Here is a 112219-nt window from a genome sequence, read left to right as displayed (position 1 = left end):
GGGCTGTTGATTTCAACACCCACCGTTAATTCTGGGGACTTAGCGTCTCCGTTCCCGCCCACGGGGCAGGGAGGAGTGGGGGTGAGGAGAGGAGAGCCTCCGGGACCTGGAGAGACGCAGGCGGGAACCCTCTGGGAGTTAGTCTCCAGGACCGAGTGGGAAAGGGGGAGAGAAGCAGGTCCCCAAGGCTCCACGCGTCAGTTGTCTCCGAGGCTTATGCTAAGGGCAGCGATGGCCAGGGAGCGTCCATCAGAGTCAGCTCAAGGCCTACTTCTGCCGGAGGTTTGCAGTTCTCTAGACGGTGGCCCGCCTGGACCTCTCTGGGACAAGTCTCCGCCACAGCGCAACTGGCTTCTCTTTTCAATTACGTTTTTAATGAAAAGAGCAAAGGAACCGGAACTTAATCTTTCCAGCAACGGGAAAATGTAATGTTTTGACTTTTTGTTTATAAAAACAGATTAAGAAGGGACGCCTGGGTGGCTCAATCGGTTAACGTCCGCCTTTGGCTCAGGTCATGATCCCAGGGTCCTGGGAAGGAGCCCCGCATCGGGCTCCCTGCTCAGCTTGGGGAGTCGGCTTTTCCCTCTGCTTGCCGCTCCCTCTGCTTGGGCTCTCTCTTTCTCTCTCCCTCTGACAAATAAATAAATGAAGTCTTTAAAAAATAATAAAAAAAAAACAAATTTTAAAAACACTATTTGAGCAACCTAATCTTTCACATAGCTTGGTTATAATAGAGTTCTCAGATAAAATACAGGATGCCCAGTTAAATTGGAATTTCGGATAAACAAGTAATTTAAGTATGTACCAAATGTTGCATGGCCAACACTTTAAAGAAAAATGAGATATTTGGGATATACTTAGATTAAATTATTTATTTATCTTTTAGCTATAAAATGAATAAATTCTGGGGACCTAATGTACCACACGATAACTATGGTTAATAATACCATATCGTGGGGCGCCTGGGTGGCTTAGTTGCTAACCTCTGCCTTCGTCTCAGGTCATGATCCCAGAATCCTGGGATGGAGCCCTGCGTCAGGCTCCCTGCTCCCAGGGAAGCCTGCTTCTCCCTCTCCCTCTGCCCCTCCCCCTACGTGTGTTCCTGCTCTCGCTGTGTCTCTCTCTGTCAAATAAATAAATAAAATCTTAAAAAAATAATAGTAATGATACCATATCATATGCTTGAAATTTGCTAAGAGAGTAGTAGATCTTAACTGTACTTAGCACATAAAAAAAAAAGTAACTATACTAGGTAACAGATGTATTAATTAACTTGGGATAATCATTAGAAATGCATACATATATCAGGCCATCACATTGTACCCTTTAAATGTATTCACTTTTTATTTGTCCATTATATCTCAATAGAGCTGGGGGGGAGGAAGAGAAAGGAACAAAAGAGTTTTATAAGGGAAAATGAAGAAGAGGAGAAAATGTCTATTTTAGAGCACAGACTCTGCCCATACACATTGTAATACTTTTTTCCCAATAGTTTTTGGCAACATTCCCTTTAATTAAATTTTTGTAGCACAACAGTTTTGCAATACTTTCTATAGAGAAACTAGGAAAGATAGCTGTCTTTTCTCTAGCATGTTGATTTGTTTTATATCATTGATAGTTGAGAAAAGTGTCTCTAAGCTTTACAACTCACCATTGGTAACATCATGTTAATTCTTAGGATTGTTCTTAAATTGGGGAAAACTTCCTTCAGGTGTTTTTCATGTATGTAATAATTAAAAGAGTATTCCACAGACCGACTTCTGGTTCCATTCATTTCAAATGCCATTTTTCACTAGCCCCAGACTTCTGGTAACTTGGCACTGTAGGACACATTCATACTCTAGTACAATCTCTGGCTCTACACTTTGGGGCCACAATACAGGGTAAGTTGGCCCAGTAGGTGATCGGAGTATTCTTAGAAGCCACTTCTACATGGGTGTGGCTAGCAATAATTTTAGTAAACCTGGAAATGACCTGTAGGCTGCTTAAAAATATCCCACTAAATCCAAACTAGATGTACCTCCACTTCAACTTATTTTCTGCTGGATCTTGAAAATGGCTGTAACTCCTCAATCACATGATAAAAGGAAATGTGTGACAGAGGAGTGGTGGAACAAAAAAAGAGACAGTGGTCTTGATTTCAGTAAAAATGTCTTACTTTTAGTAAAACAACAAAAAACACCAACACATTGCTAGGGACCCTTCACTCCACTGTAACGGTCTTGGAAGAGGCTTGTGTAAGTGAAGAGCCCCTGAAACTTCAACTAAATTAACTTTGCTGGTACCTAAGTCCTCAATAAATGCTATTATTATTATTACAGACCATTCCATTGCACTTAACACCTGCCTATTTTGTAGCATTTATCACACTATTTGTTTGCACCTATGTCTGGCTCTCCAGCCAAATTATAAATGCAGGAGCAGGTGCATGGTTTTATTAATCTTCGTGTCAGAGTGCCTAGCACAGTTCGTGCTTTAGAGACTTAGCCAACAATGAATAAATGAAATTATGCTAATGGAAAGGAAAAGATACTGCAAGAACAACTTAAAACAGATGGCTGAGGAAAAGTCCAGGAGCTGTGGATACAAGTACTTGTGTCAAGTGCTCAAGGGCAAGGAACAAAGACCTCAAACTAAAAAGAGGGACATCTGGGTGGCTCAGTTGGCTGGGCATTTGACTGTTGATTACAGCTCAGGTCATGGGAACGAGCCCCAAATCAGGCTCTGCGCTGGGCATGGAGTCTGCTTAGGATTCTCTCTCTCCCTCTCCCTCTGCCCCTCTGCTCTCCCCACCTCTCTCCAAAAAAGAGAGAGAGAGAGAGAAATGCAGAATTATAAGAAGTGTCTTAAAAACAGCCAGTGTAATTCCATTTACATAAGATGACCAGAGAAGGCAAATCTATAGGGACAGAGAGTAATTAGTAGTTGCCTGGGGCTGAGGGTGGAATTGGGAGTGATGTAAATGAGCGTGAGGAATCTTTCTGGGGTGATGGAAATATTCTAAATTGGATTGTGGTAATTGTTACATGAGTCTATAAATTTGCCAAACAATAATTTGTACACTTTATTTTTTAAAGATTTATTTATTATTTATCTTTTTTAAAGATTTTATTTATTTATTTGACAGAGAGAGACACAGCGAGAGAGGGAACACAAGCAGGGGGAGTGGGAGAGGGAGAAGCAGGCTCCTCGCCAAGCACAGAACCCGATATGGGACTCAATCCCAGGACCCCAGGATCATGACCCGAGCCAAAGGGAAACACTTAACTGATTGAGCCACTCAGGCACCCCCATTTGTACTCTTTAAATGAGTGATCTTATAGCATGTAAATAATACTTGATAAAGCTGCTTAAATTTTTTTTCTGACTAGTAAGATCAGAGATTCAAAGATGAAAAGGCTGTAATATCTAAGTAGCATTTATGAAGTGGCTCACATTAAGTCACTATTCTCACCAAAATTCCCATACATTATGGGGAAGTTTGTTGGGCACCAAAGAGATCTATGTGTGCTGAGCCACTGTGTGGACAGAACCTCCACAGTAAGCCCTTTCCATCTGCAGTGTCCAGAGGCTCTCTCCCAGCAGTGTGCTGGCTTCCCAAGTTACCAGAAGTACATGCTTAGTAAAAAGAAATAATGTTTGAAATCAATGGACCCAGAAGGTGGTCTATGGAATATTCTTCCAATTATTACAGCTCATATATGAAAAACACTTGATGGAAGTTTCTCCAAATTTAAGAACAGTCCTAAGAATTAACACAACATGGCCAATGGTGAGTCATAAGGCTTAGAGACACTTTTCTCAACTATCAGTGATATAAAACAAATCAACATACTAGAGAAAAAAGTTCTCTTTTCAATTCTCTCTATAGAAAGTATAAAAAAATTGTTGTGGTATGAAAGTTTAATTAAAGGGAATGTAGCCAAAATACTGTTGGAAGAAAGTATTACAGTTGATACGTGGGGGTGATGGATTTTTAAAAATATTTTCCTTTGAGGGGTTTGTGCTTTTTAAAAAAATTATTATTTATTATTTATTTTCTCCCTCTAACTATTCATTACCATGCTAATTTTGTATTCCTAACTTCTTATTACTTTTCATAAAAAGGGTCTTCCAAAGTATATAAGCTTCATGCTCCACAAAAGCTGATTCTGCCTCTGGGGATCAGGCATTAAGTACTTCATGTTATCTTGTTTAGTCATTACAAAAACCTTATGGGATAAGTATTATTAGCTCCCTATTACAAATGAAGAAATGGAAACTTGGTAGGTTATACAGTCAGAATTTGAGTATGGAATTCTGTAACTATGACCCCAAGATTTTTGGACTCAAGACCCCAAGATAACCCTGCCTATCTCTTCTGACATCACCTAGCCACCTGACCTTCCCATAACCACAGCTAGGATTAGGGTGAGGTGAATTGTTGAAGTGAGGAGTCCAGATTCTGGCTTTATTTAAAATTTTGATATTCTGTTCATTATGGATTTTTTCCTTAATTTTGATTTTGAAAAATATTACATTAAACAACCAGCATCACAGAAATACAATTATAAGAGAATATTACGAAAAACTATATGCCAAAAAACTGGACAACCTGGAAGAAACAGATAAATTCCCAAAATAGGAAGAAATAGAAATTTGAAGAGACCAAAAATTAACAAAGAAATGGAATCAAAAAATCAAAAAACTCCCAACAAACAAAAGTCCATGACCAGATAGCTTCATAAGAGAATTCTACCAAACATTTAAAGAAGAGTTAATATCAGGTACCTGGGTGGCTCAGTTGGTTAAGCGTCCAACTCTTGATTTTGGCTCAGGTCATGATCTCAGAGTAGTGAGATCCAGCCCCTTGTCATTGGGCTCTGCACTGGGCATGGAGCCTGCCTAAGATTCTCTCTCTCCATGGGGCACCTCAGTGGCTCAGTCAGTTAAACGTCCAACTCCTTGATTTTGGCTCAGGTCAAGATCTCAGGGTCCTGGGATCAAGCCATGTGTTGGGCTCTGTGCTCAGCATGGAGTCTACCTGAGGATACTCTCCCTCTCCCTCCGCCCCTCCCCTGCTTGTGCATGCCCTCTTTCTAAAATAAATAAATAAATCTTAAAAAAAATACTCTCTCTCCCTTTCCCTTTCCCCCCTTGTTTGCATGTGCACACACACACACACACACACACTCTCTTTCTCTCTCTCAAAAAAAAAGGAGTTAATACCTATTCTTCTCAAACTACTCCAAAAAATAAAAAAGGAAAACTTCCAAATTCATTCCATGAAGCAAGCATGAACCCTTATACTAAAACCAGATAAAGACACTACTAAAAAAGAGAATTACAGGCCAATATCCCTGATGAACATAGATGCAAAAATTCTCAATAAAATATTTGCAAAGTGAATCCAATAATGCATTAAAAAAATCATTCACCATGATCAACTGTGATTTATTTCTGGGTTGCAATTGTGGTTCACAAATCAATCAACATGATATGTCACATTAATAAAAGAAAGGATAAGAACCACATGATCCTCTCAATAGATGCAGAAAAAGCATTTGACAAAGCATCTATTCATGATAAAAACCCTTAACAAAGTAGGTTTAGAGGAACATACCTCAACACAATAAAGGTCATATATGAAAAACACACAGCTAACATGATCCTCAAAAGGGAAAAATTGAGAGCTTTTCCTCTACGATCAGGAACACGGCAGGGATGTCCCCTATCACCACTATTATTCAACGTAGTACTGGAAGTCCTAGCCACAGCAGTCAGACAACAAAAAGAAACAAAAGGCATCCAAATAGGCAATGAAGAAGTAAAAGTTTCACTATATGCAGATGACATGATACCATATATTGAAAACCCAAAGGCTCTGCCCTAAGTCTGCTAGAACTGATAAACGAATTCAGTGAAGTCACAGGATACAAAATCAACATACAAAAATTTATTGCATTTCTATACACCAATAATGATACAGCAGAAAGAGAAATTAAGGAATCAATCCCATTTACAATGGCACCAAAAACAATAAGATACCCAGGAATAAACCTAACCAAAGAGGTGAAAGACCTGTACTCTGAAAACAATAAAATACTGATGAAAGAAATTGAAGATGACACAAAGAAATGGAAAATCATTCCACGCTCATGTATTGGAAGAACAAATATTGTTAAAATGTCTATACTACCCAAAAGAGTCTACACATTTAATGGAATCCCTATCAAAATACCACCAGCATTTTTCACAGAGCTAGAACAAACAATCCTAAAATGTGTACAGAACCACAAAACGCTAAATAGCCAAAGCAATCTTAGAAAATGAAGCTGGAGGCATCACAATTCCGGATTTCAAGGTATATTACAAAGCTGTAATCATCAAGACAGTATGGTACTGGCGAAACAAAAGACACCTAAATCAATGGAACAGAATAGAAAATCCAGAAATGGCCCCATAATGATATGGTCAATTAATCTTTGACAAAGCAGGAAAGAATATCCAGTCTCTTCAACAAATGGTGTTGGGAAAACTGGACTGCTACGTGCAAAAGAATGAGATTGAACCACTTTCTTATACCACACACAAAAATAAATTCAAAATGGACTAAAGATCTACATGTGAGACTTAAAACCAAAAAATCCCAGAATACAATGCAGATAGTAACTTCTTTGACATCAGTCGTAGCAACTTCTTTCTAGATATGTCTCCTGAGGCAAGGGAAACAAAAGCAAAAATAAACTATTGAGACGACATCATAATAAAAAAAATGTTTCCTTCCGCACAGCAAAGGAAATAATTAACGAAACTAAAAGGCAGACTACAGAAGAGAGAAGATATTTGCAAATGACATATCTAATAAAGGGTTAGTATAAAAAATATATAAAGAACTTTAAAATTCAACACCCCAAAAATGAATAACCCAATTTAAAAAATGGACAGAAGACATGAATAGACATTTTTAAAAAGAAGACATCCAGATGGCCAACAGACACAGGACAAGATGCACAACATCACTCCTCATAAGGGAAATGCAGATCAAAACTACAATGAGATATCATCTCACACTTGTCAGAATGACTAAAATCAACAACACAAGAAACAACAGGTGTTGGCCAGGATGTGGAGAAAGGGGAACCCTCTTACACTGTTGGAGGGAATGCAAACTGGTGTACCTACTGTGGAAAACAGTATGGAGATTCCTCAAAAAGTTAAAAATAGACCTACCCTATGACCCAGCAATCATCCTACTGGATATTTACCCAAAGAATAGAAAAATACTAATTCAAAGGGATACATGCACCCTGATGTTTATAGCAGCATTATTTACAAAAGCCAAGATATGGAAGCAGCCCAAGTGTCCACTGACTGATGAATGGATAAAGAAGAGGTGGTATATATACATACGGTGGAATATTACTCAGCCATCAAAAAGAATGAAATCTTGCCATTTGGAAGGATATGGATGGAGCTAGAGAGTATTAGGTTAAGTGAAATAGTCAGAGAAAGACAAATTACCATGTGATTTCACTCATATGTAGAATTTAAGAAATAAAACAAATGAGTAAAGGGGAAAAAAAGAAAGAAAGGCAAACCAGGAAAGAGACTCTTAGCTATAGAGAACAAGCTGATGGTTACCAAAAGGGAGGTGGGTGGGGGATGGGTGGCATAGTGATGGGGATGAAGGAGCGCACTTGTGATGAGCACCGAGTGATGTCTGGAAGTGCTGAATCACTGTATTGTACACCTGAAACTAATATTACACTGTATGTTAACTAAAAAAAATTACATTAAAATATTATCTTAATGACTGAGTTTTTAAGTGCCCCTTTTAAATTTTGAGCCCTTGTTTTAACCCTGTGTCATATTCTCAATTAGGACATCAATATTCATATTTGTACTCTAACTTCTAATAAACCTAGTCCACAGATTTCACCCACTGACTCTTATACAACCTGCTCTTGCAGACACTATTCACTTATGTCCTCAAACTACCTTCCATTTGAAGAACTCAATTTTCATAGATTAGCCAACCAATAATGAAATTGGATTATCTAGTGTTAGTACTGCTTGCATGCTACTGGCAAAGAGGCTCGCCTCAGGGACGCCTGGGTGGCTCCGTCGGTTAAGCATCCGCCTTCGGCTCAGGTCATGATCCCGGAGTCCCCAGATGGGGCCCCAAGTCAGGCTTCCTGCTCAGTGGGGAGCCTGCTTCTCCCTCTCCCCCTGCCCCTCCCCCTGCTTGTGCTCACTCCCTCTCTCTCTCAATCACTCTCTCTCAAATAAATAAATAAAATCTTAAAAAAAAGAGACTAGCCTCAGTCAAGGTGGAAGGAAAATTTATTTACCAAAAAAGCTTTATATTTTTTGTCACCTGGTTTTACTGGTAAAATCATCTGAACTGAACAATCTTAAATATATCCTCTGAAGATGTGAGCTGCACTGGACTGTAGGATGGCAGAAAGGCTAAGGGGTCCCCTCAGGTATCTTACTTGGAGGCCCCCCTGACTGAATTCTAGAGAAGGATATTCCTTTTCCCTATTCTGCCTCTAGGCCCTAGGTCTTCATTTTTTTTTTTTAAGATTTCTTTATTTATTTCAGAGAGAGGGAGAGAGAGAAGGCACTCATGGTGGGGAGGGGCATAGGGAGAGAGAGAGAGAAAGAGAGAATCCTAAGCAGACTCCCCGCTGAGCACGGAGCCCAATGCATGGCTCGATCTTACAATCCTGAGATCATGACCGGAGCCAAAATTAAGAGTTGGATGCTCAACCGACTGAGCCACCAGGTGCCCCTAGGCCTTCATATTTTTTTTAAGATTTTATTTATTTATTTGATAGAAAGAGACACAGCGAGAGATAAACACAAGCAGAGGAAGTGGCAGAGGGAGAAGCAGACTCCCCGCTGAGCGGGGAGCCCCATGCGGGGCTTGATCCCAGGACCCAGGGATCATGACCTGAGCCAAAGGCAGAGACTTAACGACTAAGCCACCCAGGTGCCCCTTAGACCTTCATTTTTAACAATTAAAATCATAATACCCAAATGAGAATACATATTGTCAAACACTATGGAAGATTCACAATATAATGACCATATATCAGGCCTCAAAGGAATTCTCAAAAAAAATTTTTTTTTTAATTTGAGAGAGAGAGAGAGAGAGAGCACGTGAACTGGGGGAGGGGGCAGGGCAGAGGGAGAGAATCTCCAACAGACTCTGCTCTGAGCGTGGAGCCTGACATGGGGCTGGATCTCACAACCCTGAGATCATGACCTGAGCTGAAACCAAGAGTCAGACACTTAACTTTGACTGAGCCACCCAGGCGCCCCTCTCAAAATATTTTTTAAACCTGATAACAAAAAGCTATGTTTATGAAATTAGAAATTAAAAAAAGACAAAGCATCACAATTAAATTTATATTTAAATAACACACAAATAGTCATGGATTAAATACAAAATATAAGAAATTGGGAACTATTTTAAAACTGAATAGGAATGAAAGCACTTAATATTAAAACTTCTCTACTCAGGAAATTGCACAGTCTTGAATGCATTTATTAGAAAACAGTAATGTGTGAAAATAAACTAAGCTTACAATCCAAGAAGCTCAAAAAAGAGCAGCTAAAATAAACCCAACGGAAGAAGTGGAAAGGAACTGATAAAGGTAAAAGCAGAAAGTGAATCAAACTTACTCTACATTTATTCTAAAGCAACCTCTCCCCAAAAGAGAGTGAGTCAATAAAACCAAAAGTTTTTTTTTGTTTTTTGTTTTTTTTAAGGCACCAAGACAGGCAACCCTGAAACAAGAATGATCAAGAAAATGAAAGAAGGAATACATAAACATGACAGAATGGATGCAAAAAGGGAACCCCCATGAAAAAGAAAAGAAAAAAGCGAACCCCCAATAGTAATTGCTTATACCAATCAAATTAAAATTATAAAGACCAAACTTAGCTCAACAAAGATAACCTGAGTAGATCAATGGTCATAGATTAAAACAGTGATTAATGATCTACCTGGAAAAGTGTCCCAGGCCCAGAGGCATAATGGGCCAGTTCAACCAAAACTTCAAGAATGGATAATACCTACCTCATATACCAAAATCTATACAAACTGTTCCAAAGCATCAAAACAGGTGGGACGCTAGCCAACTCATTTAATAAGACAAGCCTAATGCTGATCAAAATTAAACAGGTGAATACTATAAAAGCAAACTATAGAGCAATCTTATAAAAGTAAATAAAACAGGGGCGCCTGGGTGGCTCAGTCGTTAAGCGTCTGCCTTCGGCTCAGGTCATGATCCCAGGGTCCTGGGTTGGAGCCCTGTGTCGGGCTCCCTGCTCCGTGGGAAGCTTGCTTCTCCCCCTCCCACTCCCCCTGCTTGTGTTCCCCCTCTCGCTGTCTCTCTCTCTGTCAAATAAATAAATAAAAATCTTTAAAAAAAAAAGTAAATAAAACAGATCGTAAGTAAAACATTAGCAAATGGAACCCAGTCGCGTAATAAAAGAATGATTAAGTAAGGATTCATCCAGACTGCTAAAGTCAATTCCCAAATTTCACATTCTCTTAATGCAAACATGTCCCGTCTAAACTCTGCCCAGGGCCTGATGCATTCATCTACTGTTCACTGCGTCTGCCTTAACCTCTTCAGCAGCCTACTGGAGGCTGACTGGACTCCTGTTAGGGTCAGGTCACATTGCTCCTCTTTTCAAAGCCCTTCAAAGACTTTGCACTGGCCACACTAACTCCTACTCCCTGCCTGTAGCCCTCACTCTGCTCTATTTTTCTTCCTGGCATTTAATCATTACCTGACATATTATATATTTTTATCTTTTATCTCTCCCACCCCCGCAACCGGAGTGCAAATTCCATGGAGGAAGGGACCTTGTCTGTCTTGTTCACTGCTCTAAAACCATTACCTCACAATGCCTGTCACATAGTAGGTTCTTAAATTTTTGATGAATGAATGAATGAATGAATGAATGAATGAAAAATAAAACAGGACTTCAAAGTTCAAAACAGCAACCACCTTTAAGAATAACAAACATGGGGCACCTGGGTGGCTCAGTCGGTTAAGCGTTGGACTCTTGGTTTCCACTCAGGTCATGATCTCAGGGTCATGAGATTGAGCCCCACGATCTTGGGATCGTGTTGGACATGGAGTCTGCTTAAGATTCTCTCTCTGCCCCTCCCTCGCCCCAACCCTGTTCCTATGTGCACCCGTGTGCTCTCTCTCTCTCAATGATAATAATATTATTAATAATAATAATAAAGAATAACACAAATACACATACTTCTGGTTATGTGTGCACAGGGGTGTGCCAGATATTGTTCAAGTCTCTAATGATAGAATGATGAATGAAAAAGCTGAGTTTCAGGGCGCCTGGGTGGCTCAGTCAGTTAAGAGTCTGTGTTTGGCTCAGGTCATGATCCCAAGGCCCTGGGATCAAGTCCCACATTGGGCTCCCTGCTCAGTTGGGAGCATGCTTCTCCCTCTGCCTCTACCTGCCACTCCCCCCCGCTTGTGCTCTCTCTCTCTCTGTGACAAATAAATAAATCTTTAAAAAAAAAGGAAAAGTTGAGTTTCTTGCCCAAACAGGACATAGTAGGAAAGCTAAACAAAACAGGTAATTAAATAAAGTGAAATAAATATTGTAATAGGAAAAGCACCAGGGCCTATGGACCCATGTAGCAGGGAGACCCCCACCTAGGCTTGGGGTAAGTTTTAAGCTGACGTCCATACATACTAATAACTGAAGGAGGAATGGGAGCTAGCCAGATGAAGAGGTGAAGATGTGTTCCTAGCAGAGGGAATAGCATGTTCAAAGGCCCAGAGGTATAACAGTTCATACTCTTTACTAATAAAGAGATTATCAGGTGGAAAGTTAAAACTTGATATCAAACAAAACTTAGTGTAACAATTGTGGCTCACTGGTGAGCATCAAGTTTTGAGGTGTGATGGTATATGATGGAATGGAGTGAGACTGCTTCTGTATATCCACAGTGCTGGGTGGTCTGAAGCAAATAGAAGTGTGGTTCATACACTGATCATAAGAACAAGGGAGTTATGGTGGTGGTAGCCAGCACTAATAGTTTGGGTCCTAGTCTTAGTGGGGAAGAATTTCAATGAAGGTAGAAACTGATAGGTATTGAAGCTGGTGATGAGGGCAAAGAGCAGGCTCAAGATGGGAGGCTCATCTCTATATGATTGCTGTGCTGCTATTTTGTCAAGTCATTCACTGCCATTTACTGAGTCTAGTTGGCCCTTAAACATGGGGATCTGGGGCACCAACCCCACCCTCTAACCCCACCCCATAGTCAAAAATCCATGTATAACTTTTGACTCCTCTAAAAACTTAACCACTAATGGCCTACTGTTGACCAGAAGCCTTACTGATAACATAGCCAGTTAGATAACACATATTTTGCATGTTATATGTATTATATACAGTATTCTTAGGGTAAAGTAAGCTAGAGAAAAGAAAATGTCATTAAGAAAATTGTAAGACAAAATACATTTAAGTACTATACTGTATTTATTGAAAAAAAAATCTGCAACCAGCAAAGAAATTGAATCAGTAATCAAAAATCTCCCAAGAAACAAAAGTCTAGGGCCAGGTGGCTTCCCAGCGGAATTCTACCAAATATTTAAAGAAGAGTTAATATCTATTCTCAAACTGTTCCAAAAAATAGAAATGGAAGGAAAACTTCCAAACTCATTCTACAAGGCCAGCATTACCTTGATTCCAAAACCAGACAACCCCACCCCCAAAAAGAATTACAGACCAATATCCCTGAGTGAACATGGATGCAAAAATTCTCAACAAGATACTAGCAAATCGAATCCAACAGTACATTAAAAAAATTATTCACCACAGACAAGTGAGATTTATTCCTGGGCTGCAGGGGGGTTCAATATTCACAAATCAACCAACGTGATATACCACATTAGTGAAAGAAAGGACAAGAACCATATGATCCTCTCAATAGATGCAGAAAAAGCATTTGACAAAATACAGCGTCCATTCTTGATAAAAACCATCAACAAAGTAGGGATAGAGGGAACATACCTCAACATCATAAAGGCCATAAAAAAAGACCCACACTTAATATCATCCTCAATGGGGAAAAACTTAGAGCTTTTCCTGTCTGTTCAGGATCAAGACAGGGATGTCCACTCTCATCACTGGTATTTAACGTAGTAGTAGAAGTCTTTGCCTCAGTAATCAGACAACAAAAGGAAATAAAAGTCATCTAAATTGTCAAGGAAAAGGGCACCTGGGTGGCTCAGTCGATTAAGCGTCTGCCTTCAGCTCAGGTCATGATCCCAGGGTCCTGGGATTGAGCCCCACATCGGGCTCCCTGCTGAGTGGGAAGCCTGCTTCTCCCTCTCCCACTCCCGCTGCTTGTGTTCCCTCTCTCGCTGTGTCTCTCTCTGTCAAATAAATAAAAAAAATATTTTTTAAAAAATTTTAAATTGGCAAGGAAGAAGTCAAACTTTCACTATCGCAGATGACATGTATATTCTATGTAGAAAAATCCAAGACTCCACCACAAAGTTGCTAGAACTGATAGATGAATTCAACAAAGTCATAGGATATAAAATCAATGAACAGAAATCTGTTGTATTTCTATATCCCAATAATGAAAAAGCAGAAAATGAAGGAACCAATACCATTTACAAATACACCAATGAGTGAAACTGGATCACTTTCTTACACCATACACAAAAATAAACTCCAAATGGATGAAAGACCTAAATGTGAGATAGGAAACCATCAAAATCCTAGAAGAGAACATAGGCAGCAACCTCTTTGCCTTCGACTGCAGCAACTTCCTGCTAGACACATCTCCAGAGGCAAGGGAAACAAAAGGGAAAATGAACTATTGAGACTTCCAGATAAAAAGCTTCTGCACAGGGGTGCCTGGGTGGCTCAGTTGGTTAAGAGACTGCCTTCGGCTCAGGTCATGATCCTGGAGTCCCGGGATCGAGTCCCGCATCGGGCTCCCTGCTCAGTGGGGAGTCTGCTTCTCCCTCTACCTTCCCCCCTCTCATGTACTCTCTCTCTCTCATTCTCTCTCTCAAATAAATAAATGAAATCTTAAAAAAAAAAAAACTTCTGCACAGCGAAAGAAACACTCAACAAAACTAAAAGGCAACCCATGGGATGGAAGAAGATATTTGCAAATGACCTATCTGATAAACGGTTAGTATCCAAAATCTATAAAGAACTTCTCAAACTCAACACCCAAAAAACTTACAAATAATCCAGTTAAGAAATGGGCAGAAGATATGAACAGACATTTTTCCAAGGAAGACGTCCAGATGGCCAACAGACACATGAGAAGATTCCAGCATCACTCACCATCAGAGAAAAACAAATCAAAACCATGATGAGGTACCAGCTCTTACACCTGTCAGAATGGCTAAAATTAACAACACAGGGAACAACAGATGCTGGTGAGGATGTGGAGAAAGGGGACCCTCTTACACTGCTGGTGGGAATGCAAGCTGGTGCAGCCACTGTGGAAAACAGTGTGGAGGTTCCTCTAAAAGTTAAAAATAGAACTACCCTAGGACCTAGCAATTGCACCACTAGGTATTTACCCAAAGGATACAAAAAATACTAATTCAGAGGGATACATGCACCCTGATGTTTATAGCAGCATTATCAACAATAGCCAAATTACGAAAAGAGTCCAAATGTCCATCGACTGATGAATGGATAAAGAAGAGGTGGTGCGCGCGTGCGCACACACACACACACACACACACACACACACACACACACACACAATGGAATATTATGCAGCATCAAAAAGAATGAAATCTGGGCGCCTGGGTGGCTCAGATGGTTGAGCGTCTGCCTTCGGCTCAGGTCATGGTCCCGGGGTCCTGGGATCGAGTCCCGCATCGGGCTCCCTGCTCCTTGGGAGCCTGCTTCTCCCTCTGCTTCTCTCTCTCTCTCTCTCTCTATCTCCCTCTGTCTCTCATGAATAAATAAATAAAAAAAAAAAATATTTAAAAAAAAAAAAAAAAAAAAAAAAAAAAAAAAGAATGAAATCTTGCCATTTGCAATGACATGGATGGAGCTAGAGTGTATTATGCTAGGTGAAATAAGTCAGTCAGAGAAAGACATATGCCATAATCATTCATATGTGGAATTTAAGAGACAAAACAGATGAACACAGGGGAAGGGAAAAAAAAGAGAAGAAGGCAAACCGTAAGAGACTCTTTTTTTTTAAAGATTTTATTTATTTATTTGAGAGAGAGAGAATGAGAGACAGAGAGAGAACACATGAGACGGGGGAGGGTCAGAGGGAGAGGCAGACTCCCTGCTGAGCAGGGAGCCCGATGCGGGACTCTATCCAGGGACTCCAGGATCATGACCTGAGCTGAAGGCAGTCGCTTAGCCAACTGAGCCACGCAGGCGCCCCTGTAAGAGACTCTTAACTATAGCGAACAAACTGAGGGTTGCTGGAGGGAGGTGGGTGGGGGATGGGCTAAATGAATGATGGGGATTACCGAGGGCACTTGTTGGGATGAGCACTAGGTGTTGTATGTGATGAATCGCTAAATTCTACTCCTGAAACCAGTATTATACTATACATTAACTAACTAGAATTTAAATAAAAATTTGAAAAAAAAAGGAACTTAAAGGAACTAAAAACTTGACTTTATAAAAGTAAAAAAAAAAGAAAAACAAAAAAGAAAAAATCTGCATATAAATGGACCCACACAGTTCAAACCCACTATTGTTCAAGGGTTAACTCTATCTACTATGTCCAGGTGTTACACAAGAAACTTTACACATTCATACCATATAATTCTCACAAGATTCTTAGCACGAATTATCTCTAGTAGGGATGACAAGGCTCAGAAAAGTTCAGGGACTTGCCCCGTCACACAGCTACCAGAGAGACTAGAATTCAAATTTTGTTCTGTTTGGCTCTCAAACCCTATTTTTTCCACTATAGTTATTCTAATATAATGTGACAGATCCAGGACTAGAATTGAGTTCTCTTTCACTGTCAAGTTTGTTTGCACTATACCTCTCAGATCATTTTCCAATTTCTATTCAGCACAGTTTAGAATGCTAGCCGGCATTCTTTACCTAGTGGGAGACAGATACCGTAACTTCTCAAGAGTTTGGGTCATCAGTGACCTCCTCACCCTTTTTTTTTTTTTTTTAAAGATTTTATTTATTTATCTGACAGAGAGAGACACAGAGAGAGAGGGAACACAAGCAGGGGGAGTGGGAGAGGGAGAAGCAGGCTTCCACTTGGAGAAAGAGCCCGATGCGGGGCTTGATCTCAGGACTCTGGGATCATGATCTGAGCCGAAGGCAGCCGCTTAACGACTGAGCCACGCAGGCGCCCCCTCACCTTTTTTTTAAACAAGTTCCTGTAATATTACATTAACTTTTAGAATTGAACATAGAAATATTAAGAGGCACTCTGGAAAATCCTAAAGGTCCCAGATATAGTCCCCTCTGCCCCCATTATATAGCAGCAAATTAATTCCTCGTCACAATCAGAATCGGTCCCATTCTGGCTGTTGGTATAAGAAGTCAAAATGGCCAGATGGTAGTCCTAACTTTCAATTCAGTGGGGACATTACTGTGTTCCCCACCCCCCAGTGGGAGCATCTTGCCTTTGGGAACGAAGACCCCAAAATTCTGTGAATAGGCTAAGAGGCAGTGTGCTCACTTCCAATCTCAATCCTCAGAGCTGTGTGTTCTGGCTATGAAAGAAAAATCTGGGTTGCAGACGTAAAGCATATACTACATCTTGTGCGACAGTACACCAGTAGTCCCTGTAACTGAGTCTTTGGTAGGGCATTCCACTTTTCCATCAGGCCAACTGCTCTCTGAGGTGACGGGTTGTGGAAGACCAGTGAATTCTCGTTGCCACACTTCTTTTGCCATGGGATGGGTTATCTGATCAGAGGCAATGCTGTGGAGGTCCCATGGTAATGGTGAAGGCATTCCGTAAGCCCACAGATGGTGGTGTAGACAGAAACACTGCAGGCAGGGCAGGCAAAGGCATACTCAGGGTATGTATCTATTCTATCGATGACAAATTACTCCATGATGGAAAGGTCCAGTGTCATCATCTTGCTAGTGGCTGGTGGCTTTGTTTCCCAAGAAATAATGCCACACTGAGAAATCAAAGTAGGTCTCAGCTGAAAACAGGTTAGGAATACAGTAGTGGTAGCCATTTATTTAGCTCACGCATCGCTTCTGTTCTCGCAGGTACGGCAAATTTGCACATGGGCCACTGAGCCAAATACTGGGGTGGCTAAGGAAAAGGCTGACATTCACAGACGGGTCACTTTGTTCACCTGATTGAGGGGGACAATTTTTGCTGCAGATGCCCTTTGGTGTACATTCATATGGGATGGACACAAGTATCTTCTCTGTGTGAAGTCTATCCACATACCTGTTCTCCAAACCTATTTGTCATCAATTTCCAACCTTGTTCCTTCCAAGTCCCTTACCATTTAACTAGCCAATGGCTACCGCCTGGGAAGCTGTCTAGACCTACATCTCTTGGCCATCTCAGTGTAGACAAATGCATAGCTTGAAATCTGCCCACAAAGAGGATTTCCCTTCACCACTAGACTAGCACTAGCACTATGGCTGTCCAGTTGGGGGCCAGGCTCTGATTTTTTTCTTCCTTGGTTAACCGGCCCTAGGGAAATACCTCCTGCGGCCGTAGCTGGGAAGTGAGTGCCAGCTGCAAGGCAGCAGGACCAGCCCCCCTGAGAGTCTGAGCCACCTGCGCACGCCACCTACCAGGACCAGCTGAGCCTGATACCTTACACACGTGCACTTAACGGCAGACTGCAGCTGGGCACACCAGTCTTGCTGCCCAGTTCACCCTGGTCAGCTGGGATCACAGGGGCACTGGGTATCTTGTAGTAGACAGCCCGGCAGCAATCTAGGAGCTGTTCTCAAAAAGAAAAAAAAAATTTTTTTTGTGGAAGATACAGCTGCTCCCAAGCCCTCGAGAGGTAATTCCCCACTGAGCCTGCGCGTGGCATTTGTATTCGCCGTAGACACTCCAGTGGGATCTGCAGGTCAATAAAGCTCAAGCGGCAGAGCGGCTTGCACGGTGGCCTGCGTCGGTGTGGAGCCGTCTCCTGCTCTGACTGCGAACACTTGGCCTTACCGGTTACCTGGTAAATGGGTCAGAGCAGTGCCCTGAAGTGTAGGATGTGTCGCTTCCAAGAGCCCCCCAAAACCACAAGCGTTGTACATAGTGTTGTGCAAGGTGACACCTGTCTTCCGTTTTGGAGGGAATCTGGCAACAAGCTCCAGCCCACTGAGCCTCCGGAAACTTCAGAGGTGGAGCCCTCCTGAATTCTCTTGGGGCTTGTACCCTCCTCCTGGCACTACTCCCATTCTCTCTCGCAGACTTTCCTTCCGTTTCTACCTAGCATCGTATAGCAGGTTTCCTCTTTCTCCCAGACACTTGTTTCTTTTGTTTCCAGGTTTTCAACTCATGTCATCTCCAAGTTGGAGTCATTTATCATTGATTCCATACTTACCGCATGCCTACAATGTGCCAGGCCTGGAGGGGGTGGGGGTGGGCGTGAAGACAACACAGCTGCCTTCATTTAAGGGGGGACGTCGAGTACAACATGGTATGACGGGGCCTATGACAGAGATAGCAGAACGAGGGCTGGGAACTCACGGGGCGGGGATCTAAACTAGGTGGGGGAGTGGTCAGGAAAGGCGGCCAGGAGGTAGCCATCTTCAGGCTGAGTTTTGATAGATGAGTGGGGCTCCGTGAGTAAAGCCAGGATGGGGTCAGGGGGTTTTCCAAGTAAGGGGAGCAGCATGTGCAAAGCCTGGACGTGAACATCAAGGGCAGCTCCTATGATGTACCATCAGTCTTCTTTCCCTTTCAGAGTTCTCCTTCTGGTTCCCATCCATTCTCCAGTCCAATTTTGTTCCCATTCCTTCCCTGAGGATGACCCAAATATGCCGTTAAGTTCTACAAAGACAATTTAGCTTCACTACGTTTTGGGGAAAAACACCCTTATTGCTTGGGGACACAGAACTCTGGATCCTAGTTATTAAAGAACGCCACTTCAAGCTTTGACCCTTCTTGCTTCAACAACTTATTCCTTCGTTTCTGCCTGTTATTTCTCGACTCAGCAAATAATTACTTATCAGTTTCTGATAATTAATAGGAGATAGTCTAGGGGCACAGTATCTTCAAACTACTCAACTTTCAATAGGTAATCGGCATTTCCTATTGTTCCTATGCAAGTCATAGGACTAAGTCCCGAAGGAGCAAGAGATTCGAAAGAAACTGGAATACAGCAAAAAATGCCATAAAAAAACGGAAGTGGCTTTCCAAGCTAGTACAGTGTTCTATGGCTTTCTCATGGGCCATTGTGAAATGACTCCATTGTGAGAAAGGCGAACCAGTTTTCCAGTCGTTTTATTAAATAAATGTGTTCCTGTTATGTAGCCTGTCCTGGGATAAGGGCTCAGGGCCATGTGACGTGGGATAAGTACTAAAAAACCAAGATACAATTGTGCCTTAAAGTAACTTTTCTATGTAATAAAGAATTGAGAGGAACATACGGGGATTTCATATTATTTCTTTCTAAAGAAAAGATAAGCTTAATCATGTGATTTAATATTATAAAGCCACAGGCTATTAACTTTAAAAGCACCTATTATATTGCACTTACTCTCCTTCCATTTACCACTTATTTAGATTAGCACATACATACTAGCCATATAATCAATAAAGTGCTGCAAGCTAGGTAGAGGTAGGTTATACATATTTCTGTCTTAGCAATGAGAGTATAATTGTTTTATGTCTATTGTGTACCAAAAATATACTTAAAAATGTAGTTATAGAAAACTAGAAAATTATAGTATAAAAATAAATATATAGACATCACTACACACTAATCAAATTTATCAGCAACCTACATGGCCACCAAATTAAAATAAAGGCATCTATCTGAAAAGCAAAAATAGCAGCAAAAACCATGAACATCTCCCAACAGTGATGATACACTCATAAGGAAATGCCTGAGTCCTTGTTGGAGGGTAGTTTCTGAAAGTTGCCTGACGGGCTCTCTGTGGCACAGTATCTGCACTTTTGGGAGTTTTTGCAAAATTATGAAACTTGCATGGGAACCAAGTTTCTTAGGAGAGCAGTAGAGTCTCAAGTAACTCTAATAACATTGGTTTATTCACAAATGAGTGAATACAAATTTTAGCAACCTTTAACAACTCACTTAGTGGTTACTAATAAGTAATGCTTTTTGGCCTCCAGATGGACATGAAAATCTACATAACTATGCGTTGTTCACTAATGGAAACTAAAGAATGGCTTTCACTTTTGGATTAGCTCGTGATCTATCAGAAGGGAATGAATTAATAGCCTCTGTGTCCCCAAGTCACAGGACCTTCCTCCCGCAAGCCGTGCACACACACCCTTCCTGCCCACTGGTTTTATGTCAAGTGCCGTGTCTCGTAGGCATTATAAGGCAGAAGTTAAGAGGAGACCCAATTTTCTGGTTGATACAGATTCTATCTCTGAATTCAGAGCTAAAAAATGAATGAATCGTAAAATATCTACCTACCACTTTTATTTTTCAGGAGGTCTCTGTCTCATATGGCAAAGCTTAAGTGCTTTTTTCCTCCCTTGAACTCTTCTTTCACTTATCAGTGATTCCACTTAGATAGTATCTGCAGTGTTGCTTTCAGCTTTGTTATCTTTTTTTGGCTTTGAAAGCATTTTTAATGTCTTCAAAAGTTAATTTGAATAGAGGACTCACGGCTTTCTTAGTATTACATGTTGCTAATCAATACATACATGTCATAGCCTCACGAGTTGACCACAATAGATTCCTATCCACGAACAGCTTTCAAAGTTTTTTGCATACACATATACATTAATATATAAATAAAAAATAGAATCCTTTTCCACTGATTTGTGGACTACACTTGATCTGTTCAATAGAAGTACTCCATAAAAGTAGCATGTAAACATCTCTATAAATTACATGTTCCTATTCAACAATGGTTTTAATCGGGGATTAGGAAATTATTCATATCACCTGGGATAGTCTTAAAATACATCTCTTGGGGCGCCTGGGTGGCTCAGTTGTTAAGCATCTGCCTTCGGCTCAGGTCATGATCTCAGTGTTCTGGGATCGAGCCCCGCATCGGGCTCCCTGCTCCGTGGGGAAGCCTGCTTCTCCCTCTCCCACTCCCCCTGCTTGTGTTCCCTCTCTCGCTGTGTCTCCGTCAAATAAATAAATAGAATCTTTAAAATTAAAAAAAAAATACATCTATCTCTCCGGTGAACCTCCTACCCAGGTGAATATGATTTGAGGCAGAATAGATGTATATATCAAAAAAGCTCTCCCGGGAAATTCTCTTTCCATTCCCACTACAAAAGTAAGAACCTCTGACTTTAAATGACAGCTTCATTCAAAAGGCGCTCACAGAACTTCTGGGAAGCACACCCGTTCCTATCATCAGACCCTGCTTCACAAAACAAGTGGCCAGAGACTCATCCTGTGAGGAGGCAAAGAGAACTGATTTTCCATCTCCCATGAGGTTTAACCCATCATGCCTATATTCCTGTTTATGTCAGTCTCTACACGTTCTAACAAACCTGGCTGTGTTCTGAGGACATGACTTCCGTACAAACCTTTCAAGAGGTGTGTTTCTTAATCTCAAACCAGGTAGGCACCCCTCAGCTCCTCATTTGTGGACATCCAGATTATCCTTTCTCCTTGCCTACCCCAGGTCCTCTGAGCTCATGTCATTATGCCAGACAATATCCTCTGTTCCCTTATTTACAGTCCCCATCTCGCTACAACTACTTGTCATTTTTCTTGGAAATTTTATTTATTTTTAAAAATTTTATTTATTTATTGGACAGAGAGAAACACAGCAAAGAGGGAACACAAGCAGGGGGAGTGGGAGAGGGAGAAGCAGGCTTCCCGCGGAGCAGGGAGCCCGATGCGGGGCTCGATCCCAGCACCCTGGGATCATGACCTGAGCCGAAGGCAGACGTTTAACCATTGAGCCACCCAGGCGCCCCCTCGAAATTTTAATAGTCAAATGAATGGTCCATCTAAAACCCTGGATTCGAGTTTCGACCTCCTTACCTCCTGTGATCTTTTACACCACCTCAATCACCCACTCCCACAGACAGACCCTACGTCTTGCCATTATCAAAATCTAAGCTTCCCTCAAATCTCAATTTCAAGCATCCCATACACTGACACCACTTCTTATCTTTCCAGCTCATTCCTTCTGGTGTCCATATTCTAACAGCCCTTTGACCTCAACAGGATACAAACTACTAAGCCCACTTCCCTTTCTCTATCCATCCCGCATTTTGTGCGCTTTTCCTTTAAATGAGTCCCTCCCTCGTATGCGTCCTCAATTCCCTCATATGCGTCCTCAATTCCCTCATATGTGTCCTCAATTCCCTCGTACCAACCCTGCTGAAATCCAACCATCCCCACTACGCAGTTGAATGTGAGTGGAGGAAAGAGGCACAGCTAAGCGCAATGGTTTCACTTAAAGTTCATGACTCATATATCCTAAGATGAGTCCTCAGTGCTGCCTGACAATCCTACTACTTGCCACTAGTCAATTCAGTCGCTCACTCCCTGGGCAAGTATTTCTTGAAACCTCTTCTACTTTTGCCCTTTCTCAGCTGGTAACTCTGCCGCTTTTTGTACAGAGAAAACGAAAGCAATCTGAAGGTAATTTCCACATTCGCCGACCACTTGGATGCCTCTTCTTCCAGATATCCGTGTGGGTTTACGTGTCTGCTCAGCTGTCACCTTTCCAGAAGGGCCTTCCCTAGTTACTATAAAAAATGGCATTCCTGATTCCCTTATCCAGCTTTATATTTCTTTGTAGCAGTCATTACGCCTGACATATATTGTCTTTTCCACAGCCCTCCACCCCATTACTCAAAACTGTAAGCTCTATGAAAGCGGGGATTTCAGGTTTTGTGCCTAGAACAAAGTCTGACAAGTATTAAGTGCCTACAAATATTTATTGAGTGAAAAACAAAATATCCAGACAAAAGATTTTTGTCTTTCTTAAGATAGAAACATGATACTTTTTGTTATAAAAATTACAGTATTTAGTTGTCCTTAAGAGTACTGTAGTTCTTCCTAGTGTTCAGTAAGATCCGCTCTTGCTGGAGGCAGCGTGGTGCAGAGACAAGTACAGTCCTGGGGGTGAGGGTGGGACGGGAGGAGGTGGTGGGTGGGGAGAACATCTGGCTTTTACTATTAGCTCTGTCATTCATTAGTAATGTCGTTTAGGGTGAGTCATTTCACCTCTCATTTCCATCAGGGAATGTGAGAGAGTACTTTCATTTTTATCTAAAGAAAAGAGAGCCACCAAACACAAAACCAGGAAAAAAATCACTCACTACACACACCAAGAACCTTTTTCCTTTCAAAGTTAATTGATGGGACTTTCATAGCTATAAAACAGAATTCCATTCCACAGTCTAACAGATCATTAATAGTTTTTATAGTAAATATGCTGTTAGCAAATAAGAGATTTTTTCATTAGAATAAAATCACTCTCAAAATTCAAGATGGTAATCTTAACAGTCAATTAAATAGAATAGTCACATATGTCATGAAAATTTTCTTGCTATGAATGTACAGAAAAAAAGGCCTAATTTTAACTGAGAAAGACAAATTAAGATTATACCTAGTCAACACTCATATGTATTTTAAAAGTGACACTGGTTTTTTAGAATACAAACAGAATGAGGACTTGGTAATGTCCACAAACTAATAAAAACGAATGGATTCAAATACTACTAAATTCAAGTAGGAAACTCAATATGTGAAAGTAACACCAACCCTCCCCACACAGAAAAAAACACCAAATATTGTCAAGCAAAATATTTTTAATTAGTAGGCTGATCATAAATAAATCCACATAAAAGATTTAACAGAATTACAAAGAGTTTTGTATTTCTTTTGTGGACTCAATTCATAATACGCATTAGTCAACCTCATTCTCTAACTGTGACAAAAAGAGTTGTCATCCAACAATGCAGCACAGTTTAAGCAATTCATATTTTGTAGTTACATTTTTACATTTTCTTTACAAATGTAACATTTATGTACATTATACATATATTTTTCTATAGTTCATGTACTGAAATGCTACTGTTTTTACAGGGAAAATATTGAATTCATGAATACAAATCATTCCTTGTTAAAAAGTAATTCATATAAACAAGTAACACGGTACCACTGCCTTTTGGCATCTCTTGTCAGAGTTCAAGTCCAGAAATGTTATATTAATTATCAGAAGAAGGGATTGATCTAATTTGACATTATGACGTATCATTCCACAGAGCTACATAAATGTGCTGGCTTGCAATGGACAGAGCACTGTACTGCTGCGCTACTGGAAATGTGTAGAAACCAACTCAAAACAGACTCGGTGAAACAGCATCATCATTACCATTAATTCAGGCTGAAGAAAATCTGTTAAGTTCTTTCTTCCCCTTTACCTTCTGCCAAAGCCTCAGGGTGCTATGCTATGCATTGTGTCTTGTAACAGCAAATGCCTTCATTTCAAATATCCTATGTGCTTCTCTGACAGATTATGCTTTACCTAGGCTATGGGTCGTTTTCTTCTTATTCAATTTTATTCTACTTCACTTACAAATTTGCTGCTGAATGTGAAGCAAAAATTCATAGTAAGAGAATGCGGCTTCTGTTCGGTCTTCAATCAAATGTTGAAAAAATTCCGTTTTGGCAGGACTCTCATCTCTGAAATAGAAAAAAAGAGAATTTATTTAAAAATGCATGTTATTATAAAGAGTAATTATACATTAAAAAAATCACTAATACATGGGGGCTTTAGGAAAATGGAACACAAGGGATATTAATCAATTAACAGCATTCTCCTATTAGAATACATTTTTATAATATTATTTAAAGTTTGCTCTGAAGACAAGCAACTTCACACAGACTGTGCAGGATAAAACAATTTCATAATTAAGTTACAGAAGTACTTACTTTACCACGTGAAGAATTGGGCTTAATGGTCTGTTGTCTCTAAGCCAAGATATAAAGGATCTCGCCCTTTCTGATGAAAGTGTATCTAGCTCTGGAAGATGTGTCTGGTAAAAGTAATATAATCCGGAAATTACTTCCTTACTCACAGACTGTAGCAATATTAGAACTAAATCATGATGCATTCCCGCTCAACCAACTGCCAGCACTCTATTCCCAGTCCTAAAGCAGCAACCAAATGGGTAAAATTTAAAGTGTTCACAAATCTGTTTATATTTTTCTGGATAAGTTAATAAAACATGTTTTAGTCATTCATTCATTCATTCATTTTTAGAGAAAGAGTGTGTGTACTTGTGGAAGCAGGGGGATGGGGAGCAAAGTGGGGCAGAGGGAGAGAAAAAAATCTTTTTTTAGAAGATTTTATTTATTTGACAGAGAGAGAGAGAGAGATCACAAGCAGTGGGGGAGGGACAGAGCTAGAGGGAGAAGCAGGCTTCCCGGCTGAGCAGGGAGCTCGATGCGGGGCTCAATCCCAGGACCCTGGGATCATGACCTGAGCCAAAGGCAGATGCTTAACCGACTGAGCCACCCAGGTGAATCTTAAGCAGGCTCCACACCTGGTGCGGAGCCCAAGGCAGGGTTTAATTTAAGATTTACTTATTATTATTATTATATTATATTAATTTGTTTGACAGGGAGAGACACAGCGAGAGAGGGAACACAAGCAGGGGGAGTGGGAGAGGGAGAAGCAGGCTTCCTGCCGAGCAGGGAGCCTGATGCGGGGCTCGATCCCAGGACCCTGAGATCATGACCCGAGCCAAAGGCAGACACTTGATGACTGAGCCACCCAGGCGCCCCCCAAGGTGGGTTCAATGTCACAACTCTGAGATCATGACCTGAGCCGAGATCAAGAGTCAGGTGCTTAACTGACTGAGCCACCCAGGTGCCCCAACACGTTTAATGATAAGTATGTCACTGATACTATACCCGCATATTATATTTTTTCTGAGTAAATCAATAAAACATCCACAGTGAATAGTATATCACTGGTATTGTACTGTCCTTTTAATTTCATCTAAAGGAAACATGCAAATGAAGGGGGCTATCACTAACTTCTAAATTTACTCAACAGTTATAGATTCCATCCTCTTCTAATAACAGCCATTCTCACAGAATTGTGTGTTTCCTTTAGTCCCTAAAATTTAAGGGCAAGGGACATCCAGATGGCCAACAAGACGCATGAAAAGATGTTTAACATCACTTACCATCAGGGAAATGCAAATCAAAACTACAATGAGATATACAACAACAACAACAACAAACCCCTACAATGAGATGTCACCTCACACCTGTCAGAATGGCTGCAATCAACAACACAAGAAAAAACAGGTGTTGGCCAGGATGTGGAGAAAGGGGAGCCCTACTGCACTGCTGGAGGGAATGCAAACTGGTGCAGCCACTGTGGAAGGTTCCTCAAAAACTTAAAAACAGAACTACCCTACAACCCAGCAACTGCACTACTAGGTATTTACCCGAAGGACACAAAAACACTAATTCAAAGGGATGCAAGCATCCCTGTTTATAGCAGCGTTATCTACAACAGCCAAATTACAGAAACAGCCCAAGGGTCCTTTGACTGATGAATGGATAAAGACAATGTAGTACACGTACACACACACACACACACACACACACACACACACACACACACACACACACACTCGAATATTACTCAGCCATCAAAAAGAATGAAATCTTGCCATTTCCAACAACATGGATGGAGCTAGAGAGTATAATGCTAAGCAAAATAATCAGAGAAAGACAAATACCACATGATTTCACTCTTCTGTGGAATTTAAGAAACAAAACAAGCAAAAGAGAGAAAGAGAGAGGGAAACCCAGAAACAGACTTTTAACTATAGAGAACTGATGATTACCAGCGGGGAGGGTGGAGGGAGGTTAAATAGGTGATGGGGGTTAAGGAGTGCACTTGTGATGAGCAGAGGGTGATATATGGAAGTGCTGAATCACTATACCGTACATCTGAAACTAATATAACACTGTACGTTAACTAACCGGAACCAAAATAAAAAATTAAAAATTTAAGGGCAAGGAATTTTAAAGAACAGTGTGGATGTATAAATAAATTTAAAAACTATATGCAAGATTATTTTTAAAAGAGTTAAAGAGTCTATTCTTGTATGTTTTTATAAATATAGTTTATAAATTTAATAAATAAATGTATATTACAAAATATAAATATATATTTTTGTATATGAATTTATATGAGGCTGTTTCCAAAGCCAAATTAATAGTAAACTAACTCAAGGTATAGTGTATGTAAAAAAAAAAAAAAAAAAAAATTAAATAGTAAAGCTTTATTTACTGTTATTTTGTTTTCATAACTATGAGTGAGGCTGAACATTGTTTCATATGGCTACTACTGTATTTCCTCCCTGGCTTGGAAATTGCCTATTCAAATCCTTTGCCCATTTTTCTTTTCCTTTTTTTTCTGAGGGGACCAGGGTGTCTTTCCTAAAGATTTGTAAGACAACTTTTTATACTAGAAAAATTAGCCTTTTTTCAGTCCTCAGCTACAGATAAACTTCTGATTTTGTTGTCTGTCTTTTGGTTTATTTATTTTACCACATAGAAATGTTTTATTTTTTAAGATTTATTAATCTTTTCCATCACTAACTTACAAAGGCCTTACCCATTTTAATATAATAAAAATTATTTTTCTAGTATTTTTTCTTTAACTACAATGTTTACCACATCCTATTTTTCATGAATTAGATCCATTTCTGACCTCCATTTTGTTCTGCTGATATGTTCATTATGCCAGTATCACAGTGTTTAAATAACTACAGCTTTAAGTTTACTATTTTATTTAGAACTTCTTTTTCATAGCCTTTTCCCCTTTGCTGACTTTATTCCCTCTTTTCAAACTTTTCCTTATTAACTTCATTTGCTGAGTCTTAGAATTGAACTCTGGAATTAATGTGTGAAATAAAAAAAAAACAAATCAAACAATAGCAGAATGTGATAAAAAGTACACTGACTTTAATTTCAGGAGAAAGGACATATTTACAATATCCAATGATAAAGTAGGTCTTTCCTATTATTTAAATATAGAGAACTGTTTTCAGAATCATATTTCTTTGGTATTGGTTAATATACATACAGTAAAGGCCCATTGCAAAAATTATGTTTATTATCACCAAAATAATTTAAATCAGAAGTTAAAGTTGTTGGAAAACAGTCTGGCAGTTCCTCAAAAAGTTAAACACAGAGCTTAACATATGACCCAGCAATTCTACTCCTAGGTATATACCCAAGAGAACTGAAAACAGTTCACACAAACACTTGCACATAAATTGTTCATACTAAACTACTCACAATAGCCCCAAAGTGAAAACAACCCAATGTCCATGAATGAATGACTCGATTTAAAAATGTAGCCTAACCATATAATTATTATTTAGTCATAAAAAAGAATAAAGTATTCATACATGCTACAATATGGTTGAACTTTGAAAACATTGTGAGAAGTGAAAAAACAAACACAAAAGGCCACATATTATGTGATTCCATATATACGAAATGGCAAATCCAGAGAGACAGAAGGTAAATTAGTGGTTGCTAGGGGAAAGCAGGAGGGGAGAATTTAGAATACAGGTTCTTTTTGGGGTGATAGAAATGCTTGAAATTAAGATACTGGTGATTGTTGTACCACATTATATACTTTATGATAATTAAAATGGTGAACTATGTGTGAATTTTATCTTACTAAAAATTTTAAACAAACAAGCATACAAAACTTAAAACTGTAAAAGCCACTGACCATTTTCTGTGGTATTGATGCAAAATTAGGATACCCAAGTACATCCTCTATGAAGTTATTGTCACAGCTTTTTCCAATCCAAATGTAAAAAACCTAAAATGAAAAAAACAACAAAATATTAAAACTTCCTAATCTGAAACCTATTATAGATAATTTTCTCAAAATATCAAGCATAAAAGAGGTAAAGTATATGGTCTCAATTAAATAGGAACAAACATAAAAGTAAAAAGGAAAACTGTAATTGGTACATTTGGGATCTATATCCAGGAATTTAGAGTGGTTCACATCTCCTTAGCTTAAATTTCAAGAATTCCCATAAAATACATTTTACCATCTTCCTTACTTTTTTCCCGTAAGAAGGTAGTGCTTTAGCCAGGATAACTGACTCATTGTATTTCTTACCCACTTTTTCAATTACTCTCTGAGTATTTTAACTAATGGGCTCTCCCTCAACCACCCTTTTCCTACTCAAAAGGTATCATTTATGAAGTCACCTCGACCATTCTGATACACTTCACCACCATCCTGCCCAGTGACTTCTCTTAAACTTCTAATCGTTAATGGCATTTCAGACAAAGGATAGAAGCTGAAACTGATAAGACTCCTGAGGTCCCTTTGAATTTTATGATTCTAGATGGTAAAATCCTTGAAGACAGAACTTATCTCTTTACTTTTCTATCAAGTATACATAATCCATGACAATAAATAATCCATGATAATAAAATGATATCCAACTAGGAGAGTCTAAAGTAAATTGACCTCTTGTGCCAGGTACAAATTTATTTTATTGCCTCTCCATTCCTAATTTCACCTTTCACTGTCTGATCTATGGTCACAAAGCTGGACCCTGTACGTGTTTCTCCTTTTGCCAGCTGGAACAGTGTTACACTTTTATCAGTAGAGGGTGCTTACAGAGCCACAGTCCATAAGGAAAGCACCTTCTCTTGTCAGTTTTTCTGCAGACAATTTTTGAAGAGGTGGCTGAGGTACGACCCTGTCATTAACATGTACTGCACCCTGAAAAAAAAAAAAAAGAGATGGATTGAGCTTATATAGCTATCATCACAGTCTGGAGCATAATGGCTACTAGCTCTTTATGAAATACTGAAAAATGACACAAGAATTTTGTAAGTTGCAAAAAATTACTGATAATACATTACCACCTTGACTGTAGAATCAAGACACTCAAATGTATTCACATTACAAAGATATAAACATGATGGAGCACCTGGGTGGCTCAGTCAGTTAAGCATCTGACTCTTGGTTTCAGCTCAAGTGGTGATCTCAGAGTCACGAGATCTGCCCTGTGTTGGGCTCTGCATCCGGCACAAGCTAAGTGCTGAGCCTGTTTGAGTTCTCTCCCTCTCCCTATGCCCCTCCCCCTGCTTGTGCACGCTCTCTCTCTCTCTCTCTAAAATAAATAAATAAAATCTTTAAAAAAGATAAAAACATGAATATGTAAAATGATCTGTCCATTTCCTTCTCTTCTGGGATCTGGATATGTCCACTTCCTTCCCTGCTGGGATCTGGATATGTTAAAAGTATCATTATTAAATCTGCTGCAAAGCAAGCTACTTTTTTACATTTCTCGAATAACAAAACACAGAAGATTCCAAAGAGTAGTTTTAACTCAAGGAAGAAAAGGCACTACATATTTGCATATTAAAAATAACTGTTGGACACCAGATTTGGTTTATAATATAATCAAAATTGCACTTGGATCAGAGAGAACATACCTCAACATAATAAGGGCCATACATGAAAAACCCACAGCTAACATCATACTTAATAGTGAAAAACTGAGACCTTTTCCCCTAAGATTAGGAACAGGACAAGGATGTCCACTCCTACCACTTTTACTCAACATAGTACTGGAAGTTCTACCCACAGCAATCAGATGGCAACAACAGAAATAAAAGGCACCCAAATCGGTAAGGAAGAAGTAAAACTTTCGCTACTTGCAGATGACACGATACTCTATACAGAAAACCCTGAAGACTCCACCAAAACATTCTAGAACTGATAAATGAATCCACTAAGGTCGCAGGACATAAAATCAATATAGAGAAATCCGTTGCATTTCTATACACTAATAATGAAGTAGCAGAAAGATAAATTAAGAAAACAATCCCATTTACAATTGCACCCAAAATAATAAAATACCTAGGAATAAATTAACCAAGGATGTGAAAGACCTGTACTCCGAAAACTCTTGAACACACTAGTGAAAGAAATTGAAGACACAAACAAATGGAAAGATAGTCCATGTTCATGGACTGGGAGAACAAATACTGTTAAAATGTCCATACTACCCAAAGCAATCTGCAGATTTAATATAATCCCTATCAAAACAGCAACAGTATTTTTCAGAGAAATAAAACAAATAATCCCATAATGTGTATGGAACCACAGACAACCCCAAATAGCTAAAGCAATCTTGAAAAAACAATCCCAGATTTCAAGATATACTACAAAGCTACAGTAATCAAAACAGTATGGTACTGGCACAAAAACAGACACAAAGATCAATGGATTGGAACAGAGAGCCCAGAAATAAACTCATGATTATTTGGTCAATTAATCTTTGACAAAGGAGACAAGAATATGAAATGGGAAAGGACAGGCTCCTCAACAAATGGTGTTGAGAAAACTGGATAGCAACATTCAAAAGAATGAAATTGGATCACTTTCATACAATGTACACAAAAATAAACTCAGAATGGACTAAGAACCTAAATATGTGATCTGAAGCTGTAAAACTCCTAGAAGAGAGCACAGGCAATAATTTCTCTGACATTGTCCATAGCAACATCTTTCCAGAAGGTTTCCTAAGGTGAGGGAAATGAAAACAAAAATAAATCATTGGGACTACATCAAAATAAAAAGCTTCTGCATAGCAAAGGAAACAATCAACAAAACAAAAAGACAACCTACTGAATGGGAGAAGACATTTACAAATGATATATCCAATAAGGTTTAATACCCAAAATATATAAAGAACTTACACAATTCAACAACAAAAATACCCAAATAATCCAATTAAAAAATGGGCAGAAGACATGAACAGACATTTCTCTAAAGACATCCAGATGGCCAACTGACACATGAAAAGATGCTCAACATCACTCATCATCAGGGAAATGCAATTCAAAATCACAATGAGATATACCACCTCACACCTGTCAGAATGGCTAAAATAAACACAAGAAACAACAAATGTTGACAAGAATGTGGAGAAAAAAGGAACCCTCATGCACTACTAGTGGGAATGCAAACTAGTGCAGCCATTGTGGAAAACTATACGGAGGTTCCTCAAAAAATTAAAAACAGAATTACCATATGATCCATTAATTCCACTACTATGTATTTACTCAAAGAATACAAAAACACTAATTCAAAAAGATATATGCACCCCTGTGTTTACTGGAGCATTATTTACAATAGCCAAAGTATGGAGGTAATCCAAGTATCCCCAACAGATGAATGGATAAAGAAAAAGTGGTGTGTGCACACACACACATACAATGGAATGTTACTCAGTCATAAAAAGGAATGAAATCTTGCCACACCATGGATGGATGTAGATGGTATAATGCTAAGTGAAGTAAGTCAGAGAAAGACAAATACTGTATGATTTTACTCATATGTGGAATATAAGAAACAAAACAAACACACACACACACACACACACACAGAGAAAAACCAAAAAAACCAGACTCCTAACTCCAGAGAACAAACTGGTGGTTACCAGAGGTGGGTGAGGGGTGGGTAAAGGGGATCAAGAATACATTGGTCATGATGAGCACTGAGTAATGTATAGAATTACTGAAGCACTATATTGTACACCTGAAACTAATATATAACACTATCCATTAACTATACTGGAGTTAAAAACAAAAATAGGACATCTGGATGGCTCAATCTTGTAAAGCCTTTGCCTTTGGCTCAGGTCATGATCCAGGAGTCCCAGGATGGAGCCCGGCATCAGGTTCCCTGCTTTTCCCTCTGCCCCTCCCCCCACTTGTGCACACTCCCTCTCTCTCTAATAAATAAATAAAATATTAAAAAAAAAACCCAACAAAAATAAAAATTGTACTCTGATCACAACAGGAACAGTCAGTATCTACAAAATATAAATGGAGATGTCCACTCTACAACTTAGCTTTGTAATAAATATTATAACCAAACCTCAAGGTGAATAACTTTCCATATTTTTGAAAACTCCATAACCACAGATAGTATCTGATAGTCCTATTATTCAACCAAATTCATAGCTAGTGTCCTTATTTAATGTATTATTACTATCACAGGGAAAAAGCAGATGTAAAATATTGTTACGAATACATTAGCACCTTAGCTGTAGAATCAAGATACTCAAATATATTTAAATAAAAAAGTTTCAAATACACTAAAAAAATTATACCTCATCTGTCAATCTGTCTATCCTGTATAAGTTGGGATGAATCATTTTCATTAGATGAACAAGTGGCTGACACTTTATCTGACACATGGCATATACACGATCATCCAGGCGTGTGCTTGTACCGGTTCTAAATGCTTTCTACAAGAAAAAAAATTACATATTTTTCAAATAAAACATAAATACAGATACATATCAAAACAAATATATATACCATCACAGTCATGGAAAAAGCATGGCCTTCAAAACAGACTTGGATTAAATTCTCAGCTCTGACACTCAATAGGTAGATATGTGAGCTCGTTATTCAGCTTCTCAAAGTTATATTATCATGAGAAAAAAATAGCTCTCTAGCTGCTGAAAGGATTATATAATGATGCATATGTAACAACTATTACAGTGCCTGAGACTTGGAAAGATGTTCAATGGACAGTAAATCCTTTCCTTAGAGTCTCTTTCCAGAAGCACATATATACTAAGAGTGTGCTATAAGCACACCATTATTCAAGCTGCTCCCACATATTAAAGAGAGCATATGGTTTCACTAGAGTCATCGTGTGTTTTTATATACTTTAATTTTCTACTGATCTATTGTTTTTCAAAACAGTGCTAAGCTGCAAAATTATCCAGTTAAATATTAACAACCCCAGAAAACCTGGATTTCATTTCTTCATCTATGTATTGAGAATGTATGAAAAGTATATGATACATATATGAAATGTAACAGTGTAGACAAGAGGGCTACCTGTTTGAGAAGGGCCAAAACATAGAGGGGAAAGAGCTTGAGGGAGCTGGGTGCTATCAGTGCAGAGTGCTGTAAATTGGAGACTGTTGAGCCATATGCAGACAACGAATCCACCACAGCATTCACTAAGGCATCTCTTGCATCCGATAGGCTTGATGAGATGGATCGATCAACAGCTATAAAGCAATCAAAATGAAAATGTATTTAACCACTAGATTCCAATGAATGCTGTAAGGGATAAAATTTAAACACGTTATTTAAGAAACCAACAAAAATTGTTTTTAGGATAGAAAATAACATTTCACTTGCCCCTTCATTTTGCAAGTGTCTGCTCATTACACAATTTTTGCAAAGTACATCTGCATAATTCTCACGAGCAGAACAGATCTAGATTGTTGTGGATCTTTTTGTCTTAGTCTCTTTACATCTAAAACCACTTAATTGCTAGTGATATTAGAGAATGTATATCAACCATTTACATCTGAGAAAGCTCTAGGGATGTTGCCATTCCTCCAGTAGAAGTCACAGGTAAAAAGTATCACTTTTTTTTCTGCAGAAACAATGTAAGTTCTACAATCTGAGTTATCCCGTGATCCTCTGAAATCCTGTCAAAGCATTCCCAAGTCAACAAAAAAAGGAGGGCAACTGAACATAGGTTCTCAGACACACTGAAGAGCCAGATAATCAGTGTGAAACTTATTTTCTTCTAAGTCCATATTTTATTAAGCTAGAGATAGCCTACAGATGTGCCCTAGTAAAAATAAAAGTATACTGAAGAACAGTTATAACATACTGAATTTGAAATACTGATATAAAATAATTAAAAACTGGGATGCTTTAGTAAATGTTATTACGATTTTTTTCCCCAAAATGAGTACTAATGACTATTTTTCTCTAGGACTACATGAAAAATAAGGTTCATTTCATGCCCAAAAGGAAAATTCACTCAAAACAAAACTCAGTGTTATATTGATTCCCCAAAAGATTTTTTTTTAACTTACACACAATAAAATGTACATTTTTGGGTATAATTGTATGGTTATTATATGTCAAACACACAGCCATATAATCACTACCACAATCAAAATGCATAACAGTTCCATTACCCCAAAAAATATCCACTGGTGTTGCTCCTTTGTGGTAAAATCTTCTATCTTTAACCCTGATAATCAATGATCTGTTTGTTCTTCATCCCTATAATTTTCCCTTTTCCAGAATGTCATATGAATGCATGTATGTAGTCTTTTTGAAGCTTAGCTCCTTTCATTTAGCATAATGACTGTGAGAATCATCCACGTCTGTTGGCATCAATAATTCATTTCTTTTTATTACTGAGTTGTCTTTCCATTGTATGGATATACCATAGATTGTTCATACATTTACCAGTTGAAGGACATTTGGGTTGTTACCAGCTTCTAGTGATTATGAATCCCCCAGAAGATTTTTAAACTGAGGAATTAGTGAGAAATATAAGAACAGTCCAATTCATATTGCTGTAAATGAAAATGCAAAACATATATATATATATACTTTCTAAGTAAGGGATTTCTAGGGTAAAAAAAAATACCCAGGTTTCAGTTTTTAGGATAGAAAAATACACTTCACCTGTTCCTTCACATTTTTACTCACCCATGTTTGCCAGAAGGCAGATGGCAGCCTGTACATCCACTCCTGCATACACATCTGCTAGTGAGCTTACTACCGGCAAACAGAGCGTGTGTACTCTAATTCTCCGCTCACCTATATGAAATGATGAAGCAACGTCATTGCAAAAACACACTGGGCCAAGAGAGAAATAAAGCAAACAGGTCAAAACATTATTCAAATTACTATTTTGATTGTATTAAACTACCCACAGGATTCTGAAATGTAAAAACAAAAGTTTTACAAGTAACATGTTTTAAAGAAAATCAAAACGCTCTCCAAATCTGTAGACTATGAACATATACTATTTTGTATATAGCTGAAAATTAGGTTCTGGTTTTTATTTTAATATCAATCACTCTAAATTATATCCAACAGAGTAAAATGACAGAAAACGTGACTGTCAAATAACTAAAGTGGGCCTTATGTGCTATGTGGAATTTTTTATTTTATGGGGCAAAAAATAATGCTAAGGATGACGTAGCTGGATTTAGCATGAGTTTACCAGACACATACGATCCTGAGAATACATGACTTCCACGAGTCAAAAAAGATATTAAAGATTCAAATGAGTTAAAAAAAACAAAAAAACCCAAAAACGTATATTTGATTAACTAATGCAAATTCCATTTATCTCCCACTGTATGTTCGTTCATTCTTTCTCCCCATTTCCCCTAGCATGTAAAAGGAGGGGAAAACTATTGTTGATTGTATTTCATATCTGTTAACATTACCTTTGCTTGATGTATATAATAGAGCTGTCTGAAAGCACACTAAGGAAGTATCTGTCAAATTTTCTTCGATTGACAGCTGTACTGCAAATCCAGCATCAGGATTGATGTTGGCAAGGGATAACAGATCAGTGGAACGGACAAAGAAGTTTCCGTGAAAAGTGTGCATTGAAAGACCTAGGGGAGAGAAAACCTGTTATAAAAGATGAAGTAAAAGAAGTATCTTTACCTCAGGCTAAAGCTACTTTGTGAAGTAATACCGGCCTCTGATACTGAATCAAAAGGATAACTCAGTAGGACTAGGGTGTCAGCAGAGGTTCTAAAACACCAGTTCAGAAAGAACAATGCAGCTTATATAAAAGGGAGAGTAGACATTTAACTTGTATTGAAAACTGATCTTAAATTTTCCCATATGTGATCTGAAGTCAGACGAAGATCTAATACACAAAATGAAACAAATGATGATTACTGTACAACTCATTTAAGAATTAAAATTAGAGAGGAGATTCCCTCCAGCAAACACTCACGTAAAACTGAGGTAAACTGAAGACAAATTGAATGATTATGAAGGCAAAGATCATTCATCGTACAATTTTCATTTACAACCTTCCCTACTCCTCTACTTCTCCTTCTAAAATCACCTCCAATATGGCTTTCTATTAACGTTCTTCCTAATAAAGCAAACATTATTTTTGCTTATTTATTCAAATTACTTAAAAAACTGGGCAATGATTATTCAATAACTACATATATTTAAAACAGCTTACAGCTAACTGGATCAGGCAGGAAGTCCTTCATGATGAAGGATCATTACAGGTGGTCAGGGGTAATTAATTTTGACAAAAGTATGTAATATAAAGCCTAATTTTTATAATTTCATACCTTTTGTACATCTTATTCTCATAACCGCTTCAAATCCAATTTTTCTTGTGAGATACCGTTTTAAGTCTTTTTGTAACTTTTCTGCTTGTGAAGGATTGTGAGTATAATGGAAAGATGGGTAATAATAGATGCACCCTGCAGAGTACTTGGACATGCAAGCTTCAGAGAGAAACAGAAAAGGTATTAGCTACAGAAACAAGAATATCCTCTAATAATATCCAGTAATATCTTACTTGTCCAACAATAGAAGAGATTCTATGTCATGAACAAAATCTGTCATAATGAGAAAACCTAAGCGGTCAAAATAAGTATAATATATAAATCTGAGAAAACACAAATATTTGTAAAGTATGTGATAAGGTTTATTATTAAGCAAAATGGTAAAGGAAATGGATTTTAAAAACAAATAGTAATGGCATTTTAGATATGTATAGTGCTTTACAGTTTACTGGTAATTTTCATAGATGGTATCTATCCAATTCACATGCTTTTTACCCCCAAATGTTGAGAACTCTTAATAAAGAGTTTAGATTTGACTGTATGCTAAAAATGTTTATATAAACAGATGAACATGATGATATCTCCTTACCTAGAGAAGCAAGATCAGAATACTGTGAACTTAAAAGGAACAGATCCACTGCAGTCTGCTGCCCTGAGCAATCTAAAGCCAGTTTCTTATAAAAATCAGTTGCAGGGCCAAGATGTTGTACAACCTAAGTCAACAGGTCATAAAGTAAGAGCTAGAAACCTTGCACTATGCACATATTTCTACGTCTCTCCTGCAATAATGAAGAGGATATAGGGATTTCTAGGGTATTTTGTCCTTCTATCAAACTAAGGAAGTTTTTTAAATGTCTAGGTAGTTGTCACAGATTCTTTAAGAATAATAATTGCTAACATTTATAAAGCACTTAAAAAGCACTGTTCAAGATGTTTTATATAAATTAAAGTGACCTACATTTTACAGACGAGGAAACTGAGGCAAAAAATAGATTAAGTAATGACCAATTACATAGTTATTGAGTGGCGGATGCTGGAATATAAACCCGCCAAATCTGGCTCCAGAGTGAGTGCTGTTAACCCTTACTGTATACTGTTCGTAACAACGTGAAAGAGTCCTAGATTAAAGAAGGCTTTTCCTAACTGGTATAAGGACACCTGAGCTGAGAAGGTGGCACCAGAGAGGAGTTAAAAATGCAAGAGCCAGGCTCCAAGTTCTTAATCACTATGCTGTATTACAAAACAAAATGTTTCAATCTTCTTAATTATAGTATATGGTTACTATATAAGACTTTACTCAGATATGAAGAAACATGTGAACTAGCACAGGCATTTAAGCTTTTGAGTCCCAGGCAGATAAAGAATACTTCTAAAAGTCAAATGAGAAAAACAAAACAAAACTGCACTGAAGACTTCAGTAACACATAACTACCTTCCTATGTTCAAAACCCCTCAATATTCTATAACGGACTGCTTTGGATCAATGAACTGCATGCTAGCTCTACTTGATGAGTTTAAAAAATATATTTGCCCCAATTTATTTTAAAATCAGATTTTCTTCCTGAAAAGTAACTTAAAAATGCAGTTTCTATTAAAAGTGAAATATGGCACTTTCTCTAGCAAACTGGTGAAGAAAAAAGCAAAAATACTTAATGATGGCTAGAAGATTTGAGAGTTCTTAAGAGTACAGTTGGTAAAAAAAAAAAATCCAAGTAAAACACATTAATAACTTAAATAAAGCTTATATACTCTTTGACTGAATAATTTCACTTTTAGGAATTTTTCCTAAGGAAAAACCAAATTGTGGCTAAATATTTATGGCACTATTAAAACGGTTTAATTCATACTCATAATTAGTTGTAATATTTCCTTGAGGTCAGACAAAACTTATACACAGCACAAAAATGATTCTAGTTCATTTATTATTTGAAATAAGGGATTCAAACACTCTGACAAAATCTTCACATAAAACCCAAGTAGTATTCAGCCTCATCGTCTTTTTTTTCTTTTATAGTGAAACTACTGGAGACAACTATTTAGTAGCTAGGAGGGAACTAATTAAATCAAATACATTCATATTTACTTTTTTATTTTTGCAAGTTTATTATTTTTTTAGTAATCTTTATCCTCAAAGAGGGGCTTGCGCTCACAACCCTGAGATTGAGTTGCATGCTCTTCCAACTCAGCCAGCCAGGTACCTCTAAAAGTATTTTTTAAAGATAATTTTCAGGGTCCTCAGAAAATGCTCACAATATACTCTTTCAATGAAAAAAAAGCCAGTTAAAAAATATCCTGTATACGTATGATGCCCATATCTGTATGTGTTTATATAACTACACGCTACTGTCTTTTTTTTTTTTTTAAAGATTTTATTTTTAAGTAATCTCTATACCCAATGTGGGGCTCAAATTCACGACATTGAGATCAAGAGCCTCACTCTCTGGGGCGCTTGGGTGGCTCAGTCGTTAAGTGTCTGCCTTCGGCTCAGGTCATGATCCTAGGGTTCTGGGATCGAGCCCCGCATCGGGCTCCCTGCTCCACGGGAAGCCTGCTTCTCCCTCTCCCACTCCACCTGCTTGTGTTCCCTCTCTCGCTGTGTCTGTCTGTCAAATAAACAAAATCTTTAAAAAAAATAAAAATAAAAAAAGAGTCTCAAGCTCTACCAACGGAGCCAGCCAGGCGCCCATAAACGCTATTATCTTGATAGTAAAGATTACTGATGGCTTAATTTGTTAGGCAGTGATTTGTATTACCTTTGTAATTAAAATGTTTATTAGTACGAGCATCTTAAATTATAATATCTCAGATTTAGTAAGTATTATTCCTTGTATAACAGAAAAGAGCACTGCAGCCAGAAAATCAAGTCACACCTTTACCATTAGTTATTTAACCTTTGGCAAGTTTAATCTGTTTTCCTCATCTGTAAAATGAAAGGATTAGAGTAAGTGATTCCTAAATTTCTATGACTTGCAAACCAAGAAATAAAACAACACAAAACGATAATTTGATTAAACCTTCTCAGCAGAGTTTTTACTATTCATGAAGTAGAAAAGTAGAAGAATGAACACATAATCACAAAGTCTACGGAGGTACAAAACACCATCTTAAATATGACCAAGAAACCAAATATACAATACCTTTGTGCTTGATCTCTGATTAGGGTCTTCTCTGGACTGCAGAAGTCCTGCACCCAAGGAAGGTAACTGTGTCTGAAATACAGACACACGGCCACCTGTTGGAGACATTAATTTAAAGGCAGCCTGAAGCGCAGGACCAAGGGCACTGTGTGTTTCTCTTGTATTGGTGAACATATTTGGTAATGCATTCAAAAGGTCTTTTATAAGCTGGGAAAACAAAGATTAAGAGTTGAATTACTGAGAGGGCAAGGCAATTTTCTTCTTTAAAACATTCTGCAGTATAATATATACCACTCTATCATGGGGACCGTAACCTGAGGGGGGTCAATAGATACGCTACCTACATTGTCTATGTGGTATTCATATACCAAGTAAATAAATGTTAAAGATTTTAGTAAATAGTTGAAATAACAGAAATGTTTTCATACTTTAAGAAAAAAAAATCTATCTCACCTCTTTACTTTCATATAGATTCACAAGTAAGCTATCCGGTGTAGGTAGAAAAACATCTAAGGGGGAAAACATATATTTTAATCAACAGATAAATCAAGTCAAAAGAATATCATCAATTTAAAAATCTTAGTTTTTATCAGGCCATATATAATGGGTACCACAATACTGCTTTCTTATACACACACACACAGTGTACATTTTACACATGTGTCTGCACACTTGTATTAAGTACATACACAGGCATAGAAAACTTAGAATGAAGTATTTTTCAGGAAACAAAAAAAATTTTTTTTTCCAGGAAACTATTTTGAAACAAATATCAAAGTACACCAAATTATCCTTACAGCATTATGACAGGATGTACTGTCAAACAAAGTAGCCTCCATTTTAAAAGCTACAGTTAGAAAAGACTTATTCATTGCTTACCATCTATGTCCGAGACAATCAACATTTGAGGCTGTGATAATCCTTCTTGTAAATTGTAGAAATGAATAGTGCTATCAAAGGTCATGAATCCTATTCTTGTTCGTGAATCTCCAGGAAGCCTAAGGATAAAAATGACAATTTTAAATTCAAAGTTTTCAGTTACATATTTTATTTTAAAAAGTAATAAAATAGTGAACTAAGTCCAAGAATAATTACATATGCTTTTTCACAGAGGACAGAAAGTTATTCCTCCCTAAACCAACATACATCAGAGAAGACCAAGGATGAACCATCCCATTTTCAGATGAAACCAACATGTTTACAGTTACTATTTCAAAAAACTGAACCATGTTCAAACCTAAACCCAAACTAAAAATGATATGATTAAATAATCAAAGATTTCTGGTGTGCCTGAGTAGCTCAGTTAGGAGCCCGACTCTTGACTTTGGGTCAGGTGAATGATCTTAGGGTTGTGAGATCAAGCCCTGAGTTGGGCTCCATGCCGGGTATGTGGAGCCTGCTTGGGGTTCTCTCTCTCCCCCTGCCTCTCTACCCCCGCCCCCCCTCATGCACACACTCTCTCTCCAAACAAAAAATCCCCCAAAGATTTCTTGCTAACTTTCCTTTAAAACACACTCCTTTAAAAATTTACTCATATTTTCCAGTTCCAATACCACAAAAATAATGTATCTAGTTTAAATAGTTTAAGGGCAGAATGACAAATGAGTACTTTCCAAGAAAAGACAATGTAATGTAAAGATTTTAATGTAGAAATTTTAAATAAAAACCACATTTAAGAACATCAAAACATTTTATCTATCATCAACCTTTTAGTTTTCTGCTGGAACTCTGTATTCAAAAGTCAATGCCCTGGCACAAAAGAATAAATCATTTCATTACTCGTTGGGTTCTCCTTATTGATAAAGTGGATGCCTCATCTTACAAAAGTATGTTTCTATGTACCACCAACCATATTAACTGCTGTTATATAATTTTATATATAATAGTTATATTATTTAGCAATGTTCTAAAAATATTTTTAAATATTATAGGATGCCAAAACAGTGTGCATCAAAAAAGAAGCATTATTACTATTATGCATGACTGATCAGGCTAGTCAGATGGTCTGCAAACAAGGTCAAAAAGCACTTCAGAGAACAGAATGCACCAAGTTACGTGGTGTTTAGCTTACCAATATTGGTTAAGATTTATGATGTTTCTACAGACAAATTCTTTGCTCCTTTGAAATTTCTAAGGTCAATGAGTGTTAGGGTCGTTTGTTACCAGTTAAAAAGGAGACTACTTATCCACAGTACTCCAAGCTCAAAATTCAGAGTTGAGCTACAATTGCTCCACATCAAATTCTTTTTTCTCAATGTTCTATCAATAGCCCTTTCCAAAAACATGTTACCTTTTTATTTTCCTAATACTTCTACTTTCTGCTTAATTAAATATACATGTTTTAAATGATTTTCCATTCCCAATTTTATTTAACTCACAAATAGTTACTATTTAACTCACAAATAGTTACTCATTGGTCTGGCTCCTATTTCTAGAGTTATATATGCTCATACTTTCTCAGCAAGCTGACTCTTCAGTTTTAAAACTCTCTCTTTGCAGAGTCTTCCACTGCCACTCACTGCTAAAGCTGAATCTGAATTAAGCACCTCTGACTAAAAACAGGGCAAATGCTTCAATAAGGATAAAAATATGAGAACTCTTAAGTTATTAACAGAAAATAAAAGCAAATCATTTAATATCTCTGGATATTTTTATCTCAATGTTATCCACTTATCATAGGCCCAGATCAGTGCCATGCAGACTACTGTGATAAAAGCTAACACTTATTAGAGGAAGGACTCTCAGGCTCAAATGGAAGATGGGAGAAACTTTTTGGAATCACCAAGAGTACTTCTGACAAAGTATTTATATGTGCAACCATCCCAACTCCTCTATACATGTCAAGAACCAATGCAGGTGTGAACCACTCTTACTAATAACCTTAAGTCAAATCTCTGTGGGTGTTGGGAGTAAAAAAAAGAAATGTACAAACTATTTTGTTTTCCAGAGATTTGGAAGGTTCATTTTTAAAGCTAGTTGAGGGTCTCCTTCATGACTAATACAAGGCAGGAATTAGAGCCAAGTATAAGCAATCTATCCTATACCCTCTTTCTACTTTCACAATACAGCTCGTTATCAATGTGCCAAAATGAAGAGTTCAGTTTCTGGCTTCCTGAAATATTCAGTACAAAATCAATTCCTCCCTTCCCTTTATCTGGCTCATTTTCTCATTAGGACATTTAAAACTAATATGAAAAACTCCTTGCTCAGGCATAAATTTCAGCTAGATTTCTCTCATCCAGGTCCTTGATACCCTGGCCAGTGCTCAGATCTGCTAAGTCAGAGGAACAGTTAGATGAAATCTAAATTCCTCGGCAAGTATTAAACATTTACAATTCTATGATTCAGATACCAAGTCATAAATTGTAGTAATCGAAGTAGCAGGACCCTTAGTCTGAGGTGGACAAAGAAGTACTCTTGCAGTAAGAGATAAACGAAGTAAAACTGTAATTAAAAACCAACCCCATAAATTGCTAATAAACATTTCGCATTTATATATATTTGTACACACACATTATGAGTAAAAAAAAATCTTACTTGTCTAGATTTTCTAACAATGACTGGCACAAAATTGTCAAATATCCAGCTTCCACTGCATTATGAGATACATCTAAAACAAATAAGTAAACTGCAGGTTGAGGAGGACGAAGCTGAAAGGAATGAAAATAATGTAATTTATTTCATAGGCACAATTTATTCTTTTTATAACACTTTTACTACTGGGTATTTACTGAGTAAATGACACACAAAAAATATACAAATAGGAGGATCGACATTTTATAAGATTTTACGTACTAATGAAAATGACATTCCTTTAGCTTTTTTCCTTATAAAGTTGGTTATGGATTAAGCATAATAAGGCAGTTGTTAGGTGTGCCTGGGTGGCTCAGTCGGTTAGGCGTCCAACTCTTGATTTCAGCTCAGGTCATGATTTCGGGGTTGTGAGATCCAGCCCCGCATCAGGCTCCGTGCTGGGCATGGAGCCTGCTTAAGATTCTCTCTCTCCCTCTCCCTCTGCCCTTCACACCCCCAACTCCCCTGGCTCTTGTGTTCTCTTAAAAAAAAAAAAAAAAAAAAAAAAGGAGTTGTTACAGTAATGTTTAAGTAGATGGGCTAAATGTTTTCCTGATAAGAGTGTTGATTGAGGTATCTTTCAAAGAAAAAATGAGCTTATTTTTTAATATGAACATCTATATCCCTTCCCTACTCCAGAAAAATACTGTTTTTTATATTTGTTTTTTAAAATCTGACAACTAATAGTACTAGCCATTAGTACTAGCTCTTAGGTTACCTGGTGGTGGCTAAATCCCAAGGGTCAAGTGCCGAGTATAAAGGAAGTCCTTGTGATGGTATTCTAAGTATGTTAAGTCATTATCTGCTAGAGATGTATACTGAAGTATTTATAGGTTAAATGATATGATGCTGGGATCACCATTTAATAAACTCCAGGGTGGGTGAGGGGAGGGGGCACTGGGGTGGACTGGGGATAGATGAAATACATTTAGAAAAATGCTGACAACTGTTGAAGCTCAGTGATGGGTAAGTAATAGTTCACTATATTATTATCTCTTTTTTGAAATATGCTTAAAAACTGCTGTTATAGAAAGTTGAAAGGATACATAGAATCTTTTTTTTTCTTAATAGGCCAACCAAGGATCACATGGGTCATATGGCAAAAATTAAAGATTAACTTCTTGCTTCACCACTTCAATTAGATTAAGATCCTAAGGAGTCAGAACAGAGTTGGGAATGTAAGTTGTAAAGAAGGTAAGAAGCTGAGAGTAAAAGTTTACTATAGTTAATATGGAAACGGACAAGGAAACAGTAGTTAAGTGGGCATATGCTAAAGTGGACACAAAGGACCATAAAAATTACAAAAACAAAGAAAGAAATGGGTCAAACAGGAATTTAATACACATTAGCTGTCTCTGTTTACCTTTCCCCACTAGCAACATCTTCCATTTTTGCAGACAACAAAGATTAGTAATAAGGGTACTGAAGAAATGTAAGTTATTATAAATACATTTAAAATGAGTAGATACGGGGGCGCCTGGGCGGCTCAGATGGTTAAGCATCTGCCTTCGGCTCAGGTCATGATCCCAGGGTCCTGGAATTGAGCCCCACATCGGGCTCCTGGCTCAACGGGGAGCCTGCTTCTCCCTCTCCCTCTGCCTCTCTCCCTGCTCATGCTTTCTCTCTCTCTGTATCTCTGTGTCTCAAATGAATAAAATCTTTAAAAAAAAAAGTGAGTAGATACGATAAAGAAGATGAGAACTTAAGCCAAGAATTCATTTTTATAAATGGAAAAGAAGAATGAGATCTTATAGTATAATTAAAGAAAAGGTAGAATTTGATGATGAACTGGAAAGAGAAAAATTAAAGTCAAGTCACTATCCATTTATCTTGACAGCTGTACTGGGTGAACCAGTAAGATGGTGGTATCTTTAAGAGCTTGAAAACTGAGTTTTTCTGTTTGAAGGTCTTAAATATTACATGGCAAAAGAATATTTATATTCATTTCATGTGAGCAATCAAATCAAAATGGCAACAAATTGTAAATAGTGCTTATCATAAAAAACTACTAATGTTTCTTAGTGACATAACTGCATCTTCTAGGACATCAAGTAACCTTTACAAAGAGTTTTCTATTTGTGAAGTATAAACTTTCAGCATTATTTAAAAAAAATTCATACTGGGGACAATTCAAAATTTTGCAAGAATTCACTTAACAGCAAATTATAAATGACCAATACAGTTATATCCCAGGACTAATTTTTACATTGAGTAATTACCATGTAATCTGAAGAAGCAATGAACTCCACAGTTGAATTCTGAACTTCTGGTCGTTTATGAGGCTCTCCATAAGATCGAGTAAGGGGATTATACATAAATTCTTCAGGAACTAGGTAATAATTAGAAATCCAGTACAAATTTAGTAATACAATTTGCAACTAAATAAGACATATGCATAACAAGAAATAAACACCTTTATCATTAATATTTATATAAGGTTTACAATGGTTTTGTGAATATCTAATGATAAAAATGCTCTTTAAAAAATATATGAAGATAAAAAAAAACTTATATTGTGAAATCAAGTGAGGAAACCAGGACAGGTAACCTTATGTCCTATTTATTATAGCATATGACATGGAAAAAAAATCAGACAGAAACACAAATTTGAAAGCAATTATACTAAGAGGACCTAAGAAATGACTAAAGGGGATGACAGACATGGCACAATTAGTCCACGTGAACTTCACTGCTTGTTTTGTGAATATTTTTTTTACTTTGCCTTTACTGTCACTCTCCTCATTACCCATCATCCCCTGGCCCGCCAAGACGAAGTGTCTCTAGCCTATATTCTCTCCATTAAAAGTGGCATGAAAGTTTTCAAAGCAATGAAGAGAGACCAGATGACAAAAATGTCAACATGTTTAAAATAATATTAAACACACTTATTTTAAGAATCTGAAACTCACCGTCATTAACTCTATAGCACAAATTGCATTTCCATCTACGCTGATCGATGAAGGATACAAAAGGGTTGATATATGTTCGACAAGATCGGCACCTCACAATGGTATTTGATGTTATCACTGGTAATTGCTAGGAAGTAAAATAAAGATGCTGTAGCAGAAAAAGCACCTCAGGGGAGAAAAATGGAACGCATACTGCTCTGCTCCACAGACAGAACAGAAACCATAACCGTGTTTTGAAACGGAAGCATTTTCATAAAATCCAGTGATGTGCTTAGCAACACAAGCAGCCATCACGTTTTTTCCCTCTTTGTCACAAACCGTAAGATAACACCAAAACAAAGGCAATAAAAGTTACTGGCTGATAAGAAAAGCCTGTTTGGCCAAGAAAATAATTTAACTCGAAGCTCATCAGCTAGACTCCAGAAACCCCAGTGAGAAAGAACCAGACACCACGTAGAAATGTCTTTATGTTTGCTGCCTGACAGCATCTGGTACCAGAGCATAAGGCTCTGCGCATTAGACAGCCGCCACAGTCCTCGCAGGAACAGAGGCCACACAAACCAAGCATGAAGTGCCTTTTAAAGACCTACATGAAAAAAAAAAAATGTGTGCGTGTGATAGTTTCAGATGACGAAAGGCAGAAGTCCTACCTAATTTTGCATGGGTTATTTTTTTAAGAGGGTGAGAAAGGTTATGGTGCTAAACTTAACAAAAAAGAGATCACTGAAATGCTGGTAATTTTAGCGACCTTTTCAAAAGTGTTGAGGAGACAAAGATTACAAATTAATCTATAAATCTGTTTCTGACTGCTTCAGAAAAAGGAAAAGGAAAGAAAAGGTTTGGGAAAGGAACTTTATATTCAATTTAAGAAATTTAGAAAATATGAAAAAACACTAAGAAATCACATATTATTCTATCTCCCTGAATTAATCCCTGATAACATTTTAGTGTATTTTCTTCTGGCTTTTTTTTTCTAACTCTACATAAATATTTATATGTTTGTATTTAATTTCTTTCACATACACAGTTTTTATTACACAAGTAATGACAATACTTATGAAAAAATCAGGAAATACAATTAACTGAAAATGAGAAAATAAAGACTTGCCCAGAATTCCACAGCACAGAGGAAGCCACTGTTGCTAATTTAGTGTATATACTTCCAGAAGGTATCATATATGGCATCTGTGTTTAGACAAAAATTCTCATCTATGTACATGGGAAATTAACTATCTTGGTTTATTTTTTTTTATTTTTATTTTTTTTTTTTAACTATCTTGGTTTAGAGATAATGGCTGAAATAGTATTACAGGTGATCAAACAGTATCTACTGAGTGAATACATTCAAGGTATTTACTGCACATTTATTTTATTTTCTATTCACTCTGCTCCTTTCTATGTATCCTAACTAGTACAAAAGTTAGCTCCACAAGGAAGCTTATTAACCTTTGTATCCTCAGCATCTAGCATAATGGGTAGTTAATTCACATTTTTTTCCAGGAGAGCAAAAGAAACTCGGTAGCAATAAGAGAGGTTGAAAACCACAGTAGTAAAAAAAAGTGAGGGAAAAATGCACCTTATAGAGTATAAATAAAATGTATCTGGAGAAACTTAATTTCTGAAGTTTAGAAATTTTAAAGACAACATATCTGCATAAAATACCAGAACTGTATGTAAAAATCCAAATCCAGCAAGCTTAGTATTAAACCAATAGACTGTGGAAACTTAAGTAATGTTTTCATTCAGTAGACCAGAAGCATTTGGATTTATTATTACAAGGATTATTTGTTTCATACAATTAGGAACCAGCATACAGCTCTTCCCATCCCCAACTGGACATCACTGTTGGTGCTACCTTTATGTTTAATAAAGATTCCCAAAGTTTATCTGTTATGGCCTTTTCAACTTCCAGAACTACTAATCTTTCAAAGTCTAGCTCAGACCTCATCACTCATAGCAAACCTCTGCTCCTGCACCCAGAGGGAATCACTTCCCATACTGTACTCAGGGCCTAAGTACCTTGAGAATTTGGTTAGGTACATATATTAGTTACCCTGCACCATGGTTACTTGTTTTTACATCTTTGTCCCCTGTTAAATATAAATTTCTTAGGGGCAAGGTCAATGACTTCGTTATCTCTGTATTTACCAGTGCTTAGTTAAGGCCTGTGACAAAGCAGAAAGTCAGAAAATGTTTGCTGAGATGAATCTGACAAAAATGATTATTTCTAACTTAAAAGATAAAAGATAAAAAAATTTCCAAGAAAATATACAATCAAAATACGCTGCACATAAACACACGTCAGTACCCGTAAGTATTTTAAAATGTGTTACTTTACCGTCAAGTCCCTGAAGGGATGTAACAACAATCCTAAAGGAAGCTTAGCTTTATTCAGTAAAGCCTGTGTCTGCGGAATATTTGTCAAAGTACACCGAAACGAACTGCAAAAAATATAGACAACATGGACTCTATTAGCTATCAAAAAATATTTGTACTATAGATAGTTGTAGATAATCAAGAGAATTTAAGGGCATAAATGAAAATTGTCTGGGAATGTTATATAACTATAACTAGGAAGATCTGTATTACACTAAGCAGGCATATATGCAATATAGGACAAAAAAACCTAAATTAAGGACTCAACAGTTTCATGGTGGAAAAGTACAACACATTTGGGAAAAAAACATCACTAGCGTGTAGAACACGAATAGGAGGGAGTGAACAGGAAACCTCTGTATCTTTAATAATGCTGTTCCTGCTTTACTGCCCATTTTCACCTGTTGAAACGCCTTTCATGAGTCTTATTATGAGACACATCAAAATTATCACTTCTGAAATCTCCCTTCCCTCCAATCACAAGTCAGAAGAAACGATGTCTTCCTCTGTGCTCTGAGATCAGTTTATGCTTCTATGGTACCATTAGTCTGCTTTGCTTTAGTAGTCTGCTTTGCTTTAGTTGGTTGTGTACCCTGTCTTTTCCACTTGAGATCAGTGATCATTTTGTCCTGTCACCCTAGCACTATTCCTTTCTTAGAGAAAGTGTTTATAACTTACTAAGTACTCACTTATAACTTACTGTTTATAACGTACTAAGTTATAAGTTAAGGTCAGTAGACACAGAATCAATAAAGGAGCAATCAAAGGGGTAAGAAGCAGAAGTATGGGAAACCAGGAAAGGAATTTTAAGAGCAGCTCATAGTACGTACAGATACCCAGATTTATTTTGACTCCAGGCTGCTGTTGTTCCTTGAACACTAAGGTGATCCCTGCTTTAAGACTTCTGCATTTGCTGTTCATGTAGCTTGGCACACTTGCTTCCCAGATCACGTGGTTTGCTCTCACACTTCATTCAGATCTCCACTCAAGTGTTAACTCTCTGGGAAAACCTGTCCTGACTCCTCAGTTGAAAACAGCCAACCTCCACCCTCACTACCCCTACTTCATAGTAATATTCTGACATTACATTATACAGATGGTCCCCAACTTATGATGGTTAACCTATGACTTTTTGACTGTTCATAGTGTGTCTTCCTTAACAGGATAAAGGTTGCAAGAGACTGGGAACTCTATTCGTTTACTGCTTCATTTCCAGCATCTAGAAACAGTACCTGGCCCTTAACCTAGAAGGCATTCAGTAAATATTTATTGAATGAATGACTTACCTTTATATGTAGGAACAATTATTATTCCTGTTTTATAATTGACAATATTGAAAAATTTTAAAGAAATTTGCAGTCTTATGGCTACTTATTAGTGGAACTATGGTAAGAACCTGAGTCTATCCAACTGTGAAGTCTATACTCGTAAATACTCTGCATTGCTGTCTTGGTAAGAGAAAGATTTTCACAGAAAACACATAACTGAGTAGAAACATATACCATCCGCTACCTATGACATATATATACACTATATTCACCTACTTAGGGAATGCTTAATCTTTCAAAATAGAGGGCCAAAATCCACATACTCATAGACCTGATAGCAACTTATATTCACAGGAATGGGCAGCTGTTTTCCTCTTAGGATCAATGACTGTACATTTTCACAGCAATGATCTTGACACTGCCTTAGGCACTGATGGGGGTTGGTGGTAGTGTGTGGCAGAAGAGGGGGAATCCTTGGAGCAACTCCATTTTCTGTTTTCTGTATTGGAAATCTCCGTAAGATTTTGACTGAAAAAAGAGAAGCTTACGTTTGTTTTTTTTTTTTAACAAGCCAGAAAACTACTACTTTAAAGGAAAATACTGGCTGTAAAGAGGAACACTAATTCTCCTAATGCAAGGAAGAAGACACTGAAAGTGTAGTGAAGTGAAGTACTGAGAGCAAACAACAAAGGAGAACTCTTGGTTTTGAAGGTACTGTGAGGTGCATGACAGAGCTAGTTCACCCACCCAGAGGAAACACCAGGGTTTGGTGGCCACCGGATGCAAACTATCAGCTACACTTCTCCATGAGGTGAGGAAATATTCAATAAAGGAAATCCAAATTTAAATCCAGGCTGAATAAATAAGCCTGGGGGTACTGGTCTTCGCATTCTATGCTGCATGGGAAAAGAAAACCCAGAGACAAACCATTTAAACCTGTTCTTGGGATTATGTAAGTGAAGTCAGTGTCCTTTTCAAGCAAAGACTGAAGAGTATACATTTTTAAAGATTCCACCTTATTTAAAAGACATCAGAAGTTATTACTGCTGAAAAGTAAGGAAAAAGAAATTTAAGAAAAATACAGTTAGATCTGGGTTCCTGAAATCCTTCACTCAAATAAAAAAAACATTTCCCTTGCATTCGATGATAGGGACTGACGGAGACAGAGATGGAGGCAGGAACAGGATCTAAAATGAATTTTACAGCTAGAATTTCTGTACAAAGTAAAATGGAAAAGTCCCCATTAACAAAACTTCCAATCAAGGAATTAATATCATATCACTTGTACTAGTTTTAAAAGTCAAACATTTCAGGGGCGCCTGGGTGGCTCAGTTGTTAAGCGGCTGCCTTCGGCTCAGGTCATGACCCCAGGGTCCTGGGATCAAGCCCCGCATCGGACTCCCTGCTCAGTCGGAAGCCTGCTTCTCCCTCTCTCTGCCTGCTTCTCTGCCTACTTGTGCTCTCTATCTCTCTGTCAAATAAATAAATAAAATCTTAAAAAAAAAAAAGTCAAACATTTCTAACAAAGTCTATTACCTACTAAAGATCATAAAATAAATACTTACTCTGGGCTACAGTTTAATTTTTTGAGGTCTAAGTTCAAGTTAGGTACAGGAGCCCAAACAGGAGTCATGGGTAAAATATTCCTCTCCTGGGTGAGGTTTACAGGTCTCAGACTTTCCGGTTGTGGAGAACTCTGAAGACTCAGTCCTCCCAGACTGGAGGACAGCTGGTTCATACCAGGATACTGCTGAAAAAGCAATTCAAAACAAAACAAACAAAAGGACAAGAAGCATGAATACAATGTACTATGCTATATATAGGATTTTAACATACAGAATAAATAAGATACAAAAATTTAAACCTGGCTTGGAAACAGAATGATTTTACTTTATTTTTTTTTTAATTTTTTTTACATTTTATCATGTTATGTTAGTCAACATACATCATTAGTTTCTGATGTAGTGTTCCATCATTCTTTACGTATAACACCCAGTCTCCATTCAGTACATGCCCTCCTTAATACCCATCACCAGGCTAACTCATTCCCCCCACCCCCTCCCCTCTAGAACCCTCAGTTTGTTTCTCAGAGTCCATAGTCTCTCCGATTTCCCCCCCTTCATTTTTCCCTTCCTGCTTTTTTTTTTTTTAACATATAATGTATTATTTGTTTCAGAGGTAGAGGTTGTGATTCATCAGTCTTATACAATTCACAGTGCTCACCATAGCACATACCCTCCCCAATGTCTATCACCCAGCCACCCCATCCCTCCCACCCCACCACTCAGCAATGCTCAGTTTGTCTCCTGAGATTAAGAATTCCTATCAGTGAGAGCATATGATACTTGTCTTTCTCTGACTGACTTATTTCACTTAGCATAATACCCTCTAGGATTCCATCCACGTCATTGCACATGGCAAGATTTCGGTCTTTTTGATGGCTGCATAATATGCCATTGTGTATATATACCACTTCTTTATCCATTCATCTGTTGATGGACATCCTGGCTCTTTCCATAGTTTGGCTATTGTGGACGTTGCTGCTATAAACATTGGGGTGCACGTACCCCTCTGGATCACTATTTTTGTATCTTTGGGGTAAATACCCAGTAGTGCAATTGCTGGGTCGTAGGGTAGCTCTATTCTCAACTTTCTAAGGAACCTCCATACTGTTTTCCGGAGTGGCTGCACCACCTTGCATTCCCACCAACAGTACAGGAGGGTTCCCCTTTCTCCACATCCCCGCCAACATCTGTTGTTTCCTTTGTCAATTTTAGCCATTCTGACTGCTGTGAGGTGGTATCTCACTGAGGTTTTGATCTGGATTTCCCTGATTGGATACTAGCCCTTTATCTGATATGTCATTTGCAAATATCTTCTCCCATTCTGTCGGTTGTCTTTTGGTTTTGTGGACTGTTTCCTTTGCTGTGCAAAGCTTTTTATCTTGATGAAGTCCCAATAGTTCATTTTTGCCCTTGCTTCCCTTGCCTTTAGCGATGTTCTAGGAAAAAGCTGCGGCTGAGGTCGAAGAGGTTGTTGCCTGTGTTCTCCTCTAGGATTTTGATGGATTCCTGTCTCACGTTTAGGTCTTTCATTCTTTTTGAGTCTCTTTTTGTGTGTGGTGTAAGGAAATGGTCCAGTTTCATTCTTCTGCATGTGGCTGACCAATTTTCCCAACACCCTTTGTTGAAGAGACTGTCTTCTTTCCATTGGACATTCTTTCCTGCTTTGTCGAAGATTAGTTGACCCTAGAGTTGAGGGTCCATTTCTGGGCTCTCTATTCTGTTCCACTGATCTATGTCTGTTTTTGTGCCAGTACCATACTGTCTTGATGATGACAGCTTTGTAACAGAGCTTGAAGTCTGGAATTGTGATGCCACCAGCTTTGCTTTTCTTTCTCAACATTCCTCTGGCTATTCGGGGTCTCTTCTGGTTCCATACAAATTTTAGGATTATTTGTTCCATTTCTTTGAAAAAAGTTGATGGTATTTTGATAGGGATTGCATTAAATGTGTATATTGCTCTAGGTAGCATTGACATTTTCACAATATTTGTTCTTCCAATCCATGACCATGGAACGTTTTTCCATTTCTTTGTGTCTTCCTCAATTTTGGAAATAGAATGATTTTTTTTTAAATAACTTTTTATTGTTATGTTAATCACCATACATTACATCATTAGTTTTTGATGTAGTGTTCCATGATTCATTGTTTGTGCATAACACCCAGTGCTCCATGCAGAATGTGCCCTCTTTAATACCCATCACCAGGCTAACCCACCCCCCCCACCCCTCTCCCCTCTAGAACCCTCAGTTTGTTTTTCAGAGTCCATCGTCTCTCATGGTTCGTCTCCCCGTCTGACTTACTCCCCTTCATTCTTCCCTCCTGCTATCTTCTTCTTTTGGAAATAGAATGATTTTAATAAGATAGTTCAATTTAAAGCATTCTTGGAAAAAACTCAAAGCAAAATAATGAATTTAAATCTTAGCACAGTTAAACCTCACAACAAATTTCAGCAGCAATGTTTTTCAGCATCAAGAATTTAGATTCTGTGAATACAGTTCATACTGGAAAAGCAGGATAAATGCTTTTGTTTCCAAGTTTTTTCAATGATCAATTTTCAGAATAATGAGTTGATGCCATAAAAATGTACAATGATGTTCAATGAGTTTTGCTTTGCTTATTTTTTCTGTGTTACATGTTATAATTTAGTATTATTATGAATTCACAGCTTTCTATGAACTCAAAGTGACTTAATGAATAACTGGCCAGTGAAAAAAACAGATTATTTAATAAATGATAATGAACTTAGAGCTAACTTTTTTGGGGAAAATGAGTTTATTTACATTATGAGCCAAAATAAAACCTTAAATAGATTAACAACGCAAAACTGAAATCACCTAAGAACTAAAAAAATTTATAGCTGGAAGGTTGAAAGGATCTTTTAAAGGATACAAACAAAAGTAAAAACAAAAGAAATCATTATATGGGGGCGCCTAGGTGGCTCAGTTGGTTAAGCATTTGCCTTCAGCTAGGTCCTGAGACCTAGCCTTTTGTCAGGCTCTCTGCTCAGTGGGGAGCTTGCTTCTCCCTTTCCCTCTGCCTGCCACTCCCTCTGCTTGTGCTCGCTCTCTCTGTCAAATAAATATATAAAATCTTTAAAAATAAAATAAAAATAATAATACAACTACATAAAATTTAGATATTCCTTCAATGTCAAAAAAATACCATTAAAATTAAAAACAAATGTCAAGGTGGAGGAAAAAAATTGCAATATATATTAGACAAAAGGTTAATATACTTATTATAGATGGCTTTTATAAACCAGAGGACCTGAATAATGATGAAAGAATATGAACTGGGACTTCAGTAAAGAAACATAAATGACTAATAATTATAAAAAGATGTTTGCTTATAAAAAATAATTCTTGGTGGACTTGGTAATACAGATGAATGGGCATTCATATACACTTTTACGGCCTGCTAGATAGCTCCATGTAAATCTATTAGGCATTTTAACTTAACATGGCCAACTCAATTGCCACTCTTAGACCTATCTGTCTCCCTTCACCTTCAAAGTAAATGAACTACCCTCTACCCAATCGCTCTGCCAAAAACCTAACATTTATCTTTTCACCTTCCTTTCTCTCAACTACCATAACAAATCCATCAATAAGTCAAAAGATAGATATTATCCATCCACTTTTCATTACCTTCACCAATACCACCTTAGAACAAAGCACAATCATACATTTCTGGAATAATGGCAAAGGTTCCATTTGTCTCCCTGTTTCCATTTTTGTCTTTTCAAATACTTCCATTCCTAACCTGTTCTTCACACAGCAGCCAAAATGATTCTCTAAATAATGTAAATCAGATATATCACTCCATTACATAAAATCTCCCATGTTTCCCCTTTGCACTTGGGATAAAATCTAAGCTTTGGACTATGGTCCCTCACTACCTCTGATCTTATTCCTATTACTCTTTTATTTTTTTAATTCTCCCTCCCCAAATTTGTCAGAGTTCTCGGTCAGACTTGAAAACACTTCAAAACAAGTCCTTGGCAACCTCCAAATTATTCTTGGTGACCCTGATAGCCCTCTTGGCCATAATTGTGGGACCAGAAGGGCATAAAAAAAGTCACCTTTAAATAGCTTCTTTTAAAATTAGCTTGCTAATATTAATCTTAGATTAAAATCTATCATCTTTTTTTAGTAGATAGGTAAGAATTTAAATGTACAGCCTAGCTATTATGTTTAAATCATTATTGTTCAATGACCCTGAAACTAATGTCCAAAAAACTATTTTAAATTCAGATTAAACAAAAACAAATTGCTGCTTTGTAATCTTCCTTAGATACATATATCAAATATGACTTTGGTTTTCTTCTGCACAAGTCCCTACCAGTTAAAGAGAGGAAAAAAAGTGCTTAATTCTGAACTGTAAAGACTTGTATTCTCAGAACTAAGCCTGGTCTTGGACAGATGATTTCACTTATCTGAGTCTCAATTTCTTCAATTAAATAATCAAAGGAAGGTAACTGCTATAAAGAAGTCAAAATTCCAAGTGTTGACAAGGATGTGCAGTAACTGGAACTCTCACACACTGCTAATGGAGGTATAAAATGGAACATCTGCTTTGGAAAACTGTCTGGCATTAACTGCTGAAAGTATGGATACTCCAGGACCCAGCAATTCCACTCCTTGATACATACATTCATTTAAAAGACATGAACAGAAATATTCACAATAGCACTATTCATAATAGCCCCACACTGGAAACTTACCCTAACACCCATCAACAATAGAACAAATAAATAAACTAGTATATTCACATAACGGAGTACATACAACCATGAAAATGAACGAACTACAAGCACACAGTAAGCATAACGTTGAGCCAAAGAGCCTAGGCAAGAATATACACAGCTATTATTAAAAACAGGCAAAATTAGTGTGTGGTATTAGAAGTCAAGACAGTTGCTAACTCTCGTTTGGGGATGACTGGAAAAGGCATGAGAAAGGGTTCTGGCTGTTGGTTACATGTGTTCAATTTGTAGAAAGGTATCGAACAGTATGATGTTAATTTATATAATTGTACATAAATATAATACAGATTATATTTCAATAAAAAGTTATAAAAAAGGAAAGGTGGAAGTGAATGATCTCTAACAGTATAAAGTCTAAAGCTTTTGCTTTATGATGTTTACTTCTCCCATGATTAAGAATCAGTTACTTTTCAGTCTGCCTCTGTCTCCTTCATTCAAATTCCTGTGATCTTTGCACCGGAGCTGGGGTATAAAAAGGACGGAGATTACAGAAGAACAGAATGAAATTATTTTTAAAATCTAGCATAATAAATATTAATTTTTATTTTTATTCCAAGGACAACCTCTTAACTTTTCTAAAATAACCTTCCAAATAAAATGGAACAAGAACAATACTTTTGGGGTGCCTGGGTGGCTCAGCTGGTTAGGCATCTGCCTTTGGTTTGGGTCATGATCTCAGGGTCCTGGGATCGAGGCCCACATAGGGCTGTCTGCCCAGTGGGGAGTCTGCTTCTCACTTTCCCTCTGTACTCTCCCTCTCTCTCAAATAAATAAATAAAATCTTAACAACAACAAAAACAAAACAAAACAAAAAAAACACCCCACAATACTTTCCATTCTACTATTTCAAGGGTCAGCAAACTTTCTCTGTAGAGGGTCAGGTAGTAAATATTTTAAAGCTTTAAGAGCCACACATCTCTTCTGCAGCTACTCAATTCTACCACCGTGGTGCAAAAGTTGTCACAGATAATATATAAAAGAATGCACGAGGCTCTATTCCAATAAAAGTTTATTTGCAGAAATGGGCAGCAGGCCAGATCTGGTCCAAGAACCTTTTCCTCTGTCCTTGTGGAATACCGTTACAATTTTTTCCTTGCCCAAAACTTCCTCCAAGAACCAGATCCTTTCTTTGAACTTGGTTTTCTTCTCATTAAAATGTAGGAATACGTTATATATTACAACCCCCAAAAACCATTTCCCTAAAGCACAAGAGTCAGAAAATAATGACTTACAAAATTGTTTCATCTGGATCCAATAAAGTCATAAAGAAACTAACAAAATGGAAGGCAGAAAAATCTGTTCTAACCAATCATATTTCTCCAGTGCCTCTCCCAGTTTCCTTCTTCCTTCTGTGCCTTAATTCTAAGATTAAATTCCAGACCCATGATTTTCCTATGTCCCTCTAATCTTCATTAGTGTCCTGTAAGATGAAATTTCTATAAGGTAAGTCTACTAAAGAATGCTTTTTCATTTTAAGTAAAATGCTTTACCATTTCAATTGTTTCCTTATATTTTACATTCTTAATAAAAATAAATGTAAGATACTTACTATTCTGTATTATTAGGCATTTAAAAGGTGACTTCAAAAAAGGTGATATCAGAATGGGTCACAGCAGTAGTTACTAATAAACATAACTACTGATTAGCATTTATGTTTGTGGAGACTGTTACCAATTTCAGTTATACATCATATCCTGAAGACTTCTTCGATCTAAGAGTTGAAACCAAAATCCTAAACCACATTTATAACATGTTATTTTTTTTTTTTTGAGGAAAAAGTCAGCTTAGTAATACAGACTTTTAAAAAAACTTAACATTTAATTTCCTGATTATAAAATTAATACCTGCAAGACTCTAAAAATAAAAGTACAACAAAGGACAGAAAAATCACAGCTAATATCTTGATCCAGATTTAACCTCTTTAAAGATTTGTTATTTATATTTCTTTTTATCTCTATCTATGTACACACACACACACACACACACACACAACTGGAACCAAAATGTATGTATGTTTGATCTAGGCTTATCTGTATTTGCACCTATAATCCATTTGAATCACCAGGGATTTGTGAGAACTGATAATAGTTACAAATTTTGGAAATGCAATGTCTTTACACATACTTGAGCATACGGCTGGAACCCAGAATACCCTGGGCTACTGGGCGGTACTGCAGAGTTAAGTGGTGCTGTAGCATTCTGATAACCAGGCTGAAGAGCTGGATAACCATACCCAAATGGCTTAGCCATTTTTGAAGGCTGAGGAGCAGAAGGAGCTGGAGCCGGAGCAGGGTCAGGTTCAGGAGCGGGATCAGGAGCGGGACTGCTTGCTGATGAGGAAAGCATATCTAACAAAGGGAAAAACATGGTGTTACTGCTGAAAATCAAGACTCTATAAAGACTTGGCTCCTGGGCAAGCCATAATTGGCATTTTCCTTTTTTAAACTTTTTATTATGAGAAATTGCAAACATCCACAGAAGTAGTGAGAATAGAATCATGAGCCCTTTGCCCCCTTCAGTCAGCTAGAAGTCTGTATTATTTGCAGAGGCAAAATTGTAAGAATATAAAAGACAGTGTATAGTGTCCAGCTTCTAAAACAATGTCTGGTATGTAATAGATGCCAAATAAAATTTAATGAATAAATGTTTTTCCTTTATTTATATTTAAATTTAAAACAAAAAACTAGGGGCACCTGGGTGGCTCAGTCGGTTAAGCGTCTGCCTTCAGCTCAGGTCATGATCCCAGGGTCCTGGGATGGAGCCTCACAGTGGACTCCCTGCTCAGTGGGGAGTCTGCTTCTCCCTCTCCCTTTGCCTGCCACTCCCCCTGCTTGTGCAGTCTCTCTCAAATAAATAAATAAAATCTTAAAAAAACAAAACAAAACTAAAATTTGATTAAAACTGAGAAAAAAGTGTAGAAAAGTTAATCATCAAGCACAAATATCAGAAGAAACCCTAAAAATTACTCTACTACACATACCATTATTAACATGTTACAATGTTAGTCTTATTTTTAAAAATGTCAGGTCTATATAATATATATGAATTTCAATCTACTTTTCATATAAAAATTATATTCTTCACCAGCAACCAGATACTGCAAAAAATATGCTCTTAAAAGCATGTGACTTAATAAAATGTATTTTTTAAAGATTCTTCAACAATCATATCTTTCTACAGACAATATCTATTGGCTCTCATTTTGAAGATATGTTCCCAGACATTCTTCTATCATCTTGTGCTTATTAGGCAAGGGCTGGCTTACTGGCTTTCTGGTAACCTCCCAGATTTCTTAATAGGACAAGAGGTTCAATGTACTGTCATGCCCTGCTTATTCTTCCTCACAGTGATGGGAATGTAAGTAGAAAGGTCTCTTAACATGGTAATAGCCATCAGCACAAGATATAAATAGCTGGAGTCAAACGTGGAGGTCTAACACTTCTCCCCTTCCTTAGGAAAGGGATGATATACCATACATACATTTCTATAGTCCTGAATTCTGTCCTAGCACCTGACACAGTATTTTCAATTCATTTAATCTTACTGCTATAGATGTTCGCATCTTTAATTTTGGTGTAGTTATAAATAGCTAGAAAACTTGCCCAAGGTCACTCAATGTCAGCACAGTTCATAGTAAGATTACGATTTGTTGATGAAATGAATATGGACAGACAAAGCAAGGTTGAACTCCAAAGCCACGATCTTTTAACTACCACATTCAGCATTTCACTTCAGGTTAATTTTCTTTTTGTTTCTGTTAGGTTAATTTGAAGCTCACGAAATACTATACAGTTATAGTAAATTCATCTTTTTAAAAAAATTTAGTTAAAAAAATTTTTTTTAAATTCCAGTATAGTTAACATACAGTGTTATATTAGTTTCAGGTTCATAATATACTGATTCCACATGTAGTATTCACCTTTTAGTCCACGAATTCTAGAATATTTTGATAACGGTGACTGCTTTTGGAATGATCCACAATTTCTTACACAAACACACATCCCTAGGAAAAAAATCCTTAACCACAAAAGAGTAGCTTGTTGAAGTATTCTTGAAATATTAAAAGGGAACTCTACTAAGCTGAGAAGATGAAAGTTTTCTACCGATTCGTAGGATAGTGATAGCAAGATGGTATGTTAAGTCCAGCATATGCCAACTTCAATTAAGCTCCATCCTGGATTATTACCAAAGTGGTAAGAAATAAAGAGAAGGGCAAAATTACTTGTTCTGTTAGTCCTAAAGTTTCGAATCACTAGAAAAAGTGAGAAGAGAGCAGTCAGATGTGGTTGTCAGGTTATCTGTGATAAGAGACAGACTAAAAAGGAAGATCACAGTTTAAGATATTATAATGAAATGACCACTAATTCTAAAACTTAAGTTTGTATTTTTTTCTAATACTATCCACCACTCCTATTCCTATATAATGGCCAAAGTTATTTCCAGATAAGGTTAAAAGTAATGCCTCCAAGATCTACCCCCAAGTTGGTTAGTCTGTTTACCTGGTGAGGCAGCCAGGAGCCATGGGGGGAGTAAAGAGTCAAAGACTATTTATATTCAGAGGTTAGCTGGAAGGAATTCAAGGACCTAAGCATGAGAACAGAAATATAAAATTTACTTAAGGAGTTACCAGTATAAGAAAGGAGGGAAAGAGGAGAATTATTTAGTATTAAAAGTCTTTTAGAAAGAGGAAAAAGATAAAGAGCATGATAACAAAAATAAAATAATAGATTTCCTTAGGCCTCTCAGAAATAACATTTGTAGTTGTTATATGACAATTAAACTACTAATTTAAGGCTGAGAAATACCAGAAAATGTCCCTTTTTTCTGTTAAAAATACAGCCTGCTAATTATATATATGTTGATGTTTGGAAAAAAACTGATGGTCAGTAATTTTTCAAGTAAGCATCAAAGAAGCACAAAACGAATTACCTGGGTAGCTGCCTCCTTCCAAGGCATCGTAACTGTTGGGCACTGGAGAAGCACTGCTTGTGGTAGAAGAGCTATCAACACCTAAAAGGAAAAATGGAAATATGCACTAAGTTTAAAAATGACAGTGTATCATAGAGCAGCCTCTGGCAATTTGGAAAAAGATGTTTTGCTGAACTAGGAAAATTCTTGACTCTAAACTCAAAGTGACTGATGTTTAACGACCTTTAAAAACCATATATAAATTTCTGTTAATAAGAGTGGGGAGAATATGGAGCTGGCAAGTGGAACACAATTTAATCAAATGCATGTGAAGGTGTGTCTTAGAGAAGAACAGGTATCAAACTTTTAAAATTAGTAGAACACACAAATATAAATGTTAGATTGACGGAAATGTTACCAGAATAACACCTCCAAGATCGCATCTACCAAATCTCAAGCTATTAAATACATTTTATCAGTACTAGCATATTTTAAGATAATGAAATTTTAGTGACTTTTATAAGGCAGCACAGCTGTATGAAACCTTCTTAAAAGAGGAGTCTCCGGCTTGGGCTGCTACCTAGCCTGCTACTCCGCATTTCTATGCCTCAGTCAGAATGGCTAGCTAGTATCAAAAAGACAAGAAATAACAAGCTTTGGTCAGGATGTAAAGGAAAGGGAACCCTCATACACTGTTGGTGGGAATGTAAACTGCTGCAGCCACAATGGAAAACAGTATGGAGGTTCCTCAAAACAAACAAACAAACAAACAAACAAAACCAAAAAACCATACAATCCAGTAATTCCACTACTGGGTATCTACCCCCCAAAACCAAAACACTAATTTGAAAAGATATATGTACCCCTCTGTTCACTGCAGCATAATTTATAATAGCCAAGGTATAGAAGCAACCCAAATGTCCACCGATAGATGAATGGGTAAAGATCACACACACACACACACACACACACACACACACACACACAGAGAGAGAGAGAGAGAGAGAGAGAGAGAGAAATATTACTCAGCCATAAAAAAGAATGACATCTTGCCATGTGCTACAACAGATGGATCTAGAGGGTATTATGCTAGGCAAAATAAGTCAGAGAAAGATAAATACCATATGATTTCACTTATATGTAGAATCTAAAAAACAAAACAAATGAACAAATAAACAACAAAACAGACTCAACTATAGAGAACAAACTGGTGGTTGCCAGAGGGGAGGCGGGTAAGGGGATGGGTAAAACAGGTGATGGGGAATAAGAGGTACAAACTCCCAGTTATCAAATAAATCAGTCATGGAGATGAAAGTACGGCACAGGGAATAGAGTTGAAAATGTTCTAATGACACCAAATGGTAACCCATGGTGACTACACTTAGTGTGCTGAGCCCTGAGTAATGTATAGAATTATCAAATCACTACGCTGCATACCTGAATCTAACACTGTATATTAACTGTACTTCAATTATTAAAATAAAATCTTTGTTTAGTTAAGTCTCTCCCCAAAATATACCAAAACTTAAATATTCATCAATAGATGAATGGATAAACAAAATATGGCATATCTATATAATGGGATATTATTCAGCTATCCACAGGAATGGAGTACTGATACATGCTACAATGTGAATGATCCTTGAAAACATGCTAAACAAAAGAAGCCAGACACAAAAGGTCACAATTATGATTCTATTTATATGAAATACCCGGAATGGGGTAAGTCTACAGAGATAGAAAGTAGATTGGTGGTTGCTGGGGGCTGAGAGGAGGAGAAAATGGGAAGTTAATGAAAATGCGAGTTTCCTTTTGGATGATGAAAATGTTCAGTTCTACCTGGTTCAGTACTTTCTCAAAGTTAGAACTAGATAGAAGTGATGACTGTACAACAACCAAAATGATAGAACCAGACAGACGTGGTGGTTGTACTATTAGATGACACTGAATTATACACTTTAAAATGGTTAATTTCATGTTATGAGAATCTCACCTCAAAACCATATGTTAAGACAACATGAATGGGGAAAGAATATTCTTTTCAACAAGACAGCCATGTGAAGTAGAATAAAGTTAGACCCCTTCCTTACACCCTACAATAAAATTAACTGAAAATGGGTCACAGACCTAAACGTAAGCACCAAAAATCTGAGAATATAGGAGTAAATCTTTGTGACCGTGGACTGGCAAAGGATTCTTAAATATGACATCAAAGGCACAAGCAACAAGAAGAGTAAATTGGATCTTAGGAAAATTGAAAACTTTTATGCTCCAAACAATACCATCAAGAAGAAGAGACATGGGAAAATATATTTGCAAATTATACATCCAATAAGGGTCCAGTATGCAGAATAAAAAGAATTCTTACAACTCAACCATAAAAAGACAAATAACCAAATTAAAAATGGGTAAAGGACTTAAACAGACACTTCTCCAAAGAAGATAAACAAATAGCCAATAAGTACATGAAATGATGCTCAACATCATTAGCCACTAAGGAAATGAGAATTACAACCACAATGAGATGCCACTTCACATCCACCAGGGTGGTTATAACTGAAAAGACAGATAATACCAAGTTTTAGCAAGAATACAGAGCAGTTGGAAACTTCATGAGACTATAAAAGGGTGCAGTCATGTTGGAAAACGTTCTAGTGGTTTCTCAAAAGGTTAAACACAGAGTTACCTAATGACCTGGCAATTTGCTCAAAAGAAATAAAAACACACACCTCCACAAAGCGCTGTACATGAATGTTAACAGCAGCAATACTCCTGTGGCCAGAGTGGAAACAACCCAAATGTCCATCAACTTATGAATGGATAAATAAAATGTGATATATCTACATAACTATTATTCAGCAATAAAAAGGAATGAAGTATTTTTTTTTTAGATTTTATTTATTTGAGAGAGAGAGCATGAAAAGGGGGGGGGACCAGGGTCAGAGGGAGAAGCAGACTCCCCGCCGCCTGCCGAACAGGGAGCCCAATGTGGGACTCGATCCTGTGACTCCAGGATCATGACGTGAGCTGAAGGCAGTCACTTAACCAACTGAGCCACCCAGGCGCCCAAAAGAAATGAAGTATTGATATATGCCACAACATGGATGAACCTTGAAAACACTATGAGAAGAGAAAGAAGCCAGTCACAAAAAATCCACATATTATATGACCTATTTATATGAAATGCTCAGACAAATCTAGAGGCAAAAAGTAGATTAGTGGTTGTCTAGAGCTGTGTGTATGTATGTGTGGAGGAGGGTAAGAACAGGAAGTGACTGCTAAAAGGTATGAAGTTTCTACCTGGGGTGATAAAAGTTTTGGTATTACACAGTGATTGTTGCAGAACTTTGTTAATATGCTAAAAACTGCCAAATAGTACAATTTAAATGAGTAAATTTTACAGTATTTCAATAAAGCTATTATTTAAAAAAATACACAGCATTAACATAATAAAAAAAAGGAAAAAATAAAAAAATACATAGCATTCTCTCTGAATCTTGTGTTTCTGCTCTTGGCTCTCTCTGTCAAGTTAATAAATAAAATAATAAATAAAAAAATAATAAATAAAAAAGATTTTATTTATTTATTTGATAGACACAGAGAGAGAGTGTACAAGCAGGGAGAGCAGCTGAGGGAGAGGGAGAAACAGGCTCTCCAATGAGCAGGGAGCCTGATGCGGGACTCGATCCCAGGAGATCATGCCCTGAGCTGAAGGCAGACTTTTAACTGACTGAGCCACCCAGGCACCCAAGAAAAACTTTTAAATGTAAATATCAAGAAATAATTATTCTTGAAAAAAAAATAAAGGTAAGACTGCTTACACATATCAAGTTATTTTAAAGATTTAAAGTATTAATTTTGTAGAAATATTCTGTTTTCAGGTGCCTGGGTGGCTCAGTAGGGAGCATTTGACTCTTGATTTTGGCTCAGATCATAATCTCAGGGTACTGGGATCGAACCCTACATCAGGCTCCACACTCAGTAGGGAGTCTGCTGGAAATTCTCTCTCTCTCCCTCTTCCTCTGCTGCTCCACCCCCCAACTCTCTCTTTCAAATGAATAAATTAAAAAAAATATTGTTTTATTAAATAATTTGAAACCTGCTAGCTTACTTTAAAATTCACTTTAGGAAGAAAAGCACCAATGCTAATCTCTATTTTCAACTTGTTAAAATAGCAAAACCATGATAAAAGTTTTAAATCCTGATGAACCACTGAACTAAACATCTCAAGCTTTGCTAAAACTTATTGTTTAATTCTAATCAGGTCACGACATCACTGCCAACACAAGTCAAAGTGGTATTTTCTTAAGAAGTGCATTATACAAGTTAATATTCTGAACAAGTCTAAAAAAACCTTCACAATTCCCCTACCATCTTACAGAATAAAGTCTAAATACCTTTGTGGTATCATAAGGAACTTCAAAATGTGGCATCCAATTGCCCTCTTCACCTCTATTTCTCTCCTATTCCCACACCATTTTCTCTCTTTTACCTTATGATGCAATCACACTGATCTTCTACTTCTGCACCCAACATACCATCTTTTCTTGCATTTATGCACTGCAGATATTGGTTCACGAGCCTAGATTCTCTTCTTCCACATGGCAAATTCCTACTTATCCTTCAAATTTCAAATCCTCCATTAAACCTTTCTGATATACCCATGGAAAATCATTTCCTTTCCTATGTCAGGACATTTTCTCACCCCTTAATTAATGCACTTATCAAGATATATTGTAATCATATATGCTTCCCTATCATATTATGAGTATATGGAGGAGGCTATGCTACTTTATTAATCTCTGGAAGCATGACACCAAGCAAAATACTTCTTTCTGTGTATAATCTGGCTTTAGTCAAATGAATAGCTTAGAGACTTGCCCTCATTCTTAAACCTTAGATAGGTCCAGTTTGCAGGTACTTATAAAACACATAAGCTGTATTACTGATTAAATACTATATACATTTGCCATGGCTGGAGAAAAAAAAAAAGAGAGCATTTTCAAATGTTTAGTATTTCAGTTAATTAGATTTGGGGCTAGCCTAGACATCTAATTACTACTTGAATACTATTTCTATTTGAAAGTACCTTTTGAATTCTAACTCTAGATGCTGGTACCAAATCTCCTTCCACTGTAGCCCTAATACTCTGCCCCTTCTCAGTATACAGAAAGTTGGGAGTTTCCAGCTATAGTAATCATATACACATATGTATGGCATGTGTTTATAAGCTAAATATCAGGTAACAGGTACCATATTTTCTTTATAATGTAGATAAACACTGAAAACCCTCAAATACTTTTCTTGTGGCATGAATATCCTTTTATATCCTTCAGAGACCCAGATTATGCGTTCAATTTATAAAATTTTAAAAATATATTACATATGTATTGAATTCAGCTGAAAGACATTTACCTGTTAAAATAATAAAATATCACATCAATTAAAGGGAAAGACAGATTTGAATCCTTCTAAGGATTCTCTTTTGGGGGGTAGGGGAAAGGGGGAGATATTGGTCAAAGAGTACAATCTTCTTGTTGTAAGATGAGTAAGTCTGAGAAATCTAATATATAGTATAGTATTATAGTTAATTATACTGTATTATATACTTGAATTAAGAAAAAAAAAAGAATTCTCTTTGGAAGTTAGACCTAAGCAGGCCAATATTGTCTTGTTATCTACAGGAGTCGACCTAACTTGTTCTGTGTCAGAATACAACATTACCTTTTAAAATACCCAAGGCAAACCATAAACATCATTATCTCTGACGCAGTACCTGGAACTGATTAATTACTATTAGTTTGTGTGAAAGTCAAACAAAAACTGACTATGACCTTAAAACTCCTTACGAAAAATCAAAAGTTTTATTCCACTAGCACTTACAAAATACAGCACCAAGCTGTCACATTCCCAGAGCCATGTGAGAAAGCTACCCGTTGTCCTCTCACCTCTTCCCAACCTGAAAATTACCTAGAGGAAAGGTGCTTGAGAGTCTGTATAGCAAGTAACAGAACATTACCTGATAGTGTTTTCCAGGAACAGGGCTGATAAAGTCTGAAATCTGAATTAGTCTTTGTGTTCTTTCCCCACTTTCACATCATTTCACTTCTCAATTTTTATTTCACTGCTTATTTCCTTTCACTCCCACTTTCAAGTATTTGTCTAAAACTGATGGTCCACTCAAGCACTAACAACTGAAGGAGTGAATACCCATGACTGAATAAACTTAAAGAGAAGGATTTAAGATACAATCATATGGGAACCTGATAGCTTGCTACTTGCTCAAGCTTCCTTTAAGTTTGTTCTCCAACAATTATGAACTTTTAGTAGCTTCTAACAAAATATAAGACTGTCCCTAGTACAAAATCTATACCATAATTATAAAGAATATTAATGATTTCTGAACCTGCTCTTAATATCTCATTATTTTTTCAAAAATGGAGAACAATTCCATATAAACTAAACACACAAAAGTCCCATGAATACAGGGTAATGCTTAAAAAGTAGAGCACTCTAAATCTCTACATAAATACTTATATATAGTCCCTACAATAATTTGAGCAACTTTCTGTAAACGCTTTACACATGAAAAAATTATTGTAACTGAGCAGGGTTTAAAAAAATAAAATAAAATTCATGTAAAAGCTACATTTTTTCCCCATTCAGAACATGTCTTTAATTTGCAATCAATATATGATTTTTTTTTTAACAAACCATGAATTGAGAACACAGGATTCTAGTAAAAATGTCCATGATATAGTCTTACTGTTTTGCTGCATAATAAAGGCAGGAGGAAGACAATATGTGAGTAATACAGTAGTGATTACTGCCACATGCCCTTTAGTTTCCTCCTACTCCAGTGCTTTGTGTTCTCACTAGAAGACAGAGACTCCTTTTTTCACACCTTTGTGCAGACAAGAGAGACGTCGGTTTTAATCTCCACTCTGCTACTTAGTGGTTGTGAGGCCAGAGACAAATGGTACTCAGCTTGTTCAGATCACAGCCAACTCTGTAAAATGGAGCCAATTATCTCTGGTTTACAGGATTGTTGAGAAGAATAAATTGCAGTTAAGAACATAATCTCAATGTTAATGACTGTTAATCTTTTTCATTTGCCTGACACTGTTCTAAGCTCTTTACAAAGAATACCTTCAATCCTCAAAATAACCATATGTAATTGTTACTATTATGACTCCCATTTTACAGGTGAGTAAACTGAGACTCAATGAATTTAAGAAACTTGTCACAAAGCTAATAAGTGTCAAAGTCAGGATCTGAATCTAGAAAAACTGACACAAAAACCCATTAGCTCTTTAGTGCTGCAACTGGCACACAGTAAGTGCTCAAATAATAATACAAGGCCTGAGAACAATGACCCATTAGTAGCAATAACCACACACTACAATCAGATCTTAGTTTCTAAAATACCCTTCTTCACTAAAGGAAAAAGGACGCCTTGGAGAAATGGCTCAGTCCATCGTTGGAGCAGTATAAGATGAGCTAGGAATATCTTACCGAGGCCCCAACGTGCTTAAAGATTCATGGCAACGTGTTCAAAAGACAGTTTGAAGAAGCTGTCACTGACCACATCTAGGACTAGCTGCTATCAAAATAACTAATGATTGTGATGGGTTATTACTGAGTGAATAAAATAAGAATCCATGAGTCAATATGAACCCAAAGAAGTGAACAAGGGAGAAGAAAAAGCTCTCCTTTACACTGAAACCTTGACTCATAAATACAGAAGGAATGTTCGAATTAGAAAATCATTAATAAATGCTAAAACTGAGTGACAGTTTAATTAAGAACAGGACATTTACATGCTATCAAAAAATCTCCCCACAAATTATTTATTAATTTCAATGGGAAAAAGTGGTAACTTCACAGTGGAGAAACTTGGCAGAGACACCATTATAATCAAGTGCTCAAAGTAAACATCATCAATATGGGAACAAATCAACATCATGTGCCTTGGACAGGATGCACTAAGAACACAATATTACTTCAGTGGTAATCCTGCCAAAAACACATGATTTGAATCTAATTACAAGGATACATCAGATAAACCCAAACTGAGGTGCATTCTAAAAAACAACTTGCCTGTATTCTTTAAAAATGTCAAGTCAAGAAAAAGAAAGAAAGGTTAAAGGATCGTCTTAGATAGAAGGAGTCTAAATAGAAATGGCAACAAAATTCAATGGATGACCCTGAATTGGATCCTGGGCCATGGAAACAGCTATAAAAGATCTTACTGAGACAACCGTTGAGATCTAACTATGGACTATGTACCAGATATTATTACATCAGTGTTTAATATCCTGAATACTGTATTGCATTTGTGTTACGTAAGACATTGTTCTTATAATGAGGAAATACATACTAAAGTACGGAGGGGTAAAAGTCCATGGTAACTCCAACCTACTTTTAAATGATGCAGGAAAAAAATGTATAATAATAAAGCAAGTGGGGCAAAAATGGTTTATATAAGTGTACATGGGAGTTTCTTTTACTCTTCTTACAAGTTTTCTGTAAGACTGAAATTATATAAAATTTAAAAATTACAAAAAATCCAAAAAGACAGATGGGTATCTACATACTTAAAAAAAATTACTCCCCATCTATAAACCTCTATTTTTACTCCTCTAATTGTGCACAAGGATTTGAATATTTCAAAAATGCATAAGAAACAAACTTGTGTTTAAACTTATTGTTTATAGAGCAAATCCTTCTACTCAGTAATAAAGATGACCAAAGGAGAATCATGGTCATATATAACTTGAAAGGTCAGCACTTACTGTTGTCTTAAACTATTAAAATTAATGAAGGAACTGAACTGCTTAGTGTTCTACCCAGCAAAGCCAGAAAAAGACATTAAACAGGCTTCAACATTTAACCACATACACAACTTCTTCACTAGCAAGATGTGAACTACTATTTCAAGAAGCAGGATAATAACTACAAATTTTGGGCCTTTTAAATATATGACAAGAAGGGCCAAAAAGGACCTAAAAGAAAGACTGTCAATTTCTCTTTCACTATTATAAAATCCATATGGTTTATTTTGATTAAAGTGGCATGCAAAGCAGAAAATAATTAAATTATTCCTAAAAGGGTGCTAAAGCAATCACAGACCAAAAGCTTCAATTAGGGCTCATTCTTTGATATGTGACATGAGAGGAAATGCATTTCTGAAAGAAGAAAGCACTCTATCATCATGAAAGATGTATTGTCACTTACAAAATGGTAAAAGATGTCCAAAGGAGGAAAAATAAAGCAAACAAGCAAAACACCTCATTTCAAGTGACCCAACCTTCTATAACCCAAACCAAGCAAGTTCATGGAGCTAAATCTGCAGACACTTTTTTTTTTTTTTTTAAAGGCTAACAGACTGTGGACATAAAAAGAAAATTTGAGTAGGAAAGATCAAGAACTGGCGTAAAGCTAAAGCAGACCTGCTTCCTCATCCTCCTCCTCCTCTTCCTCATCATCGGAAGCTGATGACAAGGGAGTTGGTGCGGAGCTAGCTTGATTATTAACATAGTCACCATACTGCATGCCTGTAAAGTGGAAAGCACAAACACAAGAGTCAAACCAACAGGAAAGAGGAGAAATAAAATTTTGACATTGCATTAAAAGTGAGAAAGAACTCTGCCATTCTAAAGAACATCCCAGCATGCATTTTAATGTTAGCAAATTTATTATCAAAACTGGAACCGTTAGAATAATTTCTGCAAAGCAGTTTAGTAAAAGCAGCTTTTACATGAACTGGTTTAAGTGTGAAAAAAGTACCACGTATTACACTGGTAATATTCAGGAAACTGCAATGATACTGTGAAAATTTTACTGAGCTCTATACATGTTTACCTTCTTTGACCTTGGGGCCCTTGTGGTATACTTCCTTTGGGACTGTGCATTCTTGCTGAGCAGTGATCATTTCTAGTGAAATGAATTTATACCGCATTCAACACACATCAAATACTTGATACCTTCCTTCTGCTAATGCCACTTTGATGGTAACTCAGTTCTCATAACCGAAGAAGAATGACGGTTAAAGAAAAGAACTGTATTCAGAATAGTTCTCTGCTCACAGACACTCAAAAAAAAAAAAAAAAAAAAAAAAGAGCTTATTAACTGTGGTCCTACAAGTGTGACAATTACAAAACAGTGAATTTTCTGAGATGGCCAATCATCTCAGCCTATTGCGAACACATCAGTCTGAAGCAGATGAATGAGACTGGTCCTCTGTGTAAGACACAACGAGAAGGAAGATTGTGTGGAAAAGGTACAGCTGTTAACTACGTAACACTTCTTCAAAAAAAACGTGATTGGGTATTTTTATTATTTAATAAAACTGGTAAAATTAGGCTAAAAATTAACATTCACAAAATTTTACGAGGGAAAATAATCCCAATTAAAAATAAGAATATAAAAATGAATAAATATCCTTATAAAGAAAATCTTATAATTCAACTTGAAAAAAAAGATAAAAGAAAAAAACACAGAAACACAGTGTGGATTTTTAAGGACATTTCACAATATCGGAAGCACAATAAAGCCCTGCCTCACCAAAATCACATGGTAGTCCTCTGATGCTTTCTTTTTTTCTTTCAGGTGACCTTTTAAAATTAGCATGTTATGTTAATAAACATACTCATGTCTATCATAGGAAAAACGCTATTAAAGAGAAAAATTTGAGCTCAGAAGAGAGCAAAGGTTAAACTGTTGATGAGTGAAGCTTTGATCTTCTCACTAGGACCAAATAAGTCACAGAAAAATCTGCTGGCTTTGCTGAGACATCTTTTAAATATAAAATAAAATGGTGCCTGGGTGGCTCAGTTGGTTAAGCATCTGACTTCAGCTCAGCTCATGATCTAGGGGTCCTAGGATCAAGCCCCCTGGTGGCTCTGGGCTCAGCAGGGGGCCTGTTTCTCCCCCTCCCTCTGACCTCCCCTACCCCCCTTGCTCATGCTCTCTCTCTCTCTCTCTCATAAACAAAATCTTTCAAAAGTATATATAGGTAAAATAGTAGTTATCACAAACTCATCTGAGAAAGTAAAAATCAATGTGAACTAAAATAAATTCAGGCAATACAAGAAATCAATTTGATACTCTGAAAGACCAAATTCAGAGTGGCATGTTCCTCTAACAAAAGCCTATTTAAAATGAAAATTTGACTAATAATAGACCTTGCGTTAAACATACTAAACAGTGTGCAATTAAACACAAGTTAACTGTAAAAAGATTTTATTTTTTTATTTGACAGAGAGAGAGCACAAGCAGGGGGAGTGGCAGAGAGAGAGAGAAGGAGGCTCCCCGCTGAGCAAGGAGCCCATGGTGGGGCTCGATCCCAGGACCCCGGAATCATGACCTGAGCCGAAGGCAGATGCTTAACCGACTGAGCCCTCCAAGCACCCTGTAAAAAGATTTTAGAAGAAAACAAATTCTTCAATTTAAGAACCTCTTTAAAATTAAGTACTTTCTCAAAATGCAATTAGTATTGCACTTTAAAAAGTACGAGTGTTTGTACACAATAAGAAGAAATGAGAAAGAAGAAATTCCATTTACTGCGCTAAGAGGGGCCACTAAGCAGGAAAAAAATCAGAAGAGAATCCATTCTTTTCATGACTGAATCAATATTCAGACTGATGACTCTGTAACTAATCAAAGAAGCCAAAGTACAGCACAAACCTGTATGTATGATAAAACATTTTCCTCTCTTTCTCCACATTTACTGAATTAAAAACAGATTCACTTATTATTGGAAAAATATCCAATGCTTAACTGGAAACAAATGAGATGGCTACACAATGATTAAAAAAAATCTAAAGAGCAACTACTTAATGCACTGGAACAAACCTATGAATAAAATAGAGTAACATTATTATATCATTTTATGTTATACTATGGATGTCAATGTACTATATTAACAGAATGTTGCACAGCATACTCAAATTTTTACTTTCCTGAAAAAAGATGCAATCCTTTTTGAGAAGTGCTAAAGATAAAAGTGTCAAGATTTAAGCCCTTCCCCAACTGTGACTCTTACTATGCTCAGAATTTAGCCTTTCTTTACTTGTCCAAGTAAACTTTGTTTGAAGCTTGAGAATATTAATGGCACAAGAATATGACATTTTTATTGGTGACTCCAGAATAACAATCAATCCTTATTTAAATGCCCTGCTTTAGGCTGGGTACAGTACATACAAACTGCAACAAATAGGGAGCCAAAAAGGAGTTGACAGCCAAGTCATCTACTCTAGGATATGTAAATGGTTATGCAAACTTCCTGAGTGCCTTTATTTAGACCTTCTTTAGGAGCCAGAACCTGTGTATGAGATACTCAGATTGCATATATGAGGTGGCAGAATACGCATCTTCTAGAGCTTGGCCTAAAAGCCACTGTAGAAATGTACATGGAGTACCTCCCACCCCACCCACTACCACCAAATGGGGTGGCAATGCTGAATCCTAACTTACTCTGTTTTAATCAGTGTGAATCTAGTAAATCAAGAAGCAAGACATACTTCGTAGATAGAACCCAACATGATGAAGAGCTTTGTTATCAACTGGGCCCCAGTATTTTAAAAAGGACATTCGGTTTAAACTACCTCTCATATTAAAGCACCTTCAGGCAAAACTCAAAAGGAGACCATATTCTTGGAGCTGCTTAATAAAAGGCAACTTCACTGTTCCCTGGATACAGCTATACTGGGAATAAATAAAATTTGAAGAGTCTGAAGAGAACAAATCCCTTGTGGAAGTTCGCTTTTTTTAAATTTAAGAGTTCAGACTTTTGAGTGTTATCTTTTTTAAGCTGGTATTCAAACTAGGTACACATACTGTAAGACTTTCCATGTCTTTGCAAAATAATGGTTTTAACGGAATCAATTTTCCATAGTATTCTCTTTCTAAAACTTACCCACCTAAGAAAATGCCTATGTTAACAACAGCCATTCTCTCACTTTACAAAGAAAACACACTCTTAACTTATCCTAAATCTTACAATACATAGCCCTGACATATAAAAATATCTCTGGCACTAAAGGGAAAACTTCCTTCTTCCTTAAATGATTAATCAAGGCACCCTATATCTATAAACTTTCTTTTACCTTGCCATTCATGTTTCAGTTAAGACCAAATATGTTAGAAATAGCGTTGGTGCTCACTGGAATATTTTTTTTTTAAGATTTTTAAAAATTTATTTGACAGAGAGAGAGAGAGAGACACAGCAAGAGAGGGAACACAAGCAGGGGGAGTAGGAGAGGGAGAAGCAGGCTTCCCGCTGAGCAGGGAGCCCGATGCGGGGCTCGATCCGAGGACACTGAGATCATGACCTGAGCTGAAGGCAGACGCTTAACGACTGAGCCACCCAGGCGCCCCTCACTGGAATATTATTAATTCAGAAACACTGAAAAGTAGACTGGTGGGAGTCATGATGAATTTATTTAATAATCCTGTATACACACAGCTCAAAACTATTACTGTCAGAGAACCCACTGCTTTTGAAAGAGTCCCGTGAGAACAAAGCAGAAACAGTTAAGAAAGACTGACTAGACAAACAGCAGGACGCTGTGAATAAAGATGGGGACTCTGGGTTTAATTCTAAGTTCTATCACTTACCAGCTATGTTTCCCTGGGCAAGTTACTGACCTCTCTAGTTTTCATTTACATCATCTGTAAAAAGGGGTAGTAACCACCTCAAATGGTTGTTGTGAGGATTAAATGAATTAATATATTTCAAAGCTTAAAATGTTGCCTGCAGGTGCCTGGGTGGCTCAGTTGGTTGAGTGACTGCCTTCGGCTCAGGTCATGATCCTGGAGTCCTGGGATCGATCCCAGCATCGGGCTCCCTGCTCGGCAGGGAGTCTGCTTCTCCCTCTGACCCTCCCCACTCTCATGCTCTCTCTCTCTCTAGTAAATAAGTAAAATCTAAAAAAAAAAAAAAAAAAAAAAAAAGTTGCCTGGAATATACTAAATACTATTAATTAGCTACTATTATTATTGAACTTTAAAAATGTGTTTTTGTGTATAATTAAAAACACTTATTTTCAGCTATTCTTAATTCTTAACCCTATAGGGGATAGGGCAAGTCATTAAAAAAAGAACCTTCCACCAACCTGAGTAGCATTCTTAGCAATGTAAATTCTTTTAAAAACAAGTAAAATGTTTTCTAGGATAACCAATTTTTTTCAAGATACACTGGATAAAACTCATAAAAATTCTACATGATTTCTTTCAGAGTCAATATGAGATGTTCAAAAAAGTATTGTACAACCTATTTTACCATAAAATACTTATAATGTTTATAATCATTTCTCACCTCCTTTTATTTTATACAATATTTAACTTTTTCTGCCTCCTTTTAACAACACAAAAATATTCACTAACAGGGGAACCTGCTGTCACTTAGTGGTATATGTTTTTCATTTTTCAATTAATTACATGGGAACATTTTAATCATGATGTCTGATGAAATAAACAGTTATTTCTGATTTTTATACTTGATTCCTATTTAAATATTTTAAAAAAGTCAAATATCAGAGTTTGATACACACAATGCATATATTTACCACCAGAATACAATACTTTTCAAGACAATCCTCACTTCATAAATAGCGTAATATTAGGTACATGTTGCACTGCTTTATTTCAAATTTGGTAATGAAAACCAGCATACCGACTCATTGTCTAGTTTTTATAACCTACTATAATAAAGGATAAATTAATCACATTAGATCTTTGACATTTAAATTTGACTGTTTTTAGTAATTTGGCTTAGAAAATATATGCTATAATTTGTTTCTCAGTGGAGCTTATGATACTCTTTTGAAACTCCAGGAACACATTTCCTTAGATTAAAAAAATAAAATTAGATTTTCTGACAAAGAATAAAATTTGTCTCAATGGTTTGAAAATGAAGACTGCCTTAGCCAATTAGGTTATATGAGATACCACACATAAAACAAATGACCTCCATCACAGCTTGGAATCTTTGATAAAAATACATTTAAAGGATATGATATTGTACTGGCAATGGTACAATGAAATTCACACTATTTTGAATAACCGGTGATTCAGTTAAACAAGTATTAGGTTTGGAGGCAGAAGATCTATATTGATCTTGGCAACCCACCTAGGGAGTTTGTGTTTTTGGGTGAGACACCTAACCCCTCTAAACTTCAATTTCTTCTTCTATAAAAGGAGGATGAAATATGATATGCTTGCTTCACCTGATGATCAAGTGATAAGATACAAGTTAAAGGTACTTTAAAATTGTAAACTGCTACATGAAAGTAATAATGCTACTATCTGGAAAATAAAATCGAACAAACAATAAAAATTTCTGGTATGTAACTCAGGTTAAACACATTAAAAAACTCCAAAGAACAATACTGCTTTAATAAAAGCCTTTTAATACCATTCCTATCTACTTTACTTGAACAAAGTTTCTTAACAATTGTATGTGTGAAAATAAAAATTATGAATGAAATTTACCTAAAGCTTATCTTATTCTAGTAATGAGTCATGTGCAACTCAGGTACACAAAGCTATGGGGGGGATGGGGGAGAGCCATTCATCTCATTGAAAGATATATTTCCAGTCAAAATGTACTTTCCATAAAAAATATGCAAATTCACAATTCTTACATGTTGTTCTGACCAACTATATGCTAACAATAATTGTATTGACAGTTTAATCCAGAAGAAAAAGTGCTAACGCTTAGACACTAATGGTCATAGACAATAAAGGAAAACGTGAAATTTCACTTTATATAATATTACTATGGCAGAGAAGTATGAAAGAATGATAAAAGAGTTTCTAGCTTAAGAATATATTATATTGGGGCGCCTGGGTGGTTCAGTCATTAAGTGTCTGCCTTCGGCTCAGGTCATGATCCCATGGTCCTGGGATCGAGCCCCACATTGGGCTCTCTGCTCAGCAGGAAGCCTGCTTCTCTCTCTCCCACTCCCCCTGCTTGTGTTCCGTCTCTTGCTGTGTCTCTCTCTGTTAAATAAATAAAATCTTAAACAAAAAAAAAAAGAATATATTATATTACTATATTCAGGGGAAACAGTATGACATTAAGGAGAAAAATGTTAAAGGCTCATTTGGGCCTTTTTTAAAAGGATGATGGTAGGTTCATTCCAGTGGATACAAAGAATAATATAACGTCTTTATTTTAAAGTCAACATACGCATTATGTTGAAAAGTTATATACCTTCATCTATTTAGACTCCTGGTGAAAAATTTTAGATGTCAATCTAAAGAACGTTCAAGTAGTTTACAGAGTTTACCCAAAAACTTCCTAGGAGATATGTAAGCAAAACTTTGCAGCCTCCTGTCTTAAAACCAGGATAAGAATGCTGGGTCCTTCTGAGAATAACTATGAAAGGATGTCTTTGAAGCTGGGAGAAAAATATTAATCTCTTTTAAGCATTAATATTTTTAGTAGTCATATCAGAACCACAGCATAGCTTATACAGCTCACACACCACCCAACTACTATAGGCACCATTCACACAAACCACAATTTACACAACATACATGGTAGCCCTACCTCACCCAATTAGGTTGTACATCCAAATCTATCCAAAGGTAAAAAGGTCACTAAGATAAACCAATCTCTTACTTAAGAAAAAGGAACAATAAAAGCTACAATTCAAATGTTTCTAGTATTCTCTTTTCTGTTACTTATTCAAGGAGCTTCTCTTAGGTACATCAAATTTTTTAACAGCCAACTAAACAATTCAGCCTCATTTTATAGAAAGATAAAAAGGTTTGAGTTAAAAATCTTTCACTCTGTTACTTGGGCAGAGTAATTTATAATCTTGGGGAAATTACCTAATCTTTGTGCATCTCACTTTTCTCATCTGTAAAACAGGGATAATATTATAGAATTGCAGTCGGGGTTAAATGAGATAATAAATAATAAAGTATCTGGCACATTGTAAATGCCCAATAAATGGTAGCTCCTCTTTTCAAATCTATCTTTTTAAATCTATCTTATTAGTAAGAAAAAAAAAAGGAAACATGATTATTTTGTGGGACTGTGGTTTGCAAAATGACAAAGTGAAATGGTAAAATGGTACTTAAAGTAAAATGGTAAAAAAAAGAAAATATAATGGAAAAAGATATTAGGAGGGGAAATGTGAAGGGTCAAACGAGCATAATATTTAAGAAATGGAAGGCAGTCATCAATGTAGAGGAAAGATATCATTCATTTAGTTAGGGGTTCAACCTACCCTTAAGTTTTTTCTACTCATGATAAGCAAAATTTTCCTACCAGTCCTTCATTTTAAAAGCAAACGCTTATAAAAAACTAGAGTTTATTCCTAATATACCCACTGGCTTGTTGGGAATCCATGGACACTCCATGGTGCTGCAGTTGGTTTTCCTATAAAGCCAAATAAGAAAATTTATAATGTATAATCTGATCAAATGGCAGAAAATACTCCTGACCACATACTTAACAGATAATAAGTAGTGAGATCAACCTAAAATGCTTTTTCTGAGTTTCAGAACATAAGAGAGAGAGAAAGAGAATTCTTCATATTCAAGGTGAGAAGCTGTTGTTACATAGTAAGTATAGTCCCTAAGATATTACTAATGGTTGCTCTGGAAATACAAACTTCCTAATAACATTTCAGTTATCTCTCATGAAATGAAAAATACAGTATTTCAACCGGAAACACCAATAGATTTGGAATTTTAGCCAGAAAAAAAAAACCCCAAAATACTGCCAAAATAAAAGGCAAAGTAGGGAAAGAGGGTCAAAACACATTTTAGTTACCTGTCACTTATTTAACACATGAAGAATATTAAACAAGCAAATGAATAAACTGTGTTGTTTGTGCATGCTGCAAAGATATGGCTTACAGTTTCATTTTCACCCTTCTCATTCCCAAAACTGGGTCAAAAGTTACTTTCATTAATAATAACAAGTAGAGAAATCATCAAATAGGATATGGAGATTCATTAAATAAAAAAATCTTGGATGCTTTATCCTAAAACTATAATAACCTTTAAAAAATAGGAAACAAATGTTCCATGGCAGAGGGATGGACTGGTCAATCATAATACACTGAAACAATAAAGTATTAGCCATGAAAATGACTATAACGACTATATGGATATATGAAGAACTGTGTATAACTGAATAAATTTAACCACAATATACAAAATGGTATGTAAGCTATGATTGCAATTATGTAAAAGATAATCATAAACAGACTGGAAGTTAATATATAAAAAGGAAACAGTGTTTGAATTGAGATTATAAATGACATTTCCTCTTATTTTCTAAAAATTACGATTATACAGTTTGACTTTTTAAAAAATCAGCTATTTGAGGGGCACCTGGGTGACTTAGTCAGAAGAACATATGACTCTTGATTTGACGGGCATGAGTTCAAGCCCCACACAGGGTACAGAGATTATAAATAAATAAACTTAAAAAAAAAATTTTTAAATACCTTTCTGTTTTAACAGCTCTGATGGCTGTGTAACTGAGGCTACCGGCTCAACTGGGCGGTTTGCAGCTGGAGGTGTTCGTGTCGATGAGGCTCCTGGTAAAACAGTGGGTACGACTGGGCTGGACTTGAGAGGCTGAACATTTTGCATAACAGGACAAGATAAAGAATCTGCAACTGAAGACAAAAAACTATTTCATCTACAGCAATCAACTTGAAAATATTAAAATACCAACAAAATACGGTTTATCTGAAGTTCTTGTAGCATCACATTTATCTAGTATTATATAGAGAAAATAAGAAGGTCCAAAGAAATGATTTCCAGATAAACTGAAAACTTATCAAATGTTTTAATAATCTTTAACAGCAACTTTCCTAAAACATGTCATAAGCCTCCTTACCTTTTTAAACAAAATGAACCCCAATTTTTCTCTACTAATGAGCACTACTATTAATTCATTATTGTACTACATAATGGTACCTAAGATGAATACAGGTTATTTGCTTCTGCAGTAATGTAGTCCATGAATTCTACAAATGTTTCTAGTATCAGCTCAGATCCCCTTTTGTATTATAAAGTGTCACATCTTATTTACTGCTACTAATCAGAGGCTGTATTTCAAATGTAACTAAGTAAGGACTCAATGGTAACACTAGGTTGGACCTCTGGAATAAATAAAGTACAGGTGATTCATAGTGGGCCTTGGTGATAGCTCAAACTGCCCAACTATAATCTTCAGCCAACCAAGAGCTCATTGAAAAACCCATGGCAACAGCCTAAGTGTCCACTGATGGATGAATGGATAAAACACACACACACACACACACACACACACACACACACACACACACACACACACGAATATTATTCAACCACAAAAAAGGAAATCCTGTCACTTGAAACAAAATGGAAGGACCTTGAAGATACTAAGTAAAACAAGTCAGAGAAAGACAAACAGTACACGATGTGACTTACACGTAGAAAAAGTTTAACTGATAGAAACAGAGTGGAATGTGGAATGGTAGTTTCCAGGGCCTGGCATGGAAAGGGTATAAACTATAATTTTTTTTATTGAAGTATACCCACTGGCATATAAGATTATATTAGTTTCAGTTGTACAACATAGTGATTTGATAATTACATAATGCTCACCACAATAAGCAGACTTACCATGTCAACATAAATTTTCAGGGTTTTTTTTTTTTTTAATAGATTTTATTTATTTATTTGAGAGAGAGAAAGAGTGAGAGAGAGTGCACAAGAAGGGGAAAGGTCAGAGGAAGAAGCAGACTCCCCATTGAGCAGGGAGCTAGAGACATGGGGCTCGATCCTGGAAATCCTGGACCTCCGGGATCAAGACCCGAGCTGAAGGTAGTAGCTTAACTGACTGAGCCATGGAGGCATCCCTATAAGTTTTCAGTTTTAAGATGAGTAAGTTCTGGGGATCTAATGTACAGCATGGTGACTACTGTTAACAATACTGTTTTATAAACTTGAAAGCTGCTAAGACAGTAAATCTTAAATGTTCTCACCACACACACACAGAAAAGGTAATTATGTGAGATGATGGATATATTAACTAACCCTACTGTGGTAATTTTCTAATACGTATGTGTGTCATATATCAATCATCACACTGTATCTCTTAAACTTACACATCATAGTATGTCAATTATATCTCAAAGGGAAAAAAAAAAACCTATGGTGGGGCACCTGGGTGGCTCAGTTTTTAAGCGTCTGCCTTTGGCTCGGGTCATGATCCCGGGGTCCTGGAATCAAGCCCTGCATCAGGTTCTCTGCTGTGCGGGAAGCCTGCTTCTCCCTCTCCCCCTGCTGTGTTCCCTCTCTCGGTGTGTGTGTCTCTGTCAAATAAATTTTAAAAATCTTTAAAACAAAAAACCTATGGCAAAAAAACTAGTGAGCAGTGAAAATATACTGAACATATGCATATATGAATGTGCATACATGTATGCTTAAACATGCATGATGTGTGTGTGCATAGAGACAAACTTAGAAGTGCTAAGACTAAAACAAATGTAGGAATGTGGTGACAGAACAAAACATGTTATGTGTTGGGGCGCCTGGCTGGCTCAATAGGAAGAGCATGCTACTCTTCATCTCGGGGTTGTGAGTTCAAGCCCCACATTGGGGATAAGAGACTACTTAAAATAAATAAATAAAAACTAAGTAAAAAAAACATGTTATATGTCCCAGTTTACAAATGATATAAATATAGGTAACGGGAAAGAAGGTGGAAGGAGTCTAAACATGCTATTCATCGTTTTTAGGGAGGACAAACATCATTGTGGGAAACTGAAAACATGGTCACGGTAGTTTGCAATTCTTCTCATTAAGAAGTGGAGTCTATTTTCCCTCCCTCTGAATTAGGGCTAACCTTGTGACTGGCTTTAATTAACAGAATGTGGCAGAGGTAATGGTATGCATATCCCAAAACTCAAATCTAAGGACATCTTGTAGCTATGCCCTTCTGCTCTTGAAATGCTGTCCTGAGACTATCATGTAAAGGAAGTTAGTTAAGTGTCAAAAAACCTAGGTACCCCAGTAAACTATCTGCACCAACTGCTGGACACCTAAGTGAAGTTCTAGGATCTTCCAACCCAGCTAAATGAAGTCTCCGGCTAAATGAAGACACATGGGTGAGTCCAAGAAAAACCATCAGAGGAACTGTCCAACCAACCCACAGAACTATGAAAAATAATAAGTCATTTTTGTTTTAAACCAGAATTAGATAACTGACAGAATCATTAAAATGTAACAGAGTGATAAGTATATTTAACAGTACAAAGTGAAAACTAAGAAAGATAAAATCATCTAACATTGGGTGATGGAGAAAAGGGAAGGGTGGTAGAAGACACAGTAAAGATGGGTGAGGTAAAGACCAAACCTCCCATTAAAGGTAACTTTAAAAACTATTTTTTTAAAGATTTTACTTATTTATTTGAGAGAGCGAGCACGAGCGGGGGGGAGGGGCAGAGAGAGAAGCAGACTCCCCACTGAGCAGGGAGTCTGATGCGGGACTGCATCCTGGGACTCCAGATCACGACCTGAGCCGAGGCAGTCACTTAACCGACTGAGCCACCCAGGCTCCCTAAAAACTATTTTAAAAAATACTTTCCTAAAATCATCAAAGACCTAACACGCTATTAATGAATTTCTGGGCCAAAATCTGTACAAAATTGAAAACTCAGAGAAACAGCCAACACTCAAAGCTGCTTTCACTTTCTGCTGCAAAGCTGATCTGCTGTTTTCTCTGGCCCTGCAGGGCATGGGAAACAGAAGACACATGCCAGGGCACACTGGACTTCCACTTTGAAGAGAGTGCTCTGAAGGGTTATAACCTCAGGATAAGGACAAACCAGGAAACCAGACCTTTCAAACACCAGCGGCTTTGGTTGGGAACATTCAGAGTCCAGGAAGTCTAGAGTTCTGGACTCGAATTAGTGCAATGAGCAGGTAGTACCTAGAGGCACTTGGCAGAAGAAAACAAAAAGCCTCTATCAAGAACAACTCCATCGTCCTAGGCCTCAAACTATTCCCACAATTAATTTTTCAGAAGCAATTCCAAGCACAAAGTCAAAGATAAGTAGTTTAAACAGGGCCCCTCTCCGTTCCAGAACGCTACAGCCAGTCTCCAACATGCATACTATAATCCTTCAAAATTCTGCCAGAGCTTCAGGGTGGAGACAAAACATCTTATCCTCAAAACTTCCTAACATGGTTAATGAGGCCTGGAATGATCCTAAGTCCCTAGCCTCATCCTGGCTGGAGTTCTCCTCCAGCTTCACTGGTCGTCTTCCAGTCGCTTGAACTTGTCATGCTCTCTCCCCATAAAGAGGAATACACGGACTCCCCGCTGTGATGTCACAAACTTCTTTCATAAAATAATTGTTATAGCTGAGTTTATGTGATACATATATGCATATGTACACATATACACACATAAAACCCTAATAAAATACCCACAAACTCAGCATCCAGTTGTGAAAATAAAACATTTCCAAAACTGCTGATGCTGTCAGCATATTCCTCACAGAAGCCCTCCCTCCCGAATTGTTTACTCCCTTGCTTTTGTGTTTAAATAGTTTACCACACAGACAAGTGTTCCTGAACATTATTTCTGCTTGGTTTTTTTTTTTTTTACTTGGTAATGATATCATACTACATGTATTCTTCCATGGCTTCCTATGTTACATTTCTGGGATTCACTCATGTTAATGAGCGCAGCCCTATATCCCATTTTCACTTCTGTTCAGCAGTCCATTGGAAGGATATAATTTATTTATCCGTTCCACTATAATGATTTTTGGGTTTCTACTTTTTTGTTTTCACAAACGGTGCTGCCATAAATATTCTTGAACATGTCCCTGGTGCAGATACGCATGTTGCTCTAGGGCAGAGCTTCTCAAGGTGTGTGCCACAGCTCCACGTGGGTGGAAGGTGTGCAGCCAAGGGCTCAGAACCCCCTCAGCCTGGGGGCAGCCTGTGGGAATGAGGTCTTTTGGCCCAGAGAGCAGACTGGTCCTTTTAGCCCGGGAGCCCTGACAAATGTCAGCATTTCCTGTAAGTGCTACACATCTACAACAGGACACGGTGCTCCAGAGCCTTCCTATTTCAAGTATGGTCACTAGGTAGCAACACCCCTTGCAGACACTTGATGGAAATGTAGAATCTCAGGCCAGGCCATACTCGACTTGGTGAGTAAGCACCAGCATTTTAACAAGACTCTGGGTGACTCATGCACCAAATTTTAGAAGTGGAACAGCTGCATTTTAGGGTATGGCTATCTTCAATTCCACTAATGCCAAAATTTCCTAAAATATTGAACCCATAGATCTTCCTATCAACAACAGTCTGAGAGTTCTGTTATTCCACATCCTTGCCAATGGTATGGTCAGGTTCTCAAATTTTTTACCTTTCTGCTGCTAGGTATAAACAGATATTCCACTCTAGTTTTAACTTTCTTTTCCTGATTATTAATGAGGTTGAGTATGTTTTCATCTCATCTTCTGTTTTTTTCCCCTTGGGTTGTTGCTCTCTTCCTTATTAATTTCTATGTGTTATTTGTGTATTCTGGATAAATACACGAAGTATTTTTTTCTCCCAGTTTATGGCTTGTCTTTTTGTTTTCTTCATGTCTTTCAGTGAAGAAAAGTTCTTAATTCGAAATTAGTCAAGTTGAGCATGCTTACTCTTTATACCTATAATTTATTATATTGTATTGTGAGTGTTCCCTACTCCAAGTTTCTAGAGGTAGTCTTCCATACTTTCTCTAAAAAGTTTCTACATTTTGCCTTTTACATTTAAATACTTATTTTGCCTGCAATTTACTTTACACATGAAGAATTCATTCTTCAGACTGCAGCTCAAGTATCAGGGAAAACTGAGAATTTATTTTGCTTTTCCTCAGGCACATCAGTACCCCAAGATGACAGATATAATATTAACTTATCAGTAACTAGATATTGATGTCATGTATATTGTGGATTTTTATACAGGATTATATAAATGTTTATTATTATTTTTATATAAGTAGTTTTTTTTTTTTAAAGATTTTATTTATTTATTTGACAGAGAAAGAGAGACAGTGAGAGAGGGAACACAAGCAGGGGGAGTGAGAGAGGGGAAAGCAGGCTTCCCGCGGAGCAGGGAGCCCGATGCAAGGCTCGATCCCAGTACCCTGGGATCATGACCTGAGCTGAAGGCAGACACTTAGCGACTGAGCCACCCAGGCGCCCCAATATATAAGTAATTTTTTACATATGCTTTTTGTTTTATAAAATTGCACAGAGTAAAACACCATTAATTAGACAGTACTATTTCATAATATGCTATTAATATGATTCTCTTTAAGCAAAAAAAGTAAAAATAATTTTAATGAAAAGATATCTTCTGGCAAAACTCTACTTCTTAGCCAAGATCTATCTTGCTAATTTTTAAAATTACTTTTCAAAACAAAGGGATAGGGCGCCTGGGTGGTTCAGTTGGTTAAGCGACTGCCTTCGGCTCAGGTCATGATCCTGGAGTCCCAGGATCGAGTCCCGCATCAGGCTCCCTGCTCAGCGGGGAGTCTGCTTCTCCCTCTGACCCTCCCCCCTCTCATGCTCTCTCTCTCAAATAAAGAAAATCTTTTAAAAAAAAAAAAGGGATAGTAAAAAAACTTAAGAAAATGATTTTAGCTTTTTATTTTTTAAAGATTTTATTTATTTATTTAAGAGAGAGAATGAGAGAGAAAGAGAGAGATCCTGAGAGGGGGGAAGGGTCAGAGGGAGAAGCAGCACTAGCACTGAAGTTCTAGTGCTGAATTATACTGACATGTTCTTATAAAATAAAGAGGCGAGGTAACATTTGAAGTTCTCTTATTCCAATGTTTCTGAAAATGAACTCAATGACTGCTTAAAAATAACAGCATGTATGCAGCAACATGTTTTTGGTAATCACTGAACTCAGGTTCATGCTTTTGGATGCCAACACTTTATGAACTGTTTAAGAACTTTTGTGACACCTGAAAATGAAACTAGTATAATCAAGTAATAAAAAAGTGAAATCATTTTTGTTAATTACTCGATGGTTCAATTTCACCCAAAACCATGTTTAATACCTAAGATCATTATTCTAACATGACAATATTTAAGGGCATCCAAAGCAATTAAAAGTTGTCTGTCTTTCTAGAAAATTTAAATCAATATTCCCATGTTACCAAACCTTGTACCTAGGCACCCAAGTCACCCTGGCAAAAATTCACAGGGTTCCAAAGGATGTTTTATTTTTTTTTAATGAATTCAGTTTACTACATTCCAATATAATACATTTATGCACTAAGTTAATTTAGTAAAATTAACGTAAATTAACCAAAAAATTACAAATTTCAATAGTTTCATGTTATTTAGTGTTATCATACAAAATAGTTCCTCGCTATTTAATGATTAACTTAAGTGTGTATGTGTGTGCTTATGATACCTCTAATAGAGAACACTTGTATATGTGTAGAGAATTTTGGGAAGGATATACAAAAAATTGCTGTCATTATCTCTGAAAATTAGTGGCCAAAATGTCTAGTGGTAGGAAACTTTTACTTTCCATTTTATCTATTTCTTTGAACTCTATGTAACATTTGTTATTTTTTATTATAAAAAACTACCAAGGGATGTTTTAAATTTCTAAGAAAAAACACTGATATCTGTCAAATACCTTACGAACTATTACTACTAAGTAGCATGGGGCACCATGAAAAATAATATTGATACACATCAATTCAACTGAGAAAATTTGGGAACTTCTGTAATATTTCATTTTAAAGTAGGTTTTAAAAGTAACCTCTTTATTTCTTTTGAAATAGTGAAAAACAAGTGTCAGATTAACCTGAGATACATCTGTCAATCTCCGAACTATAATTAAAAAGTAACTTACCAATCTAAAGGCAAACCCTCCCCATTTAACATGAGTTAATTTCTAAAATTATACTTATTATGGCTTTCACAGTATAGTACTAGGATTAAAAGAATGGAAATATACTCCATCTCTCTATATAAAGAACTAATTACTAGTTATTCAAATAGAAGGCAATTTTGTAATTATTTGTATTCTTTATTCAATTTTTTTTTTCAGGGATAGCACTTCCCAATTAGGTATTCTGTTCATTAGCCAAGTGGCCCCTTATTTCCCTGATCCTACATCTCAGTATAATTGGTTCCATCCAGGATCCCATTCCCATCTCAGAAATAAGATAGGAATTACCTGCATTTCTTTTTTTTTTTTTGTCCTGAAAGTCACAAAATCCTTAAGTCAGAGGGACCTTAGGATAAGTTGATCTGTAAAAAGACTGCTGAAAGAAGCAAGAAATCAGAATTTCTAGGGGACAGAAAGTCCTGATTCTGAGAAGGGAAGGCTGAGAGTCAAAGAAACTGAGCTCCAGGACAAACTTGGTTTGTAACATTAATGACCACAAGCAGGCAACCCAACTTGGATAGCTTTCCTCATCTGTATAACAAAAAGAAACAGAATTTGAATTTTTACTAGGCATCATAAGATCAAGTCAGAAATACAGATTCCCAAGACTAGCCTGGAGATTTTATTCTAGCTCAGCAAGTAAGGTTGAAGATTACAATCTGTGCATGTGATTCTGGTGCACAGCCAGATTTGGGAACTGTGACAGATGCTTCAAGTTGATCCACCCAAGATCCAGGCAATGCCAACCCCTTTCGTTCTTGCCTGCCTCTGCCACGAAGGCTATAAAAGCTAAGTATTCATTTTCTAACCTTCCCTAAAATAAGGGATTGTCCTTTAAAATAGCTATGGCAAATGATAGGTTATGGCAAAAATCTGTCAGTGCCACCACCCCATTTTTCCTTTCCCTTCTTCCCGTTTTTAACTCGGATTTGATGTCTACAGGCACAGAAGTTCTCCTGTTTCTAGAAACCAACACGCTAAGGATGGTACGCTAGGGAGAGAAAAGACAGAGGACATCTGGATCCACTACATCTACCTAAACTTCTTGTTATGTGAAAAAAATACCACCTTTTTTGTTTAAACCACTATTAGTTGCTTGCAGCCAAAAGGGTTTCTAAATAACTGCAGTGAAAGAACAGATGATCTCAAATATACAGTTCAGATATAATTTTAAATAATCTAACTGTCCAGGGAAGGATACTTTTCTATGGCATCCTTGACTTATGGCTATTTGGATTCTGATATATAATTTGAAGACATCACTCAGAAAACTACCACAGATTCACCAGTTCCCATTCTTTACATACGTTTTCATGCAGTTCAAGAGCGTGTTTTGTTGAAGTTCAAGCTTACGAGCTGAATTAAAATGAGTATATGATATGGAAACCCCACACTAAAATGACTACGTAACTTACATAATTTTTAAACTAATAAATTTAACTACATCTTGGTTTAGGAAGGTCAGAAAGACTAACTACAAGACTATTCTTCATGCATCTTTCTTCATCTTCCCCAGCCTTCATCCTAATTTACCAATTTGGGAAGAGAAAACATAAGCTTTAGTATGTATTCCTACATATTATATACACATATATTATCTTCTGAGAGCATCACTAACAGGGGCTCACTTAGAGAAACCAGTGTGGCATTCTATAGTGAGTAGGGCTCTGGCTGGAACAGGAACTGTCCCAAGGTTGAAAAAGAAAGTATATGCTAACAAAGCATATACCCAAATGGACCCTCCTATTTTGCCCTTGAGATACTCATACTAAAGACAACTACTGCAGAGGCATAAAATATATCAATAAATATTGACTGAGATCCCCATCATGACAAGGAACACACTATGCAAGACAGATGGTTGGGTGGCTAACTGAATAGGTGAAGGGGAAGGGCTCAGGGAGATGTTGCAAAATACCACAATAAAAAAAGCAAATAAACTGCAAAGGTGAGCTAATTTCCAATTTTTCTATTAGGCAATATCATCTTAAACCTTCACGCAAATAAAAACCTGATTGGAAATGCACTGATTTTCAGCCATGCTCTGGTGAACTTTCCATTCAACCTACCAGTATTTGTTGGGTTGCTGCCAGCTGTAGCCAGGGTGCCAGTGTGGTTTCGGACGACGTTATCTTGGGTTGACGGAAGGCCTGAAGTTGACCACGAGAGAGTGCTGCATCCTGAAAGACTCTGCTGCTGGTGGTACTGGTGTGACGGAGGAGGTGGAAGCGGTGACGGATGACCGATGGCGGTACTGTGACCAGAAAACGAATTATCTCTGACCGGCCTGACAGTCGGAGCATTCTGTGAGGTAAACATTTGTTGCCCATACGGATCACCAGCAGGCAGAGAGGGATACGAAACACTAGGGTACGCAGCATTAGAAACAGTTGACATAGCATAGTGACCACAAGTCGACGGAAATCCCTGAGAAGCAACAGAAGAGTTGGCAGAGTACATGGCTGGACTACTATAGTGATTCACAAAAGGGGAGTACGGCTGGGAGGCACTCGTATGCAAATGGGATGTTGATGATGCGGCACCCTGGAAAGATCCTGGAGTGGATCCCACAATATGAGGGGCAGGAGGACCCCTGCCATACACATGCTGTGCTCCTGGTTGTTGGTTTGCTGTATTAGAAGTCACCACATTTTGTGTCGGTACCGTATAGAGACCAGAGTAGTAATCACCACATTGGCTATCCAATGGCAATGAGGTCATTTTCCCAGGTCCTTGAGGATAATGTCCTGAGGGAGGAATATAGTTTTGAGGATGCACTCCATACCCTGATGGAACCTGCATTTGACTCTGTGCTGGACCTGAAAAAGAAGAGCAAACACTTATCGGGATTGGCAAGGAGGTAACTAATTTTTAAGCAAAGTTCCCATCAAATGTTGCCCTAATTAATTTACTTCTCCAAAATCCCAAATTGTCACAAAAGATATATACTGTTATAGACCCACTGCGGTAGCTAACCTCCAAGATGGCCCCAGTGATCCCTACTTCCTGATATTCATACCCTTGTGTATGAATTCACACCCTCCCACAATATACCAAGACTGATTTATATGACCAATAGCATGCCAGAGAGGTAATGATGTATCACTTTCAAGATTAGCCTAATCTTGGGTGCTGGCTTCCCTCTCTTAGATCACTCAGTATGAACAAAGCTGCCAAGTTGTGAAGAGCCCTAAGGAAAAATCCAGAGGTAAGGAACTGAACTCTGTGGCCAAGAGCCAAAGAGAAACTGAGGGCTGCCAAGAACCACATCAGTGAGGTTGGAAGCATACCCAGGAGAGTCTTGAGAAAACTACAGCCCCAGCTGACAGCTTGACTACAATCTCATGACATCCAAAGTCAGAACCACCCAGCGAGGCTGCTCCCAAGTTCATGTCCCTCAGAAACTATGAGATTAAATATTTGTTGTTTAAGCTGCTAAATTTGGGGGTATTTCATTATGCAACAATAGATAACTACTATACCCAGTACAAAGTGCAAACCTTTTTTATTAGCTTTTTTTAAACTATAAAAGTAACAATATACCTGTTGTAAAAAAAAAAAAAAATCAAACAATGAAGAATATAAAGTAAAAAGTACAATTCCTCCTTTTTTCCTGGTAGCTGACAGACTTCTTCCCACATGTAGCTATTACTTAATGGCTTTTTGTGTATCCTTCATGACACAGTTCAGCAGCCTGCTTTTCTTTTACTTAATGTGTCCTGAATAACCTTCTGTTAGCATATATAAATCTTCACTATTCTTCTAAAAATCTGCATAGTATTTCATTAGAGATATAACATTATTTACTAAATCTCCTTGATGATTATTTCAGGGAGTGAACTAATTTATATTTATGAGGTCAACCTCTGTGATGAATCTGTAGGATAAGTTCCTAGAAGTGAAACTGGGAGTTCAAAGGGTTTGTGCTTTTAAAATTGATGATTACTGCCAAATACCTCTTCAAAAGTCTATCAATTCATACCTCCTATGAATAATGCTTAGGAATACCTCATCTTCCCAACATTGAGTAACATTTCAATCTTTGCCAATCTGATAGGGGAGAAACATTTCAGGTTGTAGTACTGGGAGTAACGCTGAGAATTTTTCCAAATATTTCTTAGCTACTTAAGTGTCTTGCCCTTTTCCCACAGGGTTGTGCTTTCCATAACGACTTATAAATGTTCTTGTGTATTAAGAAATTTAACCTTATGTTATTACTATGTACTACACGTATTTTCCCTCGGGTTACTATTTTTTGACCTTGTTCATTTTTAAATCATAAAGAGCCTTCCCTATTCTAATATTATATAAATATATACTGTTTTCCTCTAATGCTTTTAAAACTTCCATTGACATATATTCCTTTCTTCAATCGCCACAGAATGTATTTTTTATCAATACCATTCAAATTAACATTAATCTTAGTATTACTTTTGTTAATATTATAAATATCATTAAACATATTATATTATGTACCACTCATTGTCCCTTGAAGTAAATGGTATCATTATACCCACTTTACAAATTAGGTAAATAAGGCACAGAAGTCCTTTAATACAGTCACATGCTTAGAAGTAATAGGACTAAGATAAATCAAGTAACTTGGCTCAAATCCATGCTTTTATTTATTTATTTTTAAAGATTTTATTTATTTATCTGACACACAGAGATAGCGAGAGAGAGAGAGAGAGAGAGAGAGAGAGAGAGGGAGAGAGAGAGAGAGGGAGAGAGGGAGAGAGCACAAGCAGGGGGAGCAGCAGGCAGAGGGAGAAGCAGGCTTCCTGCATGAGCAGGGAGCCCGATGTGGGGCTCGATCCCAGGACCCTGGGATTATGACCTGAACTGAAGGCAGCGGTTTAGCCAACTGAGCCACCCAGGCGCCCCAAATCCATGCTTTTAAACAATGATCTGCCACCCATACTATACTAAAGTCTGGCTGGCTTTCCTTAGCCCAGAAAATGGTCAATCGTCCCAAACAATGGAATTCCAGTCTTGTTCCCAACTAAGGGCAATCTTTATCCTAGAATCTAATTTTCCTATGTTGTGGAAGGAAATCGTTATCTGTGCCATACCACAAATGAAAGGATAACAAAAAAAATATTCACAAGCTTTTTCAAGTTCACTGATACAAAGGAAGTGCCACTGTATTCCTTGCTATAATAATGTATAAAAATAGAAAACATAAAAATATAAAAATACTTGTTATAAAAGATCTATGAATAGAGCTTATCTTTCCTTATTCTGTTTTCAATTTCTACTCAATAATGTAGTGGCATCTCAATTTTGGTCACATAAATACATATTCTATGGCAGAAAAAAGAAAACTTATATAATCAAACTGTTAGGAAAAAAGAACATCCATACTTTTATAATTCCAAGAAGTATACAAAGAACCCAAACTCGGTAACACTGTTTTACTGGGTGTATAATTTACTTTTCTTACAGGATATTTTATATGGTCATAGTTCACCTGAAAGAATTTATTTACTTAAAAGGGAAAGAGTAGATAGGAATCTTTCATTAACATGTCAAAAAAAAAAAAAAAGGGAAATGTTCTCCTCCACTTCCTTCCTTAAATATACAAAAATGGTTTGCTACTCTTCAGTCTCAGAAAACTCTACACTGGTAAGACTTTATCAGTGAAGAGAAGAGTCAAGTCAGAATTAGATAAATCTATTTAAATATCTATCCACTTAATAATGTGGCTCATCCATGCTACATGATCTGAAAACAGGGAAATAATTATCAGTATGTCCAAGCTACCCAAATGTCATTCTTCTAAAACTAACAGGAACGTTGTATCTAGATGCTAAAATTTATCAGAAGTGAACTACCCACCAGAGGAACCTTTTTACTTCTCAGTCCATCAAAGAAGGTACTTACTTTGGGGGAATGTGAAGGTGTGCATAGCTAATTATAGGTCGATGCTCACCATTCCTTATTCTATATCAAGATCTAAATGTTCTAAGTGTATGAAAAGTATATGAAAATAACTTGGTCAAAATGATAAATGAATCAAGACTCCTTTGGAAGAAAAATATTTCCTTTCAAATATTTTAAATCAATTTTCAAAAGCCTCTACTTAAAAAAAAACATAAGAATCAGCTTAAATGAAAAGAAAATGGTATGTAGGACAAGTAAAATATTTTTAAAAATTTTGCCTTACTGTGACCTAACAAGAAACACATATTCTTCAACTTGAAAATGTATTAGATAACCCTCCTAACTTTATTATGGTATAACACCAAAACTAATATTAAAGTTTTATTTCTTTTGCATATACTAAAACCGAGCCTGGCAAATATTACAAATACATTAAGTTACATAAACCTAAGCTCTTTTATTTTTAAAACAATCTGTAAATTACAGACATTTCGTTAGTATTAGCAGTTTCATTTGCCTGTATTTCCTCTAATTCCCTCAGTAACTGTGGCAGTTTTAAAACATGGTCCCCAAATTCTTGATACTATGTTATTAAAGGGTGAAATCTGTCTACTTCCCTTGAATTTGAGCAGCCTTATAACAGCTTCCACCAAAAAAGACTGGCAGAAGCGAAGCTATGTGACTTCCCTGCTTGGTCAGAGACAACTCAGTTTCTATGTTGTTTGATGGAACATTTGCATGTGGATCCCTGAGCAGCTAGATATGTAGGAAGTCCAATTATTCCACAGCTACCACCATCTGGGGAAGTCAAACCACGTGGAGAGTTCACCTTTAGGCACTCAGGTTTGAAGTTCGAGTTTTTGAGTCATTCTAGCCCAGGTGCCAGACATGTGAATAAATGAGCCTTCCAGATCCCAAACTCCAGCCATCAAAACACTTTTTGAGTCTTCCAAGCTGAGGTCCTAGACATCACAGAACAGAGAAAAGCCATCTTGGTTCTGCCCTGTGCAAATTCCTGATCAACAGAATCTGTGAGCATAATAAAACGGTTGTTTTCAACCATTAAGTCTTGGAATAATTTGTTTTCCAGCAACAGTAACTGAAAGCAACAACTAATTACTAATTTTAAAAGTTCAGAATCCAGGGATGCCTGGGTGGCTCAGTTGGTTAAGTGTCTGCGTTAGGCTCAAGTCATGATCCCAGGGTCCTGGAATCGAGCCCCACATCCAGCTCCTTGCTCAGCAGGGAGCCTGCTTCTCCCTCTGCCTGCCGTTCCCCCTGCTTGTGTGCTCTCTCTCGCTCTCTGACAAATAAATAAATAAAATCTTTAAAAAAAAAGAAGGTTCAGATTCGAGATTCTAAAACTGAAAAATATCCATCTTTACCTAACATAAAAATGCATTATATTCTTAAAAGTCCAGATATCATAGTTTTAATAAGTCTTACAAAAGAAAATGTTATCTTCAAATAAGTTAAACATAATATGTGTATATATGCACTCAGTGCAGTAAGTTGTCCTATTCTATTAGAAAAAGTTCCTTCCTAGAATATATTATTTGAGAGCTGTAAAGCTTAAGTAAAATATAGAAAAAAACTGAATCAGGTACACTAGGAAAGAATGAAAGAAAAAAAAACAACTAAGGGCTGAAAACTGGATCTACCACGAGAGGTAAAAACACCTGGAATCACATACATGTGCTATAGACCTGCACTATCCAATATGGCAGCCACTAGTGATACGTGGCTACTGCGTACTGGAATAGAGCTAATCTGAATTGAGAAGTGCTTTAAGTATAAATACACACCGGATTTTAAAGAATAATATGAAAAAAGTAAGATATCTCAGTAATTTTTATAAATATTGAATACATGTTAAAATGATGTTTTATATATTGTGGTAACTGGATAAATTGAAATTGATTTTACTTCTTTTTGCTATTTAAAATTACATGTGCAGCTTACACTAAATTCCTATTGAATACAACTATAAGACAGAAAAATACAAACACAGAAAGGAGAATATCGGTATATAAGAAATGCTTTCAAGCTAGGCCTAAACATTTAAGTTGGACATTAGTAGAAACATTAATTGTAAAAGCATTTTGAGGTACTACCAAATTTCATTAATGCTGATTTCTTTTTTTTATTATGTTCAGTTAGCCACTGTATAAGTACCTCATTAGTTTTTGATGTAGTGTTCAATGATTCATTAGTTAATGCTGATTTCTAAAAAAAAAAAGAAAAGAAAAGAAAACTAACTGGCCTTCTGGGGTAATTTAGATGTGTATCTTTTTTTGGATTCAAAATGGCTCTGCAGGGGCGCCTGGGTGGCTCAGTCAGTTAAGCGTCGGCCTTTGGCTCAGGTCATGATCCCAGGATCCTCGGATCGACTCCTACATCGGGCTCCCTGATCTGCAGGGAGTCTGCTTTTCCCTCTATCCTTCCCCCGACTCATTCTCTCAATCTCCCTCTCTCTCTCTCACTCTCTCTCTCAAATAAATAAAATCTTAAAAAAAAAAAAGCAAAATGGCTCTGCAGCATATAAGACCACTGGTATTTTAATACTTCTAAAATAGAGAGAGACAAAGGCTGTGCAGGAAAGGATAAACTAGTTACATATGTGGATGGTCAAATTTTTGAAAAATAACTCTAGAAGTGTTTCTCTTATTACAAATGTTACATACATACAGTCACTGCAAAAAGAGGTACAGGAAATTATCAAATAAAAATCATCCATAATCTTATTAACTGAGAAAACTGCTATCAATATTCTGATGCATAGCTACCCAGTAATTTCTTCTTGGATTTATCTAACTAATTTAAACAAAAGTAGAATTATAAGGTGCATTTTTTAATGATTTGCTTATGTAACCTGATTTGAATATCTTTCCATCATGATTTTTAAATGTCTGAATAATATCCATTATACAGATTTACCATATTTTAATCACTTTTCTATTTACCGCCATTTAGGTTGTTTTCCATTTTTTTCAAAAACATTAAACCACACGATGATAAACATATTTGTAGGTAAGTCTGTCTGTTCATTCATTTTACTTTCCTGAAAGTTATTTCCTGTCAGTTACAATTTTTGGGTCAAGTCCTTAACTGGCAGCTTACCTGTACAGACAAAGGAGAGACACTGAGATGCTCAGTAAAAAAAAAGCAGGCAGAGACCAGATTCAAAGTGGTCCCAAAAGTTGAATTTAGCAAAGCCTTCAAAGCAGCTATTATAAATATGTTCAAAATTAGAAAATATATTTAAAGAATTGAAAAAAAAAATCAGTAAACGAATAGATACACCAAAACAGAAATGAAAACGATTTTGAAGATGAAAATATTCAAAATAAAGCTGAAATAAATATGTTAGATGGCTTCAACAGTATGGCAGAAGAAAGAATTAATGAACCTGAAGACTAACCAATAAAATGATCTAACTTTGGGGCACCTGGCTGGCTCAGTCGGTAGAGCATGCGACTCTTGATCTTGGGGTTATGAGTTCAAGCACCATGTTGGGTGTAGAGCTTACTTAAAAATTAATAATAAGTAAGTAAAATGATCCAATTAAAAAAAGCAGAGAAGACTGAAGAAAAATAAAATTTAAGAAACCTGCAGAACAATATGAAGCAGTCTAACATTTATGTAACTCATAAGGGTAGTAGGTTGAACGGTGGCCTCCCAAAAGATACATCCACATCCTAATCCCCAGAACGTGTAAGAATGATTTTATATGGAAAAGGATGAGTATTATCTTTTATGACAGAAGACATGACTAAGTTAAGGATCTTGAGATTATCTGAGTGCGTCCTAAAGGTCATCACAAGTATCTTTATAAGATGCACATAAAGAGAAGACATACACATTGAAGAAAAGGCAATGAGAGGATAAAGTAGAGTGATGCAGCCAAAATACAGGGAATGTCAACAGCCAACCAAAAGCTGGAAGAGGCAAGGAAAAGATTCTCCCTTACAGAGAGAATAGGCCCTGCCAAACACCTTAATGTCAACACTTCTAGTCTTCAGAACCGGAGGAGAATACATTTCTGTTGTTTTAGGCTACCAGTTTGTAGTACGTTGTTACAGCCAGCCTAGGAAACTCATACAGTAAGGATACAGAGAAGCAATTCTCAAAGTGTAGTACACAGAACCCTGGTTAATACTGGAGACTCCTGGGGGATCCACAGGTAAAAACTACTTTCATAGTGTATGAAAATATCTGCCTTCTTTACTGTGTTGACATTTGTACTAATGACACAATAGCAATGACGGGTAACATGCTGGTCCTGTGGCATAAACGGAAGCAATGACACCAAGCAACACTAGTAACTACCATATTCTTCACTACCATGCACTCACAGTAAAAAAAAAAATAAAAGCCATTCCCCTATTCAACAATGTTCAGGATTTACTAGCTACTTTAGTAAGGCAAGAAAAAGAAATAAACGGCATCCAGATTGGAAAAGAAGAAATAAAACGATATTTACAGAATGACAGGATTAAGAAAATAAAGAAAGAAAAAGAAAAAGCCCGGAACTAATAATAAGTGAGTTTATCAAAGTCACAAGATAGAAGGCCAGTATGTAAGAGTCAAATGCACTTCTCAAACTCAATAATGAACAAACAGGATTTACAATTTTTTAAAAAAACAATACTATTTATAATATCACCAAAAAGTACTTAAAATATAAATAAATCTAATGAAATATGTGAAGGATCTGTATGCTGAAAACTACAAAACCATGATGAAAGAAATCAAGGATTTCCTTAAATAAATGGAATGATACACCGTATTTGTGGACTGAAAGATTTGGTATTAAGATATAAATTATCTCGGGGTGCCTGGGTGGCTCAGTCGTTAAGCGTCTGCCTTCGGCTCAGGTCATGATCCCAGGGTCCTGGGATCGAGCCCCGCATCGGGCTCCCTGCTCCGCGGGAAGCCTGCTTCTCCCTCTCCCACTCCCTCTGCTTGTGTTCCCTCTCTTACTGTGTCTCTCTCTGTCAAATAAATAAACAAAATCTTTAAAAAAAAAGATAAATTATCTCAGTTTTGATCTGTAAGTTTGATGCAATCCCGATACAAATACCAATAGGCTCTTTTATAGATATCAACAAGCTGATTCTAAAATTTCTATGGAAAGGCAAAGGTACTAAAATCTCAAAAACAAAAACTCTGAAAAAGCACAGTGGGAGGACTCCTGTTGCCTAATTACAAGGCTTGCTTTATCTGCTACAATAATCAAAAAAGTATGGTACCAGTGAAAGGACAGACATGTAGAACATAATAAAAAGTCTGGAAATAGAGCCACAAAAATACAGTCAACTGATTTTTGACAAAGATGTCAAGCCAATTCAATGAAGAAAAGATAATATTTTCAACAAATGCGACTGCCATAGTCCATATTCAAGAAATGAACCTCAACACATGTCTCAGGTCTTAAGCAAAATTTAAGTCAAAATGAATCACAGATCTAAAAGTAAAATTTAAAAACTCCTAGGAGAAAATAAAGAATATGTAGGCATGATTAAGAACAGAAAATACTGAGAAAAGTGACTTTATCAAATTAAAAACTTTTGCTCCAGAAAAACCACCAAGAGAACTATAAGACAAGCTACAGACAAGGAGATAATATTTGCAAATCACATGCCCAATCATTTGTATCCAAAATTTATTAAGAACTCTTAAAACTCAGCAGTTAGAAAAATAGACAACCCAACCAAAAAATTGGTAAAAGGTCTGAAAATAGAATCACCAAAGAAGATACAGGGATGGCAATAAACATATACAAATCAGTCTAGCTGTATTACATGTATGATAACCTCACTGAAGGATGTTTAGGCAATATATATATACACAGACAGATAGATGCAGATATAATTACAGAGATGTTTACATACACAATTTAGTAGATACATATGTATCTCCTAACTCTGTCTATTGGGAAAGCCTAGCAGCAGTGATACGCCTGTAGCTACGACCACATCCAGGGCCCAATTCTCAGTTTCTAAATACCATGCCCCAACAAAAGGAACCAGGGCTTCTCGGACAAAGGACTGATTCTAGTGCTGGGATAGGGCAAGGACAAAATTGGAGTATCTTGTAGCGTCAGAAAGTAGGGAAGCAGTTGAAAAAAAGGGTGGTGCCAGAAAGACACAGGAGACAACCTGAAAGAGATGCCAATGGCCAAAACTGTAACAATCTGAGCAACAAATATAAATAATGATAGTACTAGATTATAATATTCATGAGCCCACAATATAAATGACTGAAAACACTTTAAAATGGAAAAAAAGGGGCAAGTCTTCCTTATGGAAAAATTCCAAATGATATATGTAGAGTAAATGAGGGAAAGAGAAAATTACCATTAGAATTCCACAGTAAAAATCACTGCAGGTGCAAGCCACTGAGGAATGCTAAAATTAGCGGATGAAATTTTAAAAAGCAACAGGATAGTAAAGTATCTCCCCAAGAATATTTATAAATTACTGTGATGATTTTAGCATACACCTACAAATTATTTGATACACCTTACTGTAGAAGGTGGAGCTTAATTTATTTTTTTAAAGATATTTATTTATTTGAGAGAGAGAGAGAGCACGAGAAGGGTGAGGGTCAGAGGGAGAAGCAGACTCCCCACTGAGCAGGGAGCCCAATGCGGGACTCGATCCTGGGACTCCAGGATCATGACCCAAGCCAAAGGCAGTCGCTTAACCAACCTGAGCCACCCAGGCACCCGAAGGTGGAGCTTAATTCTTAAATTCCCTTCCTGTTGAATGTGGGGGAAAAAAATATTAATTTTGCAGTGGAGGAACTTGGCAGCCCCTATTTATAGACTGAATATGTCCTCCCAAATTCATATGTTGAAGCTGTATCCCCCAATTTGATAGTTTTAAGGTGGGGCCTTCAGGAAGTAATTAGGTTTAGATTAGGTCACAAGGGTGGGCCCCTCATGATGGAATTAGTATACTCATAAGAAGGAGAAGAGATCACTCTCTCCTCATGCATGCAAAAAAGCCGTGCAAGCACACAACAAGAAGGTGGTCATCTGCAAGCCAGGGACAGGGTCTTCATCAGAACCCAACCATGACGTCTCTCAGATCTCAGACTCTCTCGGATCTCAGACTTCTCATCTCGAAAACTGAGAAAATATATGTCTATGGTTTAAGCTACCCAGTCAATGGCATTTTGTCATAGAGGCCTGAGCTAAGACATTCCCTCAATCGAGTGTTCAAGAGATTAACATGACGAGTAATAAAACAAGTTGATACATATAATCCCTGATATGATAAGAAGGGCACTTCACCTCTGTGGTATTCTTCCTAAAAATTCATAAATTCATAAAAATTCCTAAATTCTTAAGACTCCACCTCAGCCTAATCATGGGAAAGCATCAGTACAGTGAAGAACTGTCTACAAAATAACTAATCAGTCCTGTCAAGCCCTCAAAAACAAAAAGACTAAGAAACTGTCACAGATCAGAGGAAACTAAGGAGACATGACAGCTAAATGCAACAGGATATCCTGGATTGTATCCAGGAACAGAAAAAAAATGGTGGAAATGGTATAGTTTAGCTAATGGTATTTCAGCAATGTTAATTTCCTAGTTTTGATAAATGTACCATGATTTTGTAATATGGTAAGACATAAGAAGATGTAATACTTTAGAGGAAGCTGAGTGAACAACGCACTTTCTGTACTATCTTTGCATCACTTCTGCAAATCTAAAATTATTGCAAAATAAGTTTTAAAAAACATCAATGGAAAAAATTGCTGGCAATGACTTACTAAATTGTACGACACAATTTTTTAAAAGATTTTATTTATTTATTTGAGAGAGAGTGCACGTGCACAAGCGAGGACGGGGGGGGGGCGGCGGGTAGAGTGTGAAGAGGGAGGTAGACTACTCACTGAGCAGGGAGTCCAATGATGCGGGGCTCGACCCAGGACCCTGAGATCATGACCTGAGCCGAAGGCAGACACTTAACCAAGTGAGCCACCCAGGCGCCCCTGTATGACACTATATTTTAGACAAATGACTGCACCACACATAACCAGAGTGATTTCCCTAAAAAGCAAATCTGGTTATGTTATTTCTTTGTTTAAAGCTTTCTAATGGTTTTTCTTGCCATCAAGAAAAAATCCAAATTCTTTAACATAGTCTGTAAGGCAATGGGAGCCACGATAATCCCTCCCCCCAACTAAATGTCCATGTCCTAATCAACAGAACATGTGAATATGATACGTTACATGGCAAAGGGAGTTGAGGTTGCAGCTTGTACTAGGACTGCTATCAATCAGCTGACCTTAAAATCAGGAGAAAAGCCTCGATTATCCAGGTGAGCTCAATGTAATCACAAGAGTCCTTTTTAAGGTAGAAGAGGAAGGCAGAAGAGAGTCAGGGAGACGTGACTACAGAAGATCCTCAGAGATGAAGCCAGAGGTTGCTGGCTTTTGAAGAAAGAGGTGACCATGAATCAAGGAATGTGGGCAGCCTCTAGAAGTGGGAAAAGGCAAAGAAATGGATACTCTCCCCCAGCCTCTAGGAGGGAATTCAGCCCTACTGACACCTTGATTTCTGCCCTGTTAGACTTCTAACCTACAGATGATGAATTCATGTTATTTTAAGCCACCAATCTGTGGTAAATTTGCTACAGCAGCAAAGAGAAAACGAACGCAAAGGCCCTTCATGATCTGACTCCTGCTTACCTCTTCTACTTTACTGCTCACCACTCCTCACAATGATTTTCAACAGATGCGCCTTAACATACGGCTACGCCACAAGTCATTCACATGGGTCTACCGAAGTTCGATCAGTATATAAAATGTAATTGTGCTAAACTAAAGGTGCCTATCGTTAGGTCAAAGTGACACACAATGATGACCTAGTAGGAAGGGAGCAAAGAAGCCACAGCACATCAGGAAGGAGTATATGCTAGAGCTTTACCTCAAAAGGCCATCAAAGCGGTTGGTGAGTGCAGAATACAGCTGAGTTGCCTTGTAAAGGCTTCTGAAGGGGATCAAATAAACATGTGCTATTTTTCTGAAATTTGCTTTTTTAAAATACAGGTGTTTAAAAAGTTTAATTCCTTCAAGAATGCCACCAACTAAAATTTTAGCACTAAGGTAGCCATGAGTATGAAGAGACTGAGAATCAGTGTTCCACACACATTCCGACCATACTAAATTTTTCTCAAGCCATGTTTGTTCACCCCTGACCCTTCACACAGGCTCTTCCCTCTACCTAGAATCTTCAAAAATTCCCTCCTCCCCCTTCATCTGATCAACTCTTACTCACTCTTCAGATCTCAGTTCAGCTCTTCTAGAAAACATCTGCTAACCCTACAAGTGAATGCCTACTTAATGTTGCATCTACTGTATCTTGGACCACAATTATAGCACTTTTCACATGGTACTTTAATTGTCTGACTGCAAACTCTGTAAGTGAAGAGCCAGTCTAATTTGCTCTCAGCTCTATCATATTCCTAAAGCTTAGCTTAGTGCCTGGTTCATGGAAAACATCCCTATATTTTGAGGGGGGAAAAAAGAAGCCTAGTAAATAATCACCAAATATTTCTGAATCAGGCATTTCCCTCATCATGATGTCTCAACAAGGACTACATGATAAGTAAAATGAAAGAACACAAACCTTTAAGAGCTTCCAGTACTTAAAGCAATTTATACTCTAGTACAAGAATATACAGATCTGAATTTTTTTACTGTGGCATTTTACACATTTTACTCTACATTAATTCAAGTATAGGAACATCATTTGAAACAAAAGGAAAGTAACAATATACTGTTTTTCATTACATCTAAGGTGTTCTGATGCTGCTGCTTTTTTAAACCTACCAGGTATATTAGCTCTTGCTACTATAACAAATTACCACAAACTCAGTGGCGTAAAACAACACAATTTATTATTTTACAGTTCTGGAGGTCAGAAGCCCAGAATCAGTTCATTGGGCTAAGGTCAGTGTCATGGGCAGAGATGGTTCCTTCTGAGGCTCTAAGAAGAGAATCCATTTCCTTGCTTTTTTCAGCTTCTGGTGGCCACCTGTATTCCTTGGCTTATGGCCCTTTCCTCCATCTTCAAAGCACATTACTCCCACCTCTGCTTCTCTGGTCAGTAACTTTCTCTGCTGGCTGTCTCCTCCTGATTCCCTCTAATCAGGTCTGCTGTGATTATATCAGGCCCACCCAGACCCAGGATAATATCCCTAATTCTTAATCGTAGCTGCAGAGGTTTCAAAGATTAAGATGGAAACATATTAGGGGGCCGTTGTACTCAGCTCACCACATCAGCTGTCAGTCGCAGGTTTTCACGTAAGTATACCATAACTTCTACAGTTTCAGTAAAACCAATTTTAAAATTTCACCAATTCTAAGATGCCCCCCAAATTCAGAGCTAAAAATGTGAAAAAAAAGTGTCTTAGAATCAATGAAGTAATATAATTACTGCATCCACCAAAGGGCTGAACTCAGTGACTCATAAAAAGAGCATCAAGAAATTACTGAAAAACAGAAAAACTCAGGTTATATACAATCTCCGAAAAGTTTCTACATTCAGGGACATAATCTCCTTCCAGAGACTAGATTCCCACCAGAGGAAAATTTAATCTATTCTTGCTGTAAACAAGCCAGACATGAAAATTCGAATTTACAAGGTATTTTATGGAATGTCTAGTCACTACACATTTATAAAAAAAAATTAATCATAAGCTCTCTTTAAATAAATGAGTTTCCTCATCCTCTCCCCTGACAGAGAAGTAACATTTTTAATATTAAGAATATTTCCTTCATTAGTCTTTTCCTGAATCACATTTCAATATTTTTTAAAAGTCAGATTAAAGGTTTTTTTTCATTATCTTAAAAAGAATATCAAGGTCAGCAAAGTACAAGCTCCTCTATCCTACAGGGACACATTCATACTAACGTGGAGAGGCAGTATCAGATATAAGAACGTAATTTATTCATCACTGAACTACCAAGAAATAGGTCAATATTCAGCCACTATGCATTTTAGCAATCGTTCTTGTTAAAGAATGACACCAATAAATAGTCACACAGCCCTGACCCTGCTTCCCTGTTATACCCCACAATGCTGGTTCCTTGCCCCAGACCTCCAAGACCTCCTCATGATCCAGCAACTAAAAGACTAATGGCACATTACAGGCTTACTGAATCCTGCTCTGGTGGGATTAATGCTGGTATCCATCCAGTCATCAGTATACATAGTACTGATTTCTGAATATTTTGGATATAGGACTCCTGACAACAAAGTATCAATAATGTTGCTAAAATAAAAATTTTTTACAAGCATAAAAAATGTATGACCACCACAGCCCTAAAGAAACCTGTAATTAGAAGCCCTCGTGATTTTAAAAATGAGGAATTCCTAGGGCACCTGGGTGGCTCGGTCGGTTGAGCGTCCAACTCTTGATTTCAGCTCAGGTCATGATCTCAGGGTCGTGGGATGGAGCCCCCACATCAGGCTCTGTGCTCAGCGGGGAGTCGTCTTGAGGATTCTCTCTCTCCCTGTCCCTTGGCCCCTCCCCCCCCAACTTGCATGCGCTCTCTCTCTAAAATAAATAAATCTTAAAAAAAAGGGGGGGAATTCCAGTCACATCTGGATACGCCGGATTATTCTTTTCTACTGGAAGACTAATAGCTACAAAAGTAACTGTCCCAGTCACTGCTGGCAGACAGAGCCTACAGACAGACACAGCCTATGCGGCCATTTGGGTGAAATCTCACTGCATTAAGCCCATCAGTTCTCCTCTTTGGCTGCCATAATAATGAGTGTTAAGAGTAAAGGGACCAAAAGAAAACCGATACCGGTTGAGAACCTACTACATGCCAGGTACTTTGCTTTCCTCTACATAATCTTACATAATTCTCACAATATCCTGTGAAGTATCACTATCATCGTTTTACAGACAAATGGGGGCATGCAAGGTCACTAATTTATACAGCTTCAAATAGCTGGTAAGTAGTGAAGAAGCCAGGCATTGCAAGTCCCAAAGCTCATTTCACAATACCGGTTTCTCAGAAATACTAGGAAAAACAAGCAAGTTAAGACTTGGCCATTGGCTTAGGCGAGGCATCTTACTACTCCCTCTCACCTCCTACTTCATCCTGCTTTTCCTTGGTTCCTATTACAAGCAGCTTCTAGCATACAATTTTAGAAAACTTGAAACCAATTAAATCCACCTTCCCAGAAGCCAGCTAGCTGAGGTAGATGGGCTATTACAGGCAACCTTCCAAGAGTAGATCTGTTGGAGGGAGGAAGGGCTGGCAGTGGAAGAAAATAATAAAAAGACGGAAACAGTGATTGAGCCTTAAATACAGGAAAGGATAGGGAGAGCTGGCCATACACAGATCCTTTCAAGGGCCAGTCTTCAAAAACAATAGTGAATATGAAGCCAAGTTCACTTACTTTGTTGAATGCCTCCTGCCTGCTGCCCCTGGGAATATGATGAGGAAAACTGAGATAGTCTCTGCCACCTAAAGAATTTATATCCAGGTGTTCTGCAGGAGACGGAATGTAGGGGACTCTCATTTGCTAAGTATCTCATTTTGCTAAGCACCAGGTACTTTAAAAATAACTCATTTAATATAATTCTCTCAACTCTAGAAGGAAGGTATTATTCCCCCCTTAAGCTCAGAGATGTTGAGTAATTACCTCGACAAAACCTGGAGCTTTATCAAAGCCGACAACCTTTTCACTAGCCCACACCTTCTAACAATTCTGAATAGAACATGATCTGCTGTCACATGCAGGGCTGACTGTGGGAGATGCTCTCGTTTCTCAGAAAGTCCACTGAAGACCGGCTCAAAAATCTGGTCTATTTCAATGTCTTTAGGCATCTAGCACTTCAGGGTTTACAGATCATTAGAGAAATGGAAGTGAGATGAAATCCTCTAATCAGTGGCAATGAATGGGGTTTGCAAAAATTATCCCAGATATAATCTCAGACACCAGGGGGAAGGAGTCGAGCGGGAGGAGGACACTGCAAATAACTAATGCAATACACACAGCAACAAAAAATAAAATTTAAACCCAGATAAGAGACACTTGTTTATATGAGGCATGATTTTTAAGATTCTCAAAATATTAATCAGCTTAGAAGGAAATGATGTATGCAGACGGTTACATTACACCATGGCAGTATCTTCACCAGAGGGCCTGATGCTTCTGCTCAGGTATAAAGGAGACTAGGAACCTGAGACACAGACGCTGCTCTGATCAAAAGGAACTTACTCAGACACACGGGGGCAATTTTTATCCTTTTAAATTTTGCATGTGCTCTCAAAGCTGAAGGGTTTCCTATAACTGACCAGATAGTACTACTGAGTGAATGGTATGTTTACATCTTCCATAATGGATCCCCAAAATTCCCATTACTAACTCATCTTTCTCACATTATTGACGATTGAAATGATAGAACTGCCAGTAGAATCATTTCTGGAAAAGGCACATGGAAGAAAGAAAACACATTTCATTTGAAAATGAGCACCATTTGCTTCCTAAAAGTAGAATTAAGCAGCAGTGGTTTACTGTTAAATCCGAGCGCCCTCCCTCCAAAAAAACTTTTTAAAATATCTTTCAAATTAAGTCAACTGGGAAAAATTTTGAAATTACACCATCATATTACCAGGATATTATTTCACCCAATCTTCCCTTCTTTGAGGACTGGGCTTTGGAGAGACTCTCAAAAGGCAGAGTAAAAGTGAAGAATATTCAACTAACACTTCACATGGAAATACAAATAATTCTAAAAGCCCATATGCTGCTCAGTGAAAAACTGAAGTACAGAAATACAAGTACACAAAAGGAAGTTTAAGAGAAGTATGTCACAAACTCAAGTCAAATTATATCTTCAAGTGAGTGGGGTAAAGCATGTGAGCAGTTAAACCTAGAAAACAAAAGTGATAATGAAGTCTCAGTTTTCTGCCTATTCCCTACCCTTTGCAAAAAAATGTCAAAGTCTCTAAAAAGACTTTCTACAGTCTCTTAATAGAGAACTGGACCTGGAATTAGGAAGACTGAATTGGACTTGGTGTAACAAATGTTTAATGAGTACCTGAACATACAGTGGTGACAAGAGAGACAAAACTGCTACCGTCACAAAGTTTACAGAGGAATTGGTGAAAAACATACCCACCTAACCTTTCTGGATCTTGACTTCATCTATAAAATTGGAGTAGACCAGGTGTTTTTCAGACTGCACTCCAAAAACACCCGAACCTCTACCTCTATTTAACCATAAAAGCTCTGCTTTTTTTTGATTTCTCCATCAAGTGCTCTATCTACTATTCTTTTGGAAAAATAAATGTTTTTTAAAATGTTGGATAACCCCTAAAATAAGCGATCTCTAGCTATCATTCCAGTTTAACAATTCTGTTTCCCATAATGTCTCATACGCACACTTCTGACCTGTTTCTTTTCACCATGTCTGGAATTCCATAGAGACACATTAAAAGGCAAACTATTTCATGTACGGCTAAAGAATAAACCAAAAACCCAAAGGACGGTTTAATCTTTATCTATAAATGCCAACACAATGTAGCAAAAATTATTTTTTCTAAGATTAGCAAAATAAAAACAAAACCAGATTTGATCTTGTTACTTCTCTACTTAAGCTATTTCCTTCTACAAAAACAACAAAAAAATTGACCCTACTTCATCCTTTTTCTTAATTGAGGTATAACTGACATACGCTCCATTAGTTTTCAGTATACAACATGATTCAATATTTGAATAAATTACAAAAATGATCACTAGAATAGTAAGTGTAGTTGTCTGTCACCATACATAGTTATAGATTTTTTTTTCTTGTGATGAGAACTGGTAAAATTTACTCTCTTAGCCTCGTTCTTTATATTAATTTCCAGATTCCTTGGCAATGACATTTAAGGCCTTTCTGCAACTTGACCCCTTTTTAAGCATTCCCTTCAGCTTCAATGCCTTGGGTTCTCCCTATTACCCAGCACACTTCTTGCCTCTTGACAGCTTAGTTTCTAAACATGCGTTGCACTTTGACAATTTGAGACTTTTGTTCATGCTGTAACCCTGCCTCAAGACAGTCTTGCCCTCCTATCCCGACCCATGAAATCCCTCAAGGTCAGAACGAACTCGCATGTCAACAAAATAAAGGTGAATTTAGGAGGAAGGCAGGGATTCTGCTTTCTACTAGGCTAATCTTAGGTACCCAATTGGTAAACACGCAAAAAATGCTGAAATGAACTATGTTAAAGTAATGATTACAAACAGTAGAAACAAAGCACCATCCTCGATATTTGGCTTCTAACATTCTTACGGATTTAATATCCTCATTGTAATATCTTGGCATTTCTTGAGCCTTCACAAAATTTGTAAGGCTAAGAGCAATATTTGCCACTTTAAAAATCATGCACTAACAAAATAATGTATACCCAGAAAATCAAGAAAAGACAATCCTTGGATCTCTGTTAAAACATGGGTTTACAATATTCCAAAAGACTTGGAAACTTTTCTTAAATAAACATGTGCTAGTTCCTTCACACACAAAACTGTTTAAAAACAAAACAAAAACAACAATTTGTATCAAGTTTACAAGGACAAAAACTGCTCAGAAATGCCCTTATGTATGTTCAGGACAGGAACACCAAACCTGCAATACTGTTCACATTGCACGCTAGTAAACACCGACCACTGGAAGTAAAGCATGTAATAATGACAAGGATGGCTGATCCAAAGGATATTAAGCCTAAGACATCACTTTTACGAAAAAAATTCAACTTCTGAGTCTCAGGATAAAGGATACTCATGTTTGAAAAGCATCAGCTGAAAAACTACATACTGGCTGAACTCATTTATACAGCCCATGAATTTTCATTAACAAACTGGATAAAACAGGTCAGTCCAACAACTGTGTGAAAAGTACCAGTGTAGTTTGGTTCTCTTACAAAATACAGGGCATTTTTCTCAAGTAATTACTTTCGAGGGTTCTCCTCTAAACTACTATCAAGTTTATAACGCGAGTTCCCCCTTCTCCGGCCCCATCCACAAACATTCAGATCCCAATGCTCAGGAAATAAATATCCTAGAAATGATCATTTTTCACTTGAACCTCCTGCATACTAAAAGCCTACGACCTCAGCATGAAAGCCGCTTTCAAGCTGCACCAGCTGCTGCCTGTATGAAGGCCTTTCTTCTGTCAAAGCGGGGCCAACTCTGGCACGCTTCTGTGTTTCTGAAAGTGAAGCTGGGGCAAAAGCCACCCGGATCTAAGGGTATTCGTTTAAATCCGTCTAACACCTACTCCCTTTCCAAGACGACAAGCAAACTCCAAACGCTAGCGGAGCCGCCGCCGCAGCCAAGGGCAGACCTCGCGGCCGAAGTGGGTCAGCGTTACGGTTACACTTGTGTTGCACATTTACACCCTTTTGTCTACAAACTTGAGCGCTAACTTAAGTTCCCTTGAAGGCAGCGTGCTCGCTGGGCCGCAGAAATCAAAGCAATTTTCCCGAGACGGGAAGGGCACAAACCGTGCAGCTCCATGGCTACACCAGGCTTCCCCAGACCACGCACGCTGCGGCCTCGGCTTTTCGCCGGCCAAAGGGTCGCTCGGGGCAACTCGCCTGCGCTCAGGCGGGCTAGGAGGGTTTTTAAAGCGGACCTGGGCCCCTCCTTTTCTACCTCCCGTACTAATCCCGGGCGCTTTCGGGCCTAGGGTCACATTACGTAAACAGCCCCGGCCCCAGCTTTCCCAGGTCGGCCCCCGCCCCCGCGCCAGGGCGCCCCTCCCCCCCGGCCCCGCACCCCGCGCCCACCCCACACACAGTCCGGCCCCTGCGCGGCCACCGCCCCGCGCCCCTACCGCCCGCAGCCCCCCGCCCCATCACCCCGTCCGGCCCGGCCGGGTCCGGTCGGCCCTGAGCGGCCGCGCAGGCTGCCCCGCCGGCGCTAGGCCGCGCGCTGCGCTGGGGCCGCCCGCCTCACCGTTTTGCTGGTGCGGCGCCGGGCCCGGGCCTGCGGACGCGGCGGCTCCTGAGGCGGTGGCTCCGCCAAGCTTGGGCGGGATCCGGGCGCTGGCGGCCGGATGAGGGGACTCGGCGGGGGCCGACATGACGGCGCGGCTGGCGGCGGCGGCTGCGCTTCGGGGAGGTGGGCGGAGGGATGGGAAGGCGGGGCCGGAGAGGCGAAAGGAAGAGGAAGGAACGCGCCCGGCGTCACCGAGGGAGTCGCCCGGGACCGCGGCCGGGATGCCGGCGCTGCGCACCGCGGAGCCTAGCGCGGGTGCCGCGACCCTGCCTCGTGGCCCGCCCCGCTCGGCCGTGCTGCGCGCCCCAAACCCTGAGTGCGGAGTTCCAGCCTCGGGTCGGTCCTCGCACCGCGGGCCTTGGGCCGCCGCCGCAACGCCCCCTGCAGGCCAAAGCCCGGCGCTTTCAGGCCCGAGGCGGGGCCCGGGGCCGCGGCCTCACCGCCAGCCTTGCGACGGCGGGTCCGGTCCAGGCGTAGCCACGGTCGCTGTGAGGCGGGAGGGATGGACCCCGGTAGGAGAAGGAAACCTGGGCCCGATCCCACCGGTGCGGAGGCTGGGCGCGCGGCGAGCCTGGCCCGGCGGTGTTGGGAGGGGGATCCGAGAGCCGCGGGGTGACATCCGGAGCCCGGGGCCACGCTGCCCCGGACTGACCCCACCCACCCTTCCTCCCTTCCTCCGAAAGAGAACCCTAGGTTCGGTTTTGGTTCTTAATCTTGAATTTTCCCCTCTTAATGTTAATTCTAAAAGAAATATGGCATTCAGGGTACCTGAATTCCCAGGGAATTCTAATCCTCGGCAAAGGAGTTGGAAACATTTCTCTTTGATAAACCCAAGAATCGAAATAAGAATGGCATTATTCTGAACTTTTCCCACTGACTTAAATCTAGGGAAGAGGAAGGAGAAAATAGAGTAAGAGAAACTGGAAGACAAATTTTATCTTCTTCATGATTTTTGCCAAGGGTTGCTTCATTCTGTTGATGTTTAGAAAAGAAGCTATAGCATCCAAAGCAAAAATTCAGTTTGCTTTCTCTACATTGAAATCTTTGAATCCCTGATCTGTCCCAGCATGCTAACTGTAAAGCAAGTCTTGGACTACGTTAGCCAAGTAGTCTTGCCATCTTGGAATTCTGAGAACGCTACCATCGTTCTGTATGAGGAATGAAATTGCTCAGAAACATCATAGAACTCGAAATGGGATCTAGCAAGATACTTCTGGAGTGATAAGTCTAATTTACTGAATAATTATGGAACTCATGTAGTGTGTTCTGGAATAATGCAAAGCTTGCCCCTCGTTTTTGCCATAAATTAACGGTACTTGGTGCTTTAATGCACCACGAATATGATTTCAGTGGTTGGATTTGTACTTTTGAGTTTTAGGATTTTCAAGGATACATCATACTCCACATAGACAAAAGGGGGAAACTCTTTTCCACAGCATTCGAACCTTTTGCACAGAAACCTAAGCCCTAACATGAGCAGAAGATCACACTCTGCTTTATTAAGGAGATTACATGGTTATGGGTTCCAACACTTCCCAGGAGTTCTTTGAAAAAAGGATTAGAAGAAA

The 112219-nt window shown here is 37.6% G+C and overlaps 1 protein-coding gene across 5 annotated transcripts; it reads right to left on the bottom strand.

Moving 5' to 3' along the window:
• Positions 1-23905: 23905 nt before the first annotated feature.
• On the bottom strand, positions 23906-110878 carry SEC24B (SEC24 homolog B, COPII coat complex component). 5 transcript variants are annotated; one of them, XM_027598265.2, is made up of 24 exons: positions 110610-110878; positions 89815-90564; positions 80281-80454; positions 71260-71364; positions 61829-61909; positions 59024-59247; positions 52135-52319; positions 49264-49366; positions 46926-47052; positions 46236-46345; positions 43981-44093; positions 41323-41441; positions 40897-40952; positions 40444-40650; positions 37896-38019; positions 37307-37465; positions 36428-36601; positions 35679-35789; positions 34050-34225; positions 33308-33445; positions 29797-29901; positions 28885-28977; positions 25044-25147; positions 23906-24794 (listed from the first exon to the last, which is right to left on the bottom strand). In XM_027598265.2, the coding sequence occupies exons 1-24, from the start codon at positions 110734-110736 to the stop codon at positions 24680-24682; spliced, it is 3780 nt and encodes a 1259-aa protein (XP_027454066.1). In that variant the 5' UTR covers positions 110737-110878; the 3' UTR covers positions 23906-24679. The 5 variants fall into 5 exon arrangements, 4 of the variants coding, with proteins under 4 accessions (XP_027454066.1, XP_027454067.1, XP_027454068.1 ...); XM_027598266.2 differs by having other exon boundaries at positions 52135-52316; XM_027598267.2 differs by lacking the exon at positions 71260-71364.
• Positions 110879-112219: the final 1341 nt, after the last annotated feature.

Source organism: Zalophus californianus, chromosome 2 (genome assembly GCF_009762305.2).
Source record: "Zalophus californianus isolate mZalCal1 chromosome 2, mZalCal1.pri.v2, whole genome shotgun sequence".
NCBI classification, from domain to species: domain Eukaryota; kingdom Metazoa; phylum Chordata; class Mammalia; order Carnivora; family Otariidae; genus Zalophus; species Zalophus californianus.
Note: the sequence above shows the minus strand (reverse complement) of the source record. Positions and strands in the feature narration are given on the sequence as shown.

What these genes read in the sequence shown, in the direction of transcription:
- SEC24B (XM_027598265.2), bottom strand. Translation starts at nt 110,736, where the DNA reads ATGTCGGCCCCCGCCGAGTCCCCTCATCCGGCCGCCAGCGCCCGGATC. An exon ending in GGCGCCGCACCAGCAAAACG is followed by an intron (nt 90,565 to 110,609) that starts GTGAGGCGGGCG and finishes CTTCTTTTTCAG; the next exon opens with GTCCAGCACAGAGTCAAATG. An exon ending in CAGCAACCCAACAAATACTG is followed by an intron (nt 80,455 to 89,814) that starts GTAGGTTGAATG and finishes TTTTGTCTTCAG; the next exon opens with TTGCAGATTCTTTATCTTGT.